Below are 144179 nucleotides of genomic sequence, written 5' to 3'. Positions count from 1 at the left end.
AAATCAATACAGCGAAGGTCTAACTTAAATGACAGTTTAACCGTCCAATGTTTTACCATCACTAATGCAAATAAAGCTTCAACAAAGAAAACAATAACGTCAGCCTCTACATGTGGGCTTGAAGTAAAATCCCACATGTAGTTGCTTCCTACTACAGAGGAAGCAAAGCTGATTTACATGTCAGGCAGGTTTTGTTGTTTTGGAAGTTGTCTGTCTGGTTTAGATGAACTACCCGATAGGAACATGGTATTAACTATTTTACTTTCTTGTCAGTGATCAACTACCTTTTCCCAAAGCGCCATCATGTGGTGTATCAGTTGAAATGTCTCAGCAATAATTAGATAACTTGGCCTGCATTAAGGTAACAGATCTAAGAGCATCTCCATCCTCCATGAAGCCCTGCTAGTAAGCTGATAATAGCAAAAATATATGATGTACATAGAATTAATATTAGTGAAATAAGTTTTCCCTTAACCTTTCATGACCCATAAGGAGCAAAAATTTTCTTCTGCCAAAGACACGATTGAACCGCTAGTAGATACATTTGAAGACAGCATTGGCTTTGTCCACGATCACATATTTAAAGTTGTAATAGCTTAATTATTTACCACTGATATTGAATTATAGAAAGATAACTTTGCATTGGCATATACAGTACAGACCAAAAGTTTGGACACACCTTTTAATTCAATGAGTTTCCTTTATTTTCATACTGTTGACATTGTAGATTCACACTGAAGGCATCAAAACTATGAATAACACATGTGGAAATATGCACTAAACAAAAAAAGTGTAAAACAACTGAAAATACCCCTTATATTCTAGTTTCTTCAAAGTAGCAACCTTTTGCTGTGATTACTGCTTTGCACACACTCTGCATTTTTTTGATGAGCTTCAAGAGGTAGTCACCTGAAATGGTTTTCACTTCATAGGTGTGCCCTGTCAGGTTAATAAGTGGGATTTCTTGCCTTATAAATAGTCATGAAAATAAAGAAAACCCATTGAATTAGAAGGTGTGTCCAAACTTTTGGTCTGTACTATACGTTTAACTAAAATATCAGTCTTGATAATGCAAATATATTAGTCAACGACGCATTATGCAAAACCTCAGATTAAAACACTTCCTCTGAGGTTCTTGTTGTCCTGCTGGAAGGAGAAACATCACCCTCTGTCAAATGCAAATCCTAGAAACTTCTATTAACGTTTGTGGTTGTAATGCGATTCAAAGGCGATAAGAGAAGTTTAAAAAACCTTCACTTTTCAAAAGACATTTTGGTTATGGATATATACAGTACAGACCAAAAGTTTGGACACACTTTCTAATTGAATTCAATGAGAAGGTGTGTCCAAACCTTTGGTCTGTACTGTATGTGGTCAAACTTAGTTTAACAATGACCAGTCCAAGTCACATCTTAGACAAACACCACCACTGCCAACATGAGCAACCAAAATTTGCCCTAAACAGTCTTCTGAAATAGAGCATAACATGTGCAAGGAAGACATAGTGATATAACATTCAGAGAGGAGAAACCACCAATCTGCCATCTGTGCGAATTACATAACATGTCTGCTAGACTCTGAAAGTCTGCCTCTCAGAGGTGCTGCTTCCTCTTACCTCAACTCACCCCGTTTTTCTTTAAACTCAGATCCACTCCCTGCTTCGTCATAGGTTTATCTTACTCTCTGATGCTACTTTTACTCTAAAAGTATTGACAAAGCTTAGAAGTACTCCCTAACATTCTCAGCATGAATGAGAAGCTGCAGTTTCTATTTTTTGACTTCCATAATTTTTTTGAACACTAGATGGCGCTGTTGTACTCCCAAAATAAAAGGATTGATGCTCTTGTAATCACAAAAAAGCAGCCAGTGTTTTCCAGCTCGACTTTTTGCATCTTATTTAAAATTCTCCAACCATAAAATGTTTTCAGTTCCTTCTGTTTTAACAAACACTGTTATCACATGCTGGCACTAAAAGAATAGTGAATAAATATTTGTAAGTAAGTAAAAAAAAAAAAAAAAAAATGTATTTAAACACCAACATATAATTATCTAAAAACGGGTGGTGTGCCGTTGTTTTCAGCCTATTCACTCTGATACTCCTCAGCAAATTCCTAAATGGACTCTACTTGGAGTTGTTTCTAAACTACTACTTGTAGCTTAGATTAGAATTGGTCTGAGAGACTTGAATAATAACTGGGTGGAAAAGCAAAGCAATTAGAAAACTGGCATGGAGGAAACTGACAATGAAGAATCTGGTGGGAAGGTGAGGAAACAGAAAATATCCTGTGCAGCTGAATGTGGTGAAGCTGGGGAAGAAACACATCTGAGAATCTGAAGGAAGGTGACTATTAAAACAGAAAAAAGCAGAGCAGATTATACCAGAGCAAATGAATCTGCTAATCAAAGAAAAAAAGAATTAAGACTAATAAGAGCCTAGACCAAATACAGACCAGAACACAAGAAAGAACCAAAAACTCCACACAAGGAGATTTGGAAAGACCTAAGTGGCATCAGGAAGCAAACCGAGTATCTCAGCACAAATACTCATGGGTAAAAACAGGTTAAAGTTCCTTCAAATGAGACAATGACCCTAAATAGACAGTCAACACTACAGAGGATATATATATATATATATATATATATATATATACACATATTTCTCTGATTTAACTAGCCATTGACTACTGGAACTGGACAACCATGCTTTAGATCAAAGCATTTTTATATTTTAAAATGACCCAGATGTAGTCGAGATCTAACTATAATTCACAGTGTGAGGTAAGACATTGAGATTCCAATTTGTAGATGCTCTCTGTCAAATCTGAATGCGTTAGAGCTATTTACATGAAAAACTGGGCACAAATCTGAGTGTCTTGAGGCTTGTAGAGACATAAAGTCAAAATACTTGTAGCTTTAATTTCAGTGAAAGGAGGTTGTACAAACCATAGACACAATATGGCTAAATGCAAAGGCAGACCACAAAGTTTTGATTTTTTTTGTGTGTGAAAATGCCAACATAACTCAGGTATTTTGAACTTAAACACACTCCCTTTTTTACTTTTTGTGTACAACTAAGAAGTAAAAACACATCATATTCACCTTCATGTACTTCTGCTATTTTAAGATGAGCATGAGGCCACTACCACGCTGCAGACTCAGAAACTTTTCATGAAAATCTGGATATGTCCTTTTTATAGGAAGCATTTGTTGTTTTATGCTCACTCTTCACAATTGCATACATTTGGACACATGGGATCATATATATACAAGTTGTAACAAAAGCCTTATAATCCAGCATCTTCCTGTTCTAAGAGAAAATGCCATTTCAAACAATGGCATTTGGGAGAGAGAACTAAGCATGACTGACGGGTTTGTTCAAGCAAACACTCAAGAGTATTACTTCATTTGTCGAACTCCACAACAACACACAAGTTCATGAATTCACAGACTACTCCATAAACTGTTCAGAGCCATCTGCTTTTCCTTGTCGAGGCCTGATTGTTTTCCCCCAGGACTGCTGCTGCTGCTGCTGTGTGACAAGAATGAGCTTGAGAGTCCAAAATAAAAACAGCCTTAAATGGTGCAATATGAAGTAATAGCCATGGGAGCTCTCAATAAAGTAAAATTTTTTGGTCTTCACAGACGCAACTACACGCATGGAAACTGAATGAATCTGCTTTGTCTGTGCTCCTCCTGTTACGATGACCCAATCGTGAACACATTTTTACATGCACATGCTGCCACTCAAATTTTTCAATAATTTGGCATTTTTTGCCATGTTTTCTCAGACAGAAAGCAAGTGTTCAAATCTCAGTATCATGCTGAATGCACAGATTCATGTCATTGCATCTTTTTTTTTTGCCGCCATCCTTTGTTCCGATTTTTCATTTTGTTGTTTTTGTCTTTGTTGTGTCGGTGGGTGGATGAAAAAAACAGCAACGATGCTAAACTGAGTCTTGATTGAGCATATTTCTCCTTCCATCTTGCCTAGTCTCCAGAGGCCACACAGCTTAACAAGACAGGAAAGATATTTCCATCCAGCTGACAAACACGAAACAGATTAGTCATTTGGGGATTTAATGCAAGTCTCCAGAGTTGATAAAATGATAACAACCTGTCTGCGCTTCTTTTATAGAACTGCTGAAGTTCTTAGCATGAAATCGACGCCTTCCTGTGTTGCTTGTTCTGATCGTTAACAGTTTTAATTCACAATAGCATCATGCAGGAATAATAACATACTAGAAGCGAAGGCATGACATTGACAGCAACATGTGAAAAGTGTGAATACCAGCTGACTCATGATGGGAGTTACTTCCCATACCTAAATACAGCACCACTATGGAGACTTCCAAAATTATGAGTCCCTGGTTCTTTTTCAGCTTGTCTTAAATTACAGTCATACATTTCAGAGGACTTGTATTCCATGAAATCTGAACAAAATGCAGGAAAGTTTGTTGTTTTGACAATATATGACAAACTTCAGTGGGCTCTGAAAGGGTGTGTGAGATTTCAGCTGCAGCAGAACTTTTTAAAAATTGAACCGTGACTTCTGACTGAAGCCGCTCATGTGAACTCTCCTGTGTGGGGAAATGGGAAAACACTAGTTAAGTCGATCCAACACTGTTTGTGCACAGTTTGATGTCATCTTGTTTTGATTCTGGCAGAGCTGCCACAAACGGGAGGCCTCTTAGCGAAAGGGACAAGAGCAGAGGAAAATGTCAGCGGCTTCCGAACCATTCAGTCTTTCTCTTGTATCGGAGCAGGACAACAAATGTTGGCTATCAGGGGAAATCCATCTGCAGTGCAAGTGCAAGTGGGTGGCTGGCCAGTTCCTGAAGGTATTCTGACTTCCATCATGTTTTTTTAAAAAAACGAGTAATGCTGCAGATAATTTAGTTTTGATTACATGTGATAACAGAGGGGCAAGACTCAGAAAGAAAGGAAAATGTAAAAAAAAAAAGAAAAAAAAAGCTTGTCTTTGTGCTGATTTTCCAAAAGTACTGGTACCCCTTCAGTCCACAAAGTCCTAGGCTAAATCCATTCAACAGTCTGTGGCGAAACTTCAAAACTGCTGTCTGGCTGAACAAGAAATATCTTGCTAAGACAAATGGCCAGAAATTTGGTTGAGATGCACTTCAGAAAACTTGTAGCAGAGCAAGAGTTTACAGAGTATTGACACAAATGTGCTGAACACAAATCTACACCTTACTCTTCAGATTTTTATTGACAAAAAAATAATAAAATGTCAAACCATGTGTACTTTTCTACTTCATAATTCTGTCCTACTTTTTCGAGGTAGTAATGGCTTCATCTCTTGCATGGCAGCATTTAATTATTTTAATAGATGTTGTAGACCAATATCTCAGCCTTTGCTATCCCAACTTCTTTTTTTGGTCCTGCATCTGTCATTTTGCCCTAGTAAAAAAGAAAGTCAAATGAAAGAAGACTGGAAAATAAAAAAGGAATACAAACTCTAGCCTGCCTTTGCTGTTTTAAGCCACGTTTTTTTCCCATCTACTGTGGATTACTGTATTTGCCATCACAGCCAAATTATGCAGGGAAAGACTAAGATGACACAAATCAGCTCAAAGCTGAAATCACACAGATCCATCAAACAAACAGAACCAATCTGTGTTTGTGTTTGCTGCTTTCTTTAGTTCCGATCTGGACATTTGAATAGCTGTGCAATGCCATAAAGTCTTCATCACCACAAATAGGAGTGAGATAATTGTGTATTTACAGTCTCAAATGTTTTAAGTTTTTTTATTTTTATTTTTTTTTATTCCTCACTGTTCCGGCTGAGTCTCTCAGTTTCTCTGTTGTCTGAGCAATTTATTCACACCATAAAGCCCATTTTGACAGGCAGCGAGTCTCTGAATAAGATAGCTGATGTCTTCATTAGCACTGGTTTAGATTATGCATCTCTCTTTCTCCCTCCCAAGCCACCAGCAGCACTGACGCTCCGCTGCGCCCATCAGCCTCACTCTGTGTGTGAGGCGCCGTCCCAACTGCTGAAGCACTAACTCATGTTGCTAATTAGCTGACAAATACTCCACAGCTCCACTGAGGAGCTGGCAATTTAACCACAATAATATTTGTATACTTGGGCAACCCCTAACAAATATGCAAATATGTATTTGGATGCATGCATTCAGAATGAACACATTGTATTTGTGTGCATTCATACGGCAATAAGAGGTAGTGTCCCTTAAACACTACATAAGATTTGTTTTACTTTAAGTTGATTTAATGAGAAGATCGAAAGGACATCAACAAAATTTTCTCCGGGGCCAAAATATTTTTAAGCAGATAGTGCTGGGGTCAACAGCTGATTAGCCATGACAATGGTAATAATGCATCTCAATGTGTTTTATTAATGCAAGTTTTGCAGGAGCAAATAAACAGCAAGTACTATGCTAATTTATTCTTTTTTTTTTTATCTACTTCTGATAATATAGTGACATAAAGCCAATGAAAATAACAAAGATAATGCTTTCTGAGTTAGAAAACACTGATTCTCAAAAAATAAAAACATAACAGCTCAGTGCTGTCAAAGTTTGTTTTGACACAAATCCAAAACAATTAGATTTAGAACAGTTGACACAATTAAAGTGTACACATATTCAATTTGGAAGACAACTTCACATAAAACTTCACACATGCTTGAAGGTGATTCTGACAAGACATTGTTTTTGCAGCTCAAACTTTGGTTTCTGGCATTTAAGCACCTTCTGTTGAGTCAACTTGGGTTAAGTGATCAGCAGTTGATGCATCTATTTTCTGCTGCGCATATTCTCTGCTGGGATTTCTAAAATCTAAGTCTAAAACAATTGCCTAAATTGCTCCTCAGAATCCAGAAATTGGATTTGGAAAATTAACAATTACCCCCCCAAAAATTCTAACATCCAAATGACTGTCTTGCTCATAAATGTGCTTTATTACTTTAGTATCTGCACTTTGATAGGCTTTTATCTTTTTGACTTTTATATTATCGACTTTTACTTTATCAATAGTGCACATAGTAATGTAAAATCCTTAATAGTGACACCAGCAGTGATCACTATAGCAAAATCACTTCTTAAAGTGATGTTCTGTGAAGTTATTACCATTAACAGTTAACTTTCCTGGTGTAGACGAATGTAATATTGAAAAGTCAGAAGGTCTCAGAGTAGATTAAGGAATTTCAGTGATTTTAGCAATTTAACAATTTCTTTCAATGATGATTTTTTTGTGTTACTTGTTATTGTACTGAAAGTCTAGCTGGTCAACGTCTACTAGCATAGCACTGTTTTCCAAGGACATAAACATTCAATTTGCGTTATTTATTTATTTTTATTATTTTTTTTTCAATTTGCGTTATTTTGAATGCCTAAAATTAACTAAACAATTGTAACAATGATGGTGACAATGGTAGGAGTTTGCTCAGCAATCGTTGGGTTGCCTGTTTGATTCCCACTCTGTCCGCTTCTGTCAGTGTCTCCTTGGGCAAGACACTTCACTTGTCTTGCTTGCTGGTGATGGTCAGAGGACCAGATCAGACTGCCCCAGAGAGGCTGTGGCCAGCTATCCACTAACTGGTCATAATGAGCGTGTGAATGGGTCAATGACTGAATGTAGTGTGAAGCACTTTGGGGTGCTCTGGACTTGATAAAGTGCTATACAAGTACAGATCATTTTACCATTTAAAAGGTTTGGTCCATCTGACTATTGGTTCTAGAACTATGAGTATTTCTTCACTTTTCTACAAGCTATCAGTAATATGACAACTGTCAACAATAAGGAAGGGAACTATAACCCTCCTTAGGGTAGCTGGAAAGGAAAACCAGTGTCGTAGTTTCAAGTGGTTTGCAGATTTTCTTCCAGGATTGTCCAGTATCTAGCTCCGCCTGCCTCTCCATCAACTTTGATCAGCTTCTCTGTCTCTGCTGAAGAGTAACATACCCATAACATTATTCTGCCACTACCATGTTTCACTGTTGGGATAGTGTGTAGCATTAGTTTTCCATCAAACATAGCGATTTGCATTCCCAACAAAAATGTCAAATTTGGTCTCATCTGTTCAGAGAACCTTCCTCCACATGCTGTCTGTGTCCCCTATATTTCTTGTGACAAACTGCAAGGAGGTCTTCTCATTTCATCAGATATTATACTACTACTTTACTTATTTTGTGACTGTAACATGAGAAAATGTGATAAAGTTTAATTGTTCTGAGTAATTTCGCAAAGGCTTGCTTGTTGCAGTACTTTTAAATAATACTCTCGGTGTCTGATTCTTTAATTCTTTTAGATGTAGATGAGACACAAGACAGACTTAGAGTCCCTGACAGTAGAGTGGAAAAAAGGAAATGAACAGGATCAACAGAGAGGAAGCAGGAAAGGAGCAAAGGCATCTGTTGTTGAGTCATGCTCTCAATCATAAGTCTGTGGCTGGACCAAGCTCCTGAGATGTTGAAAGATGGGTGAAAATGTCAAACGTCTGCACCCTTGGTGATAACCCAGCTAGCTTTAATTTCAATTAGCTGCAAAAAATAAACAACAAAAAACCCCACATGCATTTACAACTCAGAGTGCAGTGTGACTGGAGGCTTGAGACAATCAAATTTTCACCGTACCAGCAATTTTCTGCCCAGCTGAAATGGGAGTGGATTTTCCTTTGAGTAGAAATTATGACAAATAGAGCAAAAATTGATTTATTGTGTTCGTTATGGCAAATAATTACAGTTTATAGTCTTCCCGTGTAGCCTGCATTCAATTTATTGAACAAAGAAACACTAAACACTAAATAGCCTAATTTTAGATCCAAATGAAAGAAAGCACATTTTACTTGTAGCTAGAACAGCTGTCTCTTCAATGCCTAGATCTGTTGTGAATGCAATCAACCAGAAACAGAGTGATGAATAGAAGAGAAAAAATGCAGTATTACGCAGATTATTGTTAGCTTCATTATAACTCCTACTTTGCTCTGCTATAGACCTAAAAAAATAAATAAAATACACCTACATTCGGACTTGGACCAGACTCTGGGTCTGCCCTGAAGGCCCTTACAGTGTCACCCTGCCAAACCTTTGCAATGTGACAGCGCTGCCTGCCACGGCATCCCACAAACCAGCTGCTCACTAAGAGCAGGAAGGTTGCCTGAGTGAGAATGAAAGAGACAGAAACGCTGACATTTCAACATGTGCTGTTTTCACCTGCCTTGATCGGTATCATGAATGTCAGTCTTCTGATAAATTTACATTCTGAAAATTTATTTTCTCACAGATTTAGTTTTAACATTCCCATGGAGTCGGTTACCATGGCAACCTTTCTGGCAGATTCTCCAGTTAACTGGAGAATCTGACTAAACGGTGACTGTAAACTAGCTGACTAGTGGGGCAATATTAGGGCAGGAGGTTCAATCTATTGCACCCACTTGTAATTTTTTTTTAATTACAACTATCCCAAAACCTTCCGATAATGAAGGTTAGAGGTGAAATGTTATGGCTTAGATTGAAACATATCCACATAAGTCCCCTTCTCAGTACAATCTGAATGAGTTTGACATACTTTGAAGAAAAGAAAATGCTAGTCCCTGGGTGTACAAAGCTCAGAGAAATGTGCCCCAAAGAATCCATCTTTAGCTTTAAGAAAAGATGGTACAGACTTTGGCTAGTTGAATAATTTGCTTGATGAAAATTTCAGTTATGTATTTATATTAAAAACAAAATAAAACCATGCAATTAATTATCTATCACATCAAATTATAATTAAATTTATTGAAGTCAAGTCAATATTTATCCAAAGAGCACCTTTAAAAACAGCCAAAGCGTGATAAAAAAGAGAACAGAATTCAATCGTACATTCTGTTGGCAGTGGTTGATAAATTCCCAAATATACAACAAAATACAGAACAAAAAAGAGACAAAAGCCCTGATGTTTTTGGTCACAAAAGGTGTCTCTTTAGTCTTATGTTTTATCTTTTTGCTGTGGATATAATAAGAAACAAGATTTTAATGCACGTTTTTCTTGATTTGTTTTTTGGAGGAGAAAACCCTAAAATATAAAGGCAAAAAGAGAACACTACTTCAAAATATGCTAAAATGAGGAAGAAAATCTTATTATTTGACATTCACTTCTTCTGTCATGCCACACATTCTTCCATCTCTGCTTCATCTCTCCTACCTGTAGGAGAGAGCTGCTGCTCAGGATGTCCCTGCGTCCTTAAAATGTCACACAGTCTCTGTTAGGGGCAACTCTGCATGCTTCCAAGCTGCAGCAGCTGATGTTGGCTTATAGGGCAGTGTTTCAGCTGAAAAAAAGATCATGACATAAAAACCATTTTAAAGGCTGTATCACTATTAGATCCTGTAAAACCACATTGTCTAATCAAGCTGCAGAAGAAGCTCTGATACAGGTTTCACAGTGAGAGAAATAGCAACAAGCCTTTCATCCCGTGCATCTCTCTCTGCCACAGCAGGCCCATTAGACGTCATGATGCAGTGTGCAGTAATTGGTATTTCTGTTGGTAAGCAGCTTCCTGCCAGAGCTGAGCTCCATGCTGTGCTGGAGACTGATATCAGAACTGCAAAGAACTCCTGACTGAGCCTTTACAGCAAGAGACTTATCACTCAGACAAACACCTCCCGTGATAAAAAAGAAAACAGAATTCAATCGTACATTCTGTTGGCAGAGATTCGGTTCAGTCTGTGTCTCACGTCCTGCAGTGGAAGCATCTCTGTATGACGATGAAGCAACAATACCTCCCCTAAAAGGATAATAGTTGTTGCATACTTAATGTCATTAACTGAACGGGAGGTAATAAATTAACATTATATTAAACGCTGTGAGTTATCAAAAGTGGCTCCTCGGTTTACATAGATGGCAGCAGGGCGCTTGCCCCTTTGATGTGGTAATAGGATGTTGTGGTTTCTGTGTGTCTGGTGTGTTTTAACGGTGACAGGCATTCCCAACAGTTACTACTTCAAAATCAATTAAAACCCTTTTGCAAACAGCCACTGCCTGGTTTAAAAGGAGCCAAAGTAATTCCCTCTCCCTGAGATCTATGCACAAATCATTTGAAGAATATGGACCAGGAGGAGAGGAGATATGAAGTCCTGAGGGAGTGAGAGAAAAGTCCTGAATTCAGAAACTTTTGCTGCAAAATGAGCTTCACTCCATGTTTGCCACATTCACTGTAGTAAAAGCATGTACCTATCTGAAATATAGTCCAGCTGGATCAATGTGAAAGCTTAGCTTTTAAAATTTGTTGCATTTTTTGTAGCACAATTTCAGTGACAATTACAAGTTTGTGGACTCTTGGAGGTCTTCCTAATTACTCCAGACTTACCAGCCCAAAAAGCAGAGAAAAATATAGTTTGCTATTAATTTTTGATTGACAAAAATGCCATATGATAGATTTTTGGGGAACAAATGTATGTAAATTATAAGAGTAAGAGTTACTTCTAAAACTTAATACAGAGCACATTTCTACAAGTGTAAGAAAAGAGTCAGAAAAAGGTTGTTTCTGGACAGATGGGACCCAAAACCACAAGACTAACTCAATTTCTGGCTATACTTGCATCACAGTTTATGATTCTGGAACAGGGAGTCTCGCTGGCATTGACAAAATTATAGATTGTGAATTTGAACATTTGCTGATAAGTCCTATTTTAAGAGAAGACAAATATTGTAGGAAGCCAACAGTTAAACAATGTTTAATTTATAAAATAATTTCTGAAGTCTTAGTAATCTGTTTGCTCATTTTAAAGGTTGGATTTATAGATAGCACAAAAAATGCCTGTGGGTAAAAAAACCCAAAACATTCCAGCCTTAGCTTATTACTGACCTGATACTGTTGCTCCATACTCTCCAAATGTATTCATACCTCTTGAAACTTTTACTTCTTTCTGGCACAAAGTGTAATGTATTTTGTTGTCATTGAACCAATAATTAGATGAATTATCACCTAAGCCACCCTAAGTATGTCAATAGGATCTGCAGATCCTATTGATTCTGGTTTGTTGAACCAGGTAAACATGTAAAAAACCCAACACATTGGCTCTTGAGGATGGAAGTTGACCCCTGCTGCAACAGATAAACACAAAATGCTGCATGATCATAAAACAGATGCATAGTTCCCAATTTTTTACAAACAAAAATCTAAAATAACGCGGGGATGCATCCGTATTGAGTAGTGATGGGAAGATTAACTGTTTGCATCGATCCAAGGACATGCAATTGCGTGGTAATTTCTGCGAAAAAAATCTAATTACACCGGATTTTTCCTCTTATCGTTCAAATTCGATATTGTATTAAAACAAATTTTAAAATAAAATTATTGACCAAACAGCACTTCCGGTCTACTGGAGCAGCTACAAGAAGAAAAAGCTGTGCGTTAGGGTAGGCGTACACCTGTCAAAGATGGCGGAGCAAGCGGAACCGATACATTCACCATCACACTGTAAATCTAAGGATTGGCAGCGCTGTGGATTTTACAAGAGAAACGGACAGATTGATAAAGCAAATGCAATTTGCAAAATGTGCCATGCTGCTGTCAAATACACTGGAAGCCCGACTAACCTTATGCCTTTCTTGAAACGGTGACACAGAATCCATGGAGACGCCACCATATCAGCTCAACGTCTTCAGAGGCAGATTCACGTGGTTCTTCTTCCTTCAGCTCCACGCATGGTGAGGTTAGCATTTCATCCTTTTCAGCGGACAATTGTCTGTTAAGCTATAACAGATGGCGTAGGCCCCTTGTATGTTATAGTTTACTTCCGGGAAGTGTGCACATGCGCACAACGCTGATGGGCATTAAGACTTCTTTTACACACCGTCCACAGCCGCGCTGCCATTGAACCCTATAAATGTGGGCAATTCTTAATTAAGGGATTTGCGCCACAGCAAAGGGGAAAATATCGGAGAAAAACCACTGAAGAATAACTCAAAACCACTCGTATTTTTTTCTTTTTTCCTCGCTCTCTGTGTCGTCTATGCTACGCACAGACTCGCAACTGACAACACCACTTATATGTATCAAGATTCACACAAAAAACACTCAAACATTTCTCACACAAAGATTATATGACATATTTTTTGTAAAAAAAAAAAAAAAAAACCTTATCTAAAAGAAATTCATTTGTAAATTATTGAAATTTGAATTGCTTTAATTAATTAATTAATAAACAATATATTTTTCAGCTAAGTTCATTTCAAAATTCATATGATGAGGACATAAATCTTATATAAATGAATTGCTGGTTAATGAGGAGGAATCTTAATGCAACGGATCGTAACTTGTGAATCCAGATGTGTATCGTATCAGATAGAGATCAGAGATTCTCCTCCCTCGTATTGAAGCCTTTTAATTCTATTACCCCCAAATAAAATGAAGTAAAACCAGTTATTTTCAGTCATAGTTGACAGATTCAATCCCTGCATAATTTTGTCTCTGTATGTTCCAGATGTTCTGTGAAGCCCTTAAGAGAACATTTGTGAACAAATTGCATTATGAAGACAAAGGAAAACAGCAGGCAAGTCAGGGATAAAGTTGTGGGCAACCAGGGATAGGTTGCATAACAGTGTCTTAAGTTCTGAATATTGAAAGAATATGGCCAAATCACAAACACATCAACTTAAGGTTGCCTTGGTAACTTGGTAAACTGACAGGCTGCCAAAAGGCCTTTGGTGACCCTGTTAGGAGCAGCAGAGAACAAAACTCAGGTGACAGAATCTGTTGACAGGACAACTTCACTTATCCGTCCTTTAGGGTAAAGTGACTACAAGAAAGACCGTGTTAACAAAAGACATAAGAAGACCTGTCCTGGAATAAAACCAGACTGAGATTGTAAAATAGGTTCAACTTTCCTTAGAAAAACAGCCCAAAAACATACAATTAGAGGTCAAATCATATTCTTGTGTTAGAATGACACACTCAATGCCCACACCCAAAAAAATAAAGAAACTCAGAGTCAATGGGAGGTTTTGAAGTGTGGTGTTTGCAGACACTGATCATCCAGTCACACTCAGCTTAAGCTATTTTCAGAGTAAGGAGGAAAATAAATCAGTCTACAGATATGCAAAGTTGGTTACTTTAAAGGTAACCAGCTGAAAGACTTTTAGTTGTAATTGCAGTCGTTTTAATTTTCAGACAAGTCTGATGTAAGTTGTTAATATTAGCAACAGTTAACAATCAAAACAAAAATGTTGCAATAACAAAGCAACTGTGTTTGCACAAGATTAAACTGGTACTTTAGCTAAGTGCCACAAGAGTTATTAGTGGTTTCATGCAACCAGGGGAGAAAGTCAAGACTTGTGAAGTATTGTATGTCATAATCCACTGAATGAAGGTTCCCTGTTTCACATGAGCTTACTGAGACATTGAAAATTGAGCTGTGTTTGCTCAAGCAGGCTGAAATTTACAGCACAGTCAACACATACTAGTACACCCCTTGTGTTGCTGTCTGCATGTCTGCAGGGTATTTGCTACATTTCCCTCTACAACCTATGTATACGCAACAAAGGTCTTACAGCCTCCAGGAACAAAGCTATAACCCCACGTACCAGTTTCTAGTCCCAGAGGGACACAAAAAGCAGAGGAGGCTGAAAGGTATGACAGGGAAAGTGCTTTGCCTGGGCGTGATACCATGAGACAAAGTTTGCGTCACAGGCTTCTGTTGCTCATTGTAGATAAACATTATGTGCAGTGCATCCAAACATGTGTGTGCGTATGTGTCTCTTTGTATCTCCGCACCGATGAATATGTAAGTGTGTTTGTGTAAGAGAGTGGAGTACATGACTCAGCTAGAGGTAGGCAGGCAGCTCACGTTTCTTCTGGCAGGAAGCAGAGAAAAGATCGAACTGACCGGAGCATTTAGGAAGCCACGGACTCTGCCTCTGCCAACAAACATGCAACCAACTCAGAACTTAAGTCACACTGTACACATATGACTCATTTCATTAAATATCAGATAGATAGATAGATAGATAGATAGATAGATAGATAGATAGATAGATAGATAGATATTTTATTCATCAAAGTAAAGGTGGGTAAATGTACAATTATGCTCTATATGAAATACATTGAAGTTTGTTGATGTAATTCAAAAGTAGTATGTGGAAAGAGTCAAGGAGTAGAAATACTTTAAGACACTGTAGGTTGATTAATCTTCTAATTTTCTTCTGTGCTGATGCAGACACACAACCAAAATAATTCATCTCCAACCAATTATTTCCTCCGGATGAAGGACACTCGTAGCAGATTAGGAAATCCATTTCTCTTCTAACTGGGTCACAGGTTGACATCCAGGTGGAATGTGCTATCTTTAATGACTGGATTCTGATTATGACTAGTGCTTTATATACAGTAAGGCGGCTGGTCATTTGACCCAACTAAATAAAGTAAGGGTGGCAGAGCAGGTCACAATGGGGTTGATTCAACCTCTTCATGGCTAAAAGCTTCTTGCTCAGTGAATAAGTAGATTAGTGACTCAAAATTGCCGCTGGTTTGAGTGGTTGGCTGTGTTTATGTGTCAGCACTTTGATTGATGTGTTGTCTGTCCAGAGTGCACCCTGGCTCTCGCCCTATGTCATCTGGGATCAGCTTGATGGGTGGATGAATGGATGAAACGACAAGAATATTGGTGACAAGCAGCACTTCCTTTAAGGTGACAACAGATTGACAACTTTGAGGAGTATTCTGTTTGCTGAGCGGGGAAGATTGGAAAATAGATACTGGTTTTGTTGACATACAAAACCAAGAACTGGAAGGCAATTTGCTTAGCTTACTACTCAATACAGAAGCGTGAAGTAAGAGTAACTCTGCTATTTTGTCCTGTTTGTTTTAGAGGATTGAATCTACTGATTTTTTTTCCTGCTGTAGAATTGTTGATTATTGGTTTTCAGACAATTCCAGACCTTTTCTTTTTAACCACAGTAGTCATACTTAAAGAACTACCTGCTTGCTTTAAAGCATGTCTCCTCAAAATAAGTCAAAATTTAAAATAAGACATTGATACATTTCCAGATTTGCTTGTGGATATAATGTTAATAGGCTGATCGTTTCACTCTGACTGACGTTCTAGACGACAAACTTATTTTAGCTAGCAGTGTTGTTTGCTCTTCAGCTATCGGCTGTTCGTGTTGTATGAAAACATTAGGGCACCCCACTAACCAGTTCTTTATCAAGAAATGTTCACATGTCAGTGACTAAGCTGGTGTTTTATCTATGGAAAAGTGAGTAATTTAATTTCAGTTAAACAATAAAAAAATATTTTCATCAGAAAAACACAATAGGACAACCTACTCCCTAACATCTAGTCTTACACCTTTAGCTGAAAATCTTCAGTATGATGCTTTTTGTATCCTTCCAGCAGCTTCTGACATGTGTCTGAGAAAAGTTTGCTCCAACCCTTGCTTTCATCTGTGAGATGTCTGAAGGGTTTCTTGCATGGCCAGAATATTTCAAGTTGTGTAAGAATCAGCCTGGCTGGTTTTGACAGCCAGCGCATTCGATATCTTAGTTTTCATCCAGTCCATGGTGGATTCCCTGGTATGTTTTGACTGGGTCATTATCATATTGCAGCGTCTAGCCCTCATACGATTTTAGTCTTTATTTACCTTTATTTTCCAGGAAATATATCCATTGATCCTTCTTTACAAGGGTGACCAGGCCAAGATAAAACCAGACTTTTGTACAAGATTCCAACAAGTTATTCCATTTACAAAGTTATTCCATTTACTAACAGAAACTCTAACAATATTAATAAACTATGTTATTTGTAGTAGCTGCAGGGTGTTAAGCAATAAAGTATAAGAAAGACAACACTTAGATGTTGCAGGTCCAAGATGTAACTAAGACCTCTGTCAGTTGTTTTACAGAGGTTCTCACATTTTCCTTGCGCATGCAACTTGGACTTCAGAGTGGATTCTGTGATCGTAAATTCCCAGGTCCTCCTTGAATTATTCCCAAACCATGACACATCCCGTTTTATGCTTCAAAGATGGTTTGCTGATTTTTTTAAATGGAATTCTGCATTTAATTTATGCCCAACAGTTTAGTTTAAAGAAAATTCTTCCTAAGTTTTCTTTAACCTTATGACACACCGTGCAGACAAAACAACCCAGTGTGTAGGATACTGGAAACAAATTTCACCCTGTGCCAGGGTGCTCCTTGGATCTCCCTGGTATATAACTATGTACATAGAAATGTTTTGATAAATATCTGTCTTGTGGTATTGCTAAGTATTAAGCAAGTTTCTAGGTCAAATAGTATGTTTCTACTTACACCTCTGGGCAACTTCATCCTGACATAGCGTGCATGTTTTTAGGCTGTGGGAGGAATCCAGAGCACCCAGAGAAAACCTACGCAGGCAGCACAGGGAAAACATCCAAACCCAACACAGAAAGACACAAACCTAACTATTCTGCAATTATAAAAACCCAATCTCCACTTCACAGTCACCAGTTATAACCCAATTTGGTTTGAAATAATTACTACTTGATGTCCCCTCTATCAAATTAAAGCCATATTTCCAGCTTGTAAACAACTTTCACATTCAGACTCCTTATTTGATAGCATATTATGAAACAACTTTGACCCATTTACCAATTAGGATCCAGTCAGTGGTTAACAGCATTGCTTCCATGCCCACGATTGTTCCCTACAGATAACTGTTAAATAATAGTTATTCTAGACCTTGGCTTTTGCAAAACATATTTTCAGATTTACTGTAAGTTAATGAATGGTTGGTTTTCTAGTTTTTATAACTGATTATTAAAACAAAACAGAAAATCCTAGATCTTGTATTTAGCTGTTTTGATTCTTCTATCTGTCACTGGCCAGCTCTGCTATTGTTGCTGAAGAAACTCAGCCACAAAGCTGGACATAACTTGTTTGCATATAGGCAAGAATGTTCTACATACTTCCTCTATGAGTCAACCTCAAGGCATGGGGACCAAATCTGGCCTGACATAAGTTTTCTATGTAGCTTCAAGTTAACAGTTGTCTGCTAAAATATTATTTTATCAATTAAATTAAAACAGTTTTTTCTCTGCTTCCTGCCAAATTGCATCAATGTGATGTGATTTTGTCTGTGTCTCTGACAGGCATGTCTTGGTAGTTTCACAGTTGTGAGATATTCACAGCTGGTGTCAATATCTTATGGTCCTGGATGAGAGGCAGGACACATTCTCAACAGACCTTTAGTCCATCACAGAACTCTACAAGTCATAAATTGATTTTAACTATATTAATGATAAAATTAGAAAAAGACAATGCATTCAATAATCTGCTACTTTATTAAAAAGACCTCTAAAACTTGTATTTTAGCCACTTATATTCTCTTCCATTTATAAAGCATGTCAGTTTAAGATGTGGAGGCAGAGTGAGTGAGTTACTATCTCCTGAAAATCGAAAGCTTTAGAAAGCATGACCATAGTGTAAAATTAATGTATTTAAGCCTCCAGTTGATAGATAGCATCTGCTTTTCTGCTGTTGGGTAACAGCAGAAAGGACGAGCCCTCTACCTGTGAGGGATGATGATGACACGTGTTGTGTAACATTGTTGTTGTTTTGGGACACAAAGATGAACGATCCAAGTAGCAAGTCATGAAAACCTCCCTGAGAATATTGTGCCAGTATGTGTGTGTGTTAGAGAGAGAGAGAGTGCTGTGAATGAATAATGCATGATGCTCATCTGTGTTTGCATGTTGGGCAACACCCACTTAATCAAGAGAAGAAAGACTGGCAAAGACAGAAGCAGCTAGAAGTGGAGAGATGATTGCAGTTCAAATGCATGACACTTACTAAAATTAAGACATGACTAAACCAAAAAATACTATTCTCCTGCTCTGAAGCAAAAGATAATATGTAGCAGTCACATGTAAAAAGGAATGAGTTTTATCTTTATAACAGACTGCGTAAACTAATTGTTTTATGGACTGTCAAGAAGTCAACATGAACACTTATACTATAATCATCAGTAAAGTGCTCAATCTTTCCATGTTTAATTGACAATCAAAAACAAACAAGATCAAAACCCTGATTTTGAATCTGATAAAAAAAAAAGTCGTTTTTGTTATTTAAAATTTTTGATTTAGATTTTAAGAAAAAAAAATTCTCCACAAGATTTAATTTTAACATTTGATTTTAGTTTCATCTGACCCAGAACGTGTTTAGTATGTAGACAAAATATCTTTTTTTTTTTTTTTTTACCGCTCCAGGGGGTCTTTTGTGGGCTCTAGTGTCCCTTATATGAAAGTAGGCTGACAGGAAAGGGGAAGAAGAGGAGGGAAGACATGCAGCAAATATCGTCGGGTCCGAGAGTCGAACCTGTGATGGCCGCATCAAGGACTCAAGGCCTCCAAACATGGGTCGCACTATCCCCTGCGCCACCACAGCACGCCCCCAAAATATCTTCTAAGGCAGCTCAGCTGATTGCTTTAAGTTGTTACCTTTGCAGCAATTCCTTATCCTAAAAAAATATGTGGGAACAGTAGAGGAATAACAATTAACTTTAAACCAGATTAAATCACTTCCACAAGCAGGATTAGCATGAATGACAATCTACCACTGGGGTCTGGGGGCTTAGATGACATGAAGGATTTACAGAAAAAAGCAACAAAGCCAGTGAGCCAAGAGTACTTTCTATTGGGAAAAAAAACTAGATACAAAAAAGATCAATGGCTCTTTTGATGGCTCCATAAAAGATGGAGCTGAACACAGAAGGACTAAGCCAGGAGAACATTCTAAAGGAAAGTAAAACTGAAAGTACAAACAGCAAATGTTAGCAGAAACTTTAAAAGAATCTTTCTAGGAAAGCTACAGACCTGAGCAAAAATACAGTAGACCAGGTGTGCTTGCTATAGGAAAGAAAAGAAAAGTACTCAGAATTACTGATAAAAAAAAGCTCCATTTATAGCTCTAACCAGCAAACTGTCATGGCAAAACATAAAAGCACTGAGCTAGGATGGCTCTCTATATGAAAAGAAACAAAGTAATAATATGAAAAATCAATCAAAATCATCAAAGACAATGCTGAACATAGAAACACTAAGCAAAGCATACTTCTGATGAACAGAAAAACAAAGAGAGTACAGTTTATGACAGTGAAAGCTCCATCACTGACTCTTCCCAAGGAAAAAACAACAAAATAAATAGTAGCATTAGGCTAGGTGTACTTTCCATGGTAAAGAATAAGGAGAAAACAAAATTAATGATAGCAAAAGGCTCTGTTGGTCATTTTGTCCAGAAAAACACACACAACATAAATGAACCGAGCCAAGAGCAACCTCTACTAGAAAACAAAAAACAAAGCAAGTACATATAGTTGTAGCAGCCACAGCTGTCAGTGACTGTACAGGAAAGACATGCAACTAAGCAGAGAAGCATAGAGCCAGGTGTACTTTTGTGAAAACGACACAAAGAGTGGAGCCATATAACTGCAAATAAAGAATACATGGAGAGTTGCAGAAGAAAATAGGGTGAAGTAAGCAGGGGCAGGTGGGGTGAAAGAGCCTATTGTTACTTTACAGTTCAGGCATTCTTCTATTTCATTCTAAAGCCCTTAATTACCACATTGAGTTAGCATTGCATTTTACAGTTCACTATTGCTTATTTTTCATAAACACTTGTCTGTTAACCATTATAAAAATTAAACATCGATGTTTAGTACTTGATTCTGTGGCAGCTTGGCTATAATTTTACAACAAAAGAGGAATTTAAATAATCACATGCTATTTAAATTATGTGGTATTTTAACCACCTGCAAAGCTAGAAAGTGTCCCTGTAAGCCTCAAACACACACCCACATATTTCAGCACACATAATTATCAAGCAATCATTCTAATCAGAGCTCTCAGGTGTAAAGAAGCACAACAACATAAAGTGGCACAATCAGCTTTCTGCACAGAAGAAAGAAAAGGGAGCGACATGTCCAATCAGAAAGCAGAGGGGGATACAGACAAAAAAAAAAAGGACCCCAAAAATGATCAGCTTGACACTCGTTTCATATTAATATTCCACATCAGGAGTGCTTATGATGAATAATTAATCTACTGGCAAAATGTGGTGATCTGTGTGCTCCAGCTAGACTACGGGACATGTGGGAATCTGATCATGAACGTTTACAGGCAAACTTTGAAGTGTGTTTTTAAGTTTACGAAACTGAGTTTGACTTTCATCTGTTTAAAAAAATGTTTTGCACTTGACATAAATTATCATCTTTAGCTGAGAAGCTGTATGCTTTGTTTATGATGGCAGCTTATCTGACAATCTTAATCTTTCAAGCAGCTATGATAGGAGGTGTTAGAAGTTAAATAGTAAGTCTTTTGCTGTGTGACTCAGCTCACATTAGATCCTTAACAAAAGACAGCCAGGTACATCTAAGTGATTGAAAGATGTATATCTGTCACCAAAACCTGCAAAATCTTTTAAACTGGTAGCTTTGCATAAATCATTGAAGACTGATATTGTAAAAAAAACAATTGAAACCAGACTATTGCTTATGCTTAAAACATTTTTTTTTCAATGCCTGATATAGAATCAGAATAAATGTTTGTTGTAATGTCAGTTTCCAGAACGTATTTTCTGCTAACTGCCAGAATAATGATAGAATTATTTCAGGACTTTTTATATTACTTTCTTCAATTTCAAAAACATATATGCGCAAGTACAGTGTTATCAGGCTTTCAAACAATTTGGAAAACCCCAGATGGAGGTTTCATGGCTTTATAAGCAAACCTACGATTTTTAACGCAACAAGTCAAACAAACTGCTTCCTTGTGTGACATTGTGGAGAATGGAAAAATTGTGGACTTCTACACGTATGATTAACCCTTTGGTACAATTTTCAAACAAATGACTTTGCAGCATTCACATTGCTCAGGAAGGAGATGGGTCTGTGTCCTGGAATTGAGCATCTTTTAGTAAAACAAGTATGTAACGCATCATGCTATGTGGATGAGTTTGGGAAGATACTGAGTGGATCCAGTAGAAGAGTGCCATTACAGGATAAGATATTCATCCATTAGGTCTTTGTACATGTGAGTGTAAAGTTTAAGATGTGTGAATGGGGAACCAGAGGTGACAATTGGTGGGGGATTTTTTTTTTTAGACTTAACATTTAATTCTGGAAGCACAGTCATTTCTTTGGGATTTGTCTCTGTTGTATCCCCCGCATATTAATATAACAGTCATGTGAAGATGAGAAAAAAAAAATCCCATAAATCATTCAAGTACTTTTGGGATGTTTGGATGATGAAATAAATGAACAAATATTTTTTTTCCCTTCTTATCCATTAAATGTTAGTAGCTCAACAGAGAATGCTACAGGACATTAAATTATTAGATTTGCAGTCTTATTTATATTAAATATTTTAGCCCAGACTTTTATAAGGGTTCTGTATTATTATTTTTTATTATTATCAGAAGTTGTTTTCTTACTTTCTGTAGACACTGGTCATCACCAACTGAAAAAGCATTATTTATGCCTGCCGTTCTGTCCTTGTGAATAACATCTGGCATCAGGAAGGACAACTCAGATCCTGTTGAGAGGGGATCTGTTCTATTGTTTTGGTGAGTGAGTGGCGCTCACATAGCAGGAGGGTAGATTTAGAGAGCATGTTCATACAAACATGTATGCAGGTAAAATATAATCCCACGTGGAATATCTAAACCAAAATGTCATATAAACGTTAAAAAACACCTAAAAATAACATTTATAAGGTCAAACTGTGGTTGCTTGCTGCGTCTGAAGAGAGAGAATTTAAGTGATTTTGAACATGGCAGGGTTATCAATAACAGGTGGACTGGTATGAGTATTTCAGAAACTTTTCATCTGACTGGATTTTAACAATACTTCTCAGAATTATGAAGATAGCCCTGAAAAAGAAAAAAATATATATCTAGTGAGCATCAGTTGTGTGGATGAAAATGCTTTGTTGATGTCTGAAGAGGATGGGCAAGCTGGTTTGTCACAACCAAGATATTCAGATTCACATCTGTCAACATATGTACAGTATGTTGACAGATTCAGATTGGGTTCAGATTGGGTGATGTGGTAAAGGACCACATCTGGTGCTACTCCTGTCAGCTACGAACAAGAAAGTGAGTCTGGTGGTGGTGTAATGGTGAGGGAGATATTTTATTAGCACACTTTTTTATTTCCTAATTGTTGCCTTTTGTGTGTGTGTGTTTTGGGATCGGGATGTATTAGTTTAGCTGTGTTGCATGATAGTGATGCAACACAGGATTATATTTAAAGTAATAAAGCAATGCCGGTGGCAGATTTTTCACTGTGTCGAGGTGGTCCGGACATGTATACAATTTATCGTCAGTGAATATCAGTTATAGGAGAACAGCAATTTTATCAAACCTCAACACTGGCCCAAAGTTTTATATCTGCATCCCAATCATAACCTACGGGGACCTACCTGGATATTATTACTGATCATGTCCATCATGATCAGAACACTGTGGTTTCATAAAACACGAGGGTTAATGTAGCTCCTATTTGTCCTTTCATACTTTCTACTTTTTTTTTATTTGGTAGGCTAAATCTAAAAGTACTACACACATATAAATGGGTAAGCAGTAGAGCAATAAATTATCAACATTAATATCACAATATCATAAAGTCCAAGTCAATGGGTGCAACATTAATGTATAATAGGCTGCTCCTGAAGTTTTTCTCTTACTTGCCACATGAGATTATAAATCATTAGATGCAATCTTCAAGAGCCTTGTTTGGATGTTTTATTCTGACAAACAAAAGGAATCACCCTTAAAAGTAGAATTTAAGACTGAAGGGAATATTGCATGTGAAGTCATACTGACTAACTGGATAATCTTAAAGTTATGTTCTTACAGTGTTCCTTACAATGCAGCAATAACAATTTAGATTCAGTAGCAACGGAATACAGTTAAAGTATCTGCACTACCAGGTAGACTTGTTTTCTCTCTGGAGTTTTCTCTAAAATATGCCTCTCATCTTTCAAGCCAAAGAGCATCTTCTGCATATTCTGGTTAATATAGAGATCATCTTGTGCTGTAAAGTAATAGCCTCATTACAAATTCCATCTGTAATTTGTTTTTGTCACATTTATATGTTTCAGACCATCAGCGAAATCCTTGGTACCAAAAAAGTCCTGAGTAACTACAAGAAGCTGTTTCCCAATTGGGTTTTTAGTAATAGAAGCAAAATAATTGCCATCATTTGTTATATTTATGAAATAGCTGTAATGAATCCCATTTTAGCTACATGGCATGAATACTGACTGACATGTACAATTAAGAAATTACTCAAACAAGGTGGAAAAACAAAGTAATTGACATCTATCAGTCTGATTACCAAATAATTTCTAAGGTTTTAGGCCCCCAGTAAACCAAAGTGAGAGCCAATTACCATATATGTGGAGAATATTTGACAGGGGAGAACTTTGCCAAAACATCGCATTTTAGAAAAAGAACATCATGCTGACAAAGATGATGATGATGGCCATGCCTTTGCCTCTTCAGGTGGTATAGCGACTTTTTTAAACTGGGGAACCATCAATTATGCTTTCTCCAGGAGTCTGATATTAAGGTGTATTAATTCAAATGTATCTGAAACATTTAAGCGTGACAAAACGAAAAATCCTTTTTTTTTTTTTTTACTGTTCTATGTGTTCCTAAAAAAAAAGTGAAATCGTTTTATTGTTGTGATTCTTTGTGTTGGGTAAGTCTTTGGGCAGGATGAAAAGTCTCAGCATACACAATTGTGCACTGTATGTAACACAGACATTGTGAGGTCAAGAAAACGAAATTAACATCAATCTAAGGCAAATGTGTTAGAATGCAAAACTAACACTGCAACTAAAATAGAATTTGCTTGCATCTGTGTGTGAAAGTTTTGATTTTGAGCTGTGTGTATGGCTACAACTACTTTCTCTTCCGTGTGAAGATACACTGCAGGATCAACGTCACTGCAAAATACATTCAGGCATTGCTTTAAACTTGTCAAAGTGTAAATTTATCTAAAGTAACTGTGTGATATCACACAAATGTTTTATCTTGAGGATGCATCCCATTATGAAATGTTTAACGCAATACTCTGTTTCCATGGAAACCTGTTAGGTCCGTTGCACATATTACACCATATGTTTCTCTGAAGACTACCTATATGTTTCATTTTAAGAAAATATATTGAGTATATTTATATTGTATACAAATATCACAGGATTAAACTAGATCTTATATTATCTGCTAATATCAAATAGCAATAAAAAAAAAAAAAAAAACTGCATTGCCTTTTAAGCTGCCTACATGTGAAAACTGTGCCACTAATAGGCCAAGTTGCAATATCAGGTCTATGGAGAACTGAGCTAATTTTAGGTGCAGCAATATGTAGACCAGGTGGACAAGCATGGCCTACCTAGCAGCTTTGTTTGGCTGGTTTTTATTTTAGCAAGACTGGACTTGAATAGACTAAGGAGAGGCTGAACCCACAATTCTTCTCTGCAAGGTCGAACCCTTTTCTGATTTACATTTTGTTCCTTGTTAAAGCCTTTGTTTTCTTTATATAAACATGCTATAAGCTTCCCCTTTTATGTCAATTGTATGACACATTTCTGGGCACAGGGAGGCACATGATTTATTTTTCTTTGAGCCCATCAATTTATTAAGTTAGATTTTGTATGGATAATTGGCAGATTAAATATAGAGTTTTACTAAGCTGTTCATAGTTGGTAAACATTTAGATATTTAGCCATGTTACAACAACAAACTTTTAGGTGTCTTATTGAGATTTACAAACAAAGTAGTGCATAATTTTGAAGTGGAAGCAAACTGATTAATGTATGCCAGACTTTTCAGAATTTTATTTGGAATATTGTGTGCTGATCAATAACAAAAAAACCCTGAAAATGCATTGAGCCAAGCGGAGAATAGTTTTACAAGATACTCTGTGCTTCTGGGCTTGAATTTGTCTGTATGTATTTTTTATTTTTTTAAGTTTTAGTTGAGCTCAAATATCTATGAGCAAAGCGAAGGGTAAATAATCATTTTCATTGTCTCCCAAACCCCCCAACATCCATGTCATACTAAAGCAGTGGTCGGGACTTGCAATTCCCAGCTGGTAATGAGAAAACTGGATGGGTCTACTGAAATTACTTTTGGTAGGCACATGCAGAGGCCTGCTTGTTCATTTATTTATGCATCACACAGAGAGGAACTTTCTGTGTCTGAGAGTTACAGCCTTTTGCATTCTCTATGTCTGTCCTTTCCTGACAGCATCTTTCCTTTTGCAGCCTCACACCAATGAAGTATTATTTTGCTTTTCACAGTTTACCTGCAAACCACCCTCCTTTTAGCAGGTCTATTTTGAGATCTTGCTAATAATGCAGCAGAGTCTTAAAAAGCCATAGCAACTGTGCTGGTCATAAGTTTGCATGCACTCATCATAGACATGAATGTCACATTAAACGGCTCTTTTTGGGGGGGTGAACTGATAATTCAATGATGAAAACAAAACTTTGGTGCAGAGGTTTGAATTCAATTTGATTTATCTGTTATCCCCACAGAGTGAAAATACTATAATCAGGCTCAAGTATATAAAATAGTATTCAATACATTTTAGTTTAGCAAAGTTCGTGCATTTCACTAACTAAATTCACTAAGTGAAACACATTTTTAGTGGGACACACCATAATCATTAGGAAATAACATGCGATCAACAAAGAACAAAAACATTTTTAACACAATGAATGAAAATTATGTTTAATACCTGCTTAAAGATTGTTATTTTTAAAAAGGTACTTGCAATCATACAACAAACTTCATTGGAACACATATCTTAATATATTAAATGTAACTGTACATACACCCAAAACATACTGTCACTGTGTAAGTTGTAGAGAAACTATAGTAAGATCTTTCTTGAGGCAGTGGATTCTTCTTAGGGTATCATCCTCTAAGTCCATGGTAAAGTTCATCTTGCTTCAACTCGTCTCTAACATCTTCCACTTTAGTCCTTCTGTTCACTGTCGGTATAAAAGAGGGGAATAAACGAAGAGGCGAGAGCTAGGAAATTTCTGTCTGCATCACAAACGGCTGGGCAAATTATGTATGAGAAGGTGACTTTTTGTGAAGAGCAAAAGACAAGTGAAACCCATTTATGAAAATAATCCTTTTTCATCATGTACTTAATATGCAGTATATTGTGCAAGTGATCTGTGCTGTCACTGAAGGGTGATTACTATCTATTCTGCAAATAAAAAGATGGGAGAAATGATAAGCTTTAAAGATTTTACTTAAAGGCTTCTCTGCTTCAGTTAACCTGCTCCTAGGGTTTTCAAAATCTGGTACAAGTGTCACTTGTTGCACATGTGCTGCCTTTAATTGTAATTAAAAACAAAGCATTGAACCAGGAATAAGTACTGGCGGTTGTTTTGCTGTGCTCTGGTTAACACTAAGGTCAGAAGTTAGATCTGGAGATGACATCAAATCCAATTAATCTGTGCTCGATATCCATGTTTAGTTCAGTGACCGTTCTAACTACTGTTAGCAAACATGCTATTGCAATATATTTTCTCCATTTTAAAATATCAAACGCTGTCATATCCTCACTAATGGAGACAATACAGCATTATCAGTATGGAAATTTAATAAGATGCAAATTGTCAGAAGAGTGGATGGTTTGCTTCTGTTTTTAAAATCCAGCCATAACTAATTTTGGCTGGATGCAAGACATCCATATTAGATTTTGAGGAAGAGGTTGACATTCCCACTTGGAATTCTGACTTCAAGAGACTATTGTGTTAATTTTTTCCAACTTCAAATGCAAAATGTACACATTTGAGTGAAAACACATATGACTTTTTGCAGCTGTACATTCTGTACATTAAATACTTTTCTGTGTTTCTGCACTTTTCCTCCAGAAAAAAAAAGAAAAGAAAACTTTGGATGACTGTTACGACTGGTTCAAAGTCATAACAAATACAGGAGACAATGCAGTGGTTAAGGTGCAGAAAATGAATATTTTATTAACAAAAACTGCAACAGACTGTGAAAGTCAGTGTCAGTGGCGTAATGCAAATGCTTGAATGTGTTGTATGTGTGCGAAGGAAGTGTTGAGGTGCAAAAACAAAGACAAACTCAAATGTGCAAAAGGAGGAGAGCTGAGGCACGGCAGCAGGGCACCGCACACATCAGAAGGCAGAGTGGGCACCAAACATTTCTGTTACATCTAGTTTAAGAGTGGCTTGACCCACGAGATGAAACATAGGAACAGATCATTTTTTTAGAGCACTGACTCCAGGGCTTTCAAATCTTCCCCTCTTGAACTTTCTTTCGCAATGCTGTCAGGATGAAGTTATACATTGTGAATGTGTACCTTTTAGAAACATATGTTTCCTTCCACTCAACTTTCCATTAATATGCTTATATACACAGCTCTGTTTATAGCCAAGAAAAGTCAAAATTCTTTCCCGGTGATTGTTGGCCATAACATGATCTTGGAATAACATTTTTCTATTAAAAATATATATATATTTATCTTATTGGGGTTATGTGATCATCAATTTTACTGAGGTCCTCACTAGTTGTAAATCATAACATTTTCAAAGTTATTGAAAAATATCACTCTCATTAGTGAAATCTTTATATTTAGATTTACATACCTGTACATAATCGTATTGTAGTATTCCATAATATTTTTGTTGTTGTTGTTGATTTGCACATCTGTTACTGCTTTAAATTGTTCCTCTATGTTGGTACACTTGGAGCACTTGCTACTCACTGAGATGGTACTTGAACCTTAAGCAGCGTGCTCCAGAATTGTAATTGAGAAATGCAAATCTTAACTTCTTCCATGCAGTGGCAGACCCCCCCCCGCGCTGCCGGGGCGTGGTTTCTGCGAGTGGGTGGGAGCAAACGCCACGCTCGTAAGTTTTCAAACTGACCAAAGTAAAAACAAGGAAATAACCTTGGAAGAGAAAAAAAAAAAAAAAAAAAAACAGGATCGGAAGGACGTCTACTGGGATAACAACATGATGCAGTCATTTATTAGACATAACTGAACGAGTTTATTTGAACGGACGCGCACATTTTCTTGGAATCGTTGCTAGGAATTAGATGGATAAATTAGGAGACTGTGTCAGGTCGTATAGTTGGAGTGTTTTGAGTCTATGTTACAATTTTATAAATCTGATAGGTTATGTCAGAGCACAAAGCCGTGCATCTGCTTCATCTAGAGCGCCCGCCCCATTGAGGCTTTCTGCGGAGCGATGGTGAGAGATTTATTATAGTCTCCGGGATTTGCCGTGGAAAAAAGCCAGAGAAAGAGCTGCTCTCCGATCAGCGAAGAGGACTTATCCCAGACTCCTTCGCCCTCCCTACATCCCTCAAGACGCTCTTTGAGTCCTTTTTATGTTTTGGATCAGGGATCCAAAATACGCACAAGTCACGCCGGACTTCTTTTTTAAATTATTCTAAGGAAGCTGCTGGTGTGTGTGCGCGTGTATGTGCGTGTATATATGTATGTGTGTGTTGGGGGGGTCGCCTCCGCAGTCTCGGATGCGTAGTAAGCGGGAGAGTGGGTTGGGTCGCCTTGGAGCCAAGCACACGCACACGTCGTCAGCGATGAAAAGCGTATAGGTGAGGGTGAGGGCGAGGGGAATACGCGTCACCAGAAGCTTGTGTGTTGTTGGGGGAAGAAAGTCGCACACCGGACTCGCCGGCTCTGGATTATAGACTCTGCCGTCCAGACACCCCCCTAAGCAGGTTCTTGTGGGATCCGTACACCTTTCTTCATCTCTCTGATCCAGGATCAGCGATAGTGGCTACGCTGCCTCGACCGTTGCATACTCATCTAAAAAAAAGGGGGCGATTTGGTGGTGATTCCGCGGACCAACACATACAATGGCAACCGGTGCGCTCCTGCTTGCCTGTGCGCTGCTTGGTAAGTCCGATCGCTAAAGAAACAAAAAAAAAAAAAAAAAGGAAGAAATAAGGAAAAGCTTTGATCTTGTTTCCATTCTGTGATTTTTTTTTTGTATCCTTTTTTACTATACCTGTATGAGACACGATAAAGGGTGACGGTAGTCATGATGAATCAGGTACCAGCAGAGATCACATCTATGATCACCGCATTAACAACAGATGTTGTTCACACACAGAACAGCTGTGTCTGTGTGTGAAGTAGGTTAATATCGTGTGGACTTTAGTCACACATTAAGCCGGTATATTGTTTGATCGCCGATCTTAAAGACTGGTCATTTAGAGAAGCTGCTGCTTTTTTTTTTTCTTTTTTCTTTTCTAAGGTAGACACACAATTACATCATTGATACACCTGGATAAACCTCATGATCTGATTGGTGAAATCTCTCTATGGGTGTGAGCAAATGTTTACAGGCGTAGTGCCTTGTGATGGTTTTGTCACAACCCCAAATGTAACTATATTTTATTGGGATTTAGAAAAAAAACTATCTCCTGTAAACACAATCTTTATGCTGGAACATTGTAGTTGCAGCATCAAGATATAGTGATGTCTTTCTTTACCAAAGACTGGAAAGCTTTTCATAGTTGGTTTGATGATGAATGGGGTGAAATGCACAATCCTAAAGAAACCTGTTAGAGGCTGCAAAAGATTTCAGCCTGGGACTGAGGCAGCATGGGCAAATAGTCATTGAAACATGGTAGTGGGAGAATCATGATACGGTTATTAGAGTATTCTTTTCTTCAGGAGGATGGCAAGAAGGGAGTTGGTATATACAGGGTGGCCCTGGCTGAAAACCTCTTAGTCTTCAAAAGACTTAAGACAATCTGAACATACAGTCAGAACCTCAAAGGACTGGTGGAGATCAAAGCACATGTTCAAGCAGTAGAGTCAAAGTCAAGACCTAAATTTGAGACACTACTCAACAGTTAAAAGGTGAGTTTGGCAGATCAGGTGTTCCCCGTCCAATCCGACTTTGATTTTGCCATTTTGCAGATAAAATAGTCAAAAATGCAATCTTTAGATGTGCAAAGCTGATTGAGACATGCCCTAAAAGACTGGCAGCTGTTTTTGCTGCCAAATGTAGTTTTGCAAAGTTGAGAGGCTGAATACAAATACAATTTACACTTCCAATTATTTTTCATAAAAAAAGAAAGGAAACAAAACAATCAATACTTTAATTTAACTTAAACATTATGCTGTTCTTTGTGGTGATCTATCTCATAAAATCCCCCAAAAATTATGTTGAAGTTTGGGATTGTGAAGTCCAATTAGTATTTTGCAAGGTACTGTACACAGTTCCCATGTGTTATGTTTCTAATTACCATTTTTCTGTAATTTATTGAATTTCATGGACAAATACAGGATTGAAGCGTGAGCATCCCGGTGACACACACCCAGAAGCACACACAGAAGCAGTGACAGTCACACAGGCGTGACTCCCGACACACTCACGCCTGCACACGCACAGCCTCCCTTCTTGCCATACATCCTGTGTCTGAGCTGTCCCAAACAAACACCAGATGGCTTTTCTGTTCCTGGATGGGGTGGCCTGTCAGCGCTGCTGGGGGGGTGGACAGAGATTGGGGATGGGAGTGGAAGCTGGCCCTCTGGAGGCCCCCACTCAGCCAAGAGGATTACCAGTCTGTGCCTCGCCTCAAGTCCCCCTTTTAGCATGTCAAGTCACTTTCACTGGGGTAGGGTGGAGAAGGGGGAGCGAGAGAAAGTTGTTTTTCTTTTGTTTAAATGCAAGTATCTGTTGGTCCTAATAGAGATGCATCTCTCTTTTTCACTAAACACTAAAGGATTGTGTCAGATGTTTTGAAGTGAGGGTGTGTTAAAAGGTTATATGCAGTTTATGTCTCACCTGCAGTGGATAACTTACTTAGTGTTCTCATTTAGTGTAAATCCAGATTTGTTGGTCCCAAAGGCAGAGGCTAACAACTACTCAGAGAGTGGCCAGGACCAAAGCGGACCTCTCTTGTCTTAAAACAACTCCAGTCTCAAAAACGTCTGAGGGGTTTATGTGAACACTACTTTATGAACCTTTAAACTGTCGTCAATGGATTGAATGGCAGGAACACCATTCTTGGTATACTCACCAAGAATGGAACATTTAAAAAGGTTGTAGGTCAGAATAAGTGCATGATATCAAAGTAAAAATGATCCCAGTTAAAGTGAGGCGATATTGTTTTGAGTTTCATGCTGTTTTCTATTAGACTGTTCCTCTGACTGGATACTTTATATGTTCTTGGTATGTGTTTTTGACAGGAATGTCATTGGTGGTTCACCCCCGCCTCCTTCAAAGTGTTTTGTGTTAAAAAAAAAATCAGCTTCTTAAGAAAGAACCATGCAATGCAAACATCACAACAGAATAAAGATTCATAAAATATCATTTGCAAAAAACACTGACATCTTTAAGACTGAAATTGCTAAAATCAATATAAGTTTTCCATCATATTTTAGGCCCTCTTGGACTTGCCGTTGGTGTTAGCCTCCAGGACCAATGGATTTATACTAAATGAAATAACAAAGATACGATAGTACATGCTTGTAGGTTTTTAATAAAATCTCTTTTTAAAAATCTGAACTATTCTTTAAGCTTTCATTATAATCCTGAATCCTTAAATTAGTCTGAGATGTTGGGGAATATGGAGAGTTTGATGAAGATGAATTTGATTAATGTGATGTATGGTTTTCATTACCACACTGTTCTCATCCCAACCTCAGACAGGCAACTGAGATGTGTCTCATCATTATAGATCCAGATCTGCTTTAATTATTCTAAATTTAGGTATTCTCAACAAAACTTTGTAAATGTTTTGGTAGTGTCGGCTACAAAGAACAGTTTTTGTTTGTTTACATATTACACACCATTTACACTGAATAAATAAAGTGTGAAAGGAATCAAATAGATTCTGGTCATTTTGCCAACTTTGCTGTTACCTGCCTGGTTTTAGGTGTTAGGTATCCAGCTTTTGTACCAAACTGAGTTGTCTGTTGTGGAGCATTTTCTAATAGACGATGCTTCAATTTGTACCCACAAGGTTGATGTTTCACATCTTCTTTGACAACCTTGTTTTAAGATGTTTTCTATATTCTACTCAGCCTCCTGCCAGCAGAAAGTTGCTTTGGTTTACACAGGGATCATGATCATAAAAATCAACTGGCCCAATACCCCAAATAAATGTACTTATAGTACTAAATTATTAGAAAATGATATACTTGTACACTTAATCAGAGAATTTGATCATTTCCACAATTACTCCTCTCCTGTAGAAACGAAGCACTAACGCTACTTGCTTTATAGATTGTTGTTGGGGTTGAGTCCGACTTGTGGGTCATAAAACACCAAGCATGGGGTATTTAAATGATCTCCAGAAGTCAAAGTGATTTCACTAATCATTGCTTATGGTATATTAAAATAGATGGAAACAACTGGGATAAATAGCTTTAAAGTAGTATCCTGGGTTTGACTTATTGGCAAGATATGCATGTTTCAGCTAGAGCTGAACAGGGTCGTAGTCTTGCTGCAGTCTGGCTATAGCACCGCTGCTTTTCCTCCACTAAAAGCATAAAAAATTCTTTGCAATAAATTGCCATGTCATTTTTTAAAATCTTCCAAACACTTCATTCGCACGGTTCTAAGAGATATGTACCCAAGTCTTTATGTGTGTGATCAGCTCCCTGTTCTACTGCCACCCGTCAGGCAACCCAAATGTTTGCGCTTGAATTTTGCTTGTTCAAAATGAATAAAATAAAGACTCCTGACGGCTGCGTTCGTCGAAAACAGTATCCATCATAGTTAGATCTGGAGGTGTCACCTGCAATTTCTTTTTTTTTTTTTTTTTGCAGGTAAATCTTATTTTGCGTTATTTGTGCTGCTGAGCTTGCAACCAGGTGTGAGCAAGTGAGAGCGCGTGCATGCGATTCTGTTTGTTTGTGGCAGAGGGGCGTGTGGTATAAGGCACATAAAAAGAGTCGCCTAAAGGAACGAATGGTTATTAGCTTTACAAACAGGATGTCTTCCCTTTCCCCCCACAGAGAGTGAGAGAGATTTCACGCTTTTTCTGTGCTGTAACTGTGTGTGTTTTGTATGAGAGTGGGGCTTGAAATGGGAAGCCAAACCCAAAGTCCCAGTTTATTTAACTAAATTGAAAGTTTAATATGTGTGTGGCTGACTGCTTTAACTGTTAAAGGCATCAGTGCTTTCCATTTACTTGGCTGACAAGAGAGCGGCCAGAAGTTCTCTAGGTTCTGGTTGAGTGCTGTTGGTTCTGAATATCAGCTGGCCTGAGAACAGCTTCACCTTATACAGATTGAGGATTTCGCAGATTATGTCTGACAATGTGCACTTTTTTTCTTACTGGCACTATAGTGGTATGCCAGCTTTTAGGACAAAGTTTACTTACTGGTTTGGATTGAGTAGGTTGGTTGTGGATATATATAAGAGAATAAAACATTTTTCACACAGCTGGTGAAGGTGGTAATATGCAAGAGAATCATAAGCACAGTATTTCTATGCAGCGAAAAGTCTTGCAGACAGCATCATATTTACATCTCAATTTTCTGGCAGTCAGGGTGATGGATTGTTTATAAAACATGGATGTAGATATGGGATCTGAAATTATTCAAGCCAGGTTACATTTGAAGTGAAGTGCCTCTCCTGAACTCAGAGGGAGATGGAATAGCATGTGAGCTATGGGTCTGTTTTATTTTGATCTTCATTAAGTACAGTTACTTGTTGACACGAATAAGGAGTATCTTATTTGTGTCAATAAATAGTCCAATGCCATGGCGGCAACCCAATGTATTTAGCCATGCAGATGTTGTGAAGATGACTTGCAGAAGTTCAAAGCGAGCATCATGAGATAAAATTTCAAAAAAACAAAAAACCGTTGGATCTAAGTCTCTTTGAACGTGGGATTGTTTTTACTACTAGATGGCCTGGTCTGAATATTTCAGAAACTGCTGGTCTATGAAGATTTTCCATCTTTATGGTTTACACAACATGGTCAGAAAAATAGTCTCTGGTGATTGTCACTTGTATGGATGAAAATGTGTTATAAATGTCACCAGTCAGAGAAGGATAGTAAGACTGATTTGAGATAGAGAAAAACAACAGTACCTCAAGTAACCCATTACAACCAGTGTACGTGGAATACCACCTCTAAACAGACCAACACTTAAGTCATGTTAGGTATAGTAGTGATCCTGTGCCAATTCTGGCACCTAAGAACTTGAAACAAAAGCTACAATTAACAGAAGCTCACCAAATTTAGACAATAATGGACTGAAAAAAAGATTTTCTGTTCTAGTGAGTTTCAAATTCAGGCTCTCCACATTAAAATGATGGGGTCAGAATTTGACATAAAACCACCGGTCTAACTGCAGCTTGGTGGTGGGAGCATGATGATGTGTAACATATTTTCTTTACATATTTGGAACACCTCTGTACCAATGTCCATCATTCAAACTCCACTGCTTACTTTAGTATTGTTGCTGACTATATCAATCTCTTTATGACCGCAGTGTCAGCAGGATAACACACCATGTCACAAACCTGAAACCACATACTGGTTTCTTGAACGTGATAATGAATTCACTGAACTTTCCGTTGTCACCAGATCTCATTCCAACAGAGCATCATTGAGATGAGGTTGGAATGGGAGAATCACATCATGGATGTGCAGCTGAGAAATCTGCTGCAACTGCATGATGTTATGGAGTCAGTATGGATGAAAAGAGGCAAAATCTGGTCCAACGTGGAACTAGAAATGTGAACTTAATAAAATTACTGTTAGGATTAAGGCGTTGACACCACATTATGCAACTTTTTTTTTTGTCCTTTTGTCTTTGTTTGCGTTTTCAAGTTCTGTTCTTCACAAAAATCATCTAAGAAAATGCCATCTCTTGTAAGCTGTACTAGCACAAAGTTTTGATAATGTTACAATTATAAATTGCTTGTGAGTGCATGGGCTAAAAAAACATGAGATAATCAAGGTTGCTACAATATTGTTTGGATTCACTATATAAGCTCTCATGCTATGCTAGCCTGGTAAAACCCAGACTACGTTCTATGCCATTTGCTTCATACACAGGGTCTGGGCTCTCAGCTGTTGAGAAACGATTGCTTACTGGAGGCGTGGCTTTTACCCAATTGCTAACATCTGCCAGTGAAGTATGTAATGTGCTATTTTGATGCTATGAAGCTTACTGGAAATTGCCTGTCGATGAAGGCGGCTGTTAATGTTAATTCAATATTCGAAAGCGTGGCCTGAACGGCTTTGTTCACTTCGTCTGCTGCCATTGCTAAAACTATTAACAAACTGCAATTCTGAAAGAACACAGAAAATCAATGTCATCCTTCACAACTTCTCCTTCTGTTTGCTGATTGGCCCTGTAAAAAATCTGCCAGAGACAATCCAAGTCAAGGGGAGAAAGCCAGACTGTGCTAGGAGTGAGAGGAAGGCAAAGGCCAGGCTGCACACATCCTGAACTAAAGCACAATGTGGCGAAACTGTATGCATAAATTCTCATTCCTGTGGTGTATGTTTATAACATATTTTGTCAGCTTGTGTCTTACTAGCTACCTAATGCAGCAAGGAAGACACTTTTAAACAATAGTGTTGCTCAGCTAGATGAATGTTTAGCATTTTAAGATTCTCCCACAAGTTCCGAGAAACTTCAACAAGACTTTCTGCGTACCAAGATAATTTTGAATTGTTTCACTTCTTCCACAAAACTGTTTGGTTCATGTTATCTACTGTCATAATTTCTGGCAGCTGAGCAAAAGACCTCAGAATAACCTTGGTTTCTGGAAAAGTGTTTCTGCAGTCAAAACACACCTATAGTGTTGGATCGTGTGCTAGCCAAGACAGTTGGGCAGATTAAGGCAAAATGTTGGCACATTCAGCTGCACTGTGGCAGTGACTTGGGCTCTGTGGTAGGTGTTGCATTTGGTTGCATTGCCTTAGAGCAGCAAGGTTATTACTGGAGGGTATTTTGATTCGTTATGCTGTTTCACCAAAAATATAGGTCTGATCCAATATTGACAGAACTGCGATCAAGCAATGTAGTGTATATAAAAAGTAAAGCAATGTATGGCATACAGAAATTGTTCTTAAATTATATTTCTCCTTCTAATACAACACCTCAGGGGATTATTATGAGGATTCTTACTAAGCTGGATATACTGTAGAATATTCAATGTGGATTCAGTTTTATCAAAAGAATTATAACATTTTCAGATAATACACAAGGACATGACATTGGAATTATCTATGTTTTAGTAGCAGGGATGACTAACCAAGTAAATCCTCAGTGAAATGTGAATATTTTCCTCCTAAGCCTTCCCTATGGTTAGACAAACAACTTTCCATCCATGATAGAAAAACAAACCTTTACATTGGAAACTGTAGAGCTACTACTCTGGTTGCCAGATTTGAAATAGTTTTAACGTTTAAGTTGGGAATCAGTGTGAGCTTACGGTTGGCACATTTAAACACATTTAGACACAGTTAGCTAAATTTATCCCCATGAATCCTAACATGTCCTTGTCAGCAAGAAATTTTCTTGATATCCTATATGTGACAAGAACTGAAATGCACAACTTTCAGACAGTCTTCATAGGACTTTCTTACTGCACACTCGCCTCATATTTCTTGGAGACCATAAGAAAATTCTGCCCGGAATAACAAGCTGCAAGAACTCCCAAACCAAGGCTGCAGGAAAAGAAGAATGTTTGCTGCCCTGAGATAGAGAGAACAATTTCTCTGTTCTTATGGAGTGTGTATTGGCCTTCATATTAGATCAGAGAGACCTAGCAGTCTAGCATATCTTTTTCACATATTTAAAAAACAAAATCTGAACTGTATATTTTGAAACGAAATTTGCCTCATGACTTTGTGCACTGTTTGAAAACAAATTGGATTCTTACAAGCCGCAGAAAAGCAATAGGATTCTATCTTTTATTCAAAAACATTATGCATCTTATTAAACTGAATTGATCAGGAGATGTGAGGGGCTTCTTTTGCTGTGTTTAATAGCTGGTTTCAAGTCAGAGAAGATGCTAAAACAGGAGCTATGTTACAGGGCTATTGAGTGACTGTAAAAATGGAAAGTTATGAGTATGCACAAATGGCAGCAAACGTTGAGCAAATCAGCAAGGTGTAAAGCCAGTGCTGCATAATTGGCACAATTAAAAACATGGCTGTAGTTAAAAGCTCATTTTCAACTTAGGCATAACTAGCTGTTGTCTATTGCTCTGTGTTTGTGTGTACTCTTCGTAAACATTTTACTGTGTAGTAAGTTATGACATTTAAAGCCACTCAAGCATACATTATTTTTTATGTCTTTCTCTGTCAAATGGCACAAATGTTTAAGAGGGCTTTTGTTTGAACAATAACATTTCTTCTTGTCAGAAAAACTCATTAAATTAGTACATTTCCTAGTGTGAAGCAGGTTTATAATTAAAACTGAAAGTGAATAAAAACCAGTCGCATTTGGTTTAATTATCTGCTGCACAGAACTGGTAGTGTGAGCATTAGTTTTAGACAGAGAAAAAAAATGGATGACAGGAGTTCTATGTTAAAAGAGATGGCATAAAAACAAGTTTTGACATGAACAGTTCTTAAAAAAAAGAATTCAAACCCTGTGAACATTTCGCTATTTGTCATGTTACAACCAAAATGTAATTTATATACGATGAACCAACCTAAAGTAGTGTATAATTGTGCATATTTCTAGAGAACGACAACTGAAAGGTCTGACGGGCATCAGCCCCACTAAATCGATACTTTGTAGAACCACTTTTAAGTGCAATTACAGTTGCTAGCTTTTGATGGAAAATCTGTCAGCTTTATAATTCCAAAGACTGAACTATTTTTTCAAAATTGTTCAGCTATATTCTCAAGTAGATTAGATTAAGTTCTGGACTTTGACTACTGGGGTATTGTTACACATAGATATACTTAAATCAAAACTTTTTTGAGGTTCTTTTTGTTTTATGCTACTGCAGCTTCCATCAACACTTAGTTGCCTACCATTCTCTGTTTGAACAATACCATCTCCTTAGCATGTATGCTAGGTTTCTCTATGGGGATTAGCAATTTAAGTTTTTTTTTTTTTGCCACAGATAATAAGTTGCATGTTGGCCAAAATGTTCAAATCTGATATCTTCTGAGCATCTTCTTCTATAGTTTCCTGTTTCCATTTCCACTGCTTGTGGAAACTAAAAACAGGGCTTCTTTCACCCATGGCTTTCTTTCAACATTGGCTTTCTTCTCTAATTGACGCCCTCCTTCCTCAGCCTGTCAGTTTAGTTGGATGACTAGGACTTGGTCTTTGCCATATTCTTTCCACTTTCAAATGGAATATGTAGAGTATTTGAAAGTGGAAACGGTATGGCTGATCGGTACTCCGAGATATTTGAAAGTTGAGTTTTTGTTTTATGAGATAACCCTTCTAGCTTATAAAGATTTCTTAGCACTTTATCCCTGACCTGTTTGTTTTGTTCCTCGGTTTGTATGAGGCCTTTTCATCACTAATGTTCTCTAACAAACTGTTGAGGACTTCATAGACCAGCTGTGTTTACTCTGAGATTAAATTACACATAGGTAAACTCTACTGTTATTTACTAATAAAGTGACTCATAAGGTCACACTTTTCAGATGAAAGGAAACTGAATAGAGATTTTTTTTAATGTATTCATATTTGTGAGATTCAAGAATAATTTTCCCTCCTCTCATGGTCTGTAATGTAAAATCGCACAAAATACTTTAGAGTTTGTGCTTGTAATATGACAAAACATAAAAAATTGTTTAGTCTCAGGTTTTGTTCAACCTTTTACTGGCCATTTGTTGGTAGTTGTTGAATTATTTAAACCTGCTTTTAAGGTTCAACATCCGAGGTGCCACTCCCCGATGCCACCCCCTGACGTTACTCTGTCCCAAATGAGAGGGACAGCTGGAGGAGTCCCACCCAAAAATTACACACATTCTACATGTGGTTAAACCAGTGTGTCCTCTTATTGGGTCAGCTTTTAAAACTCTTAAAAATGTGTTTCTTGTTTATTTGGGGTTTTTTTTTTTCAGTTTTACTGTGACAACACACTCTGAAAGTGTGTTGTTATTTTCAGAATTACAAGAACAAAATATCTCATTTGCATGAGATATTTCAGTCTAGACAATATCAGAACATAATAAATCACCGTCTAGGTGTTTGCGTCTGTTCTATGTTCTGTGTATGGCTTGGGAAATCTTTGGCACTTGTTCTCTGAGATTTGCTGGTTGTTGTCATGAGAATCCAAGGCAGTCCTTCTGGCTGTCAGCGGAATCATGGCCTCGTGTAGCTTGCTCTCTGATTATTGCTCTCTGTGCTTTCCTTGTTATTTTTCTGTCTTCTATATATGTCGTAGTTGCACAGATGCTGGTTTGCAAAATAAACACCAGCGCCACGTCTTTGTATACCCTCATGACAACATCCCCTTTGTGCTATTGTTTTTTATCATATCATAACACTGTTGACTCAACTGACAAAGGACAAAACAATAGGAAAGTAGAAACAAGGCTGTCAGCTCATAAAAAAAGTTTTTAATAAACAGCTGTTAGAGTTGGTACATATTAAAACCACGACTCTCTTTGTCAATATCTATCCATGCCAATCATGTATGCATCAATAGGACTTTATAAGTTGGGTTTGATTGCAGTAATGGGGGGTTTCGTTTTGTGCAGGGGGATTTTTTTGCTTCAGGTACACCTTCAGGCACATACTAGTTAGTGTCAAATAGCCACAGGGCGAGTAGCTGGCCTGTACTACAGGCTTCACAGTCTGTTACTGAAACTCACACCGAGTCACTAGTTTTACTGCTACAGTGAATTCTCCAATCAGGGTCCAACGTCTCGCTGTCTCCTCTTCAAGCTAAAAGCCTAGTAACCTGTTGTTCCATTGTCACTTCCGAAGAGATGAAGCCATTTGTTCTTCTTTAGTTGGAACTGATTGAACTAAAGTTAGCTATGAGTAACCACAGTGTCTTCTCAAGCATACAGTGTCTGCTTTTTAAATGATGATCCTCCCCTGTGACCCAGATTTGAGATGTGGTCTCTCTCTCTCTCTCCCCCTCAAATGGAGAAGATGATTGACTGACGAGAAACAAAAGACTGGTTTTAACCATGAGCCCTCCATTGTTTTTCCTTTTGGGACATACAGTATATTCCCTGAACCTTGTATTTTACCCTGGTTGTTTCTTGTGTGTGGTTTTATTGTAGTGTCCATAATAAAGCCACATGCTTAAATATTGCAAATATTTTGACCTAATTGTTATGACATTTTGTCGTAACAATTACACTTTATAGCTATTACGAAGTGACTACAATCTACATGGAAAGTACACTTTAAAGGGTTTTTGCTGCGGTAGACTTATTGTCTTCTCACTTGAAATTAGACAACAAGAGAGGCTGACATTACAACCTCGTGATTTGACACATTTACAATATGAAACAGAATTGAAATCACCTCTAAAGGCCTATGTGTACTTCACAGGGACAGATAAATGTGTCGTCACTTTCAGAGCTACACAAACAAAATGACAGCATTCTATTCTGGAAGTTCTGACAGCTTTTTAATATATACTAACGATAGAACAAATTTCTCTCTCTTTTTTTTTTGCTATGCATGTCTTGAGTTGGCATAGTAAGTTTGTTACATTTACAGCACTCCTGTTAAAAAAGGTGACTGTTTTATTTATTATGTGTGTATATGCATATCAAGTCAACAGGGAATGATCCCCCAACTTATCCCCCTCCCACAGTGTAATAGCTGTAAGAAAACCCTGTCGCTCCTTTGATTCATGAGGATACTATGGACACTATTTCACAATTTATCATCATATTGTCTCCATTTGTTACTCTCTAGTTGTAAATCTAAAATATTTAGATTAAAACAGAGTTTGGATTTGAAAACCCATTATTCGGTTTGTGTTAACACATAAAAAAAGAACATTTCCAGGGCTTTGTTTTTTTTGGCATTTTGGCCTTGTTTGACAGAAAAGTCTGTCTACTTCTAAGCACAGAGCTCAGAAAAAGGGGATCGTCCAGAGAATTAAATTTGCACAAACTGCCACTGACCTAGTCTGGTTTCTTAGCTTAAACGTATTCACAGCTTGCTGGTTTATGTCATTTTTATTTGTACTTCAGAACAAAAACTGTCAAAATATTATTTTGACTGTACGAGTCACTCACAAGAGAGAGTAATTTAAAATCATCAGAGGATTTAAATCATATATTATTATAAAGTTAAAAGAAAATATGACGTGTAAATCAGTCTAAACAGAAATTATGGGTGGGGGAAAGTAGAATATTCAAAAGTCCCTTCCTTCATGAAACCCTGTCTAAGAGCTGATTGTAAATAAAAAGAACAACCTTCGCTTGAGGGGTATTTTATCCTGATGGATGCAGTGGAAATACAGCCTGGCCTAAGTTTTTGAAGGAGACATTCTGCCTGCTGCAATAGTTTAGTAAGAAGCTACTGCTGGACACAGAACAGGGGCAGCTTTTGCTTTGTATCTCATTTGAATCTACTCCCTGACGTCTGTTTAACCGTCTGGTCTTTACACTCCTCCACAGATTCACAGAATCTTGTCGCTGAGCCGGCTCATCTCTTCAGATTATATCTTGCGTGTTTCTGATAACAAACCCCAAAACAGCCTTCTAGCTATTAGTGAACTGGTTTGTTCTTTTTGGGCTGATTTGCATGGTTCTCTGCCTTGTGCACGTTAAAGGCACTCCAGCTGCTTTCTCTGCAGTGAATAACCCCTGACCTCCCTCCCCCACTGTTTTTTGAAACAATGCAGGGCCCATCCCACCCATTCTTCAAAGAGCACTAATTAGAAACTGATAGTAAGTGGGATGCAAACTAGATGGTTTATCCACCTTAAACGGGAGCTTTTGTCTTTAATAGTCACGTTTATCTCCAACCTTCTCAAGATTTAACGACTAAAGCAAACCCCCCCTCTCTTCTCCTTTGGGAATTTGTCTGCTCCTCCTCCCCTTTTTTTTTTTTTTACGTTTATGTGGTGGGAGCAATGATGGTGGCTGGCTGGAGAGAGGACTCCACTTCACTCCTCCACACCAACACACAAACACAGAGCTCTGTGAGCTACCGTCCCTGCATGCAGCTACACTCTCTCTGCTCCCTGCTTGATCCTACACCCAAGCAGATCCCACGCTGGTGGGATGCACACCAAGCGCCGTAACTATGGCTACGGCTCCCAGCACACACGCTGCCGATCCAGGAGCGGTGACAAACGCTCAGCCTGGTGTTTCCCATTCAGACTGTGCACCTAACTTTCTGTCAACAACAAAAAATCTCTTGGCTCTCTTTGTGTTTTCCAAAACTATCCCTCTTTCCGCTTCACTCCTCCAACCTAAAAAGGTGGATGCATTTGTGTGTGCATCCTTATTTTGCATTCATGAATGCGTGTTTTTATCCAGCTCGTGTCTTTGACAGCCGGGGAGGCAAATGACAGACAAAGGCAGAAAAAGTCTGTTTGAAGTAGACTACTTAATACTTAATTACTTTTGTCTTCCAATCTGAAGCTTTATGTACAAACGCCATGGCAGAAAGCGGGTTGCCAATCATGCAAAAACTAGCAACTGTACATTAAGTAGATGCAGCTGTCAGACATAATTGTACACAAGTCTGAGATGGATAATGACTGAACATAGCAGCATCTCAGCTTGGTCTTGCTTGCCTTTATTAGAATAATTTATTCACATGAATTAATTTTGGTGTTGTGATGTGGTTAATTCTTTAGTTTAAAACTTTTGTTTAGCATAGATTTGGGACTGCGTGAGTGTTCAAGCAGACCAAATAGGGGGAAGTGTGTGAGGTCGGGATGATTATTGGGGGAAGGGGTGGTTGGAGGTTAGTAGGGTAGCAGGTGTCCACAAAGAGTTAATGGACTAAGTGCTGGGAGTATAGCTGGAGGCTGTTAATGTACTCGAAGAGTGTGTGTGCCTGTGTGTATCAGTGTGTGTATGTGTACAAGGGTTGATATGAATGGATCAGCCCTTCACAAAACCAAAACTGGTGTTGCCAGCCTTCTAGCTATTAGTGAGTCATTAAAACTGTTTTATCTTACCAGTTCTTAACAGTAGATATAACTAATCTCCGGTTAGCATTTGACACTAACAAATGATAATCTTGAGAAAAAGCACTGTGATATTATAGCATTTACATTTAAATTTAAAAAAAGATGCTAATGATTCTACTTTTAACAAAAAAAATACGTACAGTTTCATTTTTTTTAATGGACTTAAACAAAAGTAGGAAGTAATTACATAGGAAATAGTTAAATAAAGTTAGTATTTTTAAGAAAACCTGCTCATTTAATTAAACTGATATTAGATAAGTAATTAGGGGAAGTTTGTTCTTTGGTAGCCTAACAGACATGCTGGGTGTAGCTTACCAACTGTAAAATGTTGCCTTGACAGGCATATATCACCATTTTACAACTTTTTCTTTTCAACTGTGTCCAGGTGCTCTCTGAATGCAGTAGCTTAGAGATACAACAAAAGAGCACCCTACAGAGGGATTTAAAAGTGCTCTGTAGTGAGCCCAGTCCGCATGTAACCATGGCCAATGACTGCTGGTGACTAAAGCTGTAGTTTAAAATGCAAAAATTCTGATAGTAATTAAATAAACAACATTGTTTGTTCTATTACTCTCTTTTCCACTGTTAAGCTAATGCTCATGGATGTCAACCCTCCCATTTTTCCATATGCCAGAATAATTTTATGCAGGTGTCACTTTTCTCCATGGAATCAGTATGTGTTTTACTCGTGGGGGTTTAACAGCCCTACAGCAGTGTAGCTGTCAAAATGGCACTCATTGGACACAGTCTGTCAAACCTCTCCAACTTTAAAAGGCTGTCCACAGTTTCGTCACAGCAAGATGTTGTTCAGCCATAAAACGTCACTTCAAGCTAATGCTACACATGCTGTGGTTCAGAGGAAACTCAGACTACCAAAACAGGAAGGGTAGTAAAATGTTTCCCGTGGGTGTCTGAGCCTCATTTGGCTCCATTGCTACATTTTCTGACTTGATAAAATGTATGCTAATAACTAACACCTAGAGTTGCCTAGATGTTCATGCATCAATGTCATAATCCTAAGGCAAGACGATTTTCCCATGGAGAATCAGCCATCCCCATAAAAATGTTTTCTGTTTGACAGTAGTAAGACAGACATCGATTCATTGATGTTTACTTTAAAATATATTCATGTTTTTCACAACTGAAAACATTTCCAAACACCCACAATTGCCTTGTTACATAAATGTGAAATTTTGAAGCAGTTTAAGACTATGCTTTACCTTACTACCAGAAGTTGACCCTTGACTCCAGACATAACTGCTGGTTTTAAGCACTGACTTAAACACATCCATGTTGCATAAACAGTTTTTCAGTTCATCACATCCTATATTAAATGTACAACTCTCTTATGTTCTTGAGCACCAAGCTTCCAGAAAACCTGTCTATTTTATCCAACATTCACATTCATTGAATAAATTTCTGCTGGAGCTAGAGAGGTGCTCTTCTTCACTAGCAAGCTGCAGCTTCTCATAGTCACTCACTCTTTTTTTTAAATTTTAATTATTCATTGACAATATGGTTAGTAAGGAGCTGACTTGACACATACTTTTTAGATTTTAATGAAATTTATATGACAAGATGTTTCTCTTGCTGTGCCACATTTGACTGTGGTGCAGCAGATGAGTTTCAGCTCTGCCCAGACTCTCCCTGTTGACTTTTGCTGCAATGCTCCAAAGCTATATGACACAGTATTTCCAACTGCGTTCCAGAGTAAGCTTGCATACTTTGTAATATTTCCATGTTGAAGGGCAGATTAATAAAGTCACATGTGACATTTGATAAATGGTTGTTTTGCAGGATGAGCAAGAGAAAAACTAATGAATGTTGATCGAAATTGTGCTCAGGCTGTTATTTGAATGGATCAGAGGAATCATTGTGTGCTTATTAAATCTGATTCCAAAGGCTTCTGTTTTTCTGTGGTCAAACAGGAAGGCAAAGCAGCTGAGGATGTGGGAGGAAGGATAAAGAGGCAGCTGTTGAACAGAGGGGGATAGATGTGATATGGCCCAAGCAATTAACACAATAGAAAAATGATAAAAAAGCATAGGGATAAAAGAGGAGTGAATATGAATTGTCCCAAACTGGAAATAAAAAGGCATTATGGTAAGTGGCCTTTTATGGCAATAACTACTAACGGATAGTATTTAGTAAAACCCAAACACAGACATATGACTTAGCACTGAAAACTCCCCTTTGCTTCCATCCTGGGTGCACCAGCTGTTATGAGCAACAGTGCAGGTGGGGTCATGACTGCTGTGGCCCAGGGGAGCCATAAATCAGAACTAGTTAGCATAGTGAGAGCAGAAGAGAATATGACCGAGGTGGAAGTCACAGCGGGGGTTCAACTTCAGGCAAACTTTTGAGGCCTGGGTTTGACTGACAGAATGTAAGCATTTGGCATAGACCTGTTTGCACTGAGACTCTGCTTAGCAGAGAAATGTGCCTCCTGGTTTTTAAAAATTTAAGGCCTTTATGTATCTCTCTGTCCATGGCCTTGAGCTGCATGGATGTCACCGAGAGGCATGCCTCATATTTAGACTGATTTTGTTGAACCAAATTAAAGTGAAAACTTACAGATACACTAAACTTCAGTCTCACAGGGAACTTCAATGGAATAGAATAAAGGGACTTTTTACTAGAATATAACTGCAGTTTTGAATACTTGTGGTTACATTGGAATAACGTATTAAAGTAGAGAAAACAACAAATCCGTCCACTTGATATTTTCTAAAAGTTGGACATCATTGGTTTTTCTCTACTCATGATTTCACTAGTAATGTATTCTTGGAGTCTCCCTTCGAGTTGAACTAATAATTTTGCTCAGTGCGCATAATTGGCACAATCTCAAAAATCTAAGATGCACACAGACATCTGTAGAAAGTTGCAGTGGACACTAGCAGGTGGGTAAAAAATGTATATCAAAATTTATGTCTTGTAGCCTTTACAATAAGTTGACCGGAAGCCATAAATTGGGCTTTCAAAAACAGCTCTAGTTCATCTGCGTATTACGTAAAGCTTTTAAGAGACAGGGGAAACTCCTCTATCTGTTAAACATGGGAGTAGCAATGACGTAGCTAGTTTTTGGAATGAGAAGGTAAGTAGCACCAGCTAATACTGAATAAAGTCTGTTTTTAACAGTGAAAAGTCACATGCTACAGTAGTTAAAGGTCACAAAAAATGTAAGAAAAAACAACTAGATATTGGAAAAAAACCTGCAATGGGTTTCTTCACTGATTAACCTTTTGGACCTTTCATTATTATTATTATTATTATTATTATTGTTGATACAAAAATCGAGCTAGTTGTCATGGCATGTCAACCATGCATCAGTTATTTCCCACCAGGGACATGTTTTGTGTCTGCTTTGACAAGTGATGATCTATTGATCTGAAGAAAATGAGATTCTCACATTATTTTGTGAGAAATATTGTACACTAGCTGGGGGTCACTCAGTTATTTTGGTTTGATTAGGGATCCTAATCAGTCACGTTATATAAGCCAACTGGTTGAAATGGAAATGAGAACCAAGTCAATTTGAAATAAATGTGTTACAAAGTTTTTCAAAGCACTATAGAGCGAAGTGAAATCATGATTTGATTTGATCCTTTGTATGAGGACTAATCCCCATAACTAAAAGGGGGAAAACAGATTTGAAAAGCTGATCTATAGGTACAAATTGCTTTATGTGAACACAATGGAAGTAGGAAGTGATAAAATGAGTGCACCAATTAAGGAAGGAAGGCATTTATCCACATTCCCTTGTGATTCATATAAATGAAATGTTGCAATTCTTGCTTCCTTCTGAGTGCTCTTGATGCACGTCTTAAGGAAGGTCCTCAGTTGGAAAGCTTGCAGTTATCTGAGGAGAGGGAACAAGGTCACATAAGTTAAAAAATGTCTGGAAAAAAGTTAGTTTGGCAATCTCGTGTTATAAAATGATTATCCAGCAGTGGGCTACACAGTAAAAGAAAAGATAAACTGACTTGACAACATGGAGGTTATGTTAGACATGTGGAGGAGTTTAAAAAATCTAACATTGCTCCACAAACACACCTTTGGCTTGGACCTTTAGTTGGACATTCTGCAGACTACTGTGAGCTCTCCTTACACTTCGAGGCCTTGTCGAAGGTTTTCTAATACCTTTAGAGGTGACAGCAAATGCAGAATAATGGGAAACCAGGCAGAAGGTTGCACAGCGTCACAACCAACACATTAGAACTAAATAGCAGCTTCTCTTCTGATGCTGTACGGCTCATGAACTTGTCTTCACAAACTGCACACTAGATTTTGTTTTTATTCTTACATGGGCATTGATGTATTCTTATATTTATTTTTTATGTTGCTTTGTTTTTTATTGCTAAATTTTCTATATCTGAGTAAAAAGGACTGGTGTATGCAGAAATTCAGATCTACTGAAGAGAGATTTTTGGTATTCAAATTGATCTCATGTAGGATCTCTCTGACCAATATGGGATCACATACTACAATTATTGCAGAGACAATTTTGTAGCCTTTTTAATAGTTTGAGAAACAGCCATTTTTTGTGTGCCGGGCTTGTTGATTATGTGAGAGTGCAACATATGTAAAATAAAATCTAGCATATCTGTCTGAAATACATTCAAGGAGTATTAACTTTTCTCATGAAGTACTAAATCAATAGTTTCTCCCTGAAGTCACTGGCTAGAAAAGATATAGCTATTAGGCCCCAAAGATGGATATTTGTGTCCAGATTAGGAGTCCTTCTGCGCTAGATCCTTGTGTCAAATCAGAGATAAAGATGACAGGTAGAAAATATGCATAGCAGGCTTATTTAGAATCTGCTTTCAGGTTTCTCATTTTTTATATTCCAGCAGCTAATCAAGCTGATATTGAATAATCAGATCCCATGCTGTTTGAAATAGTTAAATATTCTTGAGAATGAATTCTGAAGTCTTGCAGAGCAGAGTGTGTTACACAAAAATGAATCAAAAGCTCAAAAAGAGAAGATATGCATTGCATTGAATTCTTTTCTTTTAATATTCTGTGTTGGTAACATTTTGATGTTATTACATTATTCTCTTCTTGAAACTTGCACAGTTTTCTAACTACTAAGAACAGTGCACTTCTGAATGCATATATCTAAAGAAGTAAGCCATATTCTTAAGAAAGACAGGAAATGGACACAATGGGTGGCAGGTTGAAGCATTGTTGTGATGAGGTGATGAAGGGGGGTGTCAAAAAGGGTAGGAAATTCTTAGGGGCAGAGGCCAATGTCAAGCTGTCAAATATGGCGTTAATGCTAATCAAATTTATTTTAAATTGTTTACAGTACTTTTAATAACACCTGAAGGTGACATAGTTACTTGATTGTGGAAATGTTAATAATACCCCCTCCCAAAATGTTGTTTTTGGCTCAAATAACTATTGGAAAGATATTTTCTTTTGAAATGGCCAGAATGATGATGCTACAGGCAGGTATTACATCATTAGCCAGTATGTAGATGTTGCAAAGCTACAGAAAGATTAAGAAAACCAAGGTCTTATTTTTGAAAAGGATGCTTCAGGTATTTACAAGAAAAACTTTTCATTTTCCTCTATCTTGATGCAAACAGAAAGTACATTAAAGCAGTCTAACATGTAGTGATTCATCTCATGCCTTCTGATGTTTTTGGCTTTTGAAAGCTTTGAAAAGTACAACGATGAATCATTCATGCTGGCAAACAAACAAAAAAAAAAACACACTAAAAATTGAAAATCCTCTTGATCGTTACCTAAGCATCCAATATTTATATGACAGACACATGACCAGCCTTAGCTCTATATGCTCCATTGATATGGAGACACAGTATTCTGACATACACAATGACTACTGTTATGCTCGCTGCCTGTACATCTTGTACTCAGTTGCTTTTGCTCCGATTAGTGCTGTGTGGGTGTAATGGGCAGTTGTTGTAAGTGTTTGTCAGCTGTTGAAGTGACCAGACGGCCTGTCTTACCGGCCGCTAATGGAAGTCAACTCTTAAGTCTCCCTTTGTATCAACTCTTCTTCAAGTTGCACTCACTGTCACACCTGTTTTTCAACTGACAGACTTTCCGTGACAAGTGTTTTCTGTTAGCTGCTAATACTTCAGTTTTTTTTCCTCTCTTAAGAAAGATATTTGTCTGCAAAACATGGATTTAAAAGATTCTATTTAATAAATTAGTCAGGCAGTAAGGGATTTGTTGAGGAGTCTGACGCTGGGAGCAGGGTCAGGGGTTGTTAATAACATGCCTGTTACAATGATTTTTACATTCTGATGCAGATGGTGATTAACACTGCAGGAAGGACAAGGGCTGAAAAAGGAGAGAGAGGGAGAGAGAGAGAGAGGAGGATGCTGCCTGAATTGTAATGTTTGACGCTGTCCAGAGCCACTCAAAGAGCCAAAACACTGTGAAAGAGAAATGCTGGGGATTCTCATCAAGGATGACATGATTTCCCAGAGTTATCTACTGACTCATTTCTTCCTCAAAGACAATATGGGCATTTTCAGCCTCCAAGAGCTCATTTCCTGTCACTTATATGTTGGCACAAGTACAAAATCACTTGTCATGTCAATAAGAAAATACTTGAAAATGTGTTTCATATGGCCTTAGTCAATCATGGAATGTTAACGTTCCCATTTTTTATGTCTCATCTTTTTCTGTTCATCAAAGAATCTGTTTTTTTTTTTTTACTTTTTTTCCTACTCTTTCTGGTAATGATGGTAATGGGGTCAAACGCTTGCAGTGGCCCGAGGGCAGAAAGATCAATGGCGGTACAAGAGAATTTTGAACCAGTACTGGAGGAATGGGGGGGGGTATACTCTGATGTGCCGTTTATTTCTCTCTGATATACATATGTGCAGAGTGTAAGTGAGTGTCACACTCATATATTCACTTAGCTCAGTGCTTTTTAGGAGTGGTTGGGACCCTGGAGGTAACTGTCGACCTCCTACTGTTTTCGCTTTTTTTCCCAACCAAGCAATTTCTTTCTCTGCTCTTCTCATCGTTTCCTTGAGTTTTAGGAATCTTCACAGGAACCAAGCATAAGTTTGAACTTCTCTTGGGGCAGATAGGACAAAGATTTCATCCCTTTCATAATTGGTTCATGTTTTAATAACAGATGTTATTTCGGTGATGTTTTTTTTGACATGTAAGTAGTTGGTTGATAGATTATTGGATATGCCTTCTGCTAAAGAAGACTGCTGTAGTTCATGCTAAATTAGTGTGTACTAGGATTGAACGTCATCAAAACTAAAAAATCTACAACCCAGCTGAGCTTGCAAATTAATATCGAGTTACTTTATCAAATATTCATGGCTAAATAAAAAAAAGTGAATCACTAGAAAAACACATTTGTTAACAGTATTTTGCTACAAAACTGAAGTAAGAGCTGGAAAGTCGTATTCCATCAGAGTTAATTGCACTCATTAATGAGATGATTAGTGAAAAAGAAAAAGACTTAGTGCTTGAAAAATTGACTGTTTACTTAATGTAACATGAGTTCATTATAAATAAGCTACTCTGGTTCATTTTCTCAATCTGTTTGTGAGTGTAGTATAAGAATATAATTGACATTTTAGAGATTACTCTTAATTGTTTTCAACAACACAAGCAAATTTGATTCAGGTTTTGATGTCATGTAAACAGATAGGTTTAAAGCTAAAGGTTGCTTAAAGTACATTCATCTTAGTGCTACTGCATGTTTTTGTCCAAAGACAGTGTCATCCGTTAAGGTAATGAGCACCTTCCAGTCACCTAGATGTATCTGTTCAATTGCTTTTAAGTACCAATAGTGGAGCCACTTTTAGGGACCTTCACATGCTGAAGTTTGAAATGAGCATCAAAAGGGAATGAAGGAAATCTAAGAGACTTTGATTATGTTGTGGTTTTTGGTGTCTGTAGGGCTGGCCTGAGCATTTCAAAAATGATGATTTACTGGGATTTTCATCTACAACCATCTCTCAGGTTTAGAGCAAATGGCCTGAATATTTCAACTGAGTAGCAGTGATGTGAGTGAAAATGCCCTGTTGATGTTAGAAGCCTTAGGAGAATGGGTAGACTGGTTTGAGATGATAGAAAGGTGTTAAAATGGAACTCCGGTTTTTGAGGAATGTTTGACACCCTTGGTGAATCTGGGCCAAGAATAATGAAGGAGGTTCTGAAAGCAAGGGCTCCAAGTCTGTACTGCAATGGTTCACCTAATAAAATGGCCAGTGAGTGCATATGCCTAGGTTTCCTTTACTCTTGTATCTTTGGGGACACCTGGTTATATTATCTAGTGGGGGACTATGGTTGGGAATGGGGGAAATATTCCTATATATTACTTGTATAGGAATATGTTGTCTATTTGATATTTCGGACTGAGACATTAGTGACAAGAGTGTCTAGTGTTCCTAAGGAATGGTTGTAAACAGCAACCATTCTTAGTTGCAACAATGCTCATGGAGGAGCATTGTTGTGATGACAGGCTTAAAGGGGAGTGTCAGAAAGACTAGGAGCTTCTTAAAGAAACAGTCCCAATTTCAATTGCAAAGTCAAATTTCTTACATGTCAGTTATTTTTGACATGAATGGCATTTTTTTATAACAACTGAAGGTAACACACTTCAGATTTGTTTCACTAAGCCTTAAATTTGGGACATTATTTATGTGAGTGCCATCAGTTTTGTGACTTTGAGCACAAAAACTGAACTCTTTCATTGAGGTCAGTGTTTGTTTTTATTTTTTGGATGTTAGCCTCCATTTGCATTTGTCAAACTTATCATGAAGACTACAGAATGCATTAAGTTAATAGAAATCCGCACAAAGCTATCTGAAAAACAGCAGCGTGTGTGTGTGTGATGAATACTTTGAATCTCCATGTTAGCACGTTTCCCCGCTGCTGTGAGTATCTTCTATATTGCTTTAACCCCTGCTGCGTTTTTATTATACACCTTTCCAGGTGTATAATTATCACGTGTCACAGCGTAGAGACGATGTCTGTGGAGCAGGCATGTTTCGCTGCTTTTTCCGCTGAGAATAAGACACTGGCCACAAATGATTGGATTAGTGTTTAACCCCCACTTCCACTTAGCTTAATCCGCTTTGCAGCTTTGTGTGTGTGTGTGTTTGTGTTTGTGAGTTTGAAATCATTTGCTCCCATTTCTGTTTGTTCCAACTGATGAACATTAAGGACAGCTTATTTGTGGTCACTCAGCATCATCTTCCATTGGAATCACACTTCCTGCATCCAGTGAAGGTGTGTGGGAAGCAGCTAGCAGCTAAACGAGAGAGATGAGACATGGGGAAGGGGGAAACTGGAAAAAAGTGAGGTGGGGTGCAAGAGAAAGTAAAAACATACAACATCAGCGGTTTGCAGAAATGAAGATGAGCATTAATAATAGAAAAAAAAATACTTAGGCCTTGTTGAGCAAACCCAGGCACCTGGAGATCAAGCCGGCACAGCCAGAGGTGAGGAATCTGTGGGGGGGTTGTGGGCGCAGGATTATTGTGGAAGAGTGGCGGAATAGAGAGATCAGTTGAAGGTCTGCAGGGTTCGGTATGTCATTGTCATCCTTTCTAAACAGCCCGCAGAACGATGGGGACTTTGAAGTTCCACAGAGCTGCCTAAATCCCGCTTGAAAAGATGCAGAGAACCGCGAGGCAGGGAAAAGAGACAGGAATGTGGAGAGAAAGAAACTGCAGGGGCAGGACAAGGGAAGGGATTGATGACGGGTGAAACACAGAGGAAGGAAAGTGAGAGTAATCAGAAGTAAGGAGGCTCGTTTTAAGAGGGATGACAGGAGACAGGCAAGTGGAGGGAAAGCTCTTAATGCACCAGCACTGTGAGAGATGAGTAATTTTAGTTTTTTTTTTTTTTTGGAGGTGTATGAGTAATATGCTTCCAGCAGGTCTTGAAGATGGACTGAAACATGAGAAGCAGTGATGTAGCAGTACAGTTATAAGCTGATCTGAGCTGGAAATTGGTAGCTGTGGTGCTGCCAGATCAGCAAAGTGCCAATACAGCAAAGGGAAAGAGGCGATAGAGTCAGGGTCCTTTTTAACTTCATCCCAGAACATTTAGAGCCAGATTCCTTTCAGGCATTTTTAGTACCAATAAATACTGTTCAAGATTTGCTCTTTTTGGAAGAAGTTTTAATTCTAAATGAATTTCTTACTGTTGAAGTATTTAGCAAATAATCTCTTCTCTGAAAACACAGTGTTAAAAAGAGATATGAGGGTTAAGTACAATGTCCTTTGGAATACAGGATTTGTTGTATTGTATTGGTTATCTTCTAAACAAGAATCATCCTGTGGAAGGAAGCCGGAGGATTCAATGAACTCTTGACACGGGAGACATTCATGGCTGAAATAAAAAAAAAAGAGTTTTTCTTACAGTGAATACATGTTAAAAGAAAAATGGAATAAATATTCTATGAATAATTGTAATTAATCTTGTATTCCCAGTTTGATATATTCTTTTACATGTCCCACAGGAGTATCTGTTTCAGCTTATTTTCTATGGAGCAACAAAAAATGAAAATAAAATTGCTTTGTGCCTTTGCATAAAGCAGCATTTTCCTCATGGAAGATAGGAGTAATGTGCATGTGGGCAGAAATATCATCAAATGCATTCGCAACTTAAGTCAACTGAGTTTAATAATATCTCAAGTAAGGCTGCATGATGTTAGGAAAACCTGCAATAATATTAGTGAATCTGGTGATAGTGATATGACTTATGAAAAGGGGTTGATATCTTTCTAAATTTGGTTCATAGTAAACAAAGACCTCAGATAGGGAGCAACTGGAAACAAAAGCAAAAAAAGTCAATCGGTGGCGATTTCTGATATGGGCGACATGGGCAGCCCCCATTTTATCACATCAGAATCATATCATACTGAATTATGCCTACTGAAAATAGTTTTCATCTATTTATTTTGTAACTTTTCCAGTCATGTCTTAGTGAAAGATCTTGTTTAAAAAATGTTATGCAAAATGTATACACACATGCCTTATAGCTCACCAATGAGTTGCATGAATCTCAAAAGCAAAGAATAAAAAGTGTTAGAGCAACATATATATACTCACCGATACATTATTTGCTCATAAATATATGCAGAAGTACAAAATAATTATGTATCTTCTTCACCAATTCCAGATTTTTGTTGACACAGGGGAAATAAAGGGTGTGTGCATATTTAATCTTAAAACAACATAAGTATTTCTCAATTAAAATGTAGACATCTCTCACATGGACACACATTACATGGACGGAAAAAACGCTGTCTTAAAAGACGCTGAATGAAACAAAGTAACTTTAGGCGGAAGTGTGAGAGAGGCAAGGATGTTAACGTTAAAAAGCTGTTGTAGTGAATTATTAATACTGAGCATTGTGCCCACAGACTTAGAGTTAGAATTAAACAGACTTTCTTTCTCTAAAACACACACACATGTCTGCACACACAGTTAAACAGCTGTAATCCCCAGTTGCTTGAGCAGACAGGAAACGGCACGCTTGTCCCTCTGTCTAGATTTGGGGTATGTGTAAGTGCTCTGTTGTCTCCGGCCTCAGTCAGAGGGATGTTTGTAGTTGTTCCCTAAATGGGGATTTTGTGGGTAGGCGTGTGGGTGCGTGTGTTTGAAAAAGGTTGCGTCAACATTCACATATGTTGTATCCCTAAATATAGGTTACAAAGATGGGTAATGATCACTGTACAAAGGGGCTTTTCAGACAGCAGTCTGGTTGTGTCTGTTCTCAGGATAAGCCCAGGCTTTATTCCATTTACAGTTTAAAGAACTGTAAGATCCAATATCAGCAATTTTTAAAAGATTATATATTCTAATTTTTACAAGTTTTCCCTTTTAACTGTGAAGCATGTTGATGAGACTCTTTATGCCAATTTGTCCAGTGAGGAGAAGAAAGTTAGGAAATTTGTTGTCTGAGAAGCAGCACTTTGGAGACCTAGCAGACTGGTACCCTACTCAGAGATTTAGAAGCACTCCAGCCTGACTGATTTGAAAAAATATATATATATAATTCGAAAAACGAAAGATTTCAAAGACTTCTGATGTACACAAGTGCACTCTTTTTTTTACCACTAGTCTGGTTAAAACCAGCCACTTGCACTAGACTTTTCTTTGTACAGAGAGTCTGGGCTCTTGGCTATTGAGGAACAATTGCTTCTTGGAGGCATAGGCTGTGTTGAGGTTTTAAATTTTACCCAGTCGCTGTGACATACAGTACAGACCAAAAGTTTGGACACACCTTCTCATTGAATTCAATTAGAAAGTGTGTCCAAACTTTTGGTCTGTATTGAGTACAGACCAAAAGTTTGGACACAACTGTGTGTCCAAACTTTTGGTCTGTACTGTATATAATGCACCAGTTTACTGAAAATTGTCTCTGCTATAAATAATCATCCTCCACTGCAAAGAGAGACAGCTGTTATTGTTAATTCAATTTGTGACCAACACGGACTGAACCACTTCCTTCACTTCCTTCGCTGCCATTGCTAAAACTACAGGCAGAGTACAATTCTAAAACAGCACAGAAAATCTATGTCAACGTTTGTTGATTGACCTAGTCAAAAATTGATTGATTGATTGACTTACCAATATCACAGCATATATTAGAAGACTATGTAATTCTTATACAGGTTTCATTTTTCTACACGTAATCGTCTCATTTTACCCATGACCTTTTAACTTGAAACAACTGGGGCTGAATAGGAAGTGTAATTGTCTTAAAATTGATTATTGACTGGTTTTTGAAATTATTGGTTTATGTAAACTTTCCAGCAACATGTCAATGTGCCCTCAAGTAAGGCACTTAACCCCAGTTTGTTAGGCTATTTTTGTCAGAAAAGAAGTTTTGAAATGACCAGATAAAAGAAAACATTTTAAATTGACTCTTTAGGTTAATCCTTTTGCAGTTGAGGATTTAGTCTACAAATGTAGAAAAGACAGTTTTTGTAACATGTTTTAAGAAGCAGTACTGTCTGCCTGGTAAAGTACATTTCAAAATGACCATAAAAGTTAACTCTGTGAGGGAATTTCATCGTTATGTTTATCCCTTGCATGCTTGTGCCAAGTGTGTTGCCAATAAACAAATACTTGTTTGTGTCAGCCTGGCTGATGTTTCAGTTTGACTCAAAGCCACGGTTTGTTCTCATCCATGCTCAGGAATCATGGCATGACAAAAAGATTAGGGATGCATCAGGGTAAACACTGTTTATTATCCACTTCAAAAGCACCTGTTCTCTTTGCAGCTTGACAGCCTTAATGCGTCTCACGGGCTTGTGTTTTACCTGCTCACGCTGAGCTCTCACGTTACTCCCAGATGGCTTCCTCTAACCTCGGTGTAGTGCAGCCTTATTGCTGTGCGTAAGGTGAAGAGCTAATGTCTGAGTGCATGTAATAGCAGTGAGCGACAACAGTTACGGTGATCTTTTCGAGTGCCATTTTAAAAGCCATGTTTATGTGATTGTCTGTGGGCATTTCTACCTCAGCAGGAACTGCTCTCAGAAGGCTTAGCTGCACACACGTCAGTCTTTTTCTGTATTTCCTGGGAGATGTACGGTGTCTAAACTGTGTCGGTGTTAAATATTTAAATTGCAGCTTTTTAACTCATGTTCTTTTTTTCTTTTCTCCCCACTTTCACTTCTTTCTTTCTTCTTTTTTGCTTCCTTCTCTTCCCATTGTTATCTTGCAGCAGGCGTTGCAGTTGCTCAGAGGGTTGTGACAGTCCAGAGTGGACCCCTGGTCCGGACAGAAGGTTCCCATGTGACCATCTGGTGCAACGTGACAGGCTACAAAGATGGTGTGAAACAGGACTTTGACTGGTCCATGTACCTACCGTCAGTACCAGAACGGGAGATCCGGATTGTAAGCACAGCCCAGTCAGACTATGCTTATGCTGTGTATGCCCAGAGGGTGAACAGTAAAGAGATTTTTGTGGAGAGGCTGAGTGATGACTCAGCGGTTCTTCACATCACCAAAGTGCAGGCCAGGGACCAAGGTGTGTTTGAGTGTTACACCCCCAACACAGACGGACGGTACCTGGGATCCTACAGCGCGCGCACCAACCTCACCGGTGAGTCTCTGAACACACACATTGTCATTTGTCATCAAAGTGACAAACAGGAAATCTAAAATAAACCCACCACTGTTAAGGTGATGACAAACCTACTATTAGAAATGGCTTTTGTTCATATGTAGCTTGTTTGGGCTTCTAGTGGCGCCATTCAACCATTTTAATTTTAGCATTACACTGATATGTATATTACACAGTGAATTTTGAATTATAAATTATAAATTAGATTCTTTTTGCAAAGCCTTTTTGCAAAATCTGTGCTCTGAGTAGAGTTTACTAGTATAAAAAAGAAGATTGCAGTAATTGAATACATTCTTGAGAATAAAGTCACAAATTAAACAAATAATATTGGTCTCTCTTAAAAATCTTCAGACAACGTTTTCTTTCTGAAAACTTGTTGCTTTTGACATAATTTTTCCCCAATTGTTGTATTCTAGCATTTTCAGGGGGATATTTGTAGTTAATACACATTAGTACTTCTTTTGGCATGGAAAGTGTTTTTCAAACCTTTAGTTAAACTGAGAGCATTTGACACAAAAAAGACAACTTGGCAAAGTACCTGTTACAAAGGTTTTTTTTTTATTTGTACACAATTAGTTCTTATTTTGTCAGCAAATATTGTTGGAGAGAAAAAAAAACCAAACAAACTTTAAAAGTAAAAAAAAAAAAAAGTATTTTATCATCTTCTCCAGTTAACAAAGAAAAAGAAGGCATCATATTAAAAAAGCCAGGTGGACTGGAATGGAGTGAAAATGTGTTATGAGGCATCTGTTGTCCAAAGAACTGTTGAAAGCCCATCAGACTTTAGTTTTTAAGACCCTCAAAAAAACTAACTACTGTACCTGATGGTATTCAGGATGGTCGTACTCAAAAGACATAAAAAACTGCACTAAGTAATTGGATTCTTGTAATTTTGCATAATTTTGGTCGTAATTTGTTATATTTTGTAGAAAGGCAAATGTCTATTATTGGTTATCAGAATGAAAATGATGTGCTATAGAGTGCTATATAATATTTTTAGATGACAAATGGAAAAAGAATCTGCTGTGAGACTGAAACATTTTTATGCTAATTTATCTCTATAATTTCTTAAACTAATATGGCAGAGTGTAAAGACAAGGATATTAAATGGTTTGTTTACAGGTATGAAATGGAAGTAAGAAGGGGCGAAATGGCAATCCCCGTGAAATGGGAGAAGGGAATACTGAAGTGGTGAACTGACCTAGTGCCCATCTATTTTCCAACTAAATACCAAGTTAATAAACCATGGAGCGGTGAATTTTTAAACTAATGAGAACAAATTATCCAATAGGAGTAGTTCAGACACATTCTGAGTCCAGCAAGAGAAGTGCAAAGGAGAATATTTTGGACTCTCTTTGGAAACTGAGGTGAATGACTTGGAACAGGTTTGAGAGTCAGGCTATCAGAGAACCTGCTAGCAATTAAAAGCTTAGGAATTTTAATCTATGTTACCTCAAATTTGGATTTAGTAATTGTGAGACAAAGGACAAGTCAAACACCCAGCACATAAGATGAAATGGCACACACCCGGATTCACAAAAGCTTTAAATCTCTGTTTGGTGTGCAATTATCCAGTTGAGGTTTCAGACACAATTATTTAAGATTTTGAGATGATCAAATGCATTCCAAATTTATAAATAAAAATGTTAACTATGTTAATTATTTTTAACTCGGTTAAATCTGTTTCCGATTCTAACCCTCGTATTGTCAAAGGCTGAGAACATTTCCTAGTTTTTATCAGTTTTATTGTACAATAAACATCAATGTCATTTTTTAAAGTGTCTTAAGCTTACTCATCTTGAAAGTGTAAAGTTTTTCTTTTGTTTTATTATCAATTATAATAAAAGTACTTTGAGGACTTAGAATTCTCTGAGGTGGTATTTAGTATTTAAAAGCTTAAGAGCAAATGTTGGACAAAACTCTGAATAATGAGGGTGAGTTCAAAACTTTGTCCTATGACTGTTTGGTCCTTGATTCTTAATTCTGGGGAAATACACAAAGAAGAAAGTCTCTCTGAAGTATCTGTAATTGTCACTCTAGTTTCACCCAGTCCCGCCCGTCTGCCTGGAGAAAGCCAATCTCTTAATCTTACACACATCCATACACAAGCCAACACCTATTCCCACCTTCCCACCTATTCGTTTCTTGCCTTGGGCTGTTTCTGTAGCATACCCGCTGTGTTGGCAGGATGAGTGACTGTTTCAAACAGCCAGCACAAGTTTCCCCTTCAACTCCTTCATTTTCAGATACATACTTAGATCTAATCCCCCTCCACAAAAGGCAGCTCTGAAATCACAGCTGCCACAGTGGTGGATTCCATTCCCTTCGTAACTTCATGGCTTTATCCGTCACATATTTGACCCTGTTCTTGAGGCCAAGGCTCAGACCAAATGCCTCATGCTGAAAATGGGAATTACAAAAATCTGTGGAGTAGTATGAAACATGAGTATTTGCAATGCTTTTCTTTTTAGGCAAGCATCACGTCCAGCTGTCCTTGCTGTCTGAAAGGTGATTAAATGATATGGTTTACATATTAATTTCGTTTTTTTTGTATATTTCGTTGAATGAGTGATCCTGGACTTCAGCTGTTATAATTTCTAGTATGTTCAGTGCGATCTGAATGTAGGGCAGGGCTCAGTTGCAGGACTCAGTGAAACAGTGCTGCTGATAACACACAGTATTTATAGATCTCGGTGTGTGCGTGCGTGGGTGTGTGTGTGTGTGTGAGACCGAGAGAGCTAGACAGAGTGTGTGAACAGAGGTATTGAGGGACTGTTATCCAAGCTTCTTTCTGTGTCTCTAACCTCTTAACCCAGTTCCGAGGGTCAGGGGTCCACTGCAGGGTCTCTCCCATATTTTTCTCCCTACCATGGCAGAAACTCCCTGTGAGACCCCAGATGGCTGCATGAAACCGTGGCTCATGGTGTGAGCAAACAATAGCTTGTCCTCCTTACACTCTTGTCCCTGTTCTTCTTTTTCCCTCTCATCTTGTGTTTTCTATTGTGAAGTTGCTTACTTATTTAATCGCAGTCGACCCTTTTAGCAAAGGTTTACTTTTGGAAAAAAAAAAAAAAAAGTACTCCTAGGGTCATGTCAGAGGACTGTTCTGCAGATATCTTCATAACCATCAAAAACTTAATTTATTTGAATACTTTAACACGTTTCATTACATTATTATTACATTATTTTTATGATTTTTTTACTCAAATCTAGGTTTCAGTTTCTCTGATATTTAAAGTGTTACATAGGACCAATAAAACAATATCATGGCAGAAATGTTGTTTCATGGCCATATTGTGGCCACAAAAGTCATACGTCTTGACAGTTTTCCTGCAGTTGTCAATAACAGCTGTCAAAATTAGGTTACATACCCTACAAAAAAGTTAACCCCTTACAGAATGCTGTATCTCTGTATGCTATTTTTAAGCTGAGTGAATTGGCAAAGTTTGGAGCAAAATTGGGAAGAATGTGATTGGAAAGTTGAGTGGAAAGAAAAAGTAAGGTAGAAAAGGTTGAACAAAATATGGGGATTATCACACTCTTAAGAGGATTGTGAAGCAAATCCATTTAGAAGTTTGGAGGAGTTCACAAAATGTGGACTGATGCTGGATTCAGTTTTAAGAGTTACGACACAAGCCTACCTAGGACATGGACTGCAATGCTTGCATACATTTTTTAAGCATATAGACAATATTAGAAGTGTTTTTCTTTGGCTAAAAAGGACAGATTTCTCATTCAATGGTCCAAAGTCACCTTTAGATTATATATTAGCACATGCATATTTCACTTTTCCAGAGGTTTGTGTGTGGTTAGGTTAGCTCAAGTCTCTGTAGTGATGCTTGTAGTGATGATTCAGCCTCACTCACAGTGATCTAGTTCCTCCTCTGTTGCATTTTCTCTGTAGTGTAATTATGGTGTTCTTCACATAGAATCTAGTAGCTGATGCCTGAGGAGGAAAACTGTTTTATCAGCACACCTGGACACCTTTTTGTCTGTCTGTCTGTCATGTGTTGTAATGCCATTTACATGAAGTTACACACACATATGCCTGACACCTGTTTCTGTACCTCAGCGATACCTTTCAAAGAAAGTCAGCAATCAGAATCCACCCGATATCTCACCCTGTATGAAGTTGCAAAGTTGAAACAAATTAAAGTTTGGTTCAGCCTACTTAGTGCCTTTGGGGAAAAACAGAAAGAATTCAAATGTGAGAACATTTGAATTCTTTGAATCAGGCACAAAAAATTGGATTCAGTACTCTAAAGTATGAATGTGTAAAACCCAACTTTGGAATTCCTTTTAGTCTTAAAAGGAAGTTTTTAAAATGTTTTTGCTAGTACATATGCTTTAGTCTGCATATCATGGCCAAAATAAGATGAAAAGTTGGAAACTACTTCAGCCTGTGTTTTTCTTCAAATGAAAACATTTAGAAGCTCAATTTGATGTTAAAGTTCTGTGTACGAAATACTGGCATACGTTTATGTAGTGTCTGTTTGTCTTGGACCTGTTACTTCAGCAACCCATTGAGAAAATGGATGGAGGAGCAAACCTTTTATTTCTTGCAAACCAATAACGACTACATCCCTATGAAGGATGCATGTCTGCAGGTGCCAGACATCTCTTGCCATAAGTTGCATTGTCCTTGCGCTGCAATATTTATTAGTTGTCCAGTTTAAGTGGTTAGGTCCTATACAAGGTCTGCATTTAACGTTGGAGTGTTGTAGCTGTTTAAGCCTTATTGTAGTTACAACGTCTGTACATTTTCTTAAGCTGAAATATGACTGAGCTCCCATCTGCTTCGTCTGAGTGTATGTTTCTCTGTGTAATGTTTGCACGTTTGCGTGCATGGTTGAGTGTTTGACTTCCTCCTACACATCAGATTGCAAGAAAAAAAAGGACAACAGCATGACATGGCCATCATGGTTGTTCTTATCCTACGCACCAGCCTGTGTTAGAGCTTATCCAACAGCTAGTAGAACAACAAGCCCTGGCATAGAGACACCATGACGTTTTTGTGAACCCCCACTACAGAGGAATCCACCATAAAAGTGATTCCAATGGAAAATAAAAATAATTTTAAGGTTATCTGTATCCTGTACGATAATGATTTTTTTAAAAATATAATCCTTAAAGGACTGACAACAATGGTAAAATTCCAATAATGGCATTCTTGATCCTTCTCCTTATTCACTGCTGACGAGTGAGAGAAACCCTATTTCCAGGTGTCAGACATGAGGGGGGAAAAGAACTTTGGTTTAAAGTGATGTGGAAGAAAGAAAGTGAGATGGATGGTATTAGGAGGCAGCGATGAGAAAATTGGAAAGGAGAAAAATGGGGACAGAAGTGACAGCGTTGGAGATGAGCAGGGCGAATGATGTGAAATAGAGTCTGTGACCAATAAATGACAAGATGGGGTCTCGCTCCACTGTGGTTGGTTACACCTCCCACAGGTATATAGCCCACATGACAGCTAGCACCATTGGTGTGCATTTTAAAAAGCTCTCTCCCTGATGTGGTTCTCGGGGTTAATGTAGCTGCACGCTGCCGTGCATGTTGTAAAATGCAATTAGCGGGCATAAACTGAGGAAATGGTGAAAGAAACAGAGGAAAAAGGCTTGAGATGAGACAGAGGAATTTCAATTAACACTGAAAAAATGTTACTTAAATCTTCTTTTAGAAAAAGCCACAGGAAATTACCACATCTCTCAGTTTTCATTTTCTTCCATTTAAGATCTACATATTTCTTTGTTCTGCTAAAAGAGAAAAAGGGTTTTAATTTACTGGTGAAATGCCCTTACTCTGAACAGGTACTTTTGCATAAGAATCTAAATATGTTTTAATTTGAACAAAAAGAACAGTTATTTCAAACTCAAGACTAATTAAAAAGAATTTTTAATACAGAAATGCCACCTTACTGAATAGTATATTCATGTACTCTACAGTATACACACTTAGTACTTGGCTGGGGCTACTTTTTATGATTTAATGCAGCAATGTGGTGTGCAAGGAAGTGATCAGCCTGTGACTCTGCTGAGGGATTAAAGAAGAAGTGGCCTTCGGCTCTTCTGCATTGTTTATATGGTAAATGGCCTATACATGTATAGCAATTCATCAAGTCAAAAGGCTTGATGAAATGTCTGGACTTCATCAAGTCCAAAGACCGCTACATTAAGCGCTACCGAATGTAACGATTCATACTACATTCAGTCATTCACCCATTCATGCGCATGCTGCTGATGGTAAGCTACTCACTGGTTTAGTTTGATGTCTTTTATCTTTCTCTTTACCTAAATCTTATAGTGCTGGCCAATCAAGCACAGTGATCCCATTCTCATTAAATCAGGTGTTGATACTGTTGGCAGTGTGGGAAAGCACAACGTGCTGGTGGAAAATTAAATCAGCATCTCCATAAAGCTTGTCAGCAGAGGGAAGCTTAAAGCTTCCTGCTAGATGACTATTCTGACTTTGGACTTGATAAAGAAAACTGTGACCATCACCAGCAGATGAAAAGGTTTTTGAAATCATCTCCGATAGTGAAAACCTCATACTGCAACTCACACAACTTCGGTTCTGTGTCTCTCCAATCTTTTCTGAACTCTGTTTTCCAGATGAAATGCAAAAACTACTTTCATAACAACAAAAAACAGTATTTTGAATCACTGAATAGCAGCCTTGTTGTATTTGTTCTTTACCCAGGAAAGACAGTTCTTGAAGTGGCTTAACTTAAGGAATGAGATAGTCTTACAACTGTTCTAGACATGTGTGTCCGTTCTGGTTGGTCACTTTGTTCAAATTCTGAAGTCACTCAACTTGCCGTCATTATTCTTGTATACAGTTCTGGTAGCTGCCAACTTCTTTCGCACTGAGCTTTGGTAATTTGCCATGCTTCTGGGGGAGGCTAGTCACTGTCTGCTTAACCACCTCAATGTTGGTAGATTTCCCCATTGTTGTGGCCATAACATTTTTGTCTTAAAAATAGTCTTAAGTTTTGCATTTTAAGTTTTTATTAGTTGTAAGCCATAATCATCAACATGACCAGAAATAACCACTTGAAATCACTTCATGTGTGGAATAACTTGGTACACGTTGTATGGTTTGAACTAAGTAACTGAAGTGAATGTAATTTTCAATTATTTCCTTGTTTATTGAGATGTTGTAGAACACAGGCTAACGTCCCTGTGAGTTCTTCTGAACATAATAATTAACGGGAGTGATTTCTTTGTTTTTTTTTAGTTAGCATGGACATGGCTTTGCTCTACTCAACATGCAGCAAGAGAGGCTGAAACAATCTTCTGCTGAGCTCAGCATCGTGTGCGTGTTCACGTCTGATTTGTGTGTCGCCCCTGCTTTTTCTTTTCCCCATGAGAGTTAAAGTTGCCTTCCTCTACTCTTAATGAGATGGGCCGTACGAAGAGATGTCAACTTGCATTCTGTCTGTTACACCAAGTGACACGTGGAACCCACCTCCCGTTTTCCTCTTCATTTCTGCATTTCCATCTGAATCCCACTGCCTTCCTAAGCCTATTGCTCAGGATTTGATTCCTTGGTCCTTACATCAGCTCCAAGTCGGCATTACTCATGCTGGTTTATGGCTTTGTCAATGAAATGGAAAGACATGAGTGTGATTGAACTCCAAGCAGTGATTAAATAAGACAGAGAAATGGAGAAATCTTCAATGATGTCTTGTGTTAGCAAGAAAGATGTACAGGATGTTAGAGGAGAAGGTGTGAGAGAGAATGGACAAACGAGGAGTCAAGACATTTTTGTATCTATTATTGATTGACAGCACAGATCTGTGTGTGACTGAAGCATCTTTATCTTTTTCATCTTTCCTTACAGTGACACTTACATTTTCCTGTCCCACCTTTCACTCTGGCCTTACAATCGCCTCTCAGTTTCTTTTATAATTGCATTTTCTTTTCCTCGATTTGTGTGTGTGTGTGTGTGATTGCTCGAACTGGCTGTAAGTTGCAGACCAGGCAGCTCTCCAAATGGAAAGAGATTTTTATCGCCTTGTCTAGCTTGCCGTTCCCTTGCACATCTCATCTACTTTAGCAGAAAAGGGCTTCCTGCCAATAGCATTACTGCAACTCAACCTACTGGACACAGATGCACACATATATATGAATTATCCTCGATGGAAAACACAAACTCAGTCACACACAGTAGTGAGCTGTCAGTCAGGAACTATGTCGCACCCGTAATTGAGTCTAAGAGGGATGGTGCTGAAGTGTTCCCATTGGAGGACATGCTTTCAAAGGAACAGCACCGACGAGAGGCTTAACAACCCGTGGATCACTGTAGTTGACAATGTAACGCCTGGGTAGAGCATGTAGCGCTGTGAAGAAAGGAGTGCTGAACAATGAAAACTAGACACCTTAATGTCTTCACTACCGCGGAACAAGCTGCCCTAAATGCTGTGTGCAAGTTTTGTCCTTCGCCCGTGGCCCAAATTCACTGGGAGACATTTAAAAATAACCCAAAAGGTGGCAGAAGTTGAAAATACTCTATAATTGATATATTTTTACTCATTATGTCATGGCAAATTTGTAACTGGCAGCCACAGTTTAACTCTCTGAGATGTGGTTTCCCTTGTCAGAGATTTAAAGTCTAACGTGGTTCTCTTAGAGTAGATAATCTCACTGACACTTCAAGGTGCCTGTAGGTTTTCCTTCATGTCATCTGCAGCGACTTGAACTAATGTCCAGGTCACACACTACACCTTTCACCCCCATACTGACTGAACAAAAGCTCCAAGTTAATTTGAAAAAAAAAAAAGTACTCTAAACCATTGTGTATCAGTTTAAATATCAGTTTATCTTGGTAGTTCAGTACTTTTATTAAATTATCCAAATGGAAACACTTTTAGGGTTAGTCACCAAACCACAGTAATTACCAGTAAAGGTAACTTGATTTTTTATGCTGCTCCTTAGGGTACAGTGCACCAGATTCAGTGTTGATCACATGCATTTAAATGGCTAGATAAATACGCACCCCTTTATTCCAGTAAAAGTACTTCCTGTGGTTCATCTTTGGGACTTGGAAACACTAAACAACATTGGAATAGGAAGCTTAGTTACTGAACAAATGATGTTCATATAGCACAAAGGTCATGGGGGACCAAAGTAATGAGGCTACAAATCTTGAAACTTTTATAATTTAATACAGAAATAGAAAAACGTGACCCACTGATAACCCTTAAGAACCTGGCATCAGTAAATGTTTTTTTAAAAAAAGGGATCTTAAAAATCACTCAATTGTAACAGGCTTAGAGATAATTAAATCTAATCCATCACGCTGGGTTTTTAAGCAGACAGGACATTAACGCTGCCAACATTAAAGACAAGCAAAGAAACAGCCTTATCAAAAAGAATGTCTTTATGAATGCTCTTTTCTTCATTTGCAGTCATCTCAAAACAAAGTGTTTATTCTTTTATTCTAACAGAAGTGTTCAGTTTAACCCACCAGAATGGACCAAACATGATTTGATACATTTTGAGGCTCAGATGAGGTCTTAATTAGTTGGACCTTTGGTGATTTTTGTATTTGTTTCTGCTCCTAAGCGAAGATCTTATTAAGCAAATCTAGTTTAACTTTAGCAGAATTCTAGAAAAAAAAAAACAACTAGCTATATTGACCTTATCAGTCATGCTATGAAGTTAGGCAAGGTACATTTTTTATTAAGTAAAAATGATCCTGAAGGACATTCAACTATTTATACTACCAATCCTAAGTTTAACATTAGATTTCCTGATATGTTATGGTCAGTTTGCTTGTTTTTGTTGTATGATAAGGATATAATGTCTTGTTATAAACAAATAAAAATCTGTTTAATAGAGTACAGTTTTTGTATTTAAACTTTCATTATGAAAATGTTTACTTCTATGTATTTACAAGCCCAACTAGGGACTAGTTTGACTAAGTTAAATATGCAGAAATAATCTGAAGCTTTTCAAAAGCAATACGAATCATTTTTGCTCAGGAATATTGACTGCAGCTATAATTATTAGGAGTGACAGCTTCCAGTGCCAGATTTTTGTTGCCTTAACTTGGATTGTTTTTTGTGCAGATATTTACTTGTTTTCCAGTGTTGGTGGTAAAGCCCTACACAAGGTTAACCTTTAACCTTGGACAGCCTGAGTCTGAGCTAGTTAAGCTCAGCAACACTAAATACAAAACTCAATAATTTGGTTCCTCAGGCCAAAGAGCTTCTGTGAAGTGAATGGACCAGTTATTAAACATAAATCAAATTCTCTTGTTGGCTTCAGGGCACAGAAAAATCTACTTTACTATGAAGTAAGGGTGTAACAATATATCTGGGTCATGAGACAAGATGATACACTATATGAGTATATGGAGGTGGGGTGGTTGTTTCACAAATAGAGTATATACTGTATATCACCAATCTAATCAGCGAACAATATTGTAGTCTGGCTTTTACTAGTCCTCATATAGGTGTGGAGAATTATTTCAGGTCCTTCTGCTCAGCAGGTGTGAGACTCTATAACCACCAATGATCTCAACAATATGTTATTTACATAATTTTTTTTTAAAAATAGTCTTATTTTTGTATGCTGTTTTTCATACATTTTTCATTCATACTTTGTGTGTCTGTCTGCTTTCACTTTGCTGCTGATATTCCCAAGTTTCCCCAGTAATGGACATTAAACAATACTTCTATTTTCCTTATGGAGACCGGATACCATCATTAATATTTTTAATAGCTGACTCTGACAATAAGACAGCTATTAACAGCTTTGTATTATAGTTTCAAATAAGAGTCCGGGACAAAGGGTGCCGAGCTTAAAGCACTCACCTTCACCTCTGGGACTCAAAATTGTAGCTTAGATTTATTTCGCCGGACAAAGTCACATAATCACATCACCTGGATGCTGGTTTGGAGGACAGGTGTAACTTTGAGAAAAACTATTGTAGCATTTTAATATTAGATTTAATACCAGATAATCAACAATTAAAAAAATATATTTTTTTATTTTAATAAATTTCAAAATATCATATGGCAGAGTTTTTTGGGGTTTTTTTTGCTGCAGTGCTTATATGGACTTACGATAGGTGCTCCTATGGTTGACTAGTGTAGCAAAGGGACCTGCTGCCTCTTTGGGATTAGCAGAACAGAGCCACAGTTTGAATAAGAATTCAATATGAATATGGATGTGAATGGGCATACTAATAAGTGTTTGTGTTAATGGTCTTGGTAAAGACTTGAAATTGCAGGATAATGGCCTTTACTAGCCATATGGTGAGTGATCAGAGAGTCTGGCGATCCTGCTACGTTGTGTGATTTTAGTTATCTGAAGCGTCATTTTGTTAAAAGACGACAGACGTTTTTTTTTTCTTTTTAAATTGGATATTTCGTAATCCCATAAAAAATCCATGTGCTTGTATTTGTTTGTAAAAGAACATAAAATGCAAAGACATTGGCACTCATGCCTCTAGGTGTTGGATAATGCACTTCTAGCACATCAAAGAGGAGCGGATTGGGTATTCTGGAGATGCCTTCAAGCCCCGGAGAGGCATTGATAGCTTCTTCTACAATTATTACACCTAATTCGCAAGGTTTCTAGGTAAAAATCACTGGCTTATGTACAACCGTGATCTTTAGTGTGGTAAGGGTTTTCAATGAAGCACTTTCTATTTCATGGATATCTGTAGTTAAGTGCAGCACCATTTTTGTTATTTCACTGAGGGTCTGGAGTTTCTCTTACTTTGTGTTTGACTTTGCATTTGCCTGTATGCCAGAGTCGGCAAGTATTCGCATGACATAAATGTCACTAGAATGTTTTTGTAAAGCTCTGTGTGGACATCCGCACACTCACCAGTTTCCTGCAACTGCACCCTGTTGTCTTCATCATGTACACATGCTGTCTTCATTGGTAGTTTTGTGGAAGGGAAAGGCACAAATAGGAGAGAGTTCCACTGATTGAGCTTTAGAGATTAGAATCAAACATAGCATATTTGCATAGTAAACACATGCAGCCTCACTGTTTACTGAGATTAAGTTAACATGTCTGATGTACAGGATTTAAGTGTGGGCTGCAAAGCTTAACTGAAAGCTGTTTTTAAAGTGCTGTGCAGAAGGTAAATAAAAATAATGCCTGGGAAGGTAAATTATTCTTGTAAAGCAAGCCATATTTCCATCTAAAGTCTGGGTCAGTAATTCTTGTGCTGCTGCAAATAAATAACAAAATCCAAAGTAAGAATTACCTTTGTCTCTGCTGACTAGGTGATCTTTTGGGACAGTATCACTCATGGCTTTCACATTAAGTGATCTAAAGTAATGTTTTATATCATGCTTGCAATTTTCTGTACTTATAAACAATATCTACAATTTAGCAGCTGCTCACAATTATAAGGTTTGAGCACGGGTGCATAGTTTCTCACATGTTGGCCAAGAATCACTATATGTGGAATATGACATGATACAAAGTTTGTAGAAAATAAAATCAAACACTATTAAAATATACAGTACAGACCAAAAGTTTGGACACACTTTCTCATTGAATTCAATGAGAAGGTGTGTCCAAACTTTTGGTCTGAACTGAGTACAGACCAAAAATTTGGACACACAGTTGTGTCCAAACTTTTGGTCTGTACTGTATGTGAGTTTCATATAATGTTTATTGGTTTACGGGTCCATTATTCACTGATTTTATGATATACCTGGCTACATATATAATAGATTTACAAAAAATATTTTAGGTACACTGAAAATAGTTTGTTTACTGGAATGAAATTGAAGAAAGACAGGATGAAATGGGGGTAAGAACTGAGGAAGGGACACATTTACTCAGATATTTCTCCCCTTCAAGTGTTTTTCAATAGGTATCAGCATATAACTTTACCAGGTCAAATAAATCAAAGCTGTTATTTAGATCGCCAGAGATGAAGGAGTGCTTTAAGCTTGTCACCTTGTTTCATTTATGATAAATGAAACATGTTTTTATTTTACTCTGTTTTTTTAAATCTAGTACAATCGTCTGAATGCAACTGTTTAAAGATGAGTTTTTATGGGTTAGTGGGAATAACAATCATCTACCCAATTGAAGATTGTGAATATGCTTTCAGCCTCCACAATGTGTCCTTAGGAAAGGTACCGAGAGGGTCTACTGATCTGCATATTGTAAATGAATGCGAGTGTTGTGAGTTCTGCTAAGTTAATGTTAATGTACTGCATTGTAAAAGGGGTTTCAGGGGTCAGTATGGCTAGAAAAGGACCTGTTAAAATACAACTTCAGTCTATTTGCCATTCATATATTTGCCATTGTTAAAACATATGGGTTTTAACAAGCTCCCATATGTTTTAAATAGTTTGTCAGTGTTTTGGGTGTTTACTAAGAAAATAGAAATAGTGACAGACAAGATATAAATATCGTGAAAACACTGTGAAAATACTGCAACTTATTCTGTGATAGCCCCCAGTGATGCCAAAGTTAAAATTCGTTTTGCACCTTCCCACTGGTTCTAAATTTGACAGCAATGCCTTTGCTCATCTTTAGTTCAAAATCTAAAATACTTAACTGATTGAACCTGAACTGGATAGGTCTACTAGACAGAGAATCTCAAGAACACACATTTATGAAACCATTATTATTTCTGTGAAACCTTTACATTTTAATTTTGCTTCTGTGACCTGGATGTGTAGTTACATCACTTGTGCTCATTCACACAGACAGATGCAAACCAGTTTTAACCTCTTTTCAACTGACCACAGGGAGGGAGCAGACATATGCTGGCACCTGTGCTCTCATGCCACAGTGGTAACAAGGGGCTATGTGGTCAAAGCGAGGTGTTTGCGTGTAAGAGGGGAGGAGCTGGGATGGCATATGCCTAATTCCCCACAGTGCTGGCAATTCAGACAGACAGTTGCTCCCTCATCTGCTGTACTGCTGGATGGATGCCTGGTGACAGAGCACAGCCACCCTCGCTTAGCCACGGTCCCTCAGTGACTCTGTTTCTCACAGTGATACAACACATGTGCTGCCGCTTAGCTTCCCCACCTCTGGCTGGCATCACACTTGACCTCTGCTTTACACAAAATGATAGCCTAGATCCTCTTGGCTTTGGGTTTATAATCATTACGGTGACTGCCCTGGGATCTACATGGCAATGTGCCGCTTTTTAGGGAGGCAGGTGTGTGGAACTTGCCTAAAACCAAGGGCTTTGTACTCTGATTAAAATGCAGTGATTTGCTATAAAAGGTTTTACATACACACACACACACACACACGATCTACATGGCAATGTGCCGCTTTTTAGGGAGGCAGGTGTGTGGAACTTGCCTAAAACCAAGGGCTTTGTACTCTGATTAAAATGCAGTGATTTGCTATAAAAGGTTTTACATACACACCCACACACACACACACCCCCGCACACACACACACACACACGCACACACACCCACACCCCCACTAGTAGATAAAAATGGTCAGATGGCTGGGGCTATAACTGGTCCTGTCCTCAGGGAGGTCTTAATTGGTCACAGTGCTTTACCATCTGGGGCTGCAGCAACAATGGAGGAGAGATGAAGGTAACCAGTGAGAGCTCCTGGAAGGGGTGTAGAAGGGACAAAATGAGAGGAAAAACCAGCATGCACACCCTGGCAGTGATAACCTAAGAATTATTTGGACCATTGTATACCTGATAAAATCAGTTTATATAATACAAGTGGGAGGCTGCATGAACGATCGTTGGGCTGTGGTGTCCGTGCCTGTAGGTAGACAAAGTATTGCGTGGCCGCATCTGTGTGCTTCTGTGCGAGCATACACGCTGTTATTGGCTGTCTGAGCAGAACTCACCACATGTAATAAGAACCTCGAGGACCGCAGCCATGGAGAAAACACATAAATCGTGTCTTGGAAGCTCTCTGTTTGTTTATCTGTCTTTCTGAGTAAACAGTGTTTGTTGAAGTTTGTGTTTGTTAAAGACATGGGCAGATTGGATATCCAGAGTTTTTGAATTCTGGGAATGTCTGCAACTGCATTTGCTTATTCAAGAACTGACCACTATGGAAATAGAAACTCTAAAAATATTTGTATTTTGCAGCCTGCAGTCTGTATTTTAATATCTAAAAGATTATTCCGTCCAGGCAGTCAAACCTCCAGTTGTTTAAGCACATTTAAAGCATAAATAACTGAAATACGAACACAAAAATTCACTGTGAACTTTTGCAGTAAAAATGGCCAAAATACAAACTCAAAAAAACTATTGCCTAAAAACTTTGTAGTTTGGATGTGAAAAATGAGTTGGAATCATGGAAATAATCAAAAGTGATGGAAAAGTTGAAAAGATGATGAAGTAAAATGAAGGATAAAGACACTGAGGAGGGGAAAAGGAGGAGTGCAATTCTGAATTGAGGGACAGGAAGAATATTTGATGTGTTTAGGTATGATGAGTACATCTTTGATAGTCAAAAGGATTTCTATCAACGATAGCTTGGCACACAGCACTCCTCAACCGCTCTTAGGAAGATTTGTCTTTCATACTCCCACCTCTCTTCAGACTACCCCTCCTCTCACACTTTGCCTTTTTAATCTCTTGCATACTCTCCATCTTCGCAGCACACTCAGTCAAGCTCTTTTTCCTGGCTGGGCCTCAATGAGAAGTAGTGTCGAGCTGAGTGTGTATATACCGTATAGATATGAATGTGAGCTCCCAAGTGTTTGTGTGTTACTTAGAGTTAATTCCTCCTCTTCTGCCTTTGTGTAAACAGCGTCTCATATTAGAAAGCCTCTCCTCACCACGGATTCCTCTCTTATCACAACATTCAGCCTTTTAACTGCACGTCACCATCCTCCAGTAACAAAGCTCAAGCCTTCACTCACTGCCTACCTTTCTTTTCTTTTGCTCTCCCACCTTTTTCCTTTTGTTGACTCTATTGTTGAATTGTTTTCTACAATGAGAAAGAATGGACATATGCAAAATAAAGGTCTGTAAATACATTGTGAAAACTGTGGAAGTTTTTATTTGTTTTGCCACATTAACTGTCAGTCATATTTACTGTTTAGTTAGTGATGAAAATGGATAAAGTTCACCATGATTCCAGTAATTGGTAGGTTGAATACTTAAAGGTTTGAATTTGTTTCACTTCATTAAAGACATCAGAGCTGAAAACCCACATGGACAGCCGACATCATTCTCTTTGATGTACTTTGTTTTGAGATTAATAAAAACAGATAAAGGTTTAGGGCATGTGCTTTGGTTCATAATCTTGTAATTCCTTTACTTTCAGGTTCAAAATATCTGCTATCAGGGAACCAGCAGCAATGTTTCCTTATTATGTGGTCTGCATTTGTTACATTTATTTGTTGGATCTAAACAAATTTTATGCAAAATGCGTTTGTAGATGATGCTAGTCTGTAGAGAGAGGATTAGCAGACCGTATGGCATTGTGGGAAATGTTAACTTAGTTAGTTAAGTTTTAGGTGTGATTACTTAGATTACTGGTCTATTTTTGAAAGGAGAAAATTGTAATAATGAAAAAAAAATTACATATTTATCTGTAAAAGAAGTGGGACCTTAATGTTGTAGCAGAACTATTCTTAATATGTTTTTTTTTTCTTTTCCATTTTGTTTATTTATTTGTTTTGTTTATATAAAACAATACATTTATATCTTTATAGTTTATAAAGATATAAACTTTATAAACTATAAAGTTTATAAACTTTATATCTTTATAGTTTATAAAAATATAAATGTATTGTCATTGGGTAAAAGGCAGAGTACACCCTGGACAGGTCACCAGCTCGTCACACTGACCTTAAGCTCTACCAGGTTATGAAATTATTTAGTCTAGAATCCACCATTATTATTAATTAGATCAGGAGAAAGGTTAATTAAAAACATTTCTGAAATATTACGTAAAACCCCAAAACTCTTAGAATGAAGGAATTTGACTTTTTACATTTCTGTGTATTTTTATATTTCTGCATTAGTGAGAATATGGTGAAACCCATTACAGCACTTTGCTCAATAAGCACAGTCAGCCAAGATATTGCATTTATTTAGATTCTTCTGCCTCTGGAGATAATCTTCTTAAAATGCTTTTTTATTTTTATTATTTTTCATTTCTATATACATATATATATACGTGAAGGCTCATTTTGATGCTGTGTAGAGGCAACTTTTTTTGGGACAATTGGAGGTTTTAGTGTAAAATAGATGCTTGCTGCTGCAGGACACAAGACAAAATTTACAAGGTTAGCTGTATAATATTAAAGGCATTTATGAGTTACAGTCTACATGTCTCAATCCTAGCATTTTAGCTTATAAATAATTTGGCCTTTTCCAGGTTCTAAATCTAACCCTGAAGGACATAGAGAGTCGCAACCCACAGATTCTTCTATTTCATTATTTGAGTACAGATGAAGCCAAAAAAATAATAAAATAAAAAGATTAAAGAATCCAAAATCATAAAAGCATAGAAATTTATAAAAGATGTACTTACTGTTTGCCACTTATCTCTACAGGCTATTAGTCAGAATAAGCTAGAAAATATCAGGATGTCAGGGTATCTTGCATCCCTTGTAGTTTATACCGATAGTAAATAACTTTTTAACAGTAGAAGAAAATGTGCAGGATCGTCCAACTAGGGCAGGACAACCAAATATAGAGCTGCTTCCAGAGGAAGAAAAACACATCATGTTACTTGACTTTCCTTTTAATAAAACCGAGGACAGTCTAGGCTTCACAAGCACAAAGTTATTAAATACATTTGACTATATTTTGTACATACATAAGGAGTAAGTACAAAGATGCAAGCTTAACATATTCAGGGTATCCATTTAAGTTACCATAATTAACTAGCCATTAAGTGTACTAAACATGTCTCGTCATCGGTGATCATCCTCACAAAAGATTTTTCCGCTTTGAATTGCTGTATTTCCTTGTAAATAGCATTGTGTTTTTATCATGATTAATCTCTGCCGTTTTGCTTAGTAGATGATGCCGCTAGAATATTAAAGCAAGAGTAAATGCAGTGGTTTTGTTATGAGTAAAGTGCGTTTACGTTTATGTTTTAGGTTATTTCTGGAGGCACATGAGAGATTTATTCCCTTTTATCACTGGCATGCTACACTGGTTCTATAAATGCTATTTGCACTTAGAGCAAAAACAAACCTTTACAATCATTGTGTTTATTGCAAATGTCTGTCTTCATTTTAATACAATGTGTTCTTTAAAGGCTAAATTAAAAATGCTTTACTTTCCCAGCAATTTCACTTTTAAAATTGTTTTACAAGAAGGATTGGGACACGGAGAACAGTTGATGCAATTTGGGAAGCGTTATACTCTACACGGTTAGTGGCTCATGTGCGGTGTATAAAAACAACAATAAAATATTTTGTTGTTCAGTGAAAAGCTTAATAAAGAACAAGGATCAAGATTACTTTAAAATTATTTAAATTTCTCAGTAGAGTTTCATGGAAACGAGCTCCATTCGCAGTGTAAGAAAGGAAGGAAGTTGCTTCTTTATACCAGTCAATTGGAACTGTTTATTTATGAGGAAAGCTGAGAAAATATCTCTCAAGTATATGAATAAAAGGCAGACATGGACATTATGTTCTATCTCATCTCAAAGAACTTCTTCAATTCTACTTTAAAGTTTTAGAAAGTCAGGTGTTCAAAGCAGTGTTAAGGACATTTGCCTCTGAGTCATTGAAGTAACCTGCGTCACCGTCTCACCTGTCAAAAATGTGAGTCATTTCTGTTGTCATTACCGAGTTGTTTACCGAACAACATGCGGGTTGTTTTTTGTCACAACTGAATAGCTGTGAAACTGCCTGGGGAGCAGAGTCAACTCTGCCGATGCTGGAGAGGTGAGACATGACGACCAACTCTTGATCTTGACTTTCCAAGGAGAGACTTTCACTGCAGCCCCAAGTTCTGTATTGGTTGTTCTGGAGGGGCATTTTCACATATTTGGATCATTTCTAATTTCTCTTTAGTTTAGAATTTATATTCCTTAGGATTTATTAAGTCTACAGCTTGATGGAAAAAAAATGTACAACTAAAAACTTATACAAGAAAGACTATGACATCACCAGTTTTTTTTTGTTTTTACATATGGGTCATATGGGCAGTTGCCCAGGGCGGCGGCAGCAATTAGGATGTAGAATCAATTAGGAAAAGTATTGTTTTTATGTATGCAGTTAATGGGGAGTTGGAGCCCCCTATTTGACTATTCTACATCATTTGTACAGGATTGTGTTGAATTTTGTCTTAGACCAGGAATTTACATGTTTTCTTGCATTTTTATTGTTGCAACTGAAGGAGAGGCTTATAAAAAAACACTGTGGATAGTTTGCTCCTTTCACATCTCTGTAGTTTGGTATGATTGTTTTATCAAAACAATCATATGAGATCAAGCTCAACACCATAAACAACAACTGGTTGGCCTAGTCATAGGCACATCGTCTCCTAGAAGAACATGAACCCCAGAACTATTTTGCTCATTTGCTAGACCATGTTAAGTTGACTGTTTTTTAATAAGGTTCTGTAAAATCATAACTGTAGTAAAAATATGTTGAATGCCAGTGAGTTTGTAAAGAAATGAAGAACTTCTCAGGTCCGGTAGGCTAACAGTTAGCCTACCGGACCCTCCGTCTTAGGGTATTTTTGCAATTTCAAACAACTGGAGCTGAAAATGCTATATCTATGGAAGACAACACAGTATCAATGGGTATTAATTATATGCACTCCCTCTATTAGTTTCATGCCATTTTGTAAGCCAAACATTCCTATTATCATGTAAGTTAAGCCGGTTGATCCAGCCGGCTGTATAGAGCTGCCTGAGATGCATGACAAAAGTGAAGTAAACTTTTGGATGTTTGTTATATATGTATATATTTTTTGTTGTTGCTTTTTCTGGTCTACTAGTTGGTTGGAAACTATCCAGCTGGACTGACAATCAGCCAAACAGGCAGAACAATGCAGCTGAAAGTCTCATGGAAAGAAACTTTTCAGTTTGAGTTGTTTTTAAGTGACAAAAATCTGGTTTAATGGACAGATAATTTTGCTGGTTTGCCTCCATCACTGTGAGAAGTTCTTTAATCTTCTGCATTTATCTCTGATATGGCATCTCTCTTTGGAAGGTACTGATAATAAATTTAAGAAAAATCACTTTAAAAATGGTAAACTAGCTTTATATACCCGGGGGTCTTAAACTCTAGTCCTCAAGGGACTTTCAGACACACCAGAATGACATGGGTGAATTACCTCCTCAGTGTGCAGGGAAGTTCTCCAGAGTCATGCTAATGACCTAATTATTTGACTCAGGTGTGTTAAAGCAGAGACACATCTCAAAGCTGCAGGACATCAGCCCTCAAAGTCTGGAGTTGAAGATCCCTCCTGTATATTTCAAGTTTTTCTAACTCTTATAATGCCATGTTAATATAAACCAACAACCTGCCAGCAAAACCTGTAATCCGTGGCTGGAAAGAAAGTAGCGCCTCTGGAGGTTTCCTACAGTATTCAAAGGATCATTTGGACTGGTCTAGGTCAAGCTTGTTCTGGGACTTCACATATTTTCATGATCAGATGGAAATCTGTGAAGTTTAAGGACCGGGTCAATACCTCAAGGTCCTCCCCGGGCCTCTCAAGCTCAGTGTGTGTGTGATTTAATCTATGCTCTTAGACAGCTTTTTTCTTTTGGATGCTACATCATTGTAGCATTGTTCTTTATATCCTTTGCATCTATGTCAGAGAGGAATAGGAGGTTGTGTAGATGCTAAGTTTACACTTAGAAAATATAGGTTTGTTAAGATTAAACACTTTGCAACATGTGTGATGCTGAGATCATGTATGGCCTACTGACTGTTTTATAGTGGAATACATGGCAGCAGATCCTGTTTAGTTCCAGTTTGTTCTGTTATTAACCTCCTGTATGTTCCTCCAAATTTCTGTGCTAATGAGCAGCACATCCTTTGAGACTATGGGGCACAGTGTAGCTGACTCACACCCCTCAGTGAGGGTTTGTTTGTGTGTGTGCAAAAGGGAAAATACCTCTGCACCATAGGGGAAATGCCTACTCGACTAACTCAGGGGGGTCAGAGAGCTGTCATTCCTTCAAGCTTAACTACCTGTGTGTTTGGCTGGGTTTACAAGCCACCCAGGTTGGCTGTTTATCCCTATTGTGCCTCTTTTAGGAGCTTGGATTTGTTTCTTTATTGCTGAAACATAAGATGACACTGCTTTGCAAAAATATATTTGAGATTTTCTTTTCGTGCTAAAGTCTCAAACATTATGACTTTTAATGAGGTTTTGTGTGACAGGCAAAGTGAAGAAAGGAGACGTAATTTATCAAATTTCTAACAAGTAAAACTCTGAAGTGTTGCTGATACCCACATATAAAGTCAAGTACCTTGAGAAATTTCTTCACATTTAAAGGGTCGACCATATTGTGATTATCTACAAAAATACAACATGTCTGTTTCCTCTTGAAAGTTAGGGGTCAAATCAAACGCTCTGGTCAGATGAAATGAAATCTTTTACCCTCCATGTAAAAGGTGGAAAACTAACTTCACAAATACCAATACCAATTTATCACAGAAGTAGGATCATGACCTGAGATTTTCTCACAATCTTTCTGTAAGGAAATATTTTGCCTTGGAGGACCAATAATCACACAGTGTGAACATGGCTTTAGAAGTTGCAAAACAATTAAAATTCAACTAGAGATTAAAGAATATTAATGTGTTGGAAGGAACGGCCTGTTAAGACTTAGAAATGTCTATTTATAAATGTTCTCAATCCAATCTGTAAACTGAGCGTGAACTATTTTGCAAAGAACAGGCAAAATGTTGGTGCTGTTGTGCAAAGCTGGTAGAGACATACCCCCAAAATTTGTGGCCGTATTTGCAGAAAAAGGTGTTTATGGTGAGTATTGACTCTGGACACACTTCTCAGATTATTTGTTATAAAAGAACAGTAACTGAAAATCATGTACTTTTCAGCTTCGACTTCACACTTGTGTTCTACATTGTTCTAGTCTTCTTCTACTTCTCTTTTGACTATTCCCTTCAGGGGTTGCTACAATGAATTGTCTGCTTCCACTTGGTCCCATCCTCTGTTTCCTCTACTCTTACACTAAATAATCTCATGTCCTCTTTCTACACACCCATAAATCTCCTTTTTGGTCTCCCTCTCAGTCTCCTGCATGGTGGTTCCAAGTTAACCTTGGCATTCTTTTATTGATATAACCATTGTCTGTCCTATGAGCATATCCAAACCATCTCAGTCTGGCCTTGCTGACTTTACCTCTAAAATGTCAAACTTGATAAACTGATAAACTTGCCCCTCATCAGGGACCGCTTGTGAGCTGTGAGCTCCCAAAGACAACCTCAAAATCTTGAGCTCTGCAACCTTCAGTTCTGCTTCCTGTCTTTTCATCAATGGGACTGTCTCTAAACCTTACCACATCACTGGTCTCACTACTGTCTTGCATACCAGGATATATTTGTGATTTACATGTTTGATTTGACTTAGGTTTTACGTCAGATGCCCTTCCTGACACAACCCTCTGCATTTATCCGCACTTGGAGCTGGCACAAGGAATCTTGACCCCTTATGGTGGCATTCTACATTGTGCTGGTCTACCACGTAAAATCCAAAGTATGTGTCAATCAGACAATCAGTACATAGATTTGTTATAAAGTCTATGTACAAATCTTAGAACATAGATTTGTTATAAAATCTATGTACTGATTTTATAACAGTCTATCTTCACAGAGCAAGATTGAGAATTGTATCCCATCTTTTCCCTTAACACACACTGTGTTTATGGAATACTGTGTTGCAAAGCCATCGGGAGGAGAACGATGAACTGGAGGAGGAAAGTGATGAAAAACAGAAGAAGTGATAATTAGGAGCTGATAAGTCAGTTCACTTACAGTAAAAAAAATACACTAACCAAGAACTGCATTAAGTGGTGGCAGACTGATGGAAGGACTTCTTGATGAGAGGAGAAAAGCAGGCTGGGAATGAATGACGGTGTAACAAGAGATAAAGGAATACTTGGAGATCCCTTTATTAAATGTGGAGGCCAGTTTCTCTTTCAGCTGGTGTGACCTTTTATGTTCGAGTACAGGACACACATACACACACCCCCTCACACCCACTGGCAGTGATGTTTCGTTGGCAGAAGACTTCACATCTCCACGCTAAAATCTCATAACAGCAACTTTGAGACCTCTCATATCCTCTCACCCCTTTCAGCTATAACCTCCTCTCTTCATCTACTTCTTCTATTTCATTTCTTTTTCACAGTTTTTGATTTGATTGGGGGTCATATGGTATTACAGTGTGGAGTTCTGCTTGATCATTTGAACGTAGTGTCAGACATTCACTGACATTATAGTTTCACATTTAAAACACTAGCGTTGGAGCAATTTGTTTTTAGCTGTACAGTTTAAATGCATTCTTAATCCTTTTAAAAACAGTGTGTAGAAAACAATCATTTACAGAGACAGGATTTCTGCAATTTTCCACTGAGAAAAACAATAGTTTTGGATGCATTATATATACTCAGTCATGCAGGATATGACAATCCTAAGTTTTTAAATAGAAGGGAACTGAACCACAAGGATATTTTCCAAGTGGAATATTATGGTACAGTTTCAACATAACACCATTCTCTGACAGGAACACATTCACCCCAGGGATAAAACAACAAAATAGAAGTTCAACAGTGTGGTATTTTCAGTCCAGAACAGAGGAATGTTCAGAGCTGTATACTAGATAACTTAAACAACTGCAGAAAAAATGGCCCAACGTAAAACCGGCAGCTCCTTGGGTCAAGACTCACAATTAGAACTGTAGTGAGCTCAATTTGGGTTTAACACTGGAGTGAAGTCATCGATTGAGCATGAAAACCCAATGATAAACTGAGGCGGTGGCATCCTCAGGTTTCATCTTTCTAACACATAAAGGGCAGCTCTGATCCTGATTTTTCTTGTTAGGTGTATTTAACAGCTATTCACACCTTGAGACATTTGACAAAAACAACTTAACTGTTGCTGTTGTAAGAAGACATGTTTGGATATTCAAATGACAAAGACCTAAACTCTGAACCAAACTGTGGACAGCACCAGTGAATCATGGGACCCTATTGACCTCAATACTGACCTTAACAGCTAGTGTGGTTGTTTTGACTACAACTTATAAGCCCAATAAGTCCAACTCATGATTAGATCTGAAAAAGCCTTTTGGTTGAGACATGAAGTGTATTCAAGAAATAAAGAACTAGTCCTTTTTACTTGAGGATTTAGAATGTTGACGGCATGTTTTTCTTGGCAAGTGTGGACAGAGAAAATTGTGAGCAGAGAAATAAAAAATATTTTTAGTATTTTTCCATCCATCCATCCATCCATCCATCGGCTTTTGCTGATAATGGTTTGCGTTCAGACAGTAGAATCTTCTGCCATTTGACCAGTGGTCTTACCTTCATTTGACAGTTGCATACGGAAAATGCAATGCTTAATATGCAACAAAAGACACATAATTAAGACCTCCAATTTCCAGCTCAGCCCTCTGCTTGGATGAATATATTAGATAAGAAGACTGACATATTTTGGAACCTTACATTAGTCAAAGAAATTTTGTAGATGCCAAAGAGCTACTATTTTATGCAAATGCAGGGCTCTGGTGTTTTAATTACATTTGAGAATGTTGTGCCAATAAAAACACAACTTTTAAAGCTTATATTCAGCAATGTGAAAATTACTCTTGACTCTGACAAACTCTTCAGCTGTGTTTGTGTCAAACTTTAGACCCGAGTCAAAGAGGGAACGGTCGGCTTGTTATATATAATTACATTTTAATTCAACAAAATATACAATGGCTGTTGTTTTTTCAGATTGTTGATGTTTTGATTGCTAAGGTTTATATTCAGCTTAAGGTAATTTCTGCACTCTTTTTGATTGCATATTCTACACTGTATTTTATTCCAGTTTATCACGAGATAATTGTGAAATGAAAATTACTATCATTTACTGAGAAAAATTGTTGTCAATCTACTGACAACAATGCAGGATATCCCTCAGTCATATATTGCTTTAAATTCTAACAGCACAACTTAGGAAGTGTGGTCTTTGTGTTGTACTCCTGAATAGACTGATTATGACCTTTGCTGTTTCTCAGTCAAACCTGATTACAAATGCCATTCTGTTGGTGACAATTACAACTTTGAAAATGCTTTGACTTTAAAAAAAATATATATATACAAACAACCAACCTCTTTTAATCAAGAGAAACCTTTAGTGGAAATACCCTTTGATTTTATATACACACCTGATTGACTGGTAGGGTTGCCATCTTTTAGAAATGAAAATAAGGGACGCCCATCATGGCTTCTCAGGGTTATCATGGCCCAAATTGTCTGACTCTACGGGGTAGGGTGCCCAAGGCAGTTTAAAGGCTTATTTTTTATGTTGGTGATTAAGAAAGCAATTATACATACACAGAGGTGAGTCCGAGTTCCCAAAAATCTTATTGTAAGAGCAGCACTACTTCCACAAGTAACGCAACGGTCCTAGAAGGACTTAAGCTTTAATTAAGTAAACATTAAAAAGTAAAGTCAAAAAGCTTCTCAAGCAGTGAGTAACTATTCATAACACATGATTTAATATTCTAAAATTATTAATCAGACAGCCAAAAATATGACATTATATGCAAATCCTGGTATTTCAAACGCTGTTTCTAAGAAATGTATACAGATTAGGGTTGGAGACTACAGGTCTGTGTCTGCTGCATTTTAGTTAAACATGTTTCATTTCATTCAGTGAAGTTAATCACAGAGTAACCAGACATTTTACTTAAATAAAAGTAGCAATATGTCAAAATCATGCTAATTAAAAGTTAACAAAAATATGTTCCAATAAAACTACTCCCAAAGGTTTTCTTTTCTCAAAAGTGCTACCACATCTGTATATATATTAAGCTTAATCAAATAGTTAATTAAATTAAATGGCATATATCTGCAGAATGTCTTATGACTTGAAAGGATGTTAGGTTATTCAAATAGTTCAACCACATTGATAAAATAAACTAATTCCACCTGTACACATGTACTGCTAAATTTGTTCAAGTGCTTGCAAAGTTCAGTTCTTTTTGTTTTCTCCACTGCAATCACTGACTGTGGTACCAGCGAACTGGTGCTACATCAGAACCAACTCTTACCGGGGCCAGACGAATGCTCATCAGGAGTTCAAGGTGGACGGATGGAAACCAACAATTAAAATGTTATGAAAGCCCTTTTCAAAAGGATCTGTCTTGAGTTAAGCAGATCTTAAATTTAGATCTGCCTAACTTAGGACAAAAATCCTTTTAAAACATTCAACTTGGACATTACACAAAAGTCACTCAGTACAGTAGTGATACTACAAGCTCATCGTCTCCATTGTTCCAGTTTCCTATCTGAATATTAGTTTAAGTTAATCAATATGCTGCTCCGGATGTGATTCTCGCCCCTACAGATGGTTCTTCTGACTCAGTGCTATTGGGTTTTTTTTCAATGTCTTCCTCATAATAATTTCTTTAATCCCCCTTCAGTCAATATTTGTCAAGTAAATTTTCTTTGAATATGTTTGGAAAAGAGGATGTTTCCTTCCATGTAATCAGTTGTGCCAAGCTGATGAAAGAATCGGTTAAAACTTGCTTCAGCACACGCTCTAGTTAAGCCCTAGAACTGGAGTGGGTGATATTCTTGTGATATTCCATAAAACTGAAAACCAACACAAGACAATCAATTGTTTTTTTAATCATGTGGAAGAAGATGTGATTTGAAAAATGCCCATAAGCACATTTAGTGGAGGGCCAAACTTGCACAGACTAGACATCAGTGTTTGAAAGGGGAGCTTTTGTTTTACTCAATAATCAGTGGTCAGTGGCATTGTTTTTCTGGGTACTTCAGGCTTAATAGAGCCTTGTTAGCTGTTGCTTGCCTGCAACTGATAAGACCTGCTGACATCAGTCCTCATTTTAGCCAATAAGCTGACAGTTGCCATCTTAAAACGAGAAACATTTTGCTTCTCCTTTCAGATTAAGTGGTTTTTCTAGGCCCACATACATCAACCTTTGTGCACATATTTTGCATAATAATACACAAACTCATACAACTGGATGGGCAATACTTAAAAAGAACTGTTTTGTATTTCAAATTAAATTAGGGGAAAGGCTGCATTTGATCACATGCACATTTTCTATTATGGATGTACCCCATGCTGTGGACACCGATCCCAAGTGAAACCGTTCAACTCTTGTCCTTTTTTCTCCTACTCTTTCCTTTGTTCTCTATTACAGAAGGCTACCACATGTCTCTTATTTGCGGCTCCAAGTCATTATCCAGATATTGCCTCCTTTTTTTTCTTCTTTCCCTCCTTATTCTTGCTTTAAGCTGGCACCCTTGGGAACATAGAGCGTATAGGCCTCAGCTTACAAGAGTTTGCTCTCAGATGTTTGAAATAGTTTTTCTTGTGATTTGAGAAAAAAAACTGTTATTTAACAGATTTGTAGCATCCTCTTATATTCAGGAAGCTGAAGACAATGTGAGGGACATTGTCTGTATGTAGGTGACAAAAAAAATCTTTGTGTAATGTTTTTTTTTTTTTTTCATCTACCTGGACTGAAATCAGAGTTGTGTGTACTGGATGCATCAACTGAACGAACATTGGCCTTTTGCTCATCTTAGTTATTTTCTTCCTCTTTGTCTCCCTCCTCTGTCTTTTTTTCATCCTCCCTCTCTCTTCCAATATCCCAGTAGAACCACTTCAACCCTCACTCTGACTCATCAGCAGCTCTTGCAGAAAATAACAAAGCCACAGAGGATGTGAATGGCTATGATGTTGGATTACAAAAGTCAAGTGTAGGCAGAGCTTCCGCACCTATTTTTCTATGTCTTACCTTCCGACCTAGTACATCTGCATTTGCTGCAGGCATTCTGGGTCACTGAGTGATGTCTGCTGTGTCTTGGGGCTGGACTCACATGAAGTAGAAGCGGAGGATCCCACCCACTCACTCTGTTCCCTTCAGTAGTGCTCTTAGTTTCACAGAGTAATTAACGATAATTACCCTGCTGGCTCTGCCAAGTGACTATTTGCTTTGTAGCAACACACATGCACACAAACAGACACTCAAGACCTTAACCCAGCCCGGCCATCGCTGAACAGCTGAAGCGGGTGTCTGTAAAATTGGTTAAAAGAAAATAGATATGAATATTTGTCACTTTAGAATATGGATGTAAGTCAGAGATTTAGTCAGAGATTTAGAAATACTCAAATGTGAATGTCAAAAGAATTTGGTAATTTTTTGGTAATGATTTATCTTAAATATGTTGTTTTATTCTGGTATAATTGTCCAACCAAAAACTGCAAAAAGTTGAAATTCAAGAATTGGTTGCACCTGTTTAAATTTATGAGGTATTTTCTCATAACTGCTCTCGGCAAATGAAGAATGAAGAATTTGGAGGCAGTTCTTCCTCTTTCACTGTACCTTCTACTTTTACAGCACACTAGTATCACTGACAGTAAAACAGACCCTCGGCAAAGTTTCAGCACAATCATGCATGACAGCTGGCACCATATTCTTAGACATGAAAGTCTCACCTTAACTCCTCCACACATTATTATTGTTTTATTGAGACCAAAGAGCTCAATCGTTGTTTTTCTGACAATAAACTTTTGCCTGAAACCTTATGACTAGACCTGAAAGTCTGAAAATGGGCTGCATACGTTGATATTTTGCGCAGTAATCTCTTACCAAGTTTTGAAAAGTAATTTTATGAAGAATCATTGTGACAATACTCCCACTCATAATATTATTCTACACTATGGGAAGATTGTACAAATTCAGTACTTAATAAATAAAAACAGGCAGGTTTAGTTGCCAACACAACTAAAGCTGAACATTTTCAGCAATGACAAGAGCCAACATAAATCGCAGCATTTCCTCCACTAATCAACCTCTCTTATGAAAAGACAGAAGGGATTAACCTTGACTCTCATATGCTCAATCCTTAAAGAAAACACAACATTTCCGCAAGCATTAATACTTAAAAACACAACACAGCCATTTGATTTTCCATTGACTTCACTTCATCTTTTCTGCTTTTGTAATGCCACGGTGTGAAAAGATGCTAAGAACTGCATGCATGCCGAGCGCACAGATGACACTTCATGAATAATCATCTTTTCCTCTTCGTGTCATCTTTTGCAAAATCCCCCCCACTCGTCTTGGCATCCTTTAGCCCCCTCACACTTCTCACCTCGCGTGTTTAGACTTAAAAGGCCAGCTGGAGGGTTGACAAGCGTCAGTCACTTCAAAAAGCTAAAAAATGTAAGGGAAGATCAGGAATATAGGGAGATGAAAGCTAATGCTCAAGATGGGGTAGAGCAGAAAGAGAGGTTAAAAGACTTACAGCGAACTGATGGTGTCGGTGCCAATCAAAATAACTGATAAATATGGAGAGTTTTTAGTGCAAGTTTCAGATTTCACTTGATTTATTGGTGAACTAACTCGGTCAACAAAAAAGTGCAATTCCCAATTTTTAATTTCCATTTTTGTTTTAGTCATTACATTTAATTACATTTTACAGTCAATAGTTTAATTTCATTTTTTTATGTGCGTTAAAGTCATAAGTAAACAATATTTAAAAGATGACTTTTGGGACCTACAAAAGCTTGGATATTGTTCGCAGATTTTAAATAGTCAGAAAGCTGGAGTCTTTTCAGACACAGAAGGATAGTTTTTGCATGCCAATCATTTTCCTTTTGTTGGAGCAACTTTTAAATTTTAGAGGAAAGACTGTTAAAAAAATCAAGATCTCAAGTGAAACTGACATAACTTAAGATAATAGCACGAGTTTTATAAAACATTTTTTTGTGAAAAACAGAAATGTCTTTCAACTAAATAGAAGTTTGAGTTTGTTTGTTTTTTTGTTGTTTTTTTTTCTCTCCTGGTTCTGCTTTGTCGATCTGTTTGGTTGAAGCCAGCCTGTACAGACTTATTCAATCATTGACCTTTTTTAAATTATCCACAGTTTTTTTTTCTCCCCAAAATTCTGTTGCTTTTCCATATGTTCAATAGAATCTGTCGCACAAAATTAACAAATCCCCTCACATGTCAGTGTCAATCTGTTCTTTACAGGCTCTTCTGTTCATTATTCCAAATAAAACTGTTTTTCCAGTTAAGACACTAAAATACATCACAAACTTATTTAATTTTCTCATAACCTTAACAACTTCATGCATTATATATTTGTAAATGTGCAAATCAAAACAGCTTTCATCATTATTTGATAAAACTTCTCCAGTGGAGTATCTCCAGGTTTTTGTTTTTTTTTTATTTAAACTGATTTTAAATAAACATAAAAAGGAGCTTTTGACCTGTTTGAAATTGTGTCAAGTTCTTTTAGCTTAGTGAAGATGCAGATTCCAGTATGCCGTCTAAACTTAAGTCACATTTAAGTTGCATAAATAAAGACTTCAGACGAGATTGAATTCACTCATGCACTCATGATTTCTTTGAAATGGCAAAATGTTCACAACATTAAGCTTTTAGCATTTGAAAGCCAAATATTAAATGTATCCAAAGTAATATTTTAAAGCTGTTCTGATGGTAACAGTTTAGCACCCAGCAGGTAGAATAAGTCACAACATTGTCCTCACAAGTGGTAAACATGAGTGTTAGTGCCCAAGATTGTCATCTCATGCTGTTCCTAATCCCTTGCAGATTGAGGTCAGCAGGGCTGTTGGAGGATCTTGGTTTGTTTACCATTTTAGCCTGTCAGAAAAAGGCAGAGACGGACTGATTCCGTCTGATTCTTGCAGTGCTTCGTCGCAAAGATGCGAAGTAAAAGTGTTAAATATCCTTTGAAGAAGTGCAGCAAACGATCGTGATGTCGCTTCTTTTTTTTGTTTTTTTTAGCTTTGCACAGGTGTATCTGAGAGGGGCATGTGAATCAGTTTGGTTATCAGGTTGGTGTTGGTGGGTATAGTTGTTACAGTAACTCTGGACTATTCTTAGCGGCCGCAAAGCATCATGTGGGAGGGTTGCTATGGCAAAGGCAGGTTGTAACGTAGGTGCGTCGTTGTGGTAACTGTAGGTCTATTTGAGGCTGCCATTCATTCATTGTTGACTTGAGTGAGAGAAATTAACAACCTTACCAAGATCAAAATCTTATGTTGATGGAACTAAATACTATATATATATATATATATATATATAATGTTTTTGGACTCTTGAATTGACATCATTTTAGCTGACTTAACATTAATCTGATGTCTAACTGAGTAAATCCTAGGGCAGATTGAGGGTGTTGACCAGAAGAGACTACTGTCAAAGGTAGTGTTACTAATTGGATATTTCTCGTTTTTTTTTGTTGTTTTTTTTTAAAGAAATTGTTCACTTAAAGCAGCTTAAATGATTAATCCAAATGGGTTATATTTACCAGACGATTAAAAGATCTGATAATGGTGAATTATCTTAATACTTTGATGTTTATAAGTGTTTCTGGAGCTGAATGAAGTAACTACTATAATTTCTCATAAAAATAACACAACTAAAATCTCTATAATGCTATTTTGAGTTGTTCTATTCTTTATTACGCAGTGCTCTGTCTACAATAAATGTCTGTAGAACTACTGACAACATCATTGAACCATAAGATATTTCACTGCTTTCAAATGTTGATATTTTATACAATGTGTGCTGACTCTGAGCTTTATTTAGACCCATCTTATAACATTGCGCCTCAAGGTTGGACAGCCCAAGTAATTTGACAAAAATCCAACTGAAATGAATGACGTCTATGAGAAAAAAGTGAGCAGACAGATTTTTATAATACTTCAGATAACAAAAACAAGACCTTTAATGGTTTGTAAACCAACTAAAGCAGGAGAAATGTGAGTAAGCCAAGTAGCCGGGATAAATATGAATGATGCATGAAGACTTCATGGAGCCAGACTTCTAACATGATAGTCAGCCAGACTAAAGCTGCATTTGATTTTGACTCTGAAGTTGTGTTTCCAGTGATTACAGCAATAAAAATCAATCAGAAGCCCCAGAAAATAATCTGACTGCAAAAGTTTCACACTAATCCCAACTTTTAAATCCATGGCTGCCTCATGCATAAATCTATCACCAGTTGTTAGAACTGGTGATAGATTCAGTATTAAACCTAACATCTGATAGAAAAAACTGTTTTTACACTTTATCGGGTAGAATTTGCCACTATTTCCAGAACTGACTTTCAAGGTAAATGGAAGATTAGGGTCCTAAAATTGTGGAGAAATATAACAACAGTTACCATTATGCATCAGTAGATGGAAATTACAGTTGACAACATAATCAAGCCCTGAAAAATTCATCCCACAACACATTGTGTCAGCTAGTCTGAAACTAAATGAAGTGCTGTGTCAGGCTTCAAGTAGCACAACTTAATTTTGGAGCTGACTGTGCCTTACCACTCCTGAAAGGCCTTTAAAAGGCATTCGAAAAGAAATACTCCAAAGTATAAAAGATTAGTCACCCATTGCAGACAATGTGTTAAAGGTGCAGATTGATTGCCACTGGAGGTAAGATGCAGAGGGCTTGAGGCCATATGATTCAACTTTGCCTTCACCATACTGGGCATTGAAGGATTGCTTTGAAAGAGAGGCCATCAGCAAACCACCAGTGCAGCAGAGAACACCCAAAGTCGGCTGTGGTTCAGAAGAGCTGAACAATAGGCTTGGGAGTAGCTTAATTTCAGCTCTGACACCACCAAAGGCTTGAACTGTCTTTTTTAAAATCATTCTGTTGGAGAAAACAAGTTTAAGAGCAGATTGCATTGAGCTGTTATCACCCAGACGTCACAGCCATTACTAACACTCAGCCCAAATCGGTAGAAAATGTAAAGCTTTTCAAACGGCACAAACACAATCTCCGTGTGATTCACATGTTAGTCATTTTTATCTCATAGCCCACAAATAAATGCACCAGCAAGACAGTTTTATGAGTTTTTTATTGCTGCCTACAACTTTCATTTGTATCCCTTGCAGCTAGATGGCTTTTGAAACACTCAATTTGAGCAATTTAAGGATTGTGTTCAGTCAGAGCATATCTGTGTTTTCAAGCATGTGGTAAACTATTGCAGAAAGCAGTTTGCTCTTGTCTTGACTTAGTTTATATATCTCTTGAGTGCAACACCTTATTAGAGTGCAACTGTATCTGACCCACTTGATTCTTTTTTAGTCTCGTTTCCTGCTGCTTTTGCTTTATGTTGTTTGTCTCAGAGTGGCTTGTTAAGCTCAAGCAACCAAATGTCAAGCCTCTTCACTCGAGATGCTACAGTTTTTTCTTTCATCCTGTCTTTGTTCCTCCAGTTGTTTAATTAGCAGTGACCGATCCCTGATCTGTCTGTCATTAAACCTCGCTGTGTTTTAAGAACCAGACACACTTAAGAAAATGTGGGGTTTTCTCATCTCAATTAGTGTAATATGTACGTTCAGAACTGAGTACGGTACATTTAGCTCTTTTTCCTTTCATCTGTAATTAGTACTAATGTTGTTAGGGCTACATTTTCACAATTGATTATTTGATTTTTACTGTATTATTGCAAACTAATGTCATGCAATGTACTATGTAATGCTAACAATAATACTAATTACACTATATTAGTATGTTGTTACATTTCAATTAACTAAATATTTCCGCATTATTACCATCTTATTACTGAGGTATATGTAATAGGAATTATATTATAGTCATCATTTTCCACCACTTATTTTAAATAAATAAGGGCTATACTGTAAAGGACTTTTTTTTTTCAAGAGGGGCTCTGTTTAATAATAACCTGCCATAGATAAATATTGTTTTAATCATATATGCATACATATTAGACTTTGGGTCAGACTGAAGCTATTAGCTATTCAGAGGTGGACTAGAGCAAAATGACTTCCACCATAAAACAACTATTCTCTAAAATTTCTTGAATATTTATGCAAGCACTATTTCATGAAAATGTAAGCTAAGGATGCAACTAAAATAATTTTGCCTTTTTGTCTATTTCTGATAGACATTAGTAAACATTTGACCAGCTGATACACATTTCTCGTTAAGGATTACAATATCATTTAGTACCTTATATTAGCCATTAGCATTGTCAGCAAAGTTAATATGACAAAACCAATCATTTCTATGTGTATATCATAGAACATAAATCCTCTTCAGCAATTTCCAAAAGGCAGACAATATTTCTAAATCCAGTTTCTTTAATGATGAGCAAAAGTTGAAAGTTCAACACTGAACTTTTGCTGTACTCTGTTCATCCTTCTTATTTCCTGCAGCAAGTCTTTTTATGACTTGCTATATGGTGATTGATCTTTTTCTGATCTTTTTCATTGATCAGAAAAAGATCAGATTTTTTTACTTCTTCCAACTGGGTTGCAGATCAGAGTCTGATCAGCCTGAAGATCTGCCAATTCTGATCAATATTGGATTTCTGTCTGCACATTTACTTTAATCCATTGTCATATTTGCATTGTGTCTTTAAATTAGCACATTGTTAAGCCTGTATGCATTATTTCAAAACCTCTAGGGACATCAGGTCAACAGGGGCCCCAAGCAGTTGCTTATGTCTTCAACTGGCTTTGGTCAAGTGTTAAAAGTGGGGAAAAAAAGCAGAATGCAGAACATGCAGATTGTTCACACTGTCATTGTGCTAATAGCCATATAGCTCTGAAAAAAAAAAAATCAACTTGTTGAAAAAATGTGGAGAACTTTAGTTTTCAGGCTTTGAAAATTCACTCAAAATTATCAAATCACTGTCATGTAGAGTTCCAGCTTCTAATATTTTCCAAATTTAGCTAAACATCTTATTCTTGATATTTATGCAGTGCCTTGTGACCTGCTGACCTTCTGACCTTACTAGCATTTAGCTCTCAATAATACATTAAGCCCTGGAGTGCAAGAAGTTAAATCCTGTTTGAAATCCTCCATTTCCATCTTCCACACACACATTAATATGCAATACTGTGGCTCCCTGATACCGGTCCAAAAATACTCGCTCAGCTAAACATGTTTCTTTAAAAAGCTTTACATGTTTATTTCTGTCGCTCTGCTGAGCGTTTCCAGCCTTCTGAAACTCTCACATCTTGATGTCTCTCTTCCTTCCTCGCACCTGAGTGTCCCACTCTCTCATCTCCTCTCTTCAAGCCATCTGGCTTTTTTTCTGTACTATTTTTTCACCCCTTACTTGTACTGTAGATAGAACTAAGCGGAATGTATTACAGTAATTTTTAACTTCATGTTTGCATATTTAGTTCATGCAATATTAATAAAATATCTGAGATGTTTTGAGGTGGAATCTTGTGTTGTGTTTACTTTAACAATCAATATGGTATGTAATCAGTCTGAAAGCAATGCTAAGAGCATCCCCAGAGGTATCTGGCTGTGCGAGATAGAGAAAAAGCCATCAACATGCAGTGTCATTTGAAAGTCATATATGGATGAGAAAATAGAGGGCGGTCTCATCTGAACAAAGACTATTTAAATTAACGCCTTTTCCTCACACCTTCTTCTAAGAGTGAATCAGATTACTTGGCACTTAGAGCTGCATGGGTGTTTATTTTTACACCCCTATAATGGTATGATAAATCAAAAATGCTATTTAAGCATTCAGCATTTGAAAAATTGCACATGGTAAGTACAGTGTCTTCCAGAAGTATTCATGCACTTTTAATAATCCACATTTTACAACTGATTTTCTATTGGATTTAGATCTGGATTTTGACAGGCTCATTCTAACACATAAACAGGCTTTTAACTCAGCTATTCCATTGTAGCTGTATTGCAGGGCTGATGTCCTGCTGGAATGTAAATCTCCTCCCATTTCAATTTCCTGTTGCCTTTAATTCTGTCAGGATTGCTCTATCCCTGTTTCGATCAACTCTGCCAATCTTCCCTGTTATTGATGAGAAAAAGAAAGCCTACCCACAGCATGATGCTGCCCCCATGTTTCATAATGGTGGATTGTGTGCTATAATAATGTTGTATAATAACATGCAGCATTAATTAAGTTCAACACATAACATTTTCCTTGCAAGCTAAAATGTTTGATTTTGGTTCAAATGACCAAACCATCGTTTTCCACATTTGCTGTGTCCACCACATTGTTTGTGGAAAACAAGACTTTATCTTCTTCAGTCAGTTCTTCTTCTGCTTTGCACTTTCCACTCTAAAACCATATTTGTGGAGTTCATGACTAATGGTTACCATATCAAAAGTTTCTCTTAGTTATGTATCTCTGTAACTCCTCTTACCCTGGCTTTCGTGGCTGCTTCTCCGATAAGGATCTCCTTGTTCAGCTTGTCAGTTCAAATGGAAGGTTTTGCGTTGGCAGGTTTGTGGTTGTGTCATGCTCTGCCTTATAATGATGATGATAATAACTTTCTCTCTTTTTTTTCTTTTTTTTCAGTGATCCCTGACTCGTTGACAGTAACAGCTCCTCCCCAGACTCTGTCCAAAGTGGAGGGTGACACATTACAGCTCAACTGTGAGGTGTCTCGAACCACAATGCAGCATACACACCTGTCGGTCGGTTGGTACCTCAGGTCCCCTGAGGATGCGACTGCCCCACCTCAGGAGCTGGTCACTCTGTCCAGGGACTTTGTTCTACGCTCTGGAGGACCTTATCGGCAGAGGATGGCAGCGGGAGATCTCAGGTTGGATAAAACCAGTGCCACATCCTACAGATTGACCATTCACAAGCTCCAGCCAGTAGACCAGGGGCTGCTATACTGTCAGGCAGTCGAGTGGATTCAGGATCCAGATGGAAGCTGGTTCGCAATGACACGCAAGCAGAGTGAAAAAACACAGCTCCGCATACAACCGACTGGTGAGTGAACCCTCCAGCTTCATGTGAGGTTCAAGACTTCTTGCAGACCAAATCCATTGCAACTTTTTCAAAGTCACACAGGAGAGGTTTAATACCTTTTTGAAAATGTTTTCATCAGTGGCTCAGTAGGTAAAGGTATGTCTTGTGATTAGTGGGTTGTAAGTTCAAACACCTTTTATGACAGTCTAAGCCACTTTGGCGATTTGGCTTTGGTCAAGACTTTTGACCCCTTTGCATTCTGGTAGGGGTCAGAGGTCCTGGTGGCACTGATTAGATGGAAGCCTAACTTCTGTCAGTCTGCCCCAGTGATGCTCTGACTACAATGTAACTCACCCACACAACTGTGTGAATGTGTACAAATGGAAAAATGACTGATTACAGTGTAAAGAGCTTTGTAATCCTCAGACTTGATTTAGCGCTATACAAGTGCAGACCAATTACCATTTACCATGACTCAGGCTGTGTGAACTGAAAGCCATTAGAGCAGAGTGCAGCAATTTATTGGACAAAACAATAGACAGATTTTTTTACTCAAGTTTTTCATTCATCAAAATAAGGACCTGAATCAAATGATGTTTTTGTCTAGTTATTTAACTAGACAAAAACATTGTTGAGATCTAATTTCTTTTTTTAAAGAGGGACCTGACACGATAGCAGCACCTAAGGCATTAAAACTGTCTGTGGGAGTAGGTTTTCTGTTGGTCTCTTTCTAAAACGAAAGCCTTCATTCTTGATTCATTCATGAGCAGTAATAAAAGATCCCCTTCAGTTTTAAAAGAAGGCAGACAGTTAAAATATGCACATCCAGTAAAGGAAATCTTCAAGATCCCAAGGTCTTTACACTGCTTACATTGCAAATATCTTACTTTTAAATCAAATTAACTTTAAATATTTTGGTGAGAACAATATACATATAATTTTGGTGCAAAACTATTTATAATCACAGATCTAGGTTTGTTAGGGTTTGTATAGTTTATGCAGTCACTGTCTTTAAACTTCAGTGACTAGTGATTATTTTGTTATTTGGTGTTCCCAAGAGAAAAAAGTCTGGCCCACTTCCCCCTCATATTTTTACATTTTAGAACAACATATAGCAGAACACTTTCTACTAAATCCTTATCGATTAGTCATGATTACAAAAAGTACCCACAAAAAACATTTTCCTCTGGACATGAGTATAGTTGAAATTTAATAATACAGGTTATGTATTGAGATTGATATTTGCTGAAGGCAAGTAACTGCATTGATCCATTCTGAATTACATGATGTATTTCAAATAATATATACTATTTATCCTTTGAACCAACAGTTAAATTGACAATGCCACATACGTATCTAAGAAGGTTATCTAGAGAGTTAAACATATAGTAGAAACCTTTCATCTGACTGAACTCATGATTCAATTTCAGTTTTTCATCATTGAAATCATCCTTGGGATCACTTATACTGCTACCCCTTGAACTCTGCACTGCATTTGCTCCAATCCAGTTTTTTTCATAATGGGCATAAATTGAAAAATTTATTTTAAAATTCAAAAAGAATAAAAACAGTGCACTTTTGCTGTACTGTCTAGCCTTCGTTTTTTCTACTTGTTGTTCTTCAAGTGATGCTCAGTGGGTTAGAGCAGTGGTCCCCAACCCCCGGGCCATGGACTGGTACCGGTCCGTGGACCAATTGGTACAGGGCCACGCAAGAAATAATTAAATATTTCCGTTTTATGTGTTGAGTCTGGAGGATCTTTTATTTTGAAAATCCTTTAACCGAATTCTGTTGGTTACGTCTTGTGCGCCAACATTGAGCCCACAAGCAGCAGAATGAGCAACAGCATCCGTGTCAGTCGTCTCGACGCGCCCCCCCCAACCCGGTCCCGCATATTTCCAAAGTCTTGCGGTCAACCCCCCCACCCCCGGGCCGCAGCAAATATGCGACGTCTCAATAGGTCCACAGTACTAAAAAGGTTGGGGACCACTGGGTTAGAGGCATGCTTGGGAAGAAAAGGTAGCCATATTTAAAGAAAAACACATAAACCTCTGTGGATTTCTGAAAGGCTCCTGCTTGCTTCAGATGTAATCTCAATAGGTAAGTTCTCCATAGTTTTTCCTTTTGCTTGCTGTTTTAAAAGAGAACGTGACCTATTCCCCCAAGAGGTCACATTAGATTAGGAGAATAATGTGAACTGCCTTGCAACTCCTGCTTACTGAAGCTACTAGTGGTTCATAGTTTTAACCAAACAAACTGACACATGGACACAAGAATCTGGGTGTTGAACCACCAACTCCAATCAGTAAACAGTTCTGCCCCTTCCACTTTCTGATTCACAACCACACATTGGAGACAAAGCGTTTCTGTGGGAACCAAAGAGAAAAATGGGTAATCACATCGGTCTAGATCCCCTCTGTCCTTTTGATAGGCACACACGCCTGCATGTGGGCCGGGTTCCTCTGATTGCTGATCAGTATCTCACGTTAAGCTCATTAGCTTACTAAAAAGGGCTTAGTTAAACCTCCACAGACTCCCCACTTTTGTATTTGTGTCTGTTTGACGGGCAACATTACAACCAATTCCAAGAATAAATTTAAATGTCTCAAACAGTGTGGGTGTTTGACATGGGAGACTTATGGCTTACACATAAACAACATCCCCAGGCAGCACATGGCCCAGGGTTCAGAAGCCAAAATGGATATTTTTTGTCCAGTTGTGCAGTTGTATAGTAGCATATTAATGTGAAATATTACAGACATCATCAAATCTGTTGAAAGCAAATACATACAGAGAATAAGCTTCTAAGTAATGAGAAGGAAAATAAGATAAAGACAGAGTTGGAATGTGAATGGAGGTACTGGGATGGGAATGATTTAATTATACAGAAACAATAGTTAACTCACTGACCATCAGTCCATCTATTGTCTGTACTTGCTTTATCTTGCATGGTCATGAGGCAATAATTGATCTCCAGAAGTCAGGGGGTGAAAAACAAGTTGTCCGCCCAATATAGGTCAACACAGAGAGAATCACACATAAGACCAATTTAGCTCCAGGAGTACCCTAAGATAACTCACATATGCAAACTCCAAATAGAAAAGAACATTATTTAAACAAAAGACCTGCTTTATACAAAGCAATTACACTAACAATTACCACATCATGCAGTCTGTTGACATCTCAATAAAATAAATAGGCCCAAGTATTATAATGGCCCTTCCAAAGGGTCATAGGATAAGGATAAGAAACATCACACCTTCTTGTGACAAAGTTCTGGCCATTGCTCTTTAAGACTCTATGATTACATCACAGAGGCGTACACCATCGCAATATGGTGGAAGCACGATAATCTGAGATGACATAAAGAGGGATTTGTCTTTGGGGGTGTTCTGGAAAACGGAAAAAGCCCAAAGAATGTGTTTGGGTGGCTGGCATTGTAGTATGTCTCATTAGATAATCATCTAATAAGGCCATCAGTCTCCTCACACACCAGAAGGACATGTAACAAAAGCTGCTTTATAGCTTTGCACATGCACATAGATCTTATCAAGCACTTCAGACCCACTGTAATGTATTCCATGCACATAAAGAGACTCTATGTGCTTCTAAGAAAAGGCCAAAGATTTGGGTGATAAACTGCTTTGCCTCTTGCTTTGGTGACTGTCTGATGCCAGCAAATCACTTCAAAGTGAAGATCGTTTTGCCTTTGTCCATTAAACGCTGATCCGCTGTGGCCTCATGCAACTCGACGGTGCCCCAGCTAGTGCAACATGTATGAGAACAAGGGGTTGAGTTGAGATCTTCCATAAATCGAGTTTCAGATCAGCTCATGCTACTTCAGAGAAGAGACACCAAAAAGCTCAACCCTCAACACACTTCTTTGCTTCATCTTTCCTGTAATCTATAATTGATGCAGTTATTGTTGCACGACAAAGAGAATAAGCAGCTGCTCGGCAGTATACAGCTGTATATCGGAGTGCTTAAACTTCGTTATGTGCATATTTTTTTTCAGCTTGTTTTTGTGTGCCTATTGCATTATGAGGGTGCAGCTTGCATGCCTTCAGGGTAAAGTTGCCTGTTTTATGTTTCACCTGTTTAAGGAGATATTTGACAGTGTGTGCGATAACATAGACAAGAGAGGCAGCAGCTCCTCCATTAGGCTTCTATTATAAAAGATGGAATGGATCTCAAGACAGCTTCATCACTAGCTAATCACCCACAGCCGCCATCAGGGAGAGAAGTAACAGACAGAATCCTAATGCATCTTTCACTTTATCTGTTCTTCTCCCGTCTCTTACCCTCCTTCGCTGCTCTTCGACCACCTCAAATGAACACTTTTCGTATTATTTTTGTATATTTGTTTCTTTTTCTTTACAAAGTGCAATACCTCACCCCAAGTGCACCCTATCCTCTGCCCCATTACTGTAAACTCCTCCTAATATTGAAGCACTTTTCAGAGTTATGGCCGGATTTGGGTCACCCGCCAATCAATGACATTGATCTATTTCAAATATCCCAACAAAATATTTCACTGACCTCATAGAAGTACATTAGCTATTTTTGAATCCATTGGTTGTTCTTCTCTTTCCTGTTGCCAAGTATGTGCTCTCACACTGTCAATTCATATTATTTTTTCCAAGACTTTAAGAAGGAAACAGTGAAAAAAGAACAAGTTGAAGTGTTACAATAAATAATGTCTACATTAATAGAGGTGAAAGCTTTACATCACCTTATTGGAATCTATTTCAGTAAAGTAAAGGTAGCAAAAAGCTATAAATTAATGAGTCAAATGTTAAATTTATCATGTCACTCTCATACATTTGCATATCTTGCTTACTACTATTTGTTTCTTCAATGGTTTTCTTTTTCTCAATTATTTGGTTTTAATTTTGGAATTTGAGTGAAGAACTGAACATTTTATTCCATTATGCAACTCTAAATAGGCCATCAGAGCTATTCATTTAGACCTCTATCCACTGTCTCCTTTATGGTGACCTACATCGGGAACAAACTAGACTCAGGGGACATGAGGTTCCATCACACTGTGGGTGTGGTCACCACATAATGCGTATTATTGATTTAATATAAAGCAAATGATGTATAAAATAGTAAAGCACCAGCTAAAGGCATGTTTCCATTATTCTATCCTGATTATTTGTCCTCTAGAACTTATTCACCCACTGAACCTTTGGAGTTGAATAAGCCCATTGAGAATCCTGAACTTGCATTGGAAATAATTTGACCTTGGAAATGCAAGACTTTAGTTTTTAAAAGGCTGTTGAAAGCAAGCGTGCTGGCATCAGCATGTTGGTATTAATAGAAAATATTAGCTATAAATACAAGATATTGATTTCTTTCCATCCATTGCTATTGTAGACATTAATTACTATTGGTCAGTTGGCCAATAATTTTTGTTCAGATGCTGCTAGTTTGGTCAGTCACTCATCTGTTGTGTTTTTATGCATTAGTGGTTAGTGAACAAATACATTTATCATTGATCTCTTATTATATTATTCACCCCCACATCTATTGCTCTTCTACCAGGGGAGTCTTTGAAATTGTCTCCTTAATTGTGTTCTTTTGAAACCCTGTTTATACTCACTATAGTTAAAAAAACAAAGTTGCCACATCAGTTGAATGCAAGCTTCTCAACTGTAAAATATTAAAGCAAATTAAACAGAACAGATGGACATATACACACAAACAAAAACAAAACTACAACCAAGCTTAATTTAGCCATGTGGAAGTGTTCGAACTATCAGTGTTAACTCTAATTGTTCACTTGGTGTGTGTAGGAGGTTGGAGCAAAACAGCAAGCTAAAGGGCTAAGTTATATTTTAATTAAATATATCTATTCTTAGTTCTGGTTGTGAAATATGGGAAATGGTTCCAAAGATTTGTCTTCAGAGCAGGGCACCGGATGCTTCATTTTTCATCCCACCTCTCCTCCCTCCTTTGGTTTCTTTTCTTTGAAAGTTTATTCAGCTGTTGTCAGTTTAAGTTCAAAATATTTAATTGGTTTTAGACATCAGAAGGAAATTGTTTGGGATGTTGGAGAACGAACCTTCACCTCACCCACACCTTTTGCTTCTTTATTAGAATTGAGTACATATTTGGCTGTTTCTGACTACTGTTTTTCTCTATGTCTCTTTCTTCTACTTAGATCGAGACTTCAGCATCCAGGTGAGCACGGAGCGGCGGTCCTTCATGGCCGGTGAGTCGCTGGAGCTTCGCTGCACCATAGAGGCGCAAAACGTCCCCGAGCGTTTCTTCTCGGTGTCGTGGGTTTTCAGCAGCTCACCGGTGGCCGTGGTGGGCCCCAGTGCCGTGCCTGTCCTGGGCCCTGGTTACGTTGCCCGTGAGGCAGCCGGACTCGTCACCGTGCGCAAAGAGTCTCCCAATATCCACCTGCTGAAGCTCCATCGCTTGAGTACAGAAGACGCCGGAAAGTACATCTGCCGCGTTACGGAGCGGGAAAAGACACCAACGGGAGACTTCATTGATCGCAGCAAAAGGTCGCGCAATGTCCAGATCACAGTTCAACCACTCAGTAAGTATTGAATCCACTACATAAGACTAATTTCTCTTCTCAAAACTGATCTATACCAGACTGCTTCACTGTCTCTACCGTCAGCTTTGAGTAAGAGGGAAAAGATAATGCTGCTTTTATTTCTGATGTGTTTTCTTGAGTGGATTGTTTAGGGTTGGTAATGCTGCTCTGTGGTCCTTCCCCATTTGCTTGGCTTTATGGGAGGGGAGTAACACTATAGGCGGATAATGGAGAGCAGTAGAGTCTGGACTAAAAAGAGCTAACAGCCATGAAATGAAAGTATGGAGAAAGAAAAGAAGCAGAGAAAGGCGTGAGGCTCTCCAGGGCCATATAAGTGGTTCCCCTGGCTAAATTAATGTGTTCTGCTGGAGCAGACCTCTTCAGCTGGCTCAAGCAGGGCTGCCCATTGGGGTTGTGTCAGGGCTGCAGCTGACTGATTCAAAGTTACAGTAAAACCTTTAAAACTGTGGTCACGATTCTGTTAACTGCCCCTGAGACTATTCCTTCCCTTAATCTTGGTGGGGGAATATGCTGCCTTCTTCTTTTTTTACTCTACTTTCATGTCCCTTAGGACAGGAACAGTGAGTATGGAGCCAGCTGCTACAAGTATAATAAAAATTGAGTGGGATCTCCTACAAAACAGCCAGTGTTACCTTACTTTTGCTGCTGCACCTCCTGCTAAATTAGAGAAAAAAATGATGGTGTGGAGCTTGCAGTTGCTCCTGAGGGAATATATGTACAAGGGAGGTTTAGCTTCTCTGACAAAAGACCCTAATGACCTATAAAGGATGTTTATTGTGCTTACTCAAGATAATAACCATGGCTATTCTTTCACACAAAAAATATTCTTTAATGCTTGACTTATCTAACCCATGTACAGTCTTGCTTGTGCCTCCTTGCTCTAATTGGTGTAATAGGTGTCAGGTTAGTATTAGGTTGCAGCAGGAGCTACTGCTGATGAGTGGGATGTAGACAGAGCTGACAGCACAGAAAAAAAAACAACTGTAAACACCTCTGATAAATCAGAGCTGATGGATGAGTTTACATTTTCAATAGGAACGCAAGAGCATGTTCACCTGCCAAACTGGATCTGTTTTACACTAATAGAACAGCAAGGTTTCGAGAAAACTAGAGGAGATGCACTGTTGTGGAGAACACAGGTTATTTGAGAGAACAGGAACATTTAAAACATATAAGGTTTAAAGAGGATTTGAAAATGTAAATGAAGAAAAACATAAGAATCCTTGGCTTGTACCCATTACACAGATTCCGACCATTATTTAAAAAATTAAAAAAGAGAATTAAGAAATAAAACATTAAAAAATGACTCATTTCATCTTTCATTTTTGCTTGAGATTCAAAAAATACCAATGTGTTTGACATGATCCTCACATCACAATTCAAACATTTGTGACACCTCACGCAAAAAGTAGGAACAGGTTGAGTTTACATTGAAAACACATCACTCAATCCATGCTGGTAATGAGGCGTTAGGGAAAAAAGAAGGTGCCTAGATATTGTTGATGAGACGGTTAGAAGTGTTGTACCCTGTGTTGACTAACTGTATCTAGTAGTTGTAACACAAAACCAGACATGTTTCTGGTTTTGCTGTGCCCAGTCACTTTTTTAAAAAACCCACAAACTCATTTGAGTTTGATCTTTTGCTACTTTCCAGTTGCAATTAGCTACATGAATGTGCCCATTGTCTTTCTTTGAGTCACACTAGCCATATAAACATTTAGCAGAAATTTTCCATTTTATGTATTAAATGCTAAAGAATCAGTTTCACTCATTCAGTAAAACTTGTACAGTAATGTTTATAGATGACTTGATGACACAAAAACTTCGAAAAGAACAAATTAATAGTACATCACTGCAGTTTTCTCTTAAGTTTTAAATATGGAGCAGCCAAATTGGATTTTGAGGTGGGAGTTGCTGCAACTTTCCCATGTTGTATCCCATGGTGACTTGCTTTATATATCCAGCTTGGAACTTGTATGTTTTTTATAGTAACAACAAACTGAAATAGTCCTGATTTAGTACTTTTTAGAAATATGACAGTATAGTTGTCCTTGGAAACCATAATGTTTATTGAAGAAGTACTTGTTCTATAACTTTTAACAAACACTAGAGTGCACACTTAATTATCTGATGCAAATTATACATCTATATTTCACTTCCTGCTTTACTTTATAAATCAGTGAGGAAAAGTGATACAATAAAGCTGTGGAAAAAAGTGATGAAGTTATTAAAATTAAAGACAGAGGGAAAGAGAGAGATAAAAGGGTTTCCCTTTATCCATTAGAGTGTGATAGAAACAAGAAGCAATTTTATTCCATTTTCAGTGAAGGCTCATGCTTATTAGGCGCAATGAGGATGGCAGAAGCATGAGGCAGAGCTTGGCCTAAGGGGAGGCAAAAACTGAGAAACACTCACAAAACTGAAGCGATTCCTCACAGGGGGATGAGATGTCATGCGCCAACCAGAGGTACGGGATGTTTGATGGACGTAGAAGTGACGTGAGCTTCGGCAAAGCAGAAAAAGGATGAAAAAAATTTAAAAAAACAGAGCCGAAGAGAAGACTTTTATCCTTTCACTCTGAAGTGCCACTGAGCCCTGTGATCTGAGTCTTCTTTCCTGTGCGTATGTGGACTCGGTGAACAAGCTTCATGGGGTTCAGAAAGAGAATCTCAACCCTCACGCACACGTTCAAAGCTGTCAGTGTAAGAAGCCTGGGGCCAGTTAGTACTACATGCATGCTCCCATATTCGCTTACAAGGATTATAATGGACATGAGCCACACTTTTACATACATTTGTTGTCCATTTAAGAAAAAATGTGGTTCTTTTTATTGACGATGGCCTCAGGTACTCTTATGGGTTTTTTTTTTCTGTTTTTGTAACTGAAAAATTTTATTAGTGCTGTCGTTTGTGTTCACTGTGAGCTTGACTTGTCTTCGTGGTTAACAATGTGGTTCCAACACGGAACAGGATGGCAAAGTATATATGCAGACCATTTTCCTACCACCTCAAAAATAGCATATTAACAAAAGCAAATGTGGAGTGTGGGTCACCTTAGAAAATTCAAAATACCTAAAGCTAAAGACACCAGGCCACTATTCTGACAGGTGAACTAGAGACGATATTTTTTTCCAATAGGAGCTTGCAAGGCACATTTTTGCTTTTATACATATAACTGACTTAACACTTACAAAAATACCCCTTCACTTCAGCTCACAATGTTTTCCTTGAGAACAGTTTAAGATGCCAGACTTATGGTAGCATGTTTATTGACTGCTTTGGTATGACTTATTGATATTGATAATCCACTGCGGTTTCATAAATGTGCTGCCAAAACTTACAAGTTGTTCTTTTGCATCTCGAATTTAAAACTTTGCTTTATATGTCATATTTGATAAACAGCATTTTAAGTGCTTTTTGTGCAGGTCTTCCTTACATAGACAGCTGCAATAGGAGTTAGAATATTCCATATAACACAAATTCTTTATTTGCGCAAGATAATATGCACAACCTTTTGCTTTCAAGTATGAAATTGGTTGTACAAATTGCGGTACATTGCCTATTGTGGGGACAGCTGACAAAGAAAAATATAAACAATACGTCCATCATCTGAATTGGGACTTACTGACTCAACTGCCAATTATTTTAGAAAGCCTTAATCAAGTCCTGATACTTGGAAATTGAATCATGAACAACACATGTTTATATAAGGTTTAAAAACAGATCTATTTCAAGGAATGCTTTTTTTTTTATTTTTCATGGAAAACACTGTCCAGGTAACAGAAAATTGACTACAATTCCATTAATAAAGACTTTGGGGCTAGCAGAAACATTGTAAAATCTGCAGCATTGTTACCGCTAACTGTGCTCTCTGAAGTGTGACAGGTCAAAATGTATTCTGTGGAAAAATGTGGATGAAAAAAGCCTTGTAGCTCACAGACCAGGATCCATTCAAAAAAGTTGTAGGCACTTTAAAAGATTTAAGGCGTTGTCACGCCCATTGGTCGGCAAAAAGATTGAAGAAAAGTACAACCATCAACTCATATTTGTTCCCTGGCCCGAAGCAGACTAACGCTACTGTTCAGTAAAGGGCATCTGCTTCTGTCAGCTTAACCCAAAGCTGTATCTCAATGAAGCATGGCTGCAGCAGCATCATAATAGGGATCGATGAAAGACTCAACTTTCATTGGCACTGTGTTTTAAGTAATGTTGCTACTACTTAAATTGCTACTAATTCATTTTATATTAATCCATCATAAATTCTGTATATACAGTACAGACCAAATGTTTGGACACACCTTCTAATTCAATGGGTTTTCTTTATTTTCATGACTATTTATAAGGCAAGAAATCCCATTTATTAACCTGACAGGGCACACCTATGAAGTGAAAACCATTTCAGGTGACTACCTCTTGAAGCTCATCAAGAAAATGCAGAGTGTGTGCAAAGCAGTAATCACAGCAAAAGGTTGCTACTTTGAAGAAACTAGAATATAAGGGGTATTTTCAGTTGTTTTACACTTTTTTTGTTTAGTGCATATTTCCACATGTGTTATTCATAGTTTTGATTCCTTCAGTGTGACTCTACAATGTCAATAGTCATGAAAATAAAGGAAACTCATTGAATTAAAAGGTGTGTCCAAACTTTTGGTCTGTACTGTATATCTATCAATAAAAGAAAATAAAATTTAATTTTTTAAATTTTCACCCTAGAAGAGAGTGAAATAAAGCTGCCAGTTTTATTTTAGGCATTGCAGCATTTCCCTCTGAATAATTCATTTTGGAAGTCAGACACAATAAAATTACCAGCGACAAAATGATTTTCCGCTTTTGGCAGTTTCCCATTTTCACCTCACACCTGCCTCTCTGCCACCCTGAGACACTTTGAAGTAGACACGAACACAAGTTTGCCATCACTTCCTCTGCTGCACACAAACCCCCTTTTTTAAGGTTTAATGCACTTTGTTAACAAATCTACATTAGAGATTGTTGTTGTTATTTCCCGTACAAAGCAAATAGTTTGTTCTCGTTGTCATGTGGAGCTCAGGTCTTGAAGTCTAAACACACAGGAATTTTACAGTTTTAAAAGCACATTATACATTCAGAAATCTATGAACAATTCACACATAAATAGCAATCACCACTGAGAGTCAAATGTTGTATGTTTTAAATAGATTGTACAGAATGTAACTCGATGTAATTGATTGAGTTACACTGACTGAATGACAGAGGAGAGTAAATTCGTCGTGATTCAAGCCAAAAATTAATATAGGAGTTTAATTCTCAAACTGCCTGCAAAGAAAGACTTGCATAGACAAGATTGCATTGCATTTAAGTAAGGTATAATGGATACATTTATAATAAATATACCCATATTTATTTAGTTATGTGAAAGTATCAGCCAGTGTAAATAGCATTGCATTCAAAAAGATCAGAGCGGCTTGTGACACTCAGGCTTCGTGACAAAAATACTGTCGGCGGTGATCTAGTGAGGGTTTTACCACGAAAGAGGGTACGGTGTCATAGAATGCAGAAATAATTCTCTTCCAGTGAGGCATGACTGATATTTTTGCAAATAATACATTTATTATGCATTGTGCCTTTTTGTCTATTAAGCTACTCCGTCATCTTTTGCTAACTTCAATTGAAAACATCTAATTCCTTATTCATTCAGAAAGCCTAATTATGTTCTAGTTCTCCCCGATACAATCGGGTGTTGCTAAAGCTTAAAGATTTCTCTTGATTTTGTCGAAACTTGGAGCTTACAGTGAGTTTTTACTATCTCTGTAGTAAACTTGAACTGACAAGCAAAAATGTAAGCCTGTTGGAGCATAAAACTATGGGTGCACATGTGAACAAAGAGGCTTCTGAAAATTTGTTGTACTTATTATGATTTTTAGTAAATTTGCAACATTTCAATATGTGCATATACTGAAACACACTGATTCTCATCTTCAATCTTTTGTCTGTGTGTTTTCTTTATTTCTTCCCATACAGAGAACAACACCACAGTGTCGCTATCTGCTAACTCCTCTGAGGTCCTCGAAGGAGACCCGATCCAGTTGATGTGCTCAGTCAGCTCTGCTATTGCCCCGCTGACTGTCGTATGGCAGTGGACAGGCAGGCAATCAGCCGGACCGATCCAGGAAGTAGCCTCTGTGGATCGGGACGGTACTGTTACTCATGGACCCAGCTACAGAGAGCGCTCCGGTTATGGGGAAATTCGTGTTGAGAGGGTGCGTGCTGACATTTTCTCATTATCCCTCTACAATGCTTTACCTGGAGATGAGGGTCAGTACCGCTGCTCAGCTACCCAGTGGATTAACATCGGCACCGAAACAGACCCAAACTGGGAGAAGCTTGGCGAGCAATCAGCCACCAAAACAGTCACAGTAAAGACTGTTGGTAAGTTATACCATATAAGCCTGGATTCTCGACCCCAAATGTTGTGCACTTGGAAACTTGAATATTATTGGAAAAGTTACATTTATTTCTGTAATTCATTTCAAAAAGTGAAACTCCAAGCCATGCTGCTCCCGTTGATGGAATTATTAATGAAAAATACCAATAATCAGTGTATGCTGCTTTTTATTAGGCTGCCAGTTTTCAATTTGTTAGTCCTATTCAATAAATGCACATATATAGGGTAACAATTTTGAATTCTTATTTGATATCAGCATTAGTAACCGTGAATAACATAAATTAAAACTTGAAATATGTTCATGTTTATCCAATGAATCTATATAATGCATGACTTTTACCTATTAACAGTGAGACACATTGCAGTAGTAAACGTGGCATCAAAATTTTACATGGGAAAATATTGCCTTTAATATGTTATATACTTTGTTTCCCTTCCAATTGAGTCTAAGTGCAGCTGCAGGAATGGGGGTTAAGGGGTTAACTGGGATTCATTGTTTATGTAGTTCAAATATAGTCTGCTTTTTTAAAATGTCTTGAAGTCAGTAAGGCATGTAAACAGTCTGACTAGCACAACGAATGCTACTTCAACACCAAATCACACTGAGCCATGTAGTTTGTGATTTGGTGAATGGCTCAGAAAACACATGCAGTCCTCACATTTGAACATCCCATGGTTTATTCGTGCACCATTTAGGGGAAGGAGCAATTATGAGAGACACACAATCTTAACACTACCTGCCTCGTGTCAAGAGCAGTGCTCTTCCCATGATGCCAGGGATAAACCTATACACGCCAACACACGCACGCACACACACACACATATGGATTAGTTAGAATAATTAGAATGGAAATGCGGAAGCAATATGTTTCACAGTCTGCGAGTTTCCTCTGTCACCGCTGAGTTAAGCTTAACATTCACAGTTCAGGCAGAGGAAGCCACTGGAGCGGAGCAGTTTGGAGCTGGCAGGCCACAGCACCAGGCGCTCCCACACTCGCACGATCGAGGGATTAGCTCCCTGCAGCAGCACAGAGCGGCGCTGCAGAGAGTAGATGTCAGTTTTTAAGTGGCCATTTGTCAAGTTGGAGCAACAAGAACAACATTAGTCTGAGGAACAAGAGACACATTATGCAAATGTGGGAGAAGTCCAAAGCTGCTCATCGTTCTTGGGTTAGACTCCTCAACGTCGCCTCCTCTTCTTGTCCTCCATGCTTGTTGATCAAAGGATTTTCTGAATATGCACCGTTGCGTGACGGTCAATGTGTTTTTTACTTTGGCCCTCATTTTTCTCACTTTACCCCTCCAGCTGCAGCTTTATTGAACCTAATCCTCCCATGCAAATAGAAGTCTGATTTTTCTTCCAGCGTTCTGCTCTTGTACAACTGTTGGCGTGATTTTTTTAGTCCCTGTTCTTTTTTTAACTAAAAGGAGGGGAAAAAACTTCTGCTCCAAGTTTTCTGTCTAAGCACAGATTGGGCTCAATGTTAACCATGTCCTCAGAGTGAACCAGTCTTAAAGGCTGTATATCTTCATATTTTATATATGGCTGCTGCACCTTCATTAATGGTCTCCATCTGATTGCTAGTGGTGAATAGAGGGATGTCCTCTGGAGGCTTTCCGTAAAGTTTTCTTTTTTACCTCAGCTGACTTGCTTAAAGGGGATTTGTCTGGTTGCCTGTTTAATTCCCAATCTATGTTAATGGGATTTTAACCTATAGACCAATACAGTAGATGATTGGAAAGAGAGAAAAAGAAGTGAAATATTGTTTTCGGCATTTTTTTTAGAAATATAAATCTGAAAAGTATACAGTGTGTTTGCATTTTCTTTCAATTTGGTTCCCCAAATCAAAATTCAATTAAACTGACAACCATGAGCAGTCAAATGTATAGTGAGGTGCAACTGCAAAACTTTCAAGGCCTGCTTGTCCATCAGAACTGACAGCCAAGAGAACATTAATCAAAGAAACAGCCCAGAGGCCCTTTATGACCTTGGAAGAGCTGGAGAGCTTTTTGCTCAGAGGACAATTAGTAGTTGTGTACATTGTTGAAAATATGTCATGTGTGCAGTCTATCACAAAAAAAATACATAAAAGAAGTTGTTTTGGTCAGATACGGCCATCCCAATGCTGAAAAAGGTTAGTGTTAGCATCATTGCATGGAGCACATTTTTATAATGAGGACTGGGATGCTGGTAAGAGCTGATGGAAGGGTGGATTGAGCTACGTACAGGGGAAACATTGAGGAAAATCTTTAAGAAGCTGGAGAAAAACTGGTAAGACGGTTCCCCTTCCAGCACGACAAAAAACACACAGTCCCAGCTACAACAGAATAGCTTAGCTCATTTATCTAAATGAATCACTCAAAATTCAGACCTAGATCCAAAAGGAACTGCAGCACAGCTTGAAAATCCATGTTCCATTCAGTTTGACTGAGCTTGAACTATTTTGCTAACAGGAATATGCAAAAATGTTAGAGATATACTACCATAGACTTGCAGTGAAAAATTTGGTTTTACAAAGTTTCGACTCAGTAGGCTAAATGCCAACTTGTTAACATGTTGTGTTGCTTTGTGTTGTTCTACCACATTAGACCGATGTGGAAGATCAACCACAGTGCTTGGTCTACCACCAATGGCAGATTTTATTAGGATTTTTATTTTAAATCCTAGTCAAATGTATCAAAATTTGCGCCTGCATTTTGACAAAATGTGGAAAAATTCAGGTGCCCTGAACAGAAGAAAGACCTATGTGAACAGGCAACCTAGTGGTATGTCCTATTGTATTATATGTGCTCATAGATACAATATTCCACACAACAGTGATTTATAGAAGAAGTGGAGGGATGGACAGATGGATGGGAGCAGTTTTGTCAGGAGATGAGAGATAGAGCGAGAGCAGAGACTTATTGTCTGTTAGGGAATTATAGCCTCAGGCGGTCGTCCCAACAGCAGCAGCCAAGTTTGGACAGAGAGCCATTGATTAGACGCCCTGAAGGGCACCAAGGAGGATGGCTGTCAGAGGACGACACAGGGTGAGGACACACTAAAGGAAACAACAGGGCTGTTGACAAGAACATAATGGAGGAATCTGCAAAGTCTCAAGGAAGTACATTGACAGGACCAAAGTTGGCTCCACCCCCATTTTTTTTCTCATCCATATATCTACTTTGTCCTAATGAGCAACCATCAACATACTCAAAAATAGTGAGAGAAGAGCAGTGTTATTATCATTATTGTGTCTTATCTTTTGATTTATTTTCTCTCTACCTTGGCCTCCAACAAAGGTATGTTTTGGCTTTATCGAGTCAGGCAAATGTTTTTGCCTAATGAGGACAGTTTAGACTTGGCAGGAGCTGCGTGTACATCGAACATTGGTGCTTAGAGGAAATCTCTCCCTCGGGTTTCTTCTGTTACATTACCATTCATTTTCAAGCACACTAAGAAACAAGTACAAAAGCCACTTATACTGTATATAGGCCTCTAGAATCTTTGGCTATGAAAATATAGGGAAGTACTTGTGAAGATTTAAAGCTTCTTTAAGTATAAGTCAATGTCCTTTCCGTCAATACTGTCTGTGTTCCTCCAGTATGGGGCTTATGCCTTTTAGCATCCTTGCTTCCAGCAGGAGATTGTACCCCCTGCATCAGTAGAGACTAGACTTAATTACATGCACAAGTCAGCGTGGCTCTATTAGAGCCACTCAGCAGAACCAATAAATCTAATAGAGAAGCCATTTGACTATGTGTGATCTTAACCTCCTGTGCCCTTCTTCTCCCATCACCCAGAGTCTTCATTTATGGTGTCGGCCTCATCGCGGACGCCATCGATCTCCTTTGGAGATTCCTTTGACCTCCTGTGTCTGGTCAAGCCTCGCCACAACCCCAGGGTCCCCACATCGGTCACCTGGCGTTTCATGCCAACTGGTGCTCAAGATGACGATCAGGGAGAGTTCAAGGACCTGGTGACGTTCACTCGCGAAGGCACCCTGCAGTGGGGAGAACAACTGCTTGGTTTGGGCACTCGCACCACTGTGGACCGCTCACACTCCAACACCAACTTCCGATTGTCTGTGACCCGCGCAGGGCGCCGCGAGGCTGGCAAGTATCAGTGTACTGCCATCCTGTGGAGGAAGAACTATGACAACAGCTGGAGCAGAGTGGCTAACCGCACCTCCAACCTTCTGGGCATCAATGTCCTTCAGCCAGGTAAGGCTTTATTTCCCTTTGTCTAGCAGAATGAACAGAACTGCTACTCAAACAGTAATAAAAGCAAGGCAAGTTTATTTGCCACACCAAATTTACACATGGTAGTTTCTTTACAGTAAAATGAAGGAACAAATGTAACAACTAAACATAAAACAAAAAAAAAATAAGCATCATATGAAAGTAAAGAAGCACAAATTTAAAACAAATAGCTGAAACAATATAAATTTGAACATATCTCATGTATTCAGGGAGTTATAACAGAAGTAAGATGCACAGGAAAGAAATAAGACTTTCACTTGTTTAGTTCTGGTCCTCTGAACACAAAACACATCTCTGATGATCTAACTGATTAGGTATTTATGGTTTGTACTCGACAAGCAACACTTAAATGTGTTTGGTGAAACACATAGATTCGTTAATGTTTTGAGAGACTGATGTTTTAAAGTCTTTATTTCTGTTAATTGTGATGAGGTTTTTTTCTTTTGTAATGAGAACACATTTCTAGGAGATTAGAATATTACATCTTAATATTACAATAATGAAAAAAAAAAAATTGTAAAACAAAGATGCGAGGTTAATAACAGGTATGTTCAAATCTACTTTCATAATGTACTTGTAATCAAAACAAACTAGCCTTTTCACAACACATATTCCAATCCATTGAGCTGTGTCTGTATCCTTTTTCTCACAGGGGACCGGTTTATTGAGTCTGCTGTGATATGATTGATTTCTCTGGTGTTAATTAGGTCTCTTTAGGTGCTTTTTGGATAAATTGTGGATGCTCCGTGTTCTTTAACCTCATTGATTCTAGCAAGATCCTGCTCTTTAAAAATGAGTTATTTTAGTTAAAAAAAAATGAATTTAGACATTTCTGCATTAAGTTGCAGGCTTTTATGAACACAAACACAGTGGCTAAATCAACTGTGATCTCTGTGTGGTAGCATACATAGAGTATGCTGTCACTAAGAGACTGCATACAGTTCAAGTCAGATTATGGACTACTACTGTAATAGCAGTCCATAATCTGACTTGAGCACAGGGGACACAGTAATCCATGAGTGGAACCTTGAGGAACCCCACAGAAAAATTGTTTGTTCAGATTAAGAATTGCTCTAAATTGTCCAAATCCACCAAGTGCATTTATCAGAGGACCAGAATGTCCTACCCACTTTTCCAGTCAGTCTGTCAATATTTATGATCAACTGTAAGAAATGCAGACCTGACATCCAATACAGAAGTCTTAGATGCATCACTGTCAATGTTATTTAAAGCATTAAATAACAGCACTGAGACCAATTCAGTTTCAGTGCTTTGAGCTGAACATTTTACTTGTCTTTTGATCTAAAGGAATACCACCAGCAGCAGCAGCAGCAACTGGTAGTCTTATTTAATTGTTGGTTATCAACATATTATTGGTAAACTGCTTATCTTAGTGGTCTTCACCAATAAATGTTAGGGTAGGTTACACAGGAACCACAGACTGACATGCACAGACTTTCACATGCACACACAGGATGAATCTACCAGAGCTCAGAGGATTTCTGCTGGCTCTAATTGCGCTTAGTCTCTGGTTTAGCAACTAATTGTAGTGTCTCTGGATGTCTGCCTGTGTGTATAGAGCAGGGTGGAGTCTTCTAATGGAGTGCAGCGAATAGATTGCTAAATATCCCACAGGAAGAGAAAACTGAGCGAAAGTAGTGGGCAAGACAGAAGCAAACGACAGAGACAGAGAGAATTAGGAAGAGTGATGAAGAGAGAGGGAGCGATCTGTCCTTGAACCTTTTTCCTCCATGGAGACATTAAACCGTCTAAGCCACCCTCATTGGCCCTTTGTGTTTTACACACACACGCACGCATGCACACCCACGCCTACAGACAGAGCCTAATTAGAGTAGGAACACAACACAAAAACATGCAGCAGAACTCACATTTGCCCAATTTGGCAGAGCCTGTTGTGCTTCAGCAGTGTGATATTTCACTTATTCAGGTGTATGTGCCTCGGGCAAAAAGTCATTCTATTAATAAAAATATATCCACAAATCTTAAGCTTTTAAATCAGAGCAGTATATAATAGTCTCCCCTGCAGTTATAGTAGGGGTTAAACGTGTTGGATTTAGTGTGAAGTATGTCAGTAATTTATGTGGAAGGCATGAGATGTAGGTTTTCATCCCCCAATCATGTAGCAGTTTTCCCACTGTGTTCTATTTGTAGCAAAGAACGATGCACACAGGCAGGCATTCTATGTTTAGGCGTTGATGTATAAGATGCTGCACAGCTTTCAGAAGCAGGCCTCAAAGATCAATTCCACTTTTGAAGTGAACTAGAGGCCATCTGGTCACGTGTAACACAAAGGTAGGATTCCCATCTATGTTGCTATTGATTGGGCTGTGCACACAAATTCAAGCAGATGTAAATGGATTGGAATATAAAGGCACAGCTAAAGAAACTGTACAGTACTTGTAATATTTGCCATTCACCGAGAACAGTCTTACCCAGAGCTTTTCAGCATGTGGACCAACGAACAAACAAGTCGGGGTTAATGGTTTAGAGGTGGTTTAAAGTAAAGTTGGGTAAAATATAAATTTCAAATGATATGAACACTTTCACAGTGCTCTCTTAAGTCCATTTTACTTTTAATATTAAAACACAATATAACTGCAAAACCTATCATGTCAAGGTTGTCAAGCTAAACTGACAGGTCAGGCAAGGAGATAATTAATCAGAAAAGCAACCAAGGAGGCCAAAGGTGACTGTGGAGGAACTATTGGAGACTCTTTCACCAGAAAAGTGTTTGTTACATACTCTACGGATCTGGCTCTTATGGAAGAGAGGCAAGCGGAAGCTCATTGCTGAAAGAAAGCCAGAAAAATGTACATGTGCGATGTAGGGGACAGGTTTTCTGCTCAGATGAAACCTTTTTGGCCTATTTAAAAAAATCTATGAACAGTTAAAACCAACAATGCATACCACACCGAAAACACCATGATTAAAGTGAAACATGGTGGCGCTATCTTGGTGTGGGGATTTTCTTATCATTTAAGTGAGTATGTATAAGATTATGTTCAGCATTCAGAGGCAGACCATAGTAATCAATTAGTCTTGATCTCTGTGGAAGGGATCAACCAGATAGTTGTTCTTGTTTTAGCATTTTTCCCAGAAAACTTGATTGAAGCTTTGCTGGTTTATCCAATTAATTTTCTGTCATAACGAAGGGGAGAATATTTTTGCAGATAGCCTGAATATGAGGAACTCTACTTATTTTTAACATTTAAAGTAAGCAATGCCTCGCATAAAAACCTGCAGACAAGTAACTTCACACTTTTCCCATCAATGTACACCCCTACACACAAATACAAACGGATGTAAATAGACTCCCACAGAGCCACAGCTACAGTACTACTCATGAACAGCTGACCTTAACCATTGACCCAAACCAGACTTCCTCCTCTGAGCTCTTCAGGAGCAATCATCCTTAATGCTCATTTACGTTCCTTAAACCGACACAGCTTACTTTGTTTAATCTTAAGTAGAAAAATCTAAAGAAAACACACATTTCCTCGCACAGGCAGACTTTCGTCCTTCCTTTAGGAAGCAGTCTGTCTCCTTGACAAAGTGATCTGTTACCTTGGTAATGCCATCAGTTTCTGTGGCGATGTGATCAGTTGCCAGGAGAAATCCAATCATTTACCTCAACAGCGCAATCATTCTGTGTGTAAGGCCACTTTCTCATCAAGCAAGGAGTGAGTGAGTAATTCTTTTATCTTGACACTTACCAAGGCCGTGTTCAGTTCTTGCCGTGCCATCCTCCTCTGTTGTTCAGCCTTCAATTATATCAGTGATTCATTTCTCAAAATGTAGGCAGTCCAAGTGCTGAATGCAATTATTTATTACCTCGGGTAAAGATGTTCAAGAAACTTTAAAACAAATCCTTCTTTTAATTTGTTTTATAATCATCAATACATCAAAATACAAGATTCACTTATTTTTCTCAGGCCTCCTTGATCTGTTGTCTGCATTAGCCTGGAATCATCTCACCTAATTTTGCCAGTTTTCACAACACACTGCAGCAAAATTTCAAGAAAAATCCAACCTTATTTTGGATGTAATTATTCACATACAAATTAATCATTGGCACCAATAAAAATCTCTGTAAAATAACCATATCCAAGTCCTTTCTGAAGTTATCAACTTTTTGATGTTTGTCTGAGTGTTTGGCATGACTTTTAGTTTCCCTGGGGAATAAACATGACATGACATATAGAGCTAGTGCTTTTAACAATATGCCACTTGGTTGGATGAAGATCCATCTTGTCACCACTCATAGTGATTTTGATGTTAAAAGCTATATCTACACAGCTTACTGTTAGAGAACTACAGCAAAGCGTAGCTTCATGAAGTAACAAAGTCTTCATATCAAACATTAGACTCTTTCAAATGCTTGATGTTTTGAAAGGATTTTAGGGAAAAAAAGCCCTTTCTGTCCTTCCATCAAGAATGTAAACATGCAAAGCTTTCTGAACTTTACTTGGACTAACTGGAGTCATGTACATTGATTAGATAAGACTCAGATTGAGTATTTCAGCAACATTCCAGTCGATTTATCCCACTGTTAATCTGTTTCCATTTCTAAGGCCATAGGAAACCTTGTGTGAGTACTTGGGGTCCTTACATTTTTTAGAAATACCAGGAGACTTTTAAAAAATAAGGTGAATTTTACAGGAAAATTTTAAAATGGAAAAATCAATTCAGAAATGTTTCATTGGATTTAAAACTCTTCCATTTCCATTGCACTCCACAGGCCTAAATCTCATCAGAAACTTGTGAGATGAACTGAAGTTACAAGTCGAATAAGAAAGGACCACGACTTTGGATGGCTTAGAGAAACTGTGTAATGTCACTGAATAAAATCTATTTTAAAAGTTATTTCTTGTTAGCAAACGTATAGGCAGCACAGATGATAATATAAAACTACTTTTTCCTTAATGTGGAAGGTATTCTCCACTGAAACTGTTTCTTAAATAAAAGGAAAGATTTACTTAGATTTTTTAGTACTAGATCACGATTCTAGTACAGCCATATTTACATTAATATGGTTGCAGCTCTATCAATCACTTTGCCTCATGTGTCTCCCCTTTTATCTGTACTTTTTTATGAAAGGTAAACCAGTACTGGCTCAATGAAGCCATTAAAATGTTGTCTTGTTCTCAGAATTATGGGATAAAAGAAAGAGAACATAATTAGGGAAAAGCAACCAGATACTAACAAAGGGAGTTTAAAAATGGTAATGCAATTTGTTAATGCAAATACATATTACTGTGCATGTTCAGTTTATTGTACAAAAGCAAGTGGCCCTGTGGATGTGCCTCAGAGAGCAATGCGCTTGCTGTGCACATGCTTCTTTGACCCCCGACACCCAGAATCAAACTGCTTCTCTCAGCTTTATGCTGGTTCAACACATACTGTAGACTACCACCCAACATTCAAGAGAAAGTTGCATACACCTAATATTATACAGATTCAAATCGCATAATGACCATCCTCATTAAATTATTATGGGACTTCAAAAGCAAAGGAAGAAAACAAGCATTAAAAACCGAAACCCTGATCCAAAGATCTGCGGTTCTTAAATTAGCGGGAGAGACGTGTTGGATGTAGATAAAAGCTGGACCAAACTCACACAGAAGAAGTCAGCTGGTCAGCGTAATATTTTCTTCAAACTGTGCCTCCCAGAGCTTCCTCCTGTTCCAGATTGGTTTAGCAGCACGCTGCCTGCGTCCAAGTCCCAAGGGTCATATAAGAGGAGCTCGCCGCTGTGTCTGCATTTGCAATATTTTCCAGAAGTTTTCATACCCCTTGAACTTTTTTGAACATTTTCTCACCAAACCACCACACATTTCGGTACACTTTATTGGGATTTCTGTGATTGACTAAGACTATATGAGGTATGTTTATAAAGTTTGTGGAAGGAACAGGTATATGTGTTTATTTATATATTTATGTTAAAAATGCCTATACATTTACCACAAGAAATCTGAACTAAAGTCAGATTTCTTGTTTATGTGGCAAATCTGGCTTGTAAATCTGATTCTTACTCTGGTGTCCTTTAACATTTGTGGTGGGTGGAGACTGGTGAATTCATAATAATGTAGAGGGCACCAAACTGGCTAAAGCCGGCATGCCGCTAATTGCCTTCAGAAATCACCAGTATGTAAGGTGCCAATTCAGTGCTATGAAGCTTACCAGAAATTGGCTGCGATGTATGCAACCATGCTCTAATAAAGATTGCTGTTAATGTTAATTTAATATTTGGAAGCGTGGCCAACATGGACTGAACCACTTCATTCACTTCCTCTGATGCTATTGCTAAATGGCAGCAGAGACTACAATTCTAAAACAGTGCAGAAAATCAATGTCATTGTTCACAACTTCTCCTTCTGATCACTAATTGGCCAGGTGGTCGTTCCTACCAGAGGCAACCCAAGTAAATGGGAGAAAGCCCAGACTTTGCTGTATGTGAGATTTGAATCATCATAATAGCACAGACAGGCAATGGCCAGCCTGCCTGCAGCCTAAACTTACTGAACTTGTGTTATGTTGCAAAAAATTATTCACTTAGTATTGCTGCATACGAACATGAGCCAAACCATATATCTTTGTACTTTCACTTGAAAATTATGCACCACTTTTTGTCTGTTGCATAAATTCCCAATAAGATACACTGAAGCTTGAAATTGTAAGATATAGCAAAAAGTTGAAAGGATATAACTACATTTGCTAGGCACTGAATAATAATTTTGCAGTTATTGTAAAGTTAACCTAATGCAGCAATTGGACATTTGAATTATCCACCAAAGGCTAGCTACAGAAAACTATTACACACCGGAGTGTACAAGCCTCATCTTCCTGCAAGAATGTGCAAACGCACGGTGGGATTACCTCCTAAAGCAGAAGTGTAATTATCCAGCATGATGGAAGATGATTAAATATTAGCCAGCACTCCGAAGGATACCCAGAAATGCACAGAAACACAATATGCAGCCTCACATACAGCGCAGGAATGATTAGATTTCAGCTGATTGAGTTTTCTCTTTGTCTCTTTCTGAAATGCAATAATGGCAAACACATGTTCAGCATGGCAGATCACCAGGGAAGTCCCCATCTCTGGTACACAATCTAATATCATCTACTCATAACCCCAAACTACACCGGCATACACACACACAGCAAGATGCACATGAACGCCAGGAGACAAAAAAACTGCCCAAAACTAATTATGCAGAATCTTCTCTAATAGAAGCACCGTTTGGATTAATGATAATTTGGGGAGATCAATGAGGGTTTTTTTTTTCTTTCATCTTCATTTGAGTGTGTGCAAATGCGCGTCAGTGCGTGTGAGTCTGGCAAGGGGAGCGAGATATTAAGACAGTCTGGTTATTGGCTGAGTTAGAAAGATGATGGTTATAACTGGGGGGGAGGTGTCCCACTTTGAGTTTTTTTTTTTTTGTCATCTCTTCTCTCGCACCTACTCTTTGCCGACTACCTTAACTCACTCAGTCAAACATCACGAAGCCTTCTTTTTACTTCTCCTTTGAGTGACTCCTGCTTTGAGTTAGTCACATAATCCTCCCACCATCTTTTCCCAGATTCTCATATGCTTTTTCCCTGTTAATAAAGTGTGTCTTCCTATAATATCGTCTAGATGTGCTCTATTTTCATGCCACTGATGTAGCTACCACTTAGCATTTATTGATGGTGTTTACATCAAAGCAATAATTGGAGATTCCCGCTCATCAGGGCATGAATTGGAGCTGTCGATCTTCATTACGGCCTCATCTATTCCATCTTCACTCGCTACCACTCCGTGCTTTTTCCATATTTTGTCCTCACTCCCTCTGTAAGCTCCCTAATGTCTTCCTTCCCCTTCACTCCCACTCAGCTGCATGTTCCCCTCCTCACGCCCCCAGCCTCTTTCTCACTCCTGTGATTTTTCAATATTTTATAATTCCCTACTTTCCTCCACCTCCTCCCCTGCAACATTCTCTCTATTATATTTACATTTTCCTCAAATAGCTTTCATTATTGCGTGAATAATAAGTGTATTGCAGTCATACAGCTTTTTTTTTCCCGGTGTTATTGTTCGTGGCAGAGTGGTAAATCTTTTCTCGTTTTTGGTTGCAGACGGATGTAGTTTGTTTGTCTTTATCATTCCTCTAAGTTCACCCGAGTGCACACACCACTTGACTGTTCTGCCGACAGTTTATACTTCGCATATTCAAATAATCAGAATGCACTCAGAGACCTGTCAGTCTTTTGCATTCACACAGGACCACAGAAGGTCATGGCGTGTGATAAATAGAGGCTTGGAGGGGGGTGCACTGAAACAGAAAATAATTTCATAAAAGGCTTTTGATTAATTATGTCTGTTTCAGGCATTCAAGGTCAGGTTCCTTCCTAGTCGTGTCTTCCCTGTCTCCAAAAACCCCCCTCACATTTCTCTGTTATGACCCTCACACAGGCACATTTTTCTGTCAAAGCTAATCCAATCTGGGCTTCATTTCCTTGTTCGGCCCAGTCTGCCAACACAATGAGATTCCCTGTGCCCCTCTATCTCTCTTAAGCACCTAAGTGTGCGCGTGTGCACGTTTTTGAGTCCTGCTGCTGCTGTAATTGAAGTCGTAACTCAGAGCCAGATACAGTACAGTTGCTCCCCATGTAAATCAGTGGCTAATGGTTGGAGCTTCTTCCTGAGCACACGCGTACATACACACACAGTGCTTGTCATTCTGCAGACTGCACTGACAAAAGAACCACTGTTCTGTGTGAATAATGAGTATTTTATGTTTTATGCTTATTGGCAGACCTCCTTCCAAAACACACAAAGTCATGCAGACAAGCTCAGTCTAATGTGTCTCTAATATGCTCCCCCTTCATGCTCATACTTTAGGTCATGAGTTTCCCAGAGTTTCCCTGCAAAATTTCCTCTTGCCCACTCCTTCTAGATCTGCCGTCCAGGTTTATCCTAACAGACAGGCAGACAAAAAAAAAAAAAAGTGCATTTGTACTTCACCCCCGTTGGCAGTAATGTAGTTCATCTTTTAGGGTATCCATTTTGTCACCACCAACTCTGACCAGCTTCTCTAATCCTGCTGAAGAACAGCATCCCCTCATCTGCCACCTCTGTATCATGGTGGGAAGGATGTGTTGTTCATGTCAGTGTTGGATTTCCACCACAAAAAGAGTCACATTTTGGTAATATCTGACCAGAGTTTCATCTCCTGTATGCTTGTTGTAACCTTTATGTAGCTTTTGGTACGCTGGAAACATGACTCAGTGTTGCTTTTTAGCTATGCCTTTTATCTTGGCACTCTTCCATAAAGGTCAGATTTGTTGAATGCACCACTAATTGTCGACAGATGTTCCCATCTGATCAGAGCACCTCCACAGTTCTTCCGAAGACACTATAAGCCTCTTGCTTGCATTTTTGTGAATGCTTTCTGTGCCTGGACTTTCAGTTTAAGTGGATGGTCATTTCTTGGTAGTTTTGCAGTTGTTTCACACTTTTTCTATTTTCAGACAATGGCTTGAACAATACTCATTGAGAAGTTAGGTGTTTTGCCCTAACTTTGTTTTAAACTTGTTGTTCTTCACATCTCTACTGTTATTTGGTTCATTTGTTCACTGATGTTCTATATCAAACCTTTGAGGAGTTAACAAACAGCTGCACTTAAACTGAGGTTAAATTGTGTGCAAATGGACTCCATGTAAAAAGGGGTAATTTCTTATGGCTTTTCTTTGCACTGAATTTTATTTCAGGGTATCAGATTGAAGGGGGATTAATACTAATGTACACCATGCTTTCCCAATTTTAAATGCAAAATGATTTGAGATTATTATATCTCTTTTTTCTAATATGCATTAACAGACTACTACTTTAAAATGTTCCAAGGAGATGATCCCTTTTGCAAAATGCATAATTTTTGCGGGGGTGGGATATTGGGGAGATTTCTTAGGGCTATTTGTACAGATTTTAGACTACACACAAGAAAAAGGCATTTTTCATTAAATTTGATCAAGTTTAACAGCTTTTTAGTTTGACTCAGACATCAGTAGATGTATTTATAAGGATTACTTCTTACATTTTATTTATCAAGTGGATTTATAACTTGTAAAGACAGATGGCAGCTTCTTCTTCATGTCTTTTCAACAAAGCTTTGTACAGGATTTAGATCCAATTACATACAGTCTAATAAATTTAAGTTATACTACAATAGCATCAAATTCAGCAGATCATATAAGTAAAAAGGCTGATTGGAAGTCGTTGAGATTTCAGCAATGACTCATCCTTATCAACAGTGTAGCAGGTGGCTCCGGAGATGAACTGCCTCATTTTAACATGAAGGAACTTTATACACAACCAGGTTCAGTGTGAGCAACCATGTGTTATGGCCAGATGAAGAAGATAAGGTGAATTATTTTACAAATGGTAAAAAGATGTTCTTGCATTTGAAGCGTTAAATATAGCCAGTCACTTAAAGATTGTAGCACCAAATCGGTCCAGAATTATTCATTTAAAAACAGAATGACATGAAGATCTTTTCATGGTATGCATCTCCTATGGTTCTTTGTCTAAGCGAGCATCGAAACGGGACATGAGCAGCTTGATTGGTGGTCTGTGAATGACCAGAGGTGCCTCAAAACGGGGCTTTTTAGTGAAAAGGCCTATAGATATCCATATTTAACTCAGCCAGCGATGAGTCGTGGTAATATCCTTCTGACACAATGGGATCATAGATACATCACAGTCATTAGCATAGAAATTACACTTCAAGCTCTCCAAAGGAAGCCACTTTTCATTCAGAGGAAACTCTGTCTTTCATTACTTCCGACGTTCGTTCGGCCTGCCCTGCCCTGTACTCCTCCTGTTTCAGAAGTTCAGTAAGGTCATTGTGTCGTTTTTTTTCTTTTTTTTTATTGTGTGAAGTTGCTGCGGATAGTGCCAAGCCAACGTGAGCTGTCCTCTTGGAGGATCAGGGTGCAACTGAAACCTTCGGTCTTGTCCCAATGCTGGATAAGCGAGGGCAGTGCTAAATGCTGAAAGCGTCAGCGTCCTTAAAGGTGCAGCAGGCGAGACGTCGTTCTCACTTTGTCTTTTACATCTCACTCCTGTTTTTTAGACACTTTTTTTTTCATTTCTTTTGCACACATCTCTCTCGATGTCAATATCAGTTCTTTTTGATGATATTCACCCATAGCTTTTTGTTTATTTTTGTGTCTTTAGAAAAACTTGTCAATTTGTTTTATCTTTAATTCACGTCTTTGTTCTTCATATTATTTCATCTTTTAAATTTGAAACATGAAAGTAGATTTGTTGCCCGGTGGATGAATTTCAGCTCCGTGATGTTTCAGGACATATTAAACTAGAAGCGCTGAACCACATTTCTGATGTTCGCGCTTCATTTAGGCCTCGTTAATAGTCATGAACCCACAGGTTAGTCTGCTGAATATTTATGCAGGGCTGATTAGACAAGAGTGACAGACTGTGATGGGGGCAAAAGATGAGAGGCTTAAGTGAGAGCCACAGCCTGTCCTGTATTAAAAGATTTCAACGGCAGCGGCATCGCAGAACAGAAACATAAAATGAATCACGTTTTTTTTCCTCCCTGGGAAACAGTAAAGGATAGCACAGCCTTTGATTTACCATTTCGGGCCACATCCTTCTCTGAACACTCAGCCAGGAAGTTTTACAGCTCCTTTGAAGTTAACCTAAAATTTTGTTACAAGTGTGAGTGAGAGAGTAAAAGCTGTGACTGGTGTGCTCTGAAGTGGCACAGTAGAACACCCCTTCATCCCCAAGACTCCGACTTGTTTTCATCAACCGGGCTTCGTAAACAATAAGCCCGAGGTTTGGGTACAGTCGGACAGGATTGTTATTTATAGACTTTGTGCAAGTCCTCTGATAAAAAAAAAGCTTTTACAGTGGCATTCAGGGAACACTGTGTCTCTCAGTTTCAAAGAAACTATCTGGTTTTGTGCTGCAGTTGATGCCCCACCTTCCAGAGCAATTGTGCGAAATTTCACCAGCTACTTTTGAAGCAATCTTTCACACAGACAAACAAATGCAGATGATTGCTTACATCTGCCTGGCTCTTTCCTCTCTAAGAGGAATACGAGCGGCTTTGTTTTCAACCATGCTGTTTTCTGCGGCCATTACACTAGACCAATTAGGCACACATAAAAACAGGGTGAGAACGAGTTTCAGAGAGCAATTAGAGGCTTTACTGATTGGGTTTGGGGAGTTTGTGGAACAAGCTCACAAAGCAACTGGAATGTTGTTGGATAATGGCATGTTCTGCATCTTAAATCCTCTCATAATCCATCAAAGGAAGGTAATGTATTTTAAGTTTATGAATTAGGTAGTGGTGTAATGACACATCCAGCTCACAGGATGAAAGTACACAATCATTTGCTAAGATTGAATTTTTGTAAAAAAAAACAAAAACCAAACAAACAAAAAAAAGGGTTTCAAAAGTCACAGTTTGTTTTAAAGAATCTATAATCAGTGTTGGGTAACTTAGTCCAGGTTTGACTAATCCATATATTGTGGTTTTTATGCTTGTCTAATTCAAAAGTTACAAAGGTTTCATAAATATTTAGGATTTAAATCATCTCTGTTCAGTGTAGTTATCTGGTTCAGGTCTGACCAGTCCAGTGTTATTATTTTAGATTTTTAAGGAAGATGATCAAAGGAACATCAGGCTCATTAAAAACTGTGAAATAGCCCTTTAGCTTAGCACAGATGGAAAATTCCTAGAGGCTAACTTTAGCTTCATTAGAGGGTAACAGATAACCAGCAGCAGCATTTTCATATTATATATAAACTGTTTAGATCACTACTGATTAAATGCATCAAAACTAAGAACTCGTGTAAATGCATCATCATCTTTGACAAAAACTTGTTTATTTTAATACAAACATAATGACATGGATGTTAAACACATGTACTTTGAAGCATAAATGGTGATAATCTTGTAAAACCTTAATTTTCTGCTGGAACCTGCAGAAGATTTGTTTCTTACTAGTGTTGTGCTACAGTCGTTGGTAGAAAAAAAGGAATTGGGTGGAATTGCAAGCTTTAAACAAAACAAACTAATATCTGCCAGGAAACGAATATTTAAGTCTGTTTACATGCAAAACAGCTTCTTTGCATGTTGAAAAAAAAATTCTGAAAACAAAGAGAATTGTTAAATATTGATGTGATATGTACAAAACACTGCATGGTTTAAAATTTCACCCACTTGAATGCAACGTTATTATTTAGCCCATATTTATCCTCCATTGTGAATCTAATTTCAGTCATTAGAGACTTGAGACTTGTTCAAAACAATACTTGTGAACAGCTTTGTGTAATATAAAAAGTCTATATATAATTGTTGTATGCTATATGAATCCTAACCTTGGGTAATTGTGCCTTCCCTCTCTATTGCTGGAGGAAGAAATCTGTGAGTTCCTCAAACTTACTTCACAATGGTGATCTAAGGCTCACGGTTGCCCTGGAAACAGTAGGTGAACAATACTGAAGGCTCTGAACCATTATTCTCAAGGATAAAGTTTAAACAAAAATGTTTTCTTGAATGGCAGTCAAAGCTTGTACATTTCAAACAACTTATATGTCTAATTAAGCTTGACTTACACAGGAACTACCTTTTAGATGTAAAAGCAAGCACTGTTGATATTGGATTCATGTCACTTTGTGGATGGGCACTTCTTGCTACAGAAGCACAGTCATGAATGTATGTAATGGAACCAGAAACGGATATTGATTGCCATGATGACCTTCAAACACAGAGGTAATTTTGCTCTTTATTGAACATACATAAAGAGCATCTGCATTATAACAAAGAATAGTCTTTACTTGGATTTATACTCGCTTCAGATTGAGTTATTGCTGATTCTGTCAACAATTGCATTTTTGTAAGTGGCTGTTGGGCTTTACTGTAGTTGATAGGAAAAACTTCATTCTCTGTGGAAAAGGACACATGTCATCGGATTTGACAGGCTGTTCTGTGAAGCTGCTTTCACAGCAGCGAGATTCAGCAGGGACCTGAGACTCTGAAGTCCTTTTGGAGCATAAAACGGAAAGCATTCCTTCCCCTTTTATGTCTCCTCTGGCTTATTGGCTCATTGTTTCTCCATTCTGTTTGTCCCATCAGTCTGTGCTTGAGTGAGTCCTTGGTAATAATAACTTTTAATAGCTCATGATGCCACCTAATAGGGCTTAAGTAATTTGCTTATTTTAAATTAGAAAGGGAATTTCTTTTAAACACTCGTGCACGGCAACAGGCTTTCAGCCCCCAGTTTTTCTCCCGGCTGTGGATCCAAACTTCAAATGGGAACTGCAGAGCGTTGCTTTGTCTCGTGCCAATCCCATTCTGCATGCTTTCACTTCAGGAGGTTCAGAGGTAATTCTCCTGAAAAAAGAAGAGGAAAATGGTTGCCAGCATTCCACGGGGTGCTACATTTTCCAGATGGAGATGTTTTCAGCTTCTTGAATGTGGTGGGTAGAGAAGCAATGGCGATGATGAGTAATTTGAGATGCTAGCTTGAAATACTGGTTCACAACAGGGTGGTCTGGCAATGCCTCATAACCATGTGTCTTTTAAATGCACCCAAAATTATGCAATATTTATCACTATGCATATATATATATATATATATATATATATATATATATATATATATATATATATATATATATATATATATATGAAGCACTACAAACAGGAGTCGGTCGACCACGCTCACCAATCTGTGGATAAAGATGAGGTTTTCTCAGCAGATGGCTGTGACCGTAGGCAGTCGATCAGCCGGCCTGTTATAGCCGAAACCCTGCATGGACTACAGCAGAAGGAGCTGAGAAACTATTAGGTAGCAAATAAGCAATACATTTACAGTGACTTTCAAAAGTATTCAGACCTTTTGAGCTTTTTCACATTTTGTCACTGGGACTTTAATTAGACCAACACAAAGTAGTTCATGACTGTGAAGTGAAGGAATGTTGATACAGAGTTTTCAAAGTAGCTTCCTATTTAGCTCCCTTAAACCTGATCCCCATTGCAGACCTTCATCACAAGTTGATCAGAAGTAATCTAATTATATACAACATACCAGTGTAAAATTTAGTTACACTATAAATACAGCTGTTTTGTGAAGGCCTCAAAGGTTTGTTGGAGAACATTAATAAACAAGCAACTGCATGAGGACCAAGCAACACAACTGAATGTTGAGTTTTATGGTTGTTGGAAAGTTTAAAATGAATGTAGTTTTAGTTTTTAAAACATCATGCCCAGATCTGATCATCTTTGAGCACACTTCAGTCCATCATCTGAAATTGAAAGAGTTTGGAGAAGCAGCCAAGAGTCTCATAATACCACTGGAGATAGTACAGAGATATATATCACATATCATAAATCCAGCCTTTATGGAAGAGGGTCAAGGTAAAACCATTACTAAAAGAGGACTGTTAGTCATTGAACACGTGGCAAACATCTGAAACATGGCACACAGTATGAAATCTGTTCATGAAAAATGTTGTTTGGTGGAATGCTAACAGTGAACATAGCCTTCAACACTACATTTAAACAAGACTAGCAGCGTCACACTGTGGGAGTTTTTGTTCAGCAGGGACAGAGAAGCTGATCAGAGTTAATGAAAATAATAGAGAGAACCAGGGCAGTACCGGAAGAAAATATGTTGGCTGCAGCAAAAGAGTTTAGGCTGGGATGGAGGTTTACCTTCCATCAGGACAACAACCATAAACATACAGCCAGAGCTACAATGGAAGGATTTAGATCAAAGTATATTGATCTTACAAGATCTCTGGATCTTGTAAAGGTCCAGACAGAAACTCTGAATTGTTGTCAAGACCTGGAGATTGATGTTCACTTGTGCTGTCTACCTATTTTCACAGAGTTTTTTAGACGAAAGTGCAGAAACTCAGTTTTTATATCTGAACAGCTGGCATGGACATATCATAAAAAAAAAAAAACCTGCAGAAAAAGGTGGTTCTATAAAGTGTTGATTTGGTGGAAATGGATACAAACACTTCATCTTTCATTTGTATATAAAAAAAATTAAAACCCCTTATTATTTTCCTTCCATTTGATACTTTATATTAGTCTATCAAAAAAGTCCTAATAAAGTAGATCATTTAATTTATTTTACCTTTAAACCTAAAATTCACGCGTTACATGAACAAAAAAAAATACCAAGCAGTCTTCCATTCTGGTGAATGTAAGACATTTACCCATTCCCACTTATGTTTATGCAAATAATGTGCTATTTCAGGGCTGTTTGAGTGTTTGTAGCAGAAATAATATTTCAGATCTAAAGATAGGTGTTCTTTTTCCTGCGTCTGTTTTGTGTCTGTGTGAGCTCTAAAATCTAGAAGTTCTTTTCTGACAGCAGATAACTTTTTCCTCAGCTGTCTGTTTTGACAAAAGTACTAAATTACAAAGCTTTCTGATCTCAGTATTGAAGTTATTCTGTATCAGTTCAAGGTCATCACATTTGTATTTTTTTTATTCCCATTCGCTTTACACAAAGTAAAGAGTAAAAAATATGTTAATCTTTAAACATTTAATTATATTCTCAAGGTAGTTTACATTTGGGTTATTACAATTATTCGATTCACTACTTAAATTAAGTTTCATGTTTTATTTTTGGTATGTGGCTTCATTACCATCATCAGATTTTCAGGGCTAATTGGAATTATTTTTATGAAAGAAAGTGTTTTTAAGGTTGATAGAACATACATAGAACTTTAGAGTTGGACGTTTGGTGTAAATATCTGCGCAATTTCAATGAAAATATCTAGAAAATATATAAACTGAATATTTTTAAAGATAACTAAAATAAATGTTTTTTTGGGGGGGTTTCCAACATCTTCTCAAGAACCTTTTTAATTTCTCTCACAAAATGAAAAACTAAGCACAGCTGGAGAAAATAATTTTGCCTTAGAATCATAAGCTACTGTAGATATTGTTTCAAATTTCTCTTAATTTTCTTTTGCTTCTTTTGCCATGTCTTGTGTCAAGGATGTGTGTATATGTATGCATGTGTATGTGCGTGTGTGTACCTGTGTGAATGTGTGTGTGGGTGCACTTCTGTGTGTTCTGCACGCTTTCAACTAATCCTCTCCCCCCTGAGCGTTTGACAGTGGGGCTCTCATGGCGGTCACACCTGATGTACCTGCAGCTAATCCTATCCCGCAACCGATGTCAGTGTAACCAATCCTGTCACAGCACTCAGAAAAAATTCAGCTTCCTCCTGGCATTTTGGTCACACCTCTCTGTCGTCTCCCTCTCCTCTCGTACTGCTCTCTCTCCTGCTTGACTTTATAGATGCATTACTTCTTCGTTTTCTTTCTGGCAGACTGATAGGACCTCCTGCTCTGATTTTGTCTTGTTTTCTACCTAATAATATCCTTCCCTACAATCTATCACCCTTGTCTCTTTCTCTGGTCTGCATTTTCAACAGACTTCCCATCACCCTGACTTTGACTTGTTTGGCATTTCCCTCTTCTTTCACTTCACCTCTTCTTCTTGTCTGTCTTTATCTTTGTCAACTTTTGAACTCACCCACGCTTCGCCAGTCATTTTCTGCCCTCCTGCCACCAGAAATAAACCGCATTTTAAGTAATTTGTCACAAAACAGAAATTTCGATATGTACCTGTCACCACTGATCATATTCTTTATAACCAGAGAGCTGACTGTTGGCTTTTTCTTCTCCACCCCCCAACCCTGCTTTTTCTGTTTCCTTGCAGAGAGTAGGCTAAAGGTGCAAAAGAACAACCAGTCTTTGGTGTACCAGGAGGACAGCAGGGTCAGGATCAATTGCTCAATCACCTCCCAGACCAGCCAGGACTCCCAACATGCTGTGCTATGGTACATAAGACGGGCAGCGGGGTCAGAAACCGATGAACTCCTGCTGAGGATCGAACGTACAGGGGCCTTTGAGTACGGCGCCTACGCAGACGAAGAGAGACTGAGGCGGCGGGTCCAGGCAGAGAGGCTCTCACCTCGCCTCTATGCACTGACTCTGAACAGGGCAGAGAGCAGTGATTCTGGGACATATTACTGCTTGGTGGAGGAGTGGCTGAGTGACCCAGATGGAGCCTGGTATCGACTCTCCCGGGATACCTCAGGCTACACCAGGGTTCTTGTCAAACAACCAGGTGAGGCTAAAAGTGCTCCTCTTGTTCAAGGTCATTTCAATGAATGAATGAATGAGTGAAGCATGAGCTGACACTTTAATCCTGGGAGCTGGGTCAGTGTTGCCATGGATAATATTTCTAAGGATCAGAAGATTCAAAGTTTGACGCCTGGTTGGCTCGCCATCATGTTTGTTCCAAGCCAACAAATAGCAGAGGGACACAGGTTACACATGACAGCATGCAGGGATTTAATATAGTACAGTATCAAAATTGTTGTGCCAGGTCACCCTTTTTTAAGAATTTTGGTTAAAAGCAATAAAATCAAATAATTCATGTTCACAGTTTATTCCTAATCGTAGTTAAACCTAAGCGCTCTAAATTGAATTCACAGTCAGACAATTAATTAGTCGTCATTCATCTATTAATCAATAAAATCTTTAATATTATAAATCTATATGTATAAAATTCTTTACTTAGAACATCTATCAGTTTACATATTCATTATTTGTCATCTCCTATCATTTGCATTCTGGACTTTGGTAGCTTATTTCCATCAATTTCATTTGCTCTTGTTCTTAAAGGTTGCTTTCATTTAGATTTATTGATGTTTTATTTTTTAGTATGCAGCTAGATCTTTGTCAAATTTTGATTGCAGCACCCCTGAAAAAATAACGAGGTGTATGTTTCTTTTCAATAAATAAATACATCAAATGTTAAAATTGCATCTCAAGTAATTTAAAGACAATATGTGTCTCTGCGGTCTTTAGAGATGTGCATTCAGCTGTGACTTCATTCTTCTGATTTTCTGTTCTTTTCCTGGGAAAACCTATTTTCTGCCCCATCAGGTGCAAAGGTGAAACAATGTTGCAAAAGGAATACTTGCTCCCAACTACAAGTTGTAATGCGAACCCATGTTTCTGCTCCTCTATAGTTTGACCCAATGAAATCTGATCATTCTCTATGGTCTAACAAATAAAGCTCATGTTTTTATGAACTACAAAGCATAACATTTATACTAGAAATAATGGCACATTTTAGCTTGACACTCTTTAGTGCGGTGTTGGCTTGATTCATCTCACCATATACTTTGTCTCGACATGATCACTTCACGTGTACAGTAAACAGCCTTGGACAGAAACGTTGAAAAGAACTGAATCTCAATCATCTCCTTAAGTGTTATAACAGTGCTGAATTTGTCACTCAGGAAAGAAAAAAAAAAACACTGAAGAAAACTTTTCACAGCTTTGCAGATGGCGGCTGCCTGCAGCAGAAAGATGAAGGGGTCTTTTGCTCATCACCACTCGTGGAAACAGCATCTCAGGAACTGCTTTCAAATCAAATCTATATGTAAACTGTGTAAATTGCCTCACTAATCAGCATAAACTGACATGTGCACACAGAGGCCAAGCTGATACTTTTAGTGGTAAATGCTGGAAGTTGTTTTCTGTATAAAGAAAAAGTGTAAAAGTTTGACTTAAAAGCGTTTTAGCTTGCAGATTTTGTTCACTACCAATAAGAGCACTGTGTAATGACAGAGAGATCTTATTTCACATTAACTTCTTTCCTGATAAACGTTTCTGGCACATTTAGTATATTCAGTATTGTGCTACATTAATGACCTATTTAATGTTACAATTATTTCACTCATATTTTCAACCGACTCCCAACATGTTCTGCTCTGCACCTTAATGGTTCTAACCTAACATCTGCCCCAGTCAGAGCTCAGGAAGATTAAAAAATTGGAAAACTCCCAGGCACTGATGGACAAGCTAATCCACTTGTCCAGTACTGAAAAATAGTGATTTAAAGTGATGATGTATCTACTTCCACCCACACCGTGACATCCCACCTCATCAGAGTTATTTTGAGCATGATTCAGCTCGTATCTCTTAATCTCTCTGAGAGAGAGATCTCTTTTTGGCCCATTGTTCCTGAATTGATCATAGAGTAGCTGTCTATGATAAATTCATAGTCAGCTACCTGTAATTTGGGTACCCCTTGGTGGTGTTCCAAGAATTTCAAATATCTTCTGAAATAAGATGCATTACAGGAACACAAAACTGTTTATTATAGATTTTAACTTTTGAAGGCAGAGATGGGTTTTACTTTATTGTTACAACATCCTCTGAAGCTGCAGGAATTAGCAGTTTTTCCACCCCTGCTGTCTTTCTGCGCCTCATTTTGGTTTAACAAGAAGTCAGTTCCAAACATTGTGTGAGAAAAAGCCATTATAAGCCAAGTTTTTATTGCCCCATTTTTTCTAAATTGCTGGGGAAGTGGGTCATAGAACCACCCCTGAAGGGCTGTAGCACATCCATGCAGACAGACAAACTAGCCTTGAGGTTGGATCCAAACCTGCTGGGAAGCGGAAAGACTGGTGCTGGCTGCAGGCGGGATAGTGAGTCTGATTTAATTTTGTCTTTTGTTTCTCCATTTCCTGTAACACATGCAGAAATGACTATTTTATTATGTTAACATGTTTAAATTAGTTCATTTTAGGGATGCAATTATTGTATCTCTTCATTATTTTGTAAGTAAATATTAAAAAATGTACGTTTTTCTTTTTATATATTCATCCATCTCAGAAAATCAGAAAACAATTGAAAAGTTAATTTATTTGAGTAATTCAGTTCAAAAGATTAAATTGCTTTATTATATAGATTAATTACACAATTGAGTTCAAGCGTTTGATTCTCTTCATTTTGATGATTACGGTTTACAGCTAGTAAAATCCCAAAATGTAGTTTTTCAGAAAATTAGAACTTTACTTATAAATAAAAGTCTATTACATTACGATTACGGCAACCACAATAATGATGGAAACTGCTGACTTGACAGGTGTCCAGCAGACAGTTATTGACACCCTTCACCCTTTGAAATGCCTTGCTGCTGAAATGTGCTATACAAATAAAATTTGATTGATTGATTTTGACTTCACAAAATGTTATGCCACAAAAGGTCATTGCTGAAGAAGCTGGCTCTTCAAAGACTGATGTGTCCAAGGTAGTTAATAGAAAGTTGAGTAAAAGGAAAATGTGTGGTAAAATAAGGTGCACAGGTTTTGGGGAGATTAATGAGGTGTGGCATTAGTGTTTCAAGAACCACTACACAAACTTATCCAGGATATGGGCTACAGCTGTTGCTCCATGTATCAACCCTCACCTAAACCGGATAATGACTTCAGAAGCCTCTTACCTGGGCTAAGACGAAAACAGGCTGTACTGCTGCTCAGTGGTCAAAAATCCACTTTTCTGATGGAAGTAAATGTTAAATTTAATATGAAATTCAAGTTCCCAGAATGTGGAGAAAGAGTGGAAATTAATATAATCCAAGCTCCTTGACTTCAAGCATGAAATCTGCTCCTGTGCGTCCACTGTGTTTTATCAACTCGATTATCTGTTATATTATTATTTCCTCTGATTCCTTGGCCTTATGGAGATGCTGATTTTCTTTTCTATCAAAACCTGGCACCTATACTCATTGCCAAATCGCCCAAACCTGGTATCACTGTGCTCAATTGGTCAGTAGATATGGCACAGTCCTGTGATGAAGCAATCCATGCAAAATGATGCCATGCTTATACCCTGCAGTGCACAGTCATTTATAAGAAATTTTATTTTTGGTTTTGATTAGCTCAAAGATCTGATCATCAATAACTCTGTAATTAAACTAAATAATATGAAGGTTTCCCTTTTGGGTTTAGTAACTGTAATAACTTAGCTGTGCAGTATAATTTAATGGGATCCACGTTTACAACACTTTTGAAAATGCCAAATTGACAACATTGCATAATTAGCCCAATAGTTGTGAATTAGTACACGTAAATCACCTTCCCTGTTTGAACTATATGTGCATTTATTAACATAAATTGTCTTCCTTTATTCCTTCTCTCTTGGGGAACTTCTGCAGAGCCTCAACTACGTGTTGATGAGCTTGAGAATAACGTGACAGTGGAGGAGTCCAACTCAATTCGACTGGGCTGCAATATTTTCAGCCAGTCGTCTCCCGACTCGCGCTTTTCTGTGTTCTGGTACGTGGATCGCTCTGATGACGAGGACATCGAGGACCAGCCAGGGGAAGACGACAATAAGCGGGACTGTGTGTTTTCCATCGGCCATGACGCCATCTTTGGAAATGGAAACTGCAGCCCCCCTGACGACAATGGGCCCAATTCGCGCTTTCAGTTTGAGAGGACTACTTCTGACCAGTACAGCCTGACCATTCACGGAGCCCGGCCAGCAGACGCTGGTCGTTACTATTGCCATGTGGAGGAGTGGCTTCTCAACCCTCGCAATGAATGGTATCGCCTTGCCACCAATAATTCTGGTGTCACCATTGTCAATGTACTGCAGCAAGGTGAGTCCTTGGTAACAAAATCCTCAAAGCCTCCGCGTGTGTCTGTGACACTGATCAAAGGAAAAAAATGTAGGTAATTAATTCAGGGAAAGGGGTGAAGGAAAATTTATAAACAAGTAGTTCAAACAATGTAGTTAATTACACAATCTGTGTTATTCCTCTGAACAGCTAATCAAAAGCAGAGTTAACATTGAGGGCAAATCTAATTACCTCAGATTTGATTTGAAAACAATCTAGTGAACAAATACCAGTCAGAGAGAAAACAAATTAGCTCTATCCAAATGCCATAAAGCACATAAATATTAATTTTTATCAACCAGTTGGATCTTTTACATAGCTGGTATGGGTTGTAAGTCTAACTTTTCCCAGCTTGATCAACTGGACCAGTGTTTGGATGATTGGAAGCTCAAAAATCTGACCTTTTCCATTCAGGCAATGCACCATACCCATTAGGTCATAGTAACAACACTCAGACATGGAAGCTGATACTGAAGAAGATGCATAAATTTTACCCATGAATAGGATACACTTAAATATGTAGCAAAAAAGATGATGTTATGTTAAGTACAGGGATGTAAAAAGCCATTCACAAGGACATCGTAGAAACATCTTGATGGCTCATTCAGGCTGCAAGAGAGCAAGACTGTTCATTTAAAAAAAAAAAGTTTTATTGGCTCTCGTGGCCTTTATTTGATAGTTAGTTGACAGGAAAGTGAGCAATGAGAAAAGGGGAAGACATGCGGCAAAGGTCGCCAGGCCGGGAATCAAACCTGTGACAGCCGCGCCGAGGACTAAGGCCTCCATATGTGGGTTGTGCTTAACCCCTGCGCCACCACAGCACACCCAACTGTTCAGTTTACCCTTTTGAGCTTCAACCGTTGTCACTGTTGTCAACCCTGTAGAAAAGATTTGTTGTGAGAGTTTTTGTTCTCCTGAACATATACAGGTAGCTTCTGAGAGGTCAAAAATTCTGCTCACCAATTTATTGGCTTCTGACCAACAAAAAGGTGAAACACATGTGACCCTGACTATTTGATGAGTAGACAAGCAGGTTTGAGTCAACTAAACTTCTATAATATTTATAACATTAATATGATTTTTCTAAAATGATGTTCTGTTTTTATCATTATTTCAACCCCCAGTGATGCCAATTTTTCAAACCTCAGATTCAGAGTGTGCACTAGCTGTCTCACTCCTCCATTTTGTATCTATAAAGTAGATTTGCTTTGTCACACCTGACTTTTCTAAATATAATATGGAGAAATCTGCCACAGGACATTTTGCTCTTTCTAAATGTCAATTCCTACCCACCATGTGGATGTCTCATATTGTCTTCAGAAACAGAGGATTCGCTGTAAGGACATGCTGTTAATTCTAATTAGACAAAACATATTAACGGTAGGATGTCGCTTAGGGTTGATTTGGTTTAATCTGTCATTTTATAGTCAGTTGGCCAAGATTAGGTACTAATACCAAAATAAATACACACGTAAGAACAAAGAAAAACAAGCTATGTGGATTTCAGGTAATAAGTTATTTTATGGGTACCAAATGGAAGTATGAACACACCAAATGACATGGGGGCATGAAAAGGAGTACAAGACGACAAAAGACAAACTGAAAAAATTGAAGTTTTCAACTTTAATGCAAGTTTAGAAAATGCTTCACTGTGCTACTTTGTATATGCTAACCATTTTGAATTGTTTGTTCTTTGCCCCCAGTTTCCACCATACAGTCAGTGGTGTGCTCCAACGAGTCCCTCTTCTATTTCCTCTTCTTCTACCCTTTCCCCATCTTTGGCATCCTTCTCATTGCGTTGCTGGTCGTGCGCTACAAAGGTCGCAACAACAACAAGAGCCAGGAGGGCAAGAATGGCGCCCCCCTGCTGTGGATTAAGGAGCCTCACCTCAGCTATTCTCCCACCTGTCTGGACCCCCCAGCACTCAGCTTGCACCCCGGCTCGGTTGACTAAGCAAGGGAGTGTCCGACCCCCGCCCTTTTTTCTGCCTCACGCACATTGCGGACTCAGCTGACACAATGCCAGGGAGCCTTTGTGGACTCCACCTTCAGACCTTACTGTTGTTCAATGCCGTGTTGAATTATAGTCAATGAGTTTTAAGATTTCTACTCTGGCGGCTGTTTGTTTTTATGTTGACGACTGTGTGTTTGTGTGTGTGGATGTGCTGACACGGATGGATGTACCATTTCAGCACAATTATTTGCGCGAGGGCAAACTGAAGGGCGAGAGAGTACCATGAACCTCTCCCAGTTTCTGTAAAGCCTAATCCCATAGTTGCGTTTTGATTTTTATTACAATAAATATTTATCTATTTTTCAATAGAGATGGAAGAAAAACTACAGATAAGATCGTTGGCCAGTCTCGGGAAGAATATTTAAGAGAGTGAACTCTACAGGCGACTCCAGCATTAAACGGTATGCAGAAAAGTCTTCAAACTGATCCAAGTGCAGCCACAGCCTAGCCTACTATGCTGGTTCCCATAGCAATGCTCTGCACCCACTGACTTCATAGCCGCTGGCTCCGTTGCCAGGCTGCAAGGAGACAAAGGCTAGGACACACAAGTCTGTGTCCTGAGCGAGGATGTGTGTTGGCCCACCTGCCTCCACAATGGATTCGCCTTGGCAGACTGAAACAAGTCCTGGTGTGCCACTTAAACACTGCCAGACACTCTGGCCCGAGTGAAAGACTGCCCCACTCGTCTTCTCCACCCTTCTCTCCAAAAAGAGACGGCAAGGGAAAGTAAAGGAGGCTGAAAATTATGGGGAATAAATGAAAAGGTCTCTTTTACTGAAGATGTGTGAACTTAAACATAAGTGATTTTCTTTTTTTTTTTCTTTCAGTGCCAAGTGCTCCTTTTCAATACTGTTGTCTGCAGCTAATGTTTGAAGTTTTAAAAGACAGTGGGGAAGCTGATGGGTTCAGAGGCAGCCGATTAATATGTCTGCATACATCCCGCTGTGGATTTATGGGCCTTGCTGGCTGTTAGATCTTAAATAAGTTCAACTTTTTTTGATTAAATTAACTGAGTTACTGAATGAAATTTAATTTTTGCACCTTTTCCTTGGTTGCCCTGTATCACCACTCCTTTTATTTATTTGTTTTTTAATACAAAGGCCACAATGAAGATTATTAATGTGTAGTGTGGTAGGTGTAATATAACACAAAAATGCTACCTGCACATGATTTGACAAGGATAAACGTTTAGTTTACAATATTTTGTATTTATTGTTTTATACTTTTTTTTTTGCATTGCTTTGTAAGACTTTCTCATTTTTGCCTCTTTATTTCTTAAAAATGTGTGCATTGAGCACATTATATCAATAGCCTGTGTGTTGAAAATGTGGTAGAAGTAGAAATGCTAGATCCGTCCTGCGCGTTGCAGTTTGTAGCATTTCATTACCAGGCTGTCAGGTTTGTTCAGTGTCAGAACACTGTATATCTATACATATAATATGCTGTGGCTTTATGTGTACAGTAGTTGAACAAATAAGTCACAAGAATTGATTCACTTATACGCTTTTTTTGCTTGTTTATTTAGTGAAATGTGATGTAACACCTATGTAGGATGTTTCAACTGAAACTTGAGATGTGTTTGGGTTTTTTTTTTATTATTATTAGTCACGGAAGCTGGTTCCCACATAACCGTGATGTAAGGCAGGAGGGCTGGAAAAGCTGTGCCACCTTGTCAGCCCAGAGAGGTGAATCCCTCTGCGTAACCCGTACACTGCCAGACTGGACACGAGAACTCTTGAAAAAACCTGTCTCAGTTGTGTCAACATGTATATTGCATGACAATATTACAGGAGGAATTTTGATGTTTTGTAAAGTTTTGAACATTTTAAGACTTGTGTTTTTGTGACAGAGCTGACGACCTTCCCCTCGCTCTCCTTCCTCCCGAACTTCCTGAGCCAAGAGTTGACACAGTGTCCGGTGCCCCTGGTCATCTCCAATATTTGACTACTGGTCCAAGATGCCCTTTGAACCTGTTTAAATAGCTGATCTTAAGGATGGGTGTTGTGGAGACTGTGTTTGATATTATTGCTCATAACTGTCTTTTTAATGCTTTGCTTTTATGCAGCACTTCATTAAACAGATTTATGTGAAAAAGACCAAGTTGCGTTCCCAGCACTGATGCAATGGACATGATTTTAGTTCATTTAAAGTTTCAAAATATCTAAGTTTGAATGAAGCTATGAATGGGATTCATTTCTGTAGTAGGTAAGTATTAGAGCTGGTCAAACATCTCAAACAGAACAGCCTCAATTCAGTTCAGTTTATCTACATTGCTCCAGTACATAACATAAAATCTTAAGGCAATTTAGAAGACATTCTTTCAAAGCACTACAGGTATACTGACAAAATCTGACTTATTTGCATCCATTTTAATTCAATCTTAGTAATAAAATAATGCAGTGAAGTTTGATTTATTACCATTATGTCAATTGGTAAAAGGTTTTCTGTCTAAGGAACCCCAGAAACTGCATTGGGTCATTTTGAGTGAGACAGTTGGGACAGTGGAATGCAATCTTATGCAACTGAAAGAAGGGTGTCCTGGAAACCTGCTTATAAGTCACACATCCTGTGAGGACACCAAGGTTCGTTACATTGTTTCTGAATGAGTCAGTTACTGACCAAGCAGTTTGTTTTTCAGATTCTCTGGCTGTAAGATTAAAAACATCTGTCTTCTCTGAAATCAAATAAGAAACTTATAATGTTTACAACAGTATGACTCAGAGAATTGGCCCAAACATTGAATTCTGTGGTACTCCATAACTTTCAGGCCTGATAAAAATGTATCATATTAACAAACTAGAATCTGTCAAATATCATCTGGACTAGTGCTGTTACTTTGATCCCTGGAACATGTTCCAGCTGTTTGTAAAAGAATACTGTGAATATTATGTAGAGGTCGGCTATAAATTCTCCGCAGTTTCTGTCTGCAAGCACATTGCATTTTGTATGTCCTCCCTCGTTCACCTTAGTTTAGATGAGTACCTTCTCAGCAGGCATCCTCTATATTAAACTATGTATTATCTTCCATACATCATATGAGGTTTTCCTTGTCTGCAAGAAAAAACTGAATAAAAATTGCATTGTAGTTCAAGTGAGAAATAAACACTTTCCTAGACCAAGAGGAATATTGGCAACTTGCCTGCCACCCTTTATTATAGTTTATTAATAGATGATTTTTCCTTGATGGATAACCTTATAAGCTTCAGAATATTATTGGTTAATTTTGAGTTTTCTTTGATATAACAAGATGGTAATGCATACAATTAGGGTGACATTTAGAACACAATGGACGATAAAACACTTGTGACAGATGCCACCGCCCTTTAGCTGTGCATAGTGTCCTAAGATTCATAGTCTAATAAAGTATTCATTTGTAATTATAGGTCAAGCCAATATGGAGACAACTTAAATTACATATCAGACGCTTCTAAATCAGGCAGTTAGAAAGAGGGCAAGCCTTTGGCCATTTTCATGATGTGTTGCTGCATACAAAATTTATCAAATACAAAAGAAATAAAGTAATATTTTCAAAAAGGTTTTGCAGAATTTAAAACAGGATTTGCAAATGACATTAAAGCCACTAATTTCAATGTAAAGTTACAAACAAGAAAAGAAAAGATGCAGATTATTTTTGAAACATCAGCGTTAATCTGTCTTATTTTATGGAACTCTTTTATTTTATCAACCCTCCAGAAAGCCCAGGCCTTCTGGACATGGGCTATTGGCTTTCTCCGCTGTGTGAACTAAAACATATGAGGATTCTTGTATTTCATTATGTTGCTCTCCGTGAGAATGAACAACCCTAAGACCTGAAAATGAATGAAAACCACAAATAAAAGAAAATTAACTGTTTAAAAACTTTATTTAGAATTTGTCTATGTTGTTTTCGCAAAATTATTCTATTGCGCTATCTGGGTTTTAGTTTTGCTTGAATTTGAGTCAGAGTTAATCATCACATTGTCCTTAATCTTATTTCATTTTAAATTTTGGTCATACATACAGTACATACAGTGCATACATACATAAGTTCTACACATCTTTTTGATTTAGATTTTAGCTAAGGACTAAGAGTAAACTATATATTTTTTCTCTTGCATTAATTTACCTAATTTACTGAGAATTTTAATATATCCATTACTGTAATAGATTTTGTTCTTTGCTATAACTATTAAGATGCTTTTATTTGTCATTTTAATACTTTATTGTATTAACAGAGAACAAATGTGTGCATTTTTCATGTATGTTTTAATCTTTAGTTTTTCCTTATATGAAAAAGATAGTTTTTTTCCTCATCAGATTTTCCCATCGTATTTGAAAATAGGTCTGTGTAAGAGAAAATAAAGGCATGCTGGGTGCTTGCGGCCCACATGGCCCTCCTGCAGGGCTCTTTATTATGAAAAGCCAATATGTTCATCCTTTGATATATGTGAAAGAATAATGGATCTTTAAGGCTGTACATCTTGAGTAATACACATTTTGACAAATGCACAATGACAGAAATTTTCTTACATCTATGATGTATGCATTGACAAAATATGCATGTGTCTAATTTCAGTACCAGGTTCTTCTGTTTGCCATATTCTTATTCTTATTCTGTCCATTCTGCCATTATCTTAACTTCACAGATTAAATGACTCAGAAACAGTCAGTGCATTTTAAAGTCTCAGAGTCTCTGGGAACATTTGCTCAATTTGTTTTTACTGTTGTTTGACAGCTTTACAGAAGCGTTATTGACTTGCACTGGCAAGGAATGCTGAGTGAAAGCTGATGTGAAAAATAATGACATAAAACGTATTTGTTGGTTGACTAGCTGCCTTTCATAAATTTTAAACATTCCCAGAGATGCAGTTTGGTTAAACTGTGCCACAGTCAGAACAGCTGCTTCAGCTGCGCCTCTGAAATCCCTTAGAGTTCATGTAAAATTCATTTCATCTCCTCAGATTTGTGCCAGGAAGGAGAGAATGTGGCTGAGGTGTGATGTCATGATGCTACCACTGTCACTGGGTCTGTATAGAGTTTTTTTTTTTGTGGTAATGATATGAATACCATCCACAGCTGCCTCCTGAGATCCCTCCAGGCGGTGTTGTAGCCTTATTTTCATGGCTGAACAGCTTTAATATTTTGGTGTAAAATAGCATGACTTGATATGATCTGTTGGGTCTATTCAACAAAGATACATTCAGTTAACTAATCCAATGCATATTTGTGTTTTATTTGGCTTTATTTTGAAAAAGATTATTAAAACAGTTGGTGGATGAAGTTTTCTCACAAAAGTTAATGAACCGCTACCACTATTTTCAATCCCCTAGCTTTGCTCAAACCATACATTCAATGGTTAATGGTGTGAAAACTGTACTCTACTGTTTTGCTTTTGTGGGATTTTCACCTGAAACAGCATTATCTACGTACGTGTAACATTTACAGCAACTTTGAATTGATATTTACTTATACTAATATGTGTTTACAGTGGCTGTCACGTTTATAGGCACAGTTAAAAGTGTGGGAAGTATTAAAATAAATTTCTCTTTTATTGCACTGGCTGTCACTAAAAATGCTAGAAACATCCAATGTTTATAGAATAATGTGAGTATTATGTGGGGGGGGGGAATATTCATGTCATGCACTCTAACAAGGTTCAAGGAAAAAAGCAGCGCCACATGGTCACACATCTTCCACCATGCTTAACAGTGGGCATGAGGTGTTTTTCCACATAGTTAACCTTTGTTTTATGCCACACTCAGTTGGAGTGTTTATGGTGAAAAGCTATGTGTAACACGTCCATTATACGGCAATGTGTGTTTCAATGGAGTAGGGCAATATGCACCTTGGCTCTCAAGGCTGTTGAAACTTTTTCTGCTACACTTTGTGCTCCCTTTCAACTTGCAGCTAGTAAGCTTTTAAAATGGCACTCAGTGAATAACCTGCCATTTTATACCTCCATCATGCTGCTCCTTACTTGCCTTACATTTCAGTTGTGTTAGACACAACTACTCTGCCTATGATTACATCCTCTCCCGCTCCCTCTTGCTATGCATTGGACAATACCTCATACAAAATTTCATTTCCATCTAAGCCATGCCAGAGGAGAGACAAAAGTTATGTAAGTCGTAGGTTAATGTTGTAGCAATTACTCAATATTAACTTGATCTGAGGCTAAGGTTGTGCACACCAAGAGTCTGCACCGACAAGGAGATGTTAAAATGCCCAGCTGACTGATCTGTTTCCAAAGCAGCAGACCCAAAGCAAAATATGTTTTTTCTTCACAAAACACAAGAATTTCTGCAGGAGCAAACTGGTTTGTCAATTCTCCTTATGTCAGTCTGGATGGACCAAGATTTGACGTCAGTAAAAGGTATTATTGTCTGTGTCTTATTCTGATTTTTTTTTTTTTTCAGGATAAAATCTATCATGCCTGACCCGTGAATCTTTTTAATAACAAATTCCAACATTTTCTGGTTAATTCTATTAATAATCATTTGGAACATTAAACTTGAAGTCTCAGATGATAAGTTGATCCCTAAATATAGCATGAAAAAGCTTCTGACATCGGAGTAAAAGTAATACATCCTGTCCTGAAGAAATAAAACACTAAATTAACCCCCCCTCCCCCATCACTTGTATTGTAAAAAATATTGGTACATTAAAAGTGGCAAAGATGTTAAAGGTTATTTGATACTCCATCATATATGACAAGTTAGGAAACAGTCTAACAGTAGCTTTTATAACCTGGTAACCACAAGTTTCCATGCTTGTTGAGATTTTACCACTGCTTTTACCTCACTCAGTATGTTGGCAGTAAAAACTGGTCTTCTTCCAGCCTTGTAGCCAGTGACTCAGAGGAATGTGCCTCTGTGTCCTAGCATATTCATATTTCAGGGAAACAGAGTAATGAATCCCTAATTCCAAGAAACTCTGATAAATTTACTCTAAAAGGGATACATAAGAACATTTCTCCAGTGAAATTCATTTCTGCAGAAATGTATAAATAACTACAAAGAAAATTTTCCCTGCTGAAAAAAACGTAAATTGAAAGTTAGATTTTCTAAGTGTTTCAATGAGATTATACTGTACTACTGCAGTAAAAATATGATTTAAGCCAGTATTTTACATCTCTTTGCCTGGGGTGCCGCTAAACATGGCCAGCACTGTAATTAGCATGGGTAAGACAATGAATCGCAGTGGGAAACCTCATTCACCGCAACTACCGCTCACCTTATGGCTCTTTTTCGGGTACTTTTATTCATTTAAGTTGAATTGAATGTGCTATAGCTTGGACTCATCATGCTCTCCAATCTCAAAGAAGTCTATACTCACAAATAGCATCTG

The 144179-nt window shown here is 38.0% G+C and overlaps 1 protein-coding gene across 2 annotated transcripts; it reads left to right on the top strand.

The window, feature by feature from the left end:
* The first annotated feature begins 28918 nt into the window (after nt 1-28918).
* On the top strand, nt 28919-138953 carry igsf3 (immunoglobulin superfamily, member 3). Of its 2 annotated transcripts, none has more exons than XM_032567659.1 (9): nt 28919-29915; nt 57796-58173; nt 94658-95077; nt 101223-101609; nt 107627-108034; nt 111834-112253; nt 130076-130486; nt 134375-134821; nt 136543-138953. In XM_032567659.1, the coding sequence occupies exons 1-9, from the start codon at nt 29876-29878 to the stop codon at nt 136791-136793; spliced, it is 3162 nt and encodes a 1053-aa protein (XP_032423550.1). In that variant the 5' UTR covers nt 28919-29875; the 3' UTR covers nt 136794-138953. The 2 variants fall into 2 exon arrangements, with proteins under 2 accessions (XP_032423550.1, XP_032423549.1); XM_032567658.1 differs by having other exon boundaries at nt 28920-29915; nt 57793-58173.
* The last annotated feature ends 5226 nt before the right edge of the window (nt 138954-144179 follow it).

Source organism: Xiphophorus hellerii, chromosome 7 (genome assembly GCF_003331165.1).
Source record: "Xiphophorus hellerii strain 12219 chromosome 7, Xiphophorus_hellerii-4.1, whole genome shotgun sequence".
Taxonomy (NCBI): Eukaryota; Metazoa; Chordata; class Actinopteri; order Cyprinodontiformes; family Poeciliidae; genus Xiphophorus; species Xiphophorus hellerii.
The sequence above is the reverse complement of the archived record's forward strand: the minus strand, read 5'-3'. Positions and strand labels throughout refer to the sequence as shown.

What these genes read in the sequence shown, in the direction of transcription:
- igsf3 (XM_032567658.1), top strand. Translation starts at nt 29,876, where the DNA reads ATGGCAACCGGTGCGCTCCTGCTTGCCTGTGCGCTGCTTG. An exon ending in GCTTGCCTGTGCGCTGCTTG is followed by an intron (nt 29,916 to 57,792) that starts GTAAGTCCGATC and finishes GTTATCTTGCAG; the next exon opens with CAGGCGTTGCAGTTGCTCAG. An exon ending in CGCGCGCACCAACCTCACCG is followed by an intron (nt 58,174 to 94,657) that starts GTGAGTCTCTGA and finishes CTTTTTTTTCAG; the next exon opens with TGATCCCTGACTCGTTGACA.